The 121896-nt window shown below is 43.8% G+C and overlaps 1 protein-coding gene across 1 annotated transcript; it reads left to right on the top strand.

Annotated features, from left to right (window-relative positions):
* Nucleotides 1–5128: 5128 nt before the first annotated feature.
* On the top strand, nucleotides 5129–74730 carry LOC140456970 (EH domain-containing protein 3). The gene is made up of 6 exons (XM_072550838.1): nucleotides 5129–5533; nucleotides 12378–12554; nucleotides 27281–27378; nucleotides 51743–52155; nucleotides 71356–71520; nucleotides 73980–74730. The coding sequence occupies exons 1-6, from the start codon at nucleotides 5307–5309 to the stop codon at nucleotides 74505–74507; spliced, it is 1608 nt and encodes a 535-aa protein (XP_072406939.1). The 5' UTR covers nucleotides 5129–5306; the 3' UTR covers nucleotides 74508–74730.
* The last annotated feature ends 47166 nt before the right edge of the window (nucleotides 74731–121896 follow it).

Genomic DNA, 121896 nt, shown 5'->3' with positions numbered 1-121896 from the left:
CTCTGGCAGCTCGTTCCATTCGTGCACCACTCTGCGAGAAAAAGCTGCCCCTTAGGTCCCTTCTAAATCTTTCCCCTCACCTAAAATTCATGCCCTCTAGTTTTGGACATCCCCACCACAGGGATAAGATCTTCACTATTTACCCTATCCATGCCCCTCATGATTTTATAAACCTCTATAAAAGGTCACCACTCGGCCTCCGACACGGAAGGAAAATAGCCCAAGCCTATTCAGCCTCTCCCTAAACCCTCCAAACCTGGCAACATCCTTGTAATCTTTTCTAAATCCTTTCAAGTTTGGCAACATCTTTCCTAAAGCAGGCAGACCACAATTGCACACAATATTCCAACAGTGGCCTAACCAATGTTCTACACAGCTACAACATGACATCCCAACTCCTATACTCAATGCACTGAACAATAAAGGCATAGTTTGCACTTGTAATATCAGGCGGTCTGTCATGTTGAATGAGTCATTGAAGAACATAAGAACTAGAAGCAGGACTGACTAGGCTGTCCAGCCCTTCAAGCCTACTCTGCCATTAAATGCAATCATAGCTAATCTTTTCATGGACTCAGCTCCACTTAACCACACTCTCACCGTATCCCTTCATTCATTTATTTTTCAAAAAAGTATCTGCCTTAGCTTTAAAAAGTGTTTACTAAGGTAGCATCAACTACTTCCCTGGGCAAGTAATTCCATCGATTAACAACCCTCTGAGTTACAAAGTTCCTTCTCAATTCAATCCTAAATCTGCTCCCTGTAACCTTGAAGCTATGCTCTCTTCTAACTTCACCTGCTAGTAGAAACATCCCATCTACTATTTTAAATCGATTCCCTTCATAATTGTGTTTCTATAAGATCCCGTCCTCATTCTTCTGAATTCCAATGAATATAATCCCATTCTACTCAGTCTCTCCTCATATGCCAACCCTCTCAACTTCAAGTTGACCTAGTGAACCTACTCTACACCCCTCCAGTGCCAATATATCCTTTCTCATGTAAGGAGACCAAAACGCCTTGTACAGCTGTAACATTACCTTTCTGTTTTTAGCAATGCCCTTTTGCAATGAAGGGCAAAATTCCATTTGCATTAATTACTTGTTGGACATGCAGACCAACCTTCTGTGATTCATATTGTTGATGTGCTCAGCAGTTACAATAGCTTCTACAATCTAATATTCAAAATTAGCCTTTGGAGGTACATTTAGTTGGTAGAGCAGTCTCAGGGAGTAAGTGAAAGATCTTTTTCCTTACTAGGGCTGTCAGCACAACAGAAACATCCTTTTCATCTGAAGAACCCCAGTGACAGAATCAAGATCAGAATCAAGCATGCTATTCACAGTTTAGATGAGAGTTGTGACTTGCAGATTGTTGTAAGGTCTCTGTAGAAAATGGCTATCCTTAGCCAGTTTGAATGCAGTTCAAAACCCAGGAGAAAAAGTGAGGACTGCAGATGCTAGAGTTCAGCACGTAGTGCTGGAAAAGCACAACAGGTCAAGCAGCATCCGTGGAGCAGGAGAATCAATGTTTCGGGAGCATAAGCCCTTCAGCAGGCTGATGACACAGTAGGCAGCATGTTAGTCTCAATCTGAAGGTCCAGAGTTTAAAACCCAACATGGCTGCTATCACAGACTGTGAAATCATGCTTTTATATTAAGTATTAGATTAGCATAAATCTATCCTTTGTCATTTCGCAAGATAACTCCAAGTCTCAGCTCCTGAATTGAATGGTTACTATTTTCCATGTTCAGTAAAATAGGAAATACCTCCAAGGAAGCCACTGTCAATGAGTTTCTGTTTCCGGTTAGCAGTAGAATATTGGGACATGCATTTAAAACTGAAATGTGAAGGAATCACTTATCTAAATATAATGAATGTCTGGAATTCTTGACTATAGGAAACTATGGGGGCAAGATCATTGAATGTATTTAAAACAGCAAGGAGTCAAGTACTCTGAGCTCACACAAAACAGGAGTTAAGTTCTTGGACAGCTCAGCCATGAAGCTATTGAAATGCAGGGCAGGCTAGACTCAAATGGCTACTCTTACAGTTCTTATATTTTAATGTATATTTGTAGAAGTGCTTATTGAATTTATAACATTTGATCTTTCTTAAGTACAGTCTGGTTTCATCAACTGGCTAATGGTAGCTGAATCACAAGAGAAGTCAGAAGACATTTTGGAAGGTTTTTAAAAAAAAGACTGAGTCCATTTTAAAAAAGCAATTAGAATTTGTTACAAAATCAACATTATTGTACATATGTGACAAGTATATATAAACACACTGTAGAAACTCACCTTGGTTCCTTTGACAGTACCATATGTACCAAGTGTGTGATTTCTACTACCAATGAAGAGCAGGAGGCTGGAAGAATACAGCAAGCCACGCAGCATCAGAAAGTCAAGCAATCAGCATTTCAGGTATAATCCTTTTTCAGGGCTAGGCTTGAAGGAGAGGGGCAGTAGATACATGAGAATACCAAACTCATGATTATCTGGTTCAGAAGCTTAACTTTGTTAGTTGATTCAGTTGAGTCGATTGATTACTTAGGTCAGTTGAGTGGATTAAGCTTTTTTAACTAACTCAGTTGAAAAGGTTAAAGTGATTGAACACTTCATTAACCCAACTGTGTCAGCTGGACTAGTTTGTTAACCTAGTTGAGAGTTAATAGTTTCATTTAACTGGGTTCAGCTGTTTGAATTGAGCTAACTCAGTTTGTTAATGGAGTTCAGCTATTTAGATATTGTAATTAAATGAACTCAGTTGGAAAACTCACGTAAGTTGGTTAATTTACTTAGAGATATACAGGACAAAAACAGACCTCTCAGTCTAACTCATTAATACCGACCAGATATTCAAAATTAATCTAGTCCCATTTGCCAGCACTTAGCTTACATCCCTCTATGCCCACCTTGGATGCCTTTTAAAATGTTGCAATTGTGCCAGCCTCCACCACTTCTTCCAGCAGTTCATTCCACACTCAAACCATCCTCTGCCTGAAAACGTTGTGCCTTAGATCCCTTTTACATCTTTTCCCCCTCACCCTAAATGCAGACCCTCTAGTTCCAGACTCTCCCACTCCAGGGGAAAAAAAACTTTGTCTATTCACCCTATCCATACCCCTTGTGATTTAAAAAATCTCTATAAGGTCACCCCTCAGCCTCTGACACGCCAGGGAAAATGGCTCCAGCCTATTTAGCCTCTCCCTGTTGCTCAAACCCTCCAATCCTGGCAACATCCTTGTAAATCTTTTCTGAACACTTTCAAATTTCTCACTATTCTAAAAGTAGTCTTATCAATGTCCTAAACAACTACAACATGACCCCCCCCCCCCCAATCCCTATACTCCATCCCTATACTGAGACCATGTTGGTCTCAGTTCTTTCATATGTAAATCACAAAACTTTTTTTTAAAAAGTTACATTCTCAAGTGAATTTTAACAATTAGTGTCTGCCTACCCAGATAATGTATTGAAGGTGTGAGCTCCCCTGTGTGATACTGTCTGTTTCACAATGTTTAGACTGATTCTAATCTAAAAAAATGAATTTATAAAAACTTACATGGATTCATGCAGTTTTTGAGCAAAGTAAAATGTAACTCTGCAAGGACAAATTCACTCCACAAACTTTTATGTGTAAATCTGTGAAGAGCAGGTACATGTGAGTGAGTATAAATGGGTACAAGTCTGCGAGAGCGTGTATGTATGAGTGTGTGGTGTATAGTGCAATGGGGTCATCTGTAGTGTGATATGAACCCAAGCCAGCCTCTGCTCAGCCACTTTTCATTGCTGCCTGTCCTGAAGTCTGCCTTGGAGGATGGCCATCCGGAAGTGGATCTGAACTACAGGGAGATGCTGAAAAGGCTGTTTTCGCTGGAGCGTCGGAGGCTGAGGGGTGAACCTATAGAGGTTTACAAAATTATGAGGGGCATGGATAGGATAAATAGACAAAGTCTTTTCCCTAGGGTCAGGGATTCCAGAACTAGAGGGCATAGGTTTAGGGTGAGAGGGGAAAGATATAAAAGAGTCCTAAGGGGCAACTTTTTCCACACAGAGGGTGGTACGTGTATGAAATGATCTGCTAGAGGAAGTGGTGGATGCTGGTACAATTGCAACATTTAAGAGGCATTTAGATGGGTATATGAATAGGAAGGGTTTGGAGGGATATGTTCCGGGTGCTGGCAGTGGAACTAGATTGGGTTGGGATATCTGGTTGACATGAACAGGTTGACCGAAGGATCTGTTTTCATGCTGTACATCTCTATGACTCTAAGTCTGAGGTCAAATGTCCTGGACCGCTGAAGTGTTCTCTGACTGGGTGGGAACACTCCTGTCTGTTGATTGTTCTGCGGTTTCTATTCATTCATTGCCACAGCCTGTCAGTCTCACCAATGTACCATGCCTCTCGGCATCCTTGCCTGCAGTGTATGAGATAGACAATGTTGACTGAGTCACATGAGTACCTGCCACATACATGATGGGAGGCATCACCATGCGTAAAATCACCACTACTCGTTACACCAGCATCTCCAAATCGTGGAAACCAACATGGTCATTCAAACAGATGAGAGACTTAAACAATCCAGGTCTTTTTCAATATATAATTTCAGTTACATCACCCTGTAAACCCTTGCTATAAATTCTGAGTCTTACCATCTTACGCTCCACAACCACCTGATGAAGGAACAGTATTCTGAAAGCTGGTGCTTCCAATTAAACCTGTTGGACTATAACCTGGTGTTGTGCGATTTTTTACTTTGGACACCTCAGTCCAACACCAGCACCTTCAAATCATGGTGAAACTAGTTAGTTAATTGGGTTAATGAGCTAAGTCAGTCAGTTAACTTGAAGTTCGTTAAATAAATTTAGTCAAATGAGCTAACATAGTTGCCTAATTAGATGAAGCTGGTTAGTTTATTTAGTCAAGTAAGCTCGGTGAAACTGGCTCGTTCAGTGAGATAAGACGGAGATGGCGAAGTTCTTGACTGTCAACGGTGACGGGAAGAATGGGGTCGAGAAACTTATCAGCCACGCCTGAATAGCGGAGCAGACTGGATGGGCTGAACGGCCTAATTCCCGCTTCCCCCGACCCGCGCGTGCAGGATGAAGCCGTTGGTTGACGTCACTGGAAGAGGACGGCGCGCGGGGGCGGGAGCTGTCTCGAGCTGCGGCTCCTTAAAGCGGAGCGGCTTCGGGGGAGACTTTCAGGAGGAGGGACGGGCTTCGGGCTTTAAGGAGGTTATTGTTGTCGCTGTAAACTGCTGCTTTAGTCTGGGTTTACATTTTCCCAGGTTATCCGGCAGCATGTTCAGCTGGCTGGGGGCGCATGACCGCGGCAAGAAGGATCCCGAGGTATTTCAGACGGTGACGGACGGCCTGAAGAAGCTCTACAAAAGCAAGCTGCTTCCCCTGGAGGAACATTACCGCTTCCACGAGTTCCACTCGCCCGCCCTGGACAATGCGGATTTCGACAACAAGCCCATGCTGCTGCTGGTCGGTCAGTACTCCACCGGCAAGACCACCTTCATCAGGTGAGCACACACCAGCCGGACCCTCACTCACTGTCACCCCCCCCCCCCCCCCCCCCGTTTTTTGGTTACTGTAGTGGGGGCAGAAGCCCTCTCAGGGGAGTGTAACACTGATACCAAGGTCACTAATTGTCCTGTAATGACTGGGTATGTCAGGTTCCAAGTGATTGATTGTGCTCTGCTGGAGATTCCCCTAAGAAACACTGGTATTTCTGTGGCCTTTCTCATGTTGGGGAGGTTCTTCCCAGCGCAAGAATCTAGGATGGCTTGGAGAGGGTGCAGAATTCTCTGAAAGGGGAGAGTGACTACCAGGAAGTCTTGTGCATGTTAATACCAATGAGATAGTTAAAGGGACAAGGTCCTGAAGAGCGAATGCAGGATCCTAGGCAGAAGGTTTTTTAAAAAGTAGGACCATGAGAAGAATAATATCTGGCCTACTACTGGTAGTATGTGCTAATGAGAGCAGAACTAGGAGGATAGAGCAAATTAATGTCTGGCTGAGGAGCTGGTTCAGAGTGCAAGGAATCACTTTTTTTTTTGTTTTTGGATCTTTTGGAGCCTCTTCAAGGGCAGAAATGACGTATAAAAAGAATGGTTCCACCTGAATTGGAAGGGACTAATACACTGGTGGGGAGATTAGCTAATGTTCTGTGGAACTTTAAACCATAAAGGGGGTGAGGTGGTAACCAATAAGAAAAGGCCTTGGCTGGTACAGTTCAGAGCAAACCATAGTCAAAATAGGCAAAAGCAAGGCAGAACAAGATAAGACTGATTTAAACTGCATTTACTTAAATGCAAGAGGCCTGATGAACCTGGGGCATGGCTGGGAACACGAGACTGAGATATCATAGCTATTACGAAATGTGGCTTGGAAGCACAGGATTTGCAGCTTTATGTTCTGCGGTACAGATCCTAAAGGAAGGATGGGGGCGGGGGGGGGGGGGCGGTGACGACGATGAGAGGAAGAGAGAGTGGTGTTTTTCATTAGGGATAACATTTTGAGTGTAAAATAAATCTGGGAGATTATCCAGTGACATCATATGGAAATGAGAAATCAGGAGAAAGGATGATCATAATGTTGGGATTATACTTATAGGTGCCCCCCTCCATAGTCAAGAATTGAGAAGCAAGTATGTATGGAGGTTTTCGATAAGATTTTTGTAGCTCAGGTTGAGGTTCAAGATGTAAGGTTGTTTGTTGAGCTGGAAGGTTTTTGGATACTGTAATGGGGGAGACAATGGCTTCTCCAGAGAGTATAGCACCTTCCAGCTCTGAGCAAACTTAAGAGATCTTGGCTATCTGTAAGAAGAATAATAGGGTTTAATGGTTGAAGATTTAAACTTTTTTTTTCCCCAAAATTATAGACTGTTTAGTGTTAATGGTTTGGCTGAAGAGGAATTTGTCAAGTGTATATTTGAAACAGAAAATCAGACTAAGAAATAACTGTGTGGATGCATCTCCTAGAGAAGATGTAAAACTTTGTTCTCTTGGGAAATAAGGCAGGGCAAGTGACTGAGGTGTCAGTGGTGGTAAGTGATCATGCTTACTTTAAAGTTAATAGAATTTTGGCAAAAGACAGGCCTTGTATAAAGTTCTAAATTGGAGTAAAGCGATATTGACAGTATTAGTCTAGGAATTTCAAAGGTTTCTTGCAGACAGCTTCCTGAATAAAATGGTGTTTTAGAAGTGGGAGGCTTTTGTTTTTTAAAAACGAGAATATCTCTGGACTCTCAATATGTTCCTGTTTTAATTTGAAGGGGAATGCTGGATGACAAGAAGTTGAGGGTCTGGTCAAGGCAAAAAAGAGGCACTGCCCGGTTGAGAGCTGGGATCAAGTGAATTTTTAAAGTGTATTTAAGAAGGTAATTGGGAGGGCAAACAGGGAACTTTGGCAAATAAAGTAAAAGAGAATCTAGAGATGGTCAGTACGTTTAAAACAAAAGTGTAACCAGGAGCGAATAAGTTCCCTTACAGATGGCCATATTGATCTTTGTGTGGAATCACAGGAGATGGGTGAGATACGAAACAAACATCTTCAGTGGAGAAGGATGTGGAAGCTGGAGAACTTGAGGAAATAGTGATGTTTTGAAAAGAGATCATGTTACAGAAGTGTTGCAGGAGGTCTTAAAATATCTAAAACGTTGGGTGGCATGGTGGCACAGTGGTCAGCACTGCTGCCTCACTGCACCAAAGACCTGGGTTCAATTCCCACCTCAGGTGACTCTGTGTGGAATTTGCACATTCTCCCCGTATCTGCGTGGGTTTCTTCCCACAATCCAAAAATGTGCACGTTGGGTGAATTGGCCATGCTAAGTTCCTCGTAGTGTTAGGTGTAGGGGAATGGGTCTGGGTGGGTTGTGCTTCGGGTTAGTGTGGACTTGTTGGGCCGAAGGGCCTGTTTCCACACTGTAAGTAATCTAATCTAAAGATAGATAAATCTCCAATACCTGATCAGGTGTTTCCCTGAACTTTGTGGGAAGCTAGGGAAGAGATTCAGGACCCTTGCTGAGATATTTGTATCACTGATCGCTGCAGCTGAGCTGCTGGAGGGTAGCTAATGTGGTGCTGTTACTGAAAGGTAAAGCCAGAAACTACAGATTGATGTGCCTGGTAACGTGTTGGAGGGGATTCTGAGACAGGATTTACATGCATTTGGAAAGGCTAGGACTGATTCACAATAATCAACATGTGTGAGGAAATAATGTCTCCTAACTTGACATTTCTTTCTTTGAAGAGAAAGAGGATTGAAGGTGGATGGCAGTAGACATTTGTTTGTATGGACTTAAGATGTTTTCGACAAGGTTCCAAGTGGTAGATTGGTTAGTAAGATTGGATCTCGTGGCATCCAGGAGGAGCAAGCCAATTGGATGTTAAAGTGGCTTGAAGGTAGAGTAATGGAGGGTTGCTTTCTGGACTAGAGGCCTATGACCAGCAGTGTGACACAGGGATCAGTGCTGAGGCCACTACTTTCTCATCTTTATTTAAATGAGTTGGAAGTTTGCAGAGTACACCAAAATAGGTGCAGTGGACAATGAAGATGACCTGGATTAGTGGTGCTGGAAAAGCACAGCAGTTCAGGGAGCATCCAAATAGCTTCGAAATCGATGTTTCGGGCAAAAACCCTTCGTCAGGAATAAAGGCAGTGAGCCTGAAGCGTGGAGAGATAAGCTAGAGGAGGGTGGGGGTGGGGAGAAAGCAGCATAGAGTACAATGGGTGAGTGGGGGAGGAGATGAAGGTGATAGGTCAAGGAGGAGAGGGTGGAGTGGATAGGTGGAAAAGCAGATAGGCAGGTAGGACAAGTCCGGGCAAGTCAAGGGGACAGTTACTGAGCTGGAAGTTTAGAACGAGGGTGAGGTGGGGGAAGGGGAAATGAGGAAACTGTTGAAGTCTACACTGATGCCCTGGGGTTGAAGTGTTCTGAGGCAGAAGATGAGGCGTCTGATGGTGAGGGAGCGGTGGTGAAGGAGGCCCACGACCTCCATGTCCTTGGCAGAGTGGGAGGGGGAAGTTGAAATGTTGGGCCACGGGGCGGTTTAGTTGATTGGTGCGGGTGTCCCAGAGATGTTCCCTAAAGCGCTCTGCTAGGAGGCGCCCAGTCTCCCCAATATAGAGGAGACCGCATCGGGAGCAACGGATACAATAAATGATATTAGTGGATGTGCAAGTAAAACTTTGATGGATGTGGAAGGCTCCTTTAGGGCCTTGGATAGAGGTGAGGGAGGAGGTGTGGGCGCAGGTTTTACAGTTCCTGCGGTGGCAGGGGAAAGTGCCAGGATTGGAGGGTGGGTTGTTTGGGGGCGTGGACCTGACTAGGTAGTCACGGAGGGAACGGTCTTTGCGGAAGGCGGAAAGGCATGGGGAGGGAAATATATCCCGGGTGGTGGGGTCTGTTTGGAGGTGGCAGAAATGTCGGCGGATGAGTTGGTTTATGCGAAGGTTTGTAGGGTGGAAGGTGAGCACCAGGGGCGTTCTGTCCTTGTTACGGTTGGAGGGGTGGGGTCTGAGGGCGGAGGTGCGGGATGTGGACGAGATGCGTTGGAGGGCATCTTTAACCACGTGGGAAGGGAAATTGCGGTCTCTAAAGAAGGAGGCCATCTGGTGTGTTCTGTGGTGGAACTGGTCCTCCTGGGAACAGATCCGGCAGAGGCGGAGGAATTGGGAATACGGGATAGCATTTTTGCAAGAGGTAGGGTGGGAAGAGGTGTCATCCAGGTGCTGTGGGAGTCGGTGGGTTTGTAAAAAATGTCCGTGTCATGTCGGTTGTCATTAATGGAGATGTAGAGGTCCAGGAAGGGGAGGGAGGTGTCAGAGATGGTCAGGGTGGAATGTGTTGGTGAAGTTGATGAATTGCTCAACCACCTCGCGGGAGCATGAGGTGGTGCCAATGCAGTCATCAATGTAGCGGAGGAAGAGGTCGGGAGTGGTGCCGGTGTAATTACAGAAGATCAACTGCTCTATGGAGCCATCGAAGAGACAGGCATAGCTGGGGCCCATACGTGTGCCCATGGCTACTCCTTTGGTTTGGAGGAAGTGGGAGGATTCAAAGGAGAGCTTGTTAAGGGTGAGGACCAGTTCAGCCAAACGAATGAGAGTGTCAGTGGAAGGGTACTGTTGGGGACGTCTGGAGAGGAAAAAACGGAGGGCTTGGAGGCCCTGGTCGTGGCGGATAGAGGTGTAGAGGGATTGGATATCCATGGTGAAGATGAGGCGTTGGGGGCCAGGGAAACTGAAGTCTTGGAGGAGGTGGAGGGCGTGGGTGGTGTCTCGAATGTATGTGGGGAGTTCCTGGACTAGGGGGGATAGGACAGTGTTGAGGTAGGTAGAGATGAGTTCAGTGGGGCAGGAGCATGCTGAAACATTGGGTCGGCCAGGGTGGTCAGGCTTGTGGATCTTGAAGGAAGTAGAACCGGGCAGTGCGGGGTTCCCACACTGAGGTTGGAAGCTGTGGATGGGAGCTCTCCTGAGGTGATGAGGTTCTGTATGGTCTGGGAGATGATGGTTTGGGGATGGGGATGGGGATGGGGATGGGGGGGGTGGGGTCATGGTCGAGGGGGCAGTAGGAAGAGGTGTCCTCGAGTTGACGTTTGGCTTCAGCGGTGTAGAGGTCAGTGCGCCAGACTACCACTGCGCCTCCTTTATCCGCTGGCTTGATGGTGAGGTTGGGATTGGAGCAGAGGGATTGGAGGGCTGCGCGTTGAGGGTGAGAGGTTGGAGTGGGGGAGGGGGGTCGACAGGTTGAGGCGGTTAATGTCCCGGCGGCAGTTGGAAATGAAGAGGTCGAGGGTGGGTAATAGGCCAGCGCGGGGTGTCCAGGTGGATGCAGTGTGTTGGAGGTTGGCGAAGGGGTCCTCGGAAGGTGGGCGGGAGTCCTGATTGTGAAAGTAAGCTCGGAGGCGACGGAAGAATTGTTCAACATCATGGCGTGTATTAAATTCATTGATGTGTGGACGGAGGGGGATGAAGATGAGTCCTTTGCTGAGGACTGATCATTCATTCTCAGTGAGGGGGAGGTCTGGGGGGATGGTGAAAACTCGGCAGGGCTGGGTGCTGGGATCTGGAGTGGGTGTGATGATGGGGGTGGAATCACGAGCAGGGGTAGTGTTCCCTTTGGGGTTCTGGGGGGTGGGGATAGTGACAGTGGGGTCTATGGGGGGCATGTCAGCAGAATGCAGGTGAGTGGCGCTGGTGTGGGCGGAAGTGGTGGTGCCCACGGCAGTAGGGGTGACGGGAGGCACTGAGCATGTGGCATCAGCGATGATGTGAAGGGCAGAAGTGGTGTCGGGAGTGATGCATGAGGAATTGAGGGATGGAAGTGGTTGTGGGAGTGGCCGTGATGGGGGCGGAAGTGACATCATCAATCAGCGTAGGGGTGGTAGCTGCATCAGCCGCATGGCTAATGGCGGAATAGGTTCCGAGGCCAGGGGAATCTTCTGGAATGTTTGAGGAGCGCTGGTTAAGGAGGTGGGTGGATAAAAGTTTGTTGTACTTCCAGTTTTTGATGTTTGAGATGGAATTGAAATACTGTTTGTTGAGAGTATGAATTCTCCTGAGGATGTAGTACAGAGTGGGTCCTTTGCAATTCTGAGAGAGTGTGGCCCTCAGCTGAGGCAGGGCTGACTGCAGAGAGGTTAGGTGCCGGTGCATTGCTGCAAGCGTGGAGCGGAGGATCTTGAAGGAGAACTGTTGCTGGTGTTTTTGAATCTGCAATCTGTACTGTTTGTCCTGTTCGGGTCCGAACTCTGCTGGTTTAAGGATGGTCTGGACTCAGTGCGGGATGAGTTGGTTACGGAGGCAGGCACTGAGAAAGCGAATGTGGCTGTGGTAGCGAGTTTGTTTCATGACATGGTTGAAGAGCTTCAGTGTAGAGGAAATGACCTGGGAGTTGCAGTGGGAGAGGGATTCCCTGAGATTCTTGTAGAGAGAGGAGGACCTCCTGAGTGGATTCAATGGGGCCTTATGCAGTTGGGCAAATGGGCTAAGGAGTGACAGATGGAGTTTCAATTTAGGTAAATGTAAGGTGTTGCATTTTGGAAAGGCAAACCATGGCAGGTTTTGTACTGTTAATGGCAAGACCCTGGGGAGTTTTGCCATACGAAGAGATCTGGGGTGCAGATTCATAGTTCCTTCAAATTTGAGTGAAAGCTCCTTGAAAACTCTGTGCAGTGTTGTAATTTTTGTAATCGTGAGATTCCTTCCATCAAGGTGACTCCCATACGTTTGTTTTTATAACCATTCAGGTTTCTGGTTACAGTTTGCTTAATTTTAAGACTTTTTAAAATGTTTATTGCATCTTTTTTTCCTGGAATGGTGAGAAACATTGATAACTACTTCTGGTTTTTATCTCAGGTACCTTCTTGAACAAGATTTCCCAGGAATGAGGATTGGACCTGAGCCAACTACTGATTGCTTCATTGCTGTAATGAATGGGGATGTAGAAGGAGTGATCCCTGGAAATGCTCTGGTGGTGGATCCAAAAAAGCCATTCCGGAAACTTAATGCTTTTGGCAATGCCTTTTTGAACAGGCTAGTACATTTGTCTTTTTAAACTAGTAAATTTTAGAAAAGTTGGGGTATGGTAAGCAAGATTGGATTTTGATTTCCCAAATCTGTATTACTTTTCAGCATTTCTGCTGAGCTATGTAAGATGAATCTCTTGAACACTTTAATTTTGCATGTTTTGGAGATTGGGAGGTAGAGGAAGAGGGTGTTCCTTTTCTGAATCCCTCTGGCAGTCACTCTTTCCTGACCTCCGAATTTAGATCTTTTATCCATGTTTGGATCAAAGTTGTAATGAGATCAGGAGCTGAGTGGCTCTGGCAGAACTCTAACTGTACATCACTGAGCAGGTTATAGCAAAGCAAGTGCTACTTGATAGCATTGCAAAATTAACCAAAGAATTGTAGATACTAAAAATCTGAAACAAAAAACACTAATTGCTAGTGGATCTCTTCTTTACACCCAGTTCTGAAGAAAGGTCCCTGATCTAGTTGTGAACTCTGGTTACTCTCCACATGTAATCTTAAAAGAATAAATGGGCATATCTCTCTGGAAATTAATGTAATAGTGCAGATTAACCTTTTTTAATATCTTTGGGTGGGGGCAACAATCCAAGAATGTGGATGACAATCCATTGTAATTCACCCTTCAGGTGGACAGTCATTTGCTGCTACTCCCCCTTGCTATTGTCATGTTAAACTGTCATTCAATCTGATCCATCCAGAAATTCTTTCTGGCCATCCCTTGAAGCTATGTATGCAACACCTACATTGTCTTGGGGAATCATTGAGTCAGGAAATTGTCTACAGAACAATTCTACAGGATTAGGGCATTAGCATAATTTCTGAAGATGATCTCCTGCCATTGTACCTGGGGTAACTTGTGACTGTGTTAGTAACTGGCGGTTGTCTTGAGTGGCATGTGACTGTGGGGGAGTAGCCAGAGTATCTGTAAGCATGGCCAACTGACCTGTATAAGAGGATGTATTTTCTTTGTTCAGGGCCTCACTTTGACACCACTGCACATGCTTGCGAGCAGGGGTATGGGGTCAAAGGGGGTCAACTAGCTTGTACAAGCTTTAATAAACTTTAACTGTTTGCAGAAGCTGGTGCATGCAAATCGCATTTTGTGTGCGAAACCTCCAAGAAAAGAACCAAACACTGATGCTGCTAGACCTGAGTTTATCCTGAGTAATTTCTGTTCGATGGCATTGTTGAAGATAATCATCAGTCAAATGACTTGTGTAGTTTGGAGTGATAATTGACTGGGTTGGATTTGTCCTACCTCTTATTTTTCTTCACAGGATATAGTGTAGGCAGTTTATCATCTGGCTGATGCCTGGGCCCTTCATGACCTTGTATGCCTCCTGTAAGGTCACCCCTCAGCCTCACTCCAGAGAAAATAGCTCCAGCCTAATCAGCCTTTCCCTATATCTCAAACCCTCCATCCCCAGCAACATCCTTGTAAATCTTTTCTGCACCCTTTTGAAGTTTTAAAGCCTCTTTCCAATAGCAAGGGGAACAACATCAGTCCCTTCCTTCTGACCTGTGCTGCATGACTGAGGAATGAAATGTTGTATTGTGATTTGGCCAGCTTCTTCTTTTAATCTTTTTTTAATCTGAATTCCTCTAGAATAATGTGCAATTTAATCCATTTACTTTTTTTTTGGAGGGTGGCATTCTGAGTTTTGTAAAATTTAAGCAATTCTGAGGAGGATCTGTCTCAATTTTTAAATAGTTTTTTTATTTAAAACACTGCTTATACCAATGTTGCATTACTAAAAAGTTTTGCTCAGTTTCCGCCCCCCCCAAACAATTGCAGCACTTCCCAAGGACTCCAGTTGCTTTTTGGCTTTATAGATCATGTTGCTTCACAATAGACACCTGAGTTACTAATATCTACCTCCCAGCAATTTGAAAGGAGCTCATTCAATGAACAATACCCAGAGGTGAGACCCACCTAGTCTGGGCAACATTTAGTCATGTGTGCTATGTATTTATTCCCCACTTTGAGCTAAGGAATGGATTGGTGCAGAGACAATTGTACAGGAATATCAATTATGAATATTCATTTGGACAGAGGTGCAGATGGGCTAATTTTTTTTTAAGTGAGCTTATTAGATTTTTCTGATTTAACTAAGACATATTATAGTTTTTTGCTTGAAAACTTTCATTGGTTTCCAAACGAAGTTACATTTCTGAACTTCTGTTTACAATTTTTCTTACCTCCCTTTACAGGCAAAGTATTAGAAATAAATTTAACAACTAAAAGTAAGAATATCTGAATTGAACCTAATCTGCCTGACCTATGGAAATGGGTTTTTCGCCTCTAGTTAACTGAAACTAACTTTACCAGACTGTGATTTACAAATAGCATAAGTTTTTTTTGAGGAGAGAAGATACTAAGTACAGTACTTGGCAAGTGGGGAGAAAGTGTTACCTCAACAGCTTTTAAATCTAAAGGGTTGATTCATTGAACTGAATGATCTCCTCTTCTTTTAAAATCAACTGGCCTGGAGTACAAAAATGAAAAATGATTTTGAGCTTTAAATGGAATTCCAAAATGTTACTTTTACAGACAAATATTCACTTAAGTTGAAGTGCCTTTTTTTTCCCCCCTTTTTTTTGGATTGATTGCTGACTGGCAATTGTCTCTAGTTTTTATAATCTAATCACATAATTTCTGTCCAGAATGAATATTGGAGTTCTTTTTCATGCAGTTTGAGTTTTCTTGTCCCGAGTTCTGAAATTTTTTTTCTAGACTTTTTTGGCTTCTTGGGGAATTCAGTGAGCACTGGATACACTTTTTTCTCTTTAGAAATTCTGTACTGTAAAATGGTGCAGATGTCTGTCAGAATTCTAATGTGAACATCACTTCAGAGCTTTGCGATACCTTGTTGGTAAGGCATTGATTTCAAATGCTTCAATCTTCTTTTGCTGTAGTGCTGACTTTTCTGCATCTTATCTCTGGTCAGATAATTGACCAAGAATGAGAGAGAATTGAGACTAAATATAAACTTAGCTGCAATTGGCTCAATTTAATTTTGAGGGTGATGGCAAGAAGCCAGGAATAATGCAGACTTTGAAATTATCAAACAAGAATGTTGTTAAATGACTGAATCTGGTCCAGGATTTTAAAAGCTGGTGTAGAACAGCCAGTTGTCTCAAACCATGGCTTTATAATTATAATCTTACAGAAATCAAGTTGCAGATTTCACTTTCTCCTTAAAACTAAATCAAACATGTTTGGAAAAATAAATGCAATCTATTTAAACATCTTTAAGCATTTGTAATATATTTCAGTCGTGAGGCTTGAGCATTCTAATTTTATTTTTAAAACTTTGAATAAAATGCTGTTGAGATGGTAACCTGCATGGAAAACCTATACTTAATGTGGCAAACTTTTTAATTATCACCCTGTAGAATGAACTCTGTTAATTACTGGTCTAGATACGAATGTCTGTAGACTGAAAAGTAGCCAAACATTACACTGCTAAGCTTCAGAGACTTTATATGAATCAAATATTTATCACAGTAAAGTACTCATTTAAGAATGAGGCATAACCAAAGGATTGGGCAAAAATCTATTTGGTATTGCCAAAGACAGCCAAATGACATCGGTCTCCTTAACCCTGCATTCACAGCAGGTTAATGAAAATACTGGCTTTCAAACCCAGATAGTTCCTAACCAGTGTGTTTTGAATGGCCAGTACCAGACTTTCTGAATGATCACCAGACCAGATTTGCAGCTTAAACAAAATGAATTTATGAATATAGAATAGTTTTTAGTTGAACAAACCTAACAAAGTAGTCTATTGTATTTTGGTTTAAACCCAGTCTTCAATTCTAGATCCCACTCAAAGAAATAGACACTTAAGGGATAAATCAAAAGGGAATTAAGATGTAACAGGCAAGTTCACTTGTGCTGTTTCTGCAGTCCTTAAGATCAGAGGCACGCCTTGTTTATACCTTGCTTTCTGACAACCCAAATCAGTGCAAATAGCTTCCAGTAAGCTCTAAGGACTACTCATTTAATTTGTAACTGAGGTTCTGAAGTTGGTAATGGGAGGATTTAAGGATGCATGCACACACTGGTAGCTACAATCCTTCTGACAAAAAACAGTACAATACCAGTGCAGACTTTTGTTTTGAGTCCAATCTTCACCAAAGAAAAAGGCCCTTCAGTCCATTGTGTCTACACCAGTCAAAAACTACCACTTAACTTCTCGCTCTGTTTTCCAGCACTTGGCCCATAGCCTTAATCCAAAGGATTTAACCTCTGTTGCACCCACTTTCTGGTGAGTCTGTCCCCTGTTTATTTAAAGGAACAAAGCTGTCTACAATGATCAAGGCTGTACAGAACTCTACTGCAGGAAAACATCTTATTGCATTGTACTATTTGTCTTCGTAAATGCTTGTTTCATCTGCATGCTAACGTTTGACTCCAGGACAATCAGGTCCTTTTGGGCACCTTGCTTTCCAGTTTAAGCAGTTTTGTAAATATTCAGCTTTAACTACCAGAGTGAATAATCTCACTTATCCACATCCTGCCTACCAAGTTCTATCCCATTCACTTGGTCTCTTCCACTGCTTGTCACCTCATGTAAGAACTCCACTAAATTTGTCAGGCATGACACCTCCTTGATAAAGAGAAAGTGAGGACTGGAGATCAGAGCTGAAAAATGTGTTGCTGGAAAAGTGCAGCAGGTCAGGCAGCATCCAAGGAGCAGGAGAATCAATGTTTTGGGTATAAGCCCTTCCTCAGGAATGAGGAAGGTATGCCAAGCAGGCTAAGATAAAAGGTAGGGGCGTGGGGTGTTGTGAATGCAATTTGGTGGAAGAAGGTTAAAGTGAGGGTGATAGGCCGGAGAGGGGGTGGGGGCAGAGAGGTCGGGAAGAAGATTGCAGGTCAAGAAGGCGGTGCTGAATCAGAGGGTTGGGACTGAGATAAGGTGGGGTGAGGGGACATGAGGAAGCTGGAGAAATCTGCATTCATCTCTTGTGGTTGAAGATGAGGCACTCTTCCTCCAGGTGTCATGTTGCCATGGTTCTGGTGATGGAGGAGGCCAAGGACCTGCATGTCCTTGGCGGAGGGGGGAGTTAGTGTTCAGCCATGGGGTGGTTGGGTTGGTTGGTGCAGGTGTTCCAGAGGTGTTCTCTGAAATATTCTGCAAGTAGGTGGCCTGTCTCCCCAATGTAGAGGAGGTCCCATTGGGTGCAGCAGATGCAGTGTGGAGGTGCAGGTGAATTTGTGCCCTTGATAAAGCCATGTTGACTGTGTAGTATTTAACTTGGTTTTTCTGTGTATGTTTATCTTGTATTATGGCTTCTCAGTTTTTCAACTGCTGTTGAGTTAACCAGTCTGTAACTTCCTGAGTTATCCTTTGCACCTTTCACAAATATTTATAATCCTCCAGACTCCTAGGGCTCACTGTTTGGAGAGGCCTTTAATTTTCTGTCAATAGCTTGGCAGTTGCTCCCTTGCCCTGCAGTCTAGGATGCATGCCATCCAGACCTGGTGACTTCTCTACCTGGAGTGCTTAAAGGCTGACAACACCCCTGTACCTATTGCTATACTAATCAGTTGTTCAACACGATACTTTCAACTAGGGCATTGTTACCATCTTTCTAATTGGGTAAAGGCTGAAACAAGGGGGTCATTTCATACATCTGTCATGCCCTTTACTTCGGTAAGCAGCTTGCTCTGCTTGTTTCTTATGAGCCCCACTATATCCTTCATTCGTCTTTCTTAACCAAATCAAAATATTCTTAAACATATTTGGTGAAGGATGCTATCATTTCCTTCCTCCTTATTCTAGCCTTAACCTCCCTCCTGAATTCGACTCTTCTTGATTTCTGTTGCTGCATTCCATTGTGCATATGCCACCCCTTTTCCTTTATTTTCTCACCAATATTCTTAGTCATCCAGGATTCTGTAGCTTTGGATACCCTGTATTATTTCTCATGGGTATATAATTTCACCTTTTTTCATGTCTTTTGAAAATCTCTCCCATTTTTCACTCACTGTTTAGTGAGTAAAAATGCAATTCCAAGCATCGTGCTCCAGTTCAAATTCTAGAATGCTAAAATCTGCCCTTTTCCGATCAGGGGACTTCATCATTACCTTTTTTTTTGTTTTCTTTTCCAACCTGAATATTGAATCTTGTATTTCCCAAATGCTCCCCTAATGTTTGAGAGAAATGAAGCACTATCTCCTTGAGGCATTTCCAAGCATTTGGAAAGTACCATTAGCAGTGCTTTCACAGATGCCCCAGATCCACTGACATGAAAGGTGATTCAGTAGTCTCTTGCAATTGATTAGTATGTTTGGCTGTCAAGTGGAAGGTTGGTAGTTTAGCACCATCCAGGAGTAAAACCATGGATGTTTTATGGTTAGCACTGCTACTTTGCAGTGCCAGGTACCTGTGTCTATTTGGAGCCTGCATATTCTCCCAGTGTCTGAATGGGTCCTCCAGTTTCCTCCCATGGTCCATAGATGCACAAGTTAATTGGATTGTCCATGGTAAATTGCCTGTAGTTTCCAGGGATGTGCAACCTAGGTAAATTGGCCACAGGAAATGTTTCCTTACAGGGATAAGGTAGAAGGAGTGATTTTTTTTTTTTGGGTGGGAATGTTAGTGTGGGGATCACTGGGCCAAATGACCTACTCCCACACTAATGATTCTGTGATTCTTGCAGCAGTGCCAGAACCTGAGCTGGTTCCTTGCATCTCAGTTGGGTCCGCTGGTTAAGCCTCTCCTTTTGACTGTCTAACACCATTCTTCAGTAGTTGATGAATCACACACAAGGCATCCTGAAACTGAGTCAGCCATCCAGCTTGAATCAGAAAGCAGCTCTCCAGATTGCTGAAGGTTCTCATCCTGCAAAAGAAAACCTGTGACCAAAAGCACACATGGTGGATGATGGAAGAAAATGAGCTCAAACAGTTAGCTGATCTACAGGGTGCTTTCACACAGTGAAGACTGTGTATACAGATCATGGACATAACCTGATTCCATTTGTGACCAAGAATGGAGCAGTACTCCAGGGCAGGGCTTTTTAGTACCTGTTGGCAAGAGCAATTCAATAAAGGCAGTGTCTTGAATGCTAGTGTCCCTGATCCATCCTGCAAAAAAAGTAGCTGCTGTGAACTTGGCGCAACTCTAACCTGTCAGGATGTTTTAAAACAAAAGGTCACTTGATAACGAAGATATTAGGAGGGGATAATATCCCCACCAGGGCATTATAATGGCTGAGACATCAGTGAGACCTCCTTTCCCTTTCTCTGAAAGGTGGAGAACATGCCAGCATGTCTGTCTTGGCACACAAGACAGATGTGTGAGAAAGCTGATGATCTGATTGTGGCAACTTCAAGAATTTCCTGGGGTGGGGTGGCAGAAGTTCAACCTTGGGTGGAGTTTTCTGAATTTTGGTTTGGGAAAAGCCCCTCGGAAGAACTTGTACATCCAGTGTCTTTTTGCTGGCAATCTAAAGTTGTCGAAATAGAACCAAGGCATTGCATCTTCCATTTTCCCCAGCTACTATCTGTCCCCCACCTATGATATACTGTAGCGTAAGAGACTTTTCAAAAAGTGGAAGCAAGCCATTGTCTGCTACATGAGACTGCCTACAAAGAGGAGGAGAAAGTGAGGACTGCAGATGCTGGAGATCAGAGCTGAAAATGTGTTGCTGGAAGACCACAGCAGGTCAGGCAGCATCCAAGGAACAGGAGAATCGACGTTTCGGGCATAAGATTCCTGAAGAAGGGCTCATGCCAGAAACGTCGATTCTCCTGTTCCTTGGATGCTCCCTGACCTGCTGTGCTTTTCCAGCAACACATTTTCAGCTGCTTACAAAGAGGACCCTAGAATCACTGAACTAGTGGTCCTACCTAACCTGCTCCATCCCTTCAAGTTTTAACAGCAGCTCAATATTTCCATGTTTACTTGTCTTCTACCTCCTGCACTAAAAGACCCAAGTTCAAGCCCCAGCTGTTCCAGAAATGTGGAATAGCATTTTGGGTTGATTAGGAAAAGTGCATAGATTTTCTCAGAACATGAAATTATAGGATATAATCTCAAAGGTAGGTGTTTAAAACAGGCCAAGCATGGGCTTTGTCTACAAATCATTTGAAGGTGGCCTGAATTATTGAGATATAGGGTTCTTGTGTAGACTTACAAAACTGCAAGTCTAAGCCCCAAGTTATACAGCCTAACCCCGTTATGTGGGTTATCTTGAATCTTTGCAACAGGATGTGAATAATCGATCTGATAACCAGTCACTTGTTGAGGCCTCTTTATGCAGGAGGTATGATTACCTTGTATAGTATGATGTTTGTGCTGAGAGCAGCCTGCCTGTTTCAAGAGTGGCCAAGCCCGAGCAACTGGACTGTTGAATCAGTTTCCAAATATTTGTCAAAACTCCAGGTGGACAAATATTGGCAATCAGCATCTCTTCAAAATATTCAGTTTTTCAGAAAGATCTCCCTAAATTGGAGTCCTATCTGGCAAGTGCTGAAGATGTTCAAATTCCCAGTCTGGATGGATTCAAAACAGTCCAACTAATCTTTATCTGTGAGCACACGTCAAAAGATGGAAAGTTCGATGAGATTGAATCTCGTTTTGAGTTGACAAGTGTATCACTTTTGAGTGTCACTGGCTATTGTATGCTGATCTCTAATTCATCTTGTAGGTGATTAACTACAGTGGTTCAAGGCCACAGTTTGCCATGTGATCAAGTATATTCACTTGTTGCTGGGTTAAAATCCTGCAACTCCCTAACTGTAGGACAAGTGGTTTGTATTTCCAAGTCAATGTTGTGTGGCTTTGAGAATTTGCATATAGTGTTATCTTCCATCTGTCTATAGCTGTTATTTTTATGGGTTTGGAAGGTTCTGCTGAAGGAGCCTTGGTGAGTGACTGCATTCACTATACAGTGTTCCCACTGCACTGTAGTGGACAGAGTGCTTATTGAAGGTGAGCTGCCATCTTACTACTTTTCAGGTATCAACTTCTCTGGTAGTTGAGGGTGGTCAATAAATGTTGGCTTAGAAATGAACATGAAATTAAAGAATAAGTGCCAAATGTTCACTTCAGTTCATTGTCTTCCTCCACATTTTGAAAAGGACAACGTTCCAATTTTATTTTTGTTGTTTGGATATTAAGCCACTTCACATTGTGTTCTTGAGTTTGTGATGCTTGTTTGAATTTAACTCTTACCTCCCATTTGGTGATCTGAATGGGGATGTTTCTGGCAGATGTAGTTGCTCGCATTGACATCAACTCTGTTCCCACATCCTGCAAGTGCCGTGCATGTATTACACGATGTCTCTAAGCAGCATGTTTAATGTATGAAGAATTAGGGTAAAATTATCAAACTGCATAATTTCAAGATAACTGTTTTTGTTCCTCCTGCTTATCTGAATTTCACCTTCAGATAAATTCTTTATTTTGGATATATTCTTCAATTTTTGTTCCTACTTCACTTTGCCACATTTTAGTCTTGTCCTTTTTTTTAAGCTTAGTCGTGTCATCTTTCTCAACTTTTTGTGATGATCTGAGTTTTGGTACCTGCCTGTATGTTTAATAGAATGTTTAAATGTAATTTAAACTTATTTTAATGTTAAAGCAGAGTGCATCCTGCTGGTAGTTTTTATTTTTAAGATGTTGATGCTAATTATAAACCTGTCCCTAATTAACAATTTTGATCTTTTTTTTTGTCATTGGTTTGACTTTGATCAGTGAGAGTAGATGCAATTTTTCTTTTATCCCTTCCTCCTTTTGATTAAAAAGATTTTAATTGGAAGAATTTTGTGCTGATACTTGGAACTGCAACACCTCTGATTTTACTTTTTTATTCTGGAGGCATGCGCATCACTGGCAAGATTAATTTGTTGCCTATTCCCAATTACCCTTGATAAGGAGGTATGGACACTTTTCAGTGCTGCTTGGAAAGGAGTTCTGACAATAAGTAAGGGGTTGTGTATAACTTGGACCGAGGTTAGAATCTACTTGGAATTTCTTTTCTGAATCTGATGAAATTCAGTTAGAAGTTCTGGGTGACACCGCACATACAACCAATTGTGAAATTTCTGTTGAAGTTGCAATGGGAGTCCAGACAAGTGATTTATTGCTGTGGGATCTTTGTTCAGGCATATGTTGTTACCACTTGGATTCCAAAAGTCTTTGACAATCATTTTCCTTTGGATACCTAAGGTAGATGTGTTGAATTACTAGTTTCTATCCAAGGAAAACCAAAGTGTCTGACTGAAGGGTCTGTTTCTGTGCTGTACATCTGACCCTAATTTCAAGGATTTGGTGCCTTAAGAATTAGTCCAACTTTTTTAGAAAACAAAATACTGGTTTTTCAGGAATTGAGGCCCACTAGTTACAGGGAAACATTGATTATCTGAACGAGATGAGCAGGCACTTTTTTTCTGTTCAGTTAATCAATGGGCCTTTCCATTGGGGCGTGGAGTTTTTAAAGTCTGCTTCTCATTCAGGAGACTGCAGCAGCACAGTGTGATGTGTCCACCTCCAACACCGCCCCCAATCCTATCCGACACTTTTTTCTCTTTTTTTTTTCCCCTCTCTCCCTTCTCCCCCCACCTTGGGGCAGCCGGACTGGACACTGACAATAGGGCTGCTGCCTTTTGTGGGGTAAGTCTCCAAATAGCACGCATGCAAAACCTTTTACTGCAATTTTTTTGACTGGTTCCACTCTACTCTGTACAGAGCAATGTTGGTCAGATTATCTGGGGAAGGGGGAGGGTGGTTTAGAGTACACCCTTCTAGAACTCCAGGGAAAGAGGGGGCAGGAGGTCCGTCATTTGGAGACGGTGCCTGTGTAATCACTGTAAACAAAAGACACAATCATTGTTGGAAACACTACTTTGAAAGTTGACCTCTATCTCCTTCGGATAATTGGTATTCAGATAATCAGGTTCCTCTGGAAATTGCACAATTGACAATGCAAGTTAGGTGGGTAAATTCTAAAATTTATTTTTAAATGTAAAATGATTGAACCTGGCCATACTTAACTGCACTGAAAGAATTGAGTAACTTGTTTGATTTTACCGATTCTTAATCTTGTTTTGAGAATTCTGTTTAACTACAGATTTGTGTAGCAACAAATCACTGCTTCTGTCTACTCCAGGGTGGCTAATGTTGTACCACTTTTTAAGAAAGGTGGGAGAGAAAGCCGGAAATTATAGACCAGTTAGTCTGCCCTCCGTGGTGGGAAAGATGCTGGAGTCTATTATAAAGGATGAAATTACGACATATCCAGATAGTAGAAACAGGATAGGTCAGAGTCAGCATGGATTTATGAAGGGCAAATCGTGCTTGACTAATCTTCTGGAATTTTTTGAGGATGTAACTCTGAAGATGGACGAAGGAGATCCAGTAGATGTCGTGCACCTGGACTTTCAAAGCTTTTGATAAAGTCTCACATAGGAGGTTAGCGAGCAAAATTAGGGTGCGTGGTATTGGGGGCAAAGTACTATATTGGATTGGAAGTTGATTTGTTTCCTGTCAGCCAAAGAGTAGTGATAAATGGCTCCGTTTCGGAATGGCAGGCAGTGACCAGTGGGGTACCGCAGGGATCAGTGCTGGGACTGCAGCTTTTTACAATATATATTAATGATATAGAAGATGCTATTAGCAATAACATTGGCAAATTTGCTGATGATACTAAGCTGAGTGGCAGGGTGAAATGTGATGAGGATGTACCTGGACAAGTTAGGTGAGTGAGGTAAAAACAATGACTGCAGATGCTGGAAACCAGATTCTGGAGTAGTGGTGCTGGAAGAGCACAGCAGTTCAGGCAGCATCCAAGTAGCTTCGAAATCGACGTTTCGGGCAAGAGCCCTATTCCTGATGAAGGGCTTTTGCCCGAAACGTCAATTTTTGAAGCTACTTGGATGCTGCCTGAACTGCTGTGCTCTTCCAGCACCACTAATCCAGAAGTTAGGTGAGTGGTCAGATGCAGTTTAATGAGGATAAATGTATGGTTATCCACTTTGGTGGCAAGAACAGGAAGGCAGATTACTACCTGAATGGAATCTATTTAGGTAAAAGGAAGTACAAAGAGATCTTGGTGTTCTTGTACACCAGTCAATGAAGGTAAGCATGCAGGTACAGCAGGTAGTGAAGAAGGCTAATAGCATGCTGGCCTTCATAACAAGAGGGATCGAGTACAGAAGCAAAGAGGTTCTTCTGCAGGTGTACAGGGCCCTGGTGAGACCACACCTGGAGTACTGTGTGCAGTTCTGGTCTCCAAATTTGAGGAGAGGCATTCTGCCTATTGAGGGAGTACAGCGTAGGTTGACGAGGTCAATTCCTAGAATGGCAGGATTACCTTACACTGAGAGACTGGAGCGACTGGGCTTGTGTACCCTTGAGTTTAGAAGACTGAGAGGGGATCTGATTGAGACGTATAAGATTATCAAAGGAGTGGACACTCTGGAGGCAGGAAACATGTTTCCGCTGATGGGTGAGTGCCGACACAGCTTAAAAATACGGGGTAGACCATTTAGGACAGAGATTAGGAGAAACTTCACCCAGAGAGTGGTTGCTGTGTGGAATGCTCTGCCCCAGAGGGCAGTGGAGGCCCAGTCTCTGGATTCATTGAAGAAAGAGTTGGACAGAGCTCTCAAGGATAGTGGAATCAAGGCTTATGGAGATAAGGCAGGAACAGGATACTGATTAAGGATGATCAGCCATGATCATATTGAATGGTGGTGCAGCTCGAAGGGCAGAATGGCCTACTCCTGCACCTATTGTCCATGTGAATACTGTTAACTGACTCTTTTTTTTTGTTTTGTTATTACTAAAGGACCATCATCATCAAGACCAATTTTTTTTGTAGTTAGTATAAAGACCCATGCAGGGCAAACAAGACCCGGGGTTACTTCCATCTGTCTCCAATAAGTATCCCTTTATTGCCCATAACACTGTTATAAACGTTATTTAGATTAGATTACTTAGTGTGGAAACAGGCCCTTCGGCCCAACAAGTCCACACTGACCCTGCTGAAGTGCAACCCACCCAAACCCATTCCCCTACATTTACCCCCTTCACCTGCCACTACGGGCAATTTATCATAGCCAATTGATAACCTGCACGTTTTTGGATTGTGGGAGGAAACCAGAGCACTTGGAGGAAACCCACACAGACACTGGGAGAATGTGCAAACTCCACACAGTCACCTGACGTGGGAATTGAACCCAGGTCTCTGGCGCTGTGAGGCAGCAGTGCTAGCCACTGGGCCGCCCACGATAAACATTTACTACAAGTATAATTTTCCACTTAGAAAATTCTGTCACTGATTTTTATGGATCCTTGTGCAACTCCTCCTGATCCTAGAGCTGCATCTGACCACATGTTTTGGCAGATATTTCCAGGAGGGAGAAGTGGGCTTTGGCCTTGATTGTTTGCTTTCATTTCTCTGGTTTCTTTTCCATACTTGGAGAACACTATCTCCTGGCAAGAATTGTCCCTTCCAGAAACTGCATTAGAGTCCATTTCTGAAGAATGATATGCATTGATATGTTGTACTGTTTGAGGAAGGCCTGTGGGAGTTTTCAAAATACCACCTTTGTCCTCCCTTTTTGTGCCTGCCTTGAGCTGGATGAAGAGTTGCGTCAGTTGTTAAAACTCACATTCTAAGCTTTTTTTTGTCACTGTTTGAGATCAATTGAAATGACCTGAGAAGCTGATATTGCATCCCAAAGGTTCCATCCTTTCTCCACAGGCTTGAGGCCTATGGTATGGGTTTATATGTTGTCATGGTGGCAGTGCAGAAACAATAGCATTGTTCTTGGAATCCTGGGAATGGGTTTGGGTCTTTCAGTCCCTCAAGCTTATTCCATCTTTCAATGAGATCTTGGTTGATCTGTGGCCTAACTTCATCCACTTGCCTTTTGGCCGAAATCCATGAAGTTGGTTTGTTTTTTGTGGGTGTGGGGTGGGGAACTAGAAAGCATTCTGTGATTGAAGAAGTGACTCTTAATGCAATCAAGGAGTAAAGTTACCTGGGAACATGTGCACATAAAAATACTGAAGTCCTACAGGGCAGTTTGAGGTAGTCTTTAATAAGCCAAGTGAGCAAAACAAAAATGAAGTTATGATAGCCTGTATAAAATGCTGATTTGATCTCCACTTTAACATTAGAAATGTGCAGAATTGTATATTTCAGGGAGTATACAAAGGCAGTAGAAAGTGTTGAAAGATAATTGCCATGTATCTGCAGCATTTTATCCAAATTACAAGACCAGATCAGAGAAATTGTAGTTGCTGCCTTCAAAGGGGGAGTTTAAGATTGTATCAAAATGATATACAGGATGGATGAGAAACTTTCCATTTGGAAGGGTTGATGCAAGGTTTTTAAAGATAACTGCTTCATGTCCTATTTGGACATCTGGGAAGTACTTTTTCGAGAGCAACAGATTAGGATCTGGAATGCATTCGCTGTCCGTGTGATGGCAAATTTTAACCCAGATCTGCAACAGCAAATTGGATAATCGCTTGGAGGGAATACTTGCAGAATCATGGGGAAAGTCAATGGCATAGGATCAGTTGAGAAGCCAGCACCAATAGAATAGGCTGAATGGCCACTACTGCTTACTATTATGATTTAAAACTCAGTGTATGTCTGCATAAATTAAAAATGTGGCAAAAATTGTTTATTCAGAAATAGCAGTATTAAATCAGCAAGCTTAATGGAAACTGAAACACATTTTTTTTTGTCTTGCAGATTTATGTGTGCCCAGTTACCAAACCCAGTGCTTGAAAGCATTAGCATTATTGACACTCCTGGCATCCTCTCTGGAGAGAAGCAGCGCATCAGCCGAGGTGAGATTGAGATATGCTCTCTGGTTTAATTTTTAAAGCCTTATATTTGCTGTAACAGTTTTACTGTTTGAAGTGTACAATTTGGATGCATTGTATTGCCCTTTTTCTTCACTGGTGTGACTTTGTATTTTGAACTTAAAGTTTTATTTCCTAGTTCTTTTAACAGTAATATGTTAAACATGTAGCAAATGTGAGGTTGAGAGCTACATTATTTCAGTATGTAGTGACTCCTAATTGGTTTCCTCCTTTGAACAAATGACAGCATTACTGGCTATCTCAGCAAACCGTTTTTCTGAAATAAAAATTTGCATTGCCAAGTATGTTGCATGAGTCCTTTTCTTCCACCTGGTTTTTGTTCTTTAATCATGTGACAGTTTATTTTACCATATTTTCCTTTTATACAGCTTTGCACTTGCCTTTTTATGTTGTGTGTGTTACATCAGCCCAATTGTCTTTTATTTCCATTTGTCTTATTATTTTTACAGATGCTTATCTGTAATATCTTCTAGCCTGAAAGGAAACTAACTAAAGACTGTTATTTTTCTATAAATGTTGCTTGACCTAAATGAGGAATTGTTTCAGCCTTTTTAGTTTTTTTTTATTTAATGGTACGTTTGTTTTAAATATGTAGTGTTGTTGCCTGCTTAGAGTTGCAGGGTTGTTTGGTAAGTAGTGCTATATTCCGAAGGTTGTGAAGTAAATATCTTAACTGTTGCGGTCAGCTTTTATTCTGCTCCACCAGTGAACTTCGCTTTTTCTTTAGTTCTCTGTATCTTCGGCATATCACTGACATTCCATCCATCTGTAACACTTGTGTTTGAGGGCTAATTTCTATTCTCTCTCTAATTCATAGAGGTAGTGTTGGCACATTGCAGCAATATCGTCTGTATGTTTTAATATAGGGTGGATTTGAATTTTCATAAACTGAATTCATCAATATGCTAAAGTCTCCATTAAACTTGAAGCTACAACATGCACTAGATGTCACCATATTTAAATTGGTACAGGATCAGAGGTATAAGTGACAAATTGTTTATCTGCATATTGGTGTTTTAATGTGACAATGCTGCTCCTTTAACAAGGTTACATTGTCCTTGGTTTTTTTTTAAAACAAAGTTTGTAAATGTAGAGATTCTAGGAGGTTTTTTTAAAAAGAAGGTTTTTTGGCCCGTTTGATTATAGCTAACAGGTACTATCTCAAAAGGGCTTTCAAGTTTCATTTAAAAAAAACACTTTGAAAGAGGAGTGGCCTGTTCTCCCACTTCCTTTTACATAAGATGTTTAGTATGAGATTTTTTTTTCTGCTTGTTCTTGATGCTCTGCTTGACTATGAATTGCCTACGACATTTAAGACTATTACTTTCTCTCTCTGGCATAAGATTACTCTGGATCAAAGCAATCGGGGAACATGGAAAAGTCCTTGACCAGGCATTTGATAACATTAAATAGTCTGTAAAAATTGATTTTAGAAGGAAGCTGATAATTGGTCAGACTTTGCACACCAAGTGTTTTAATGCTACAATAGGCATTGCTTAATTTGAACTGTAAGTTTACAGTAATGTCTGGGAGATTGGATAAGCAGTTGTGCTCATTCTTTCCTCATCAAATCTGTTCAAATCTCTTGTCTAAAAGTGACATCAAAGAAAAATATTCCAGTATTACTATTACTTTTTTCTGTTTTAACTCCTGTTTCTAGTTTTAAGTAAACAGAACTCTATATGACTGTCTCGAGCTGTGTTAAGAAGAATTCCAGCTGAAGTTTTGAAAATTTTAGGAAGACTAGTAAATGTTACACTGGCTGCCAATAACTAATAGGGAAATAATTTTGCAGCACAGTGAGAACAGTGAAGGAACAATCAAACTATTAAAATTTCAAACCTGAAATGCTTTGCCATCAGTGTCTATCAAAGCAAAGACCACTTCAAGGCATTGGCATAAAATAAAGACCTAAAAATATTAAAGGTAAATAACTCCAGTGAAGATATTAGGCCAAGTGGCCACATTCTAAAATTGATTATGTAATAGTCAGTCATTGAGACAAGATTTGGCCTAAAACCATATAACCTCTATATAATGCTTTTACTCACATTTTAATGAATTCTCCATTTCTGCCAGCAAAATCTAGACCAATTACAGATTTAGATTTGCCCCAGCACTTTATTTTATAGATTGGCATCCAGTATTAATGTTGCCTCCCAAAAAGCATGTTTTATTTCTTCATGCCAAACATTTCCTTCAATAGCTTTGACCTCTGTCAAAACTCCAATTGATTCCAAGATTTCGATACTGAGCAAGAGTGATATGTACAACCCTGGAAAGATGTTTGAGTTAATTAGCCTTGTATTAACTTTAATCCCAGTTCTGTATGGGTTAAAGGCTAGCCTATTCCTTTGTTATTTATCAGTGCTCATTCTCTGCACTGTTGCACCATCTGCCCCTCTCAAACTAGCAGATCTAAATTTAATCTTATTTCCAAAGCTGCTGAAACTTGTTCAATTTTTCAGAAATATTCTAATCATGCCTCTAGCTTCAAGTAATACATGTTTTGAAGTTTTGTGCCAAAGAAAGGAGTTTGTCAAACTGCTCCTAACCTCTAGTTCATCAAATGGCTACAAAAATGCTTTGCTATTTCTGAAATGTAATCTCTTGTAACAAGTGGCAGTCAGCTTATTCACCACAAGTTCCTGCTGTATGATGAGAACTTTGTGTTGCTTGATTAAATATTGGACAGATCACTAGGAGAATGTTTTTAAGTTTATAAATTTCAGATGATATTTTTCTGGTTTATATTCCTTCGTGGAATGTGGGTATCACTGGCTACAAATGTAGCTTGCTGAATAATTTTCATGGGGCAATTTCAAGGGCCAACCATATTGCTGTGTATGGAGTCAGGTGTAGGCCAGTGGATAAGTTTGTTTTTTTTTTCTTTCCACTTTCCTAAAGGGAACCAAATTGGCTTTTACTATAACTGACATTTTACCATTACATTAACTTCTCACTCCAGATTTTAGTTGAATTCCAAATTTAGCCAGCAACCATGATGGGATCCAAGCTGATGTCCTCTTGTCTGGACTTCTAGATTATTGTGATGTGACATGACCTGATCACTAGAGCATCACCTCTAAATAATAAGACCAGAAATTTATTCACCTGCAATAATTACTGAGTTCTGGGATTCTTGGTGTGTTTCTTGTCATGGATAATTTTAATGAAGGTTGTTGATGGCTTTTCCCAGCTGATTTCTCACAGGCAAAATTAACTTGCAGTTTCTTGACCAGGGAGGCCATTGCTTTTAGACTTCTGTGCCTCATTCAAGAGGTGCTGGTGTGCACCTAGTGACTTCAGTAATGTAATCCGTTGTTTTACATAGAACCTAAAACATTACAGCGCAGTACAGACCCTTCGGCCCTCTGTTGCGCCACCCTGTCATACTAATCTGAAGCCCATCCCACCTACACTATTCCATGTACGTCCATTTGCCTGTCCAATGACTACTTAAATGCACTTAAACTCGGCAAATCTACCAATGCAGGCAAAGCACTCCATACCCTTACTACTGAATAAAGAAACTACCTCTGACATCTGTCTTATATCTATCTCCCCTCCCTTTAAAGTTGTCCCCTCTTGTTTGCTGTCCCCATACTTGGAAAAAGGCCCTCCCTGTCCACCCTATCTAACCCTCTGATTATCTTGTATGTCTCTATTAAGTCACCTCTCAAGTCTCCTCTCTAACAAGAACAGCCTCCAGGCCCTCAGCCTTTCCTCGTAAGACCTTCCCTCCATACAGGCAACATCCTAATAAATCTCCTCTGCACTCTTTTTTTTTTTTTTTTTCTAAAGCTTCCACATCCTTATAATGTGGTGACCAGAACTGTACACAATACTCCAAGTACGGCCGCACCAGAGTTTTGTACAGCTGCAGCATAACCTCATGGTTCCAGAACTCAATCCCTCTATTAATAAAGGCCAAAACACTCTATGCCTCCTTAACAACCCTGTCAATCTGGGTGGCAACTTTTCAGGGATCTTTGTACATGGACACCAAGATCTCTCTGCTCATCTGCATTAGCCCAGTACTTTGCATTCCGATTACTCCAGCCAAAGTGAATCGCCTCATACTTGTCCACATTTAAACTCCATTTGCCACTTTGGCCCAGCTCTGCAGCTTATCTATGTCTCTACAACCTACAACATCCTTCATCACTATCCATAACTCCTCCGACCTTGGTGTCGTCCATAAATTTACTAACCCACCCTTCTAAGCCCTCATCCAGGTCACTTATAAAAATGACAAACAGCAGTGGACCCAGCACTGACCCTTGCAGTATGCCGCTAGTAACTGGACACCAAGATGAACATGTTCAATCAACTACAATCCTCCATCTTCTTTCAGCAAGCCAATTACTGATCCAAACTGCTATGTCTCCCATAATCCCATTCCTCTGCATTTTGTATAATAGCCTACTGTGGGGAACCCTATCGAACGCCTTGCTGAAATCCATATACACCACATCAACTGGTTTACTCTCCTCTACCTGTTTGGTCACTTTGTCAAAAAACTAAGATTTGTTAGGCACGAGCTACCCTTCACAAAACCGTGCTGACTGTCCCTGATCAGGATTATTCTTTTCTAGATGATTATAAGTCCTATCTCTCATAACCTTTTCCAACACTTTACCAACAACTGAAGTGCGACTCTCTGGTCTGTAATTACCAGGGTTGTCTCTACTACCCTATTTGAACAAGGGAACCACATTTGCTATCCTCCAGTCCTCTGGCACTATTCCTGTAGACAATGATGATTTGAAGATCAATGCCAAATGCTCGGCAATCTCTTCCCTTGCTTTCCAGAGGATCCTAGGATAGATCCCATCCAGCCCAGGGAGTTGTCTATTTTCACACTCTGCAGTATTTCTAATAACACTTCCTTGTGAACCTCAATCTCTTCTAATCTAGATGCAAGTATCTCTTATCTTCCTCGCCAACATTTTCATTTTCTATAGTGAACACTGTCAAAGTATTTATTTAGTGCTTCCCCTATCTTCTGACTCCACACACAACTTCCCAGTATTATCCTTGATTGGCCCTAATTTAGCTCTTGTCATTCTTTTATTCCTGACATACCTGTAGAAAGCCTCTGGGTTAACCCTGAGGCTATCTGCCAACAACTTCTCATGTCCCCTCCTGGCTCTTCTGAGCTCACTTTTTAGGTCTTTTCTGACTTCCTTGTAACCCTCAAGTGCCCTAACTGAGTTTCCACACTTTGTCCTAACATAAGCCACCGCCGCCTTCTTGACCAGGGATTCCAATTCCTTTAGTAAGCCATGGCTCACGTGTTCTATATCTTCCTCCCCTGCCTGACAGGTACATACTTCTCTAGACACAACAGGAGCTTTTCCTTGAATAAACTCCATATTTTTAATGTGCTCATCCCCTGTAGTTTCCTTCCCCATTCTACGCTTCCTAAATCTTTTCTAATTGCATCGTAATTTCCCTTCCTCTTCTTCTCCTCCTCCCCCCCCCCCCCCCCCCCCCCAAGCTGTAACTCTTGCTTGGTGGAGTACACCTATCCCTTTCCATCACTAAAGTAAACCTGACTGAATTGTGATCAGTCTCCAAAGTGCTCACCTACTTCCAAATCTAACACCTGGCCAGGCTTGTTACCCAGTACTAAATCTAAAGTGGCTTCGCTCCTTGTTGGCCTGTCTACATACTATCAGGAAGCCCTCCTGCACACACTGGACAAAAACTGACCCATCTATAGTACTCGCACTGTAGTGATCCCAGTCAATATTTGGATAGTTGCAGTCCCCCATGACAACTACCCTGCCTCTTTCAGTCCTATCGAGAATCATCTTTGCTATCCTTTCCTCTACATCTCTGGGGCTATTTGGAGGCCTATAGAACACTCCCAGCATGGTTACTTCTGTTCCTGTTCCCAGCCCATACTACCTCAGTTAACAAGTCCCCAAACATCCTTTCTACAACTGTAATATTGTCCCTGATCGACAATGCCACACCTCTTCACTTCTTTTCCTCTCCTTTCTTTCCCCCCCCCCCTGTTCTTACTGAAACATTTGAATCCCAGAACCTGCAACAGCCATTCCTGTCTCTGCTCTATCCATGTCTCTGTAATGGCCACAACATCGAAGTCCCAGGTACCAACCCATGTGTCAGTTCACCCACTTTATTTTGGATGCTCCTCATGTTGAAGTACACACACTTCAAACCAGGTTCTCACTTGCCAGTGTCAGATACTTGATTTGGGGACTCCCTACTCTCATCCTCTTCTGTGCCTGTCCTACAATTTTGGTTCCCATCCCCCTGCTGTATTAGTTTAAATCCACCTTAATAGCTTTAGTGAATTTCCCACCCAGGATATTGCTACGCCTCTGGCTTAGATGAAGACCATCCTGCTTGTAGAAGTCTCTCCTACCCCAGAAAGAGCTCCAATTATCCAAAAACCTGAAACTCCCCCTCCTGCACCATCCCTGTAGCTACGTGTTCAACTCCTTTCTCTCCCTATTCCTCACCTCACTAGCACGTGGCACAGGCAGCAAACCAGAGAAAACCACTGTCCTAGCTCTAAGCTTCCATCTTGGCTCCCTGAATTTCTGCCTCAAGTCCTCAAGTGGTTATTTTAACTTTTATGCCTTTTTTAAATAGATACAATTAGTTGGCTTTTATCCAGTTTGTCTTTTTTAGGTGATTTTAAATATAAATGTTTTTAGGGTATGTTATACACACTGTTCTCAAACCGGTGCAGTTACACTTGCACCTTCCAATCTGCAGGTACTGTTGCAGATTTACCAGACGTTTGAAAGATGATCACCAATGTATCCACTCTCTCTATAGACACTTACTACTTCCACGCAGTCTCATGTCAAAGTCATAGGATCCCATGGATTTATCTACTTTTCATTCCTGTTAATTTCTCCAATGCTGCTTAGAAAAGGTGATACCAATATCTATTCTTTCCAGTCATTAGACCCTTTACTTATTTTGGGAAAACTTCCATCTTCCTCTCTGAAAATGACCCGATGGACTTGGCTTTTCTGCTACTGCTCTTTCCCTATTACAAGTTTGTCTATCTGTCTGTAATGGGCCCATACTTGTTGCTAATCATTTTTTCTTTTAGAAGCACTTAGTTTTTAGACTTTTAAAATTCTATATTCTCTGCCAGTATACATAGAAATTTGATGTTATTGCAAACATAGTCTGAATATAATCAGTCCAGTTTTATGTTGTTCTTATCAGAAGCATAAGTCTACCTGAAAGTAAGTGTTTGAGTTTCAAAAAGAAAATGACCAGTTGTTACCTCTTTTTTTGGCTTCCTTACTTTGATCCAGTAGTCTAATTTTGGCATGTAGGAAGACCACAGCACTCATTTAAGACAACCTAAATGTGGACTCAGCTGTTGAACTCAAATTTCAGCACTTCATGTGGAAACAGGCCATTCGACCTAACAAGTCCACACCAACCCTTTGGGGAATATCCCGCCCAGACCTGTTCCATTACCCTATTACTCTACATTTACCCCTAACTAACAACTTTTCTGAACACTGGGCAATTGAGCATAGCCAATTCACCTAGCCTACACACCTTTGGATTGTGGGAGGAAACCAGAGTATGCTATTTTGGAGAGGCAGTGATAGTCACTAGACCAGACCTGGGCATTTTATGGCCCGCGGGCCATATCTGGCCCTTTGGTCATTCCTGCCTGGCCCACATGAGGTCAATCTTAAATACTTTTCATTGATGTTCTAATTTACGCCATGCACACAATACAAGTGTTTGGTTTTTTTTGTTTTGAAAAGGACGCTTTTTTTATTCATGGACGCACATGTGCATGAACAGCTAAGTGATGCTTGCTGGCTAGCCCTCTGTCAGCTCATGCCAAAAAAAGAGTTGGTATGGAATGCTGCATTTTTAACAAGACATGGGCTGCTAGATATTTATTTGCAGAAATCAGAGGTAAAGCTGTGTGCTTGGTTTGTGGTGCACAGGTCGCTGCGTTCAAGGATTTGTAATTTGAATTGCTGCTACTTGACCAAATACACCGAGAAGTACAGCAACTTGTCTGATCAAGAGCGGGCAAGGGAGTCTGATGCTTTGCTAGCTAAACTGTATAACCAACAAAGACGTTTTGCGAAACTTCACATATCCAGAGATGCAGCTGTCAAGATAACTTATGTCATATCCCACAAAATCACCAGAAACAGTAAACAGTTTTCTGATAATTTATTAAGGACTGCTCATTGGACTCTGCATAAGTAATATGCCTGGAGAAAAAGGAGGCATTTGAGAATGTGCCCCTCTCCCAACGCACTGTAATGAGAAGGATTGGGGACATTGTGAGAAATGTGGAGCTTCAGCTGCAGCACAGTGGTCAATTTTGACTTTTGACCTTTTTTTTTCCCTTGGTTTTGGGTGAGAGCTGCGACGTACCTGACGCTGCTACTCTTTGTACGTGGGACAACTGCAGACTTTAAAATCACGGAGCTGGCAGCCATGCAATCAATGAAAGGAACAACTGGTAATGATTTGTTCATGGAGGTAAATGCATATTTAGGCATGTTGGGATTAAAATGCGTCAAGCTGGCAGATGTGACAATGGATGGTTGTCCAAATGTAATAGGCAAAAATGTTGGACTCTTTAAGAGAATGCAGGATAAAGTGACAGAAATTGAACCTGAACAGAAATTGGTATATTTGTAAGTCAGTGTTTAAAAATTAACCATGTGGTTGATGTTGTAACTAAAATAATTAACTTCATCAGGGCAACAGCTTTGAATCACAGACAGTTTCCATTTTGGAGGAAAATGAGACTGAACATCGGGACATAGGTTACCACACAGCTGTCGGGTGGATCAGCCTGGGCAAAATGCTGAAAAGTGTAAGGGACCTGAGAGAAGAGATTCCAGATTTCTGTATGAAGAAAGGGAATGGCATTCCACAGCTTTCAGATACAGACTGGATTGCAGACCTTGGTTTTGCTGTTGATGTGATTGCACCTATGAATGAACTAAATGTGAAACTGCAGTGCAAGGGTCTTTTTGTGAATGAAATGTATAACTTCGTGAAGACTTTTGAGAAAGTTGTAGCATCTCGAGCCAAACGGAGTTCACCATTCTCTCCCACCTTCCAGCACTAAAGGAAGCCCTACTTTAGCTGCTTACTTCTACAGGGACTCTTCTATGTTAGAAGCACTGCGTGGTGAATTTTCAAGGTGATTTCAAGATGTTAAAACAGTTGAGAATGAAATGCACTTTTTTTTTCTCCCTTTACATGCAATGTGGAGAATCTACCTAGTGATGTTCAGCTTGAACTGATTGACCTGCAGTCTGACACACTTCTGGCAGAGCAGAACATAGAACAATACAGCACAGAACAGGCCCTTCAGCCTATGATGTTGTGCCAAACATTTGTCCTAGCTTAAGCACCTATCCATGTACCTATCCAATTGCCACTTAAAGGTCACTAATGATTCTGACTCTGTCACTCCTACAGGCAGTGCATTCCATGCCCCCACCACTCTTGTGGGTAAAGAACCTACGCCACCTCTTCTTCCCTCCCTTCTCCTCCCCCCCCCCCCCCCCCCCTCCAAAATACCTTCCACCCTTCACCTTAAATTTATTTCCTGTTGTAACACACTGTACCCAGGGAAAAAGTCTCTGACTGTCTACTCTATTTATTCGTCTTATAAACCTCTATCCAGTCATCCCTCATCCTTCTCCGTTCCAATGAGAAAAGGCCTAGCACTCTCAACCTATCCTCATACGACCTATTCTCCATTCCAGGCAACATCCTGGTAAATCTCCTCTGCACTCCCTCCAAAGCTTCCACATCTTTCCTAAAGTGAGGCGACCAGAACTGCACACAGTACTCCAAATGTGGCCTTACCAAGGTCCTGTACAGCTGCAACATCACCTCACGACTCTTGAATTCAATCCCTCTGCTAATGAGCGCTAATACACCATAGGCCGCCTTACAAGCTCTATCCACCCGAGTGGCAACTTTCAAAGAGCTATGAACATAGACCCCAAGATCCCTCTGCTCTTCCACCTTACTAAGAACCTTACCATTAACCCTGTATTCCGCATTCTTATTTGTCCTTCCAAAATGGACAACCTCACACTTGACAGGGTTGAACTCCATCTGCCACTCCTCAGCCCAGCTCTGCATCATATCTAAGTCCCTTTGCAGCTGACAACAGCCCTCTTCACTATCCACAACTCCTCCAATCTTCGTATCGTCTGTAAATTTACTGACCCACCCTTCGACTCCCTCTCTTCCAAGTCATTAAATAAAAATTACAAACAGCAGAGGACCCAGAACTGATCCCTGCAGAACTCTACTTGTAACTGAGCTCCAGGCTGAATATTTACCATCTACCACCACTCTGACTTCGACTGGTTAGCCAGTTCTCTATCCAACTGGCCAAACTTCCTACTATCCCATGCCTCCTGACTTTCCGCATCAGCCTACCATGGGAAACCTTATCAAATGCCTTACTAAAATCCATGTACACTACATCCACTGCTCTACCCTCATCCACATGCTTGGTCACCTCCTCAAAGAATTCAATAAGACTTTGTAAGGCAAGACCTACCCCTCTCAAATCCGTGCTGGCTGTCCCTAATCAAGCAGTGTCTTTCCAGATACTCATAAATCCTATCCCTCAGTACCCTTTTCATTATTTTGCCTACCACTGAAGTAAGACTAACTGGCCTGTAATTCCCGGGGTTATCCATATTCCCTTTTTTGAACAGGGGCACAACATTCACCACTCTCCAGTCCCCTGGCACCACCCCCATTGACAGTGAAGACGAAAAGATCATTGCCAACGGTTCTGCAATTTCCTCTCTTGCTTCCCACATAATCCTAGGATCTATCCTGTCGGGCCCGGGGGATTTGTCTATCCTCAAGTTTTTCAAAATGCCCAACACCACCTCTTCTTTCCTAACCAGTATCTCCTCTAGCTTACCAGTCCGTTTCATACTCTCCTCTTCAACAATACGGTCCCTCTGTTTGTAAATGCTGAAGGAAAGTACTCATTCAAGACCTCTCCTATCTCTTCCGACTGAATACACAGTCTCCCACTACTGTCCTTGATCGGACCTACCCTCGTTCTCGTCATTCTCATGTTTCTCATATACACATAAAAGGCCTTGGGGTTATCCTTGATCCTACCCACCAAAGATTTTTCATGCCCTCTCTTCGCTCTCCTAATCCCTTTTCAGCTCCCTCCAATGTTCTGTCTGAACCTTGTTTCCTCAAGCTTATGCAAGCCTCCTTACAAGACATTCAACCTCCCTCGTCAACCAAGGTTCCCTCACATGACCGTCTCTTTCCTGCCTGACAGGTACATACGTATCAAGGACATGTCATATCTGTTCCTTGAAAAAGTTCCACATTTCAACGACCACCTTCCCTGACAGCCTATGCTCCCAATTTATGCTCCTCCGATCCTGTCTTGCAGCATCGTATTTACCCTTTCCCCCTAATTGTAAAACCTGCCCTGTTCTATGCACCTATCTCTCTCCATAACCAAGGTGAAAGTCACAGAATTGTGGTCACCATCACCAAAATGCTCCCCCACTAACAAGCCCATCACTTGTCCCGGTTCATTTCCAAGTACCAAATCCAACATGGCCTCCCCTCTGGTCGGACAATCTACATACTGAGTTAGAAAAGTTTCCTGGACACATTGCACAAACACCGCCCTGTCCAATCTACTTGATCTAAGAGCTTCCAATCAATATTTGGGAAGTTGAAATCACCCATGACTACTACCCTGTGGTTTCTGCACCTTTCAAATCTGTTTCTCCACATCCCTGCTGCTATTGGGGGGCTTATAGTAAACACCCAACAAGGTGACTGCTCCTTTCCTATTTCTGACTTCAGCCCATACTACCTCCAGAGGCATTACCCCCCCACCCTCGAACTGCCTTTCTCTGCCACCCCCCCAAATCTTACTGAAACGTCTGTAACCAGGAACCTCCAACAACCATTCCTGTCCCTCTTCTATCCACTTTTCCGTGATGGCCACAACATCATAGTCCCAAGTACTGATATTCCTTGCGTTGAAGTATACACATTTGAGCCCATCTGTGTCCGCAAGTATTCCTTCTCCACTTGTAAAAGTTGCTGACTGGCACAGTTATGTTAACCCATTGGGTTATTCTTGCAAAGTAGAACAAACTTACTTACTTATTGTAGAACTTTTCAAATACACATTTTACTGGAGATGAAAATTAATTAATTAATTACTTTGAATTGTTCTTGGTGTTAAGGATATTTGGATTTGGCACTTTAATGTGAGATCTTCATAATTTGGCAGCTGTTATTGCCGCAGGACTTCAAAGTGAAAACCTGATACAGAATTGTTGTCAAGGGCTGTGCTCACTGTGAATGTTACACTGGATTTGTATTTTTTGGCAATCTGGCTTTGGAGTATGGTTGTCCTGCGTGATCTATGCAAAATGTGAGAAATACTTTCCTGTTGTGCTACTATCTAGTTCGTTTCACAGTTGCTTTTGTTGGTCTTGATAGCCTAAAGAGAACGAGACTAAATTGTGAATTGCAAATATTTAACAGGTTTTGGGAAAAGAGCACAAGATTTGAGTTAAGCTATAACTGAAGGTCAGTTGGACTTATTTTACAGTATCCCTTTTAGTGCAGATACACTTTTTAAAATATTTTTGGAAACTAGGAAAATCTTCCACATTGCAATTCTAGCCTTACTATGTCTATGCGCTACTTCTCCCTTCTGTAGATGTACTTTTCCAATGTCATGTCATCTTGTGTATCCCTAATCCTTCCCACTCTTCCATTTTCCACCAAATCATTGAAGGAAAATAGAGAAATCTGCATCTATTGCAGGACAAGCACAAAAGTAAAAGGTGACTGAAACAAATTAGATTAAAACAAAGATGTGTGTTAGTGCTGGAGATCTAAAACAAAGGAGAATTTCTGGACTGAGAAGGCACACAAGACTTTTTTTAAATTCACTCGGGGATGAGGCATCAATGGCCAGAGAAGCATTTATTGCCCATCCGTAATTGCTCAGTAGTATTGAAGTGTCAAACATCTTGCAGTGGATCTGGAGATGCATGTAGGTCAGACCAGGTAAGGATGGCAGCTTCCTTCCCTAAAGGGCACAAGTGAACCAGATGAGTGCTTTGGAATTTTTTTTTAAAAATCAACAATGGATTCATGGTCATTACTAGATTCTTAATTCCGCATGTTTATTGAATTCCAATTCCACCATATGCAGAGGTGGGGTTCTAACCTGGGTCCCAGAGCATTACTTGTCTCTGGACTAAAAATCCAGGAATAATACTACCAGGCCATTTGCCTCCCCTTAGCTCTTCATTCTCTCTCCTACAAATGCTGCCTGACCTGTTGAGTTCCTCCAACAATCTCCTGTTTGAAACTAACTGGAAGATATATCTGTATGGCTGATTTTTGTCTGTGTAGCCTCAAAGTTTCTTTTTGTTTACTGTTTGTACATTTTAAGTCCAAGTATGTTTCTTCCTAACAAAATATACTACTTAGATTTGCCAATTACGTATTTGGTCTCCTCTATATTTTCTGTATTGGATCTGTGTTTTAGCAGATTTTGATGACATTGGCAGACACTTCAGAAGTCACCTGTCCAAAGTAGTCGTGACCAGTAACTAGTTTAGATAATTTCTGTTCTTTTATTTTAGAGCCCCTCCATTTGCTTCTGCTTTTATTTTATTCACTGCCACAGTGTAGTATAGAGGATAGCTTTCACAGGTTAAGTTGAACTTGAGGTTTGTGGAGTTGCCAGATTTGAACTGGACAGAGCAGAAAATACCAAAAGATGACTAAGTAGCACACTCCCATGCTCACTGTACTAGCTAATAGCTGTCTGTATCTTTTTAAAACACCCCAGTTGTATTGAAGGACCTCTGGAGTTGGAGCAGCTTTAAACAAAGGCTTCATGGTCAAGGCAAGATAATTGGATTGACAGAATAAGCCAGTATATGGTGCAAGGTGTAATTGAATTTGTCAAGAAAGCTTTTACCTAACTCATTTTCTAATCAAAGAAAATAGCCATTGGAATGATAAATTCTTGTATTTTCATCAGTTACATATTCTTAATCTTTGTTACGCTATGCTTTATATTTTTCAGCAACTGTTTTATGTATTTGCAAATATGTTGAGAGATTTGGTCTACATAAAGCCATTCGTGTCACAAAGCTTATTGAATAGATTCATTAAACATCTAAATTAGTATTTCATGAGACTTTAATTTCTATCACTTCAATTAGCATGATCTCAAATTTGACAGTTAAGGAGGTTTTTTGAGGATTGTAAACCATTGGGAAGAGGCAGACGACTGACCGACTGCTATCCAGACTGTTGGAAACAAAATATTTAGTCCACTTAACCTGTTCTGTTGTTGAAATGAGGTATGGTTAATCTGTACCAACTCCAATAACTTGCTGAGTAAGTAGCAATGCCAGCAACAACATTTTTGGCTTCTTCATTGTTTGTCTAAGCGCTGGAAAGTAATTGTACAGTATAATGGTTTTCAATGATCATCTTGCACACGTTAACTTTTTAGTCTGAGCTAGAAGTTTACTGCAATTTTCAAATTGTTCTTTCTTTTTTTTTTGTTTCCCTTTTTTAATTTTTTTTGTTACAAATCCAATCTTGTCACTTTTTTTTGACCTTCAGTTCCTCAACCATTCATTTTCTTTTTTTTTCTATGAGCAGAGCAAGAGGAAGGGTACAGATCGCTCAGTCGATGCCCATATGGAGGTATTTCAAATGAAAGCAAGCAGCTTTCTCTTCTAAATTGCTGTCACTTAGTAAATGCTTACACCACTAGCTTTACACAAGCAGCTAAGCTCTGGCTTGCAAATGCTTGCTTCACTTTTGGGGGGGAAAAAAAAATCCACTTCTATTGAAGTATAAGGGAAGGCTTTAGGACTCGGTGATCTCTCCTGTTGTTCCATGTTTGTTTTCCCATGCCACTGCACACCTTTTTGGTTCAGTGAATTTTTTTTCCTCAATTTTAAGGAAAAGTATATCTTCTGGGGGGGAAAAAAACAAATAGAACACACCGTTTGGCTTTTTATTTCTAAGCTGTTGTCTGTTTTGAGCAAACTTTGCGATATTGGCAGACAATTCATTGAGTCGTCATATTAATCTTACATAAATAGTCACTTCATGATGTAGACCCTCCTGATCAATATCACAGCCATGTCTTATTTAAATGTCTGATGCTTTCTACCACTAATTACCATTGTCCATATTTCAAATGGCTGCTTTTCTAACTTGGAGAAGCTTTCTTATTTTCAGGATTTAAAAAAAAATCTGCCATCACAAAGGCCTACAAGCCTCAGATCGATTATATTCCTATCTTTTTCAAGGCAGTCTTGGCATCTGCAACACTAGTTTGTACTGATGTTCTGTTACAGACCATGTAATTGTCCAATCTCCCCTCTGAAGGAGGAGATGGGTATAGACTGATTACAAAAGTTTAAAGGTTGTAGATCCTCTCCTCTGCAGAATGGGCTGAATAACTTTTGTTGTCTTTTTAACCTTTTGTGGCTTGTACGTTACAAAAACACAAATGAAAGCTAAAATGAAATTTCACTTCTGGAGTTTGACTCTCTGGACTAGGAATCCTGTTGTCCCAAATGTAAATCCCACCAGGAAAAAGCTATGAAATTGTTTTTTATAAATGAGTACTTGAAAAATTCGACAAGGAAGCTGCTCCCTGCCCATAGAGTTTGACTCTGCCTTTGAAGGCATAGTGCTTTGCATGCCAAGAATAAATTTCTTTAATTCTATACATCCAGGTATATTTATTTGCAGCTTTTATTTTGCAGATTATTTTTCAGCTTTTAATTTATGTTGGGAAACTTGATACTTTTTATAGTGAAGATAAATGAAAATGTCATCATTAAACAAAATCACTTGTACAAATGTTATGGCTTTGGATTTTTGTTTCTTTTGCCATGTTTGTGTTTATAGTACCATCTTTTTATGTGAAATGGCTAAGTTTTGAAGGAGGATCTTGCTGTAGGAATGGATGAGTAAGCCTTTTCATTTTTGCCATGTAATGATTGCTATGAACAGCTTTATTGTATAAAACCACCAATCAACCCCACTGCCCTGTGGCTCAACATTTCAACTCCCCTCTCCCTCTCTGCCATGGACATGCAGGTCCTGGACCACCTTCACCGCTGCTCCCTCACCACCTGACACCTGGAGGAAGAACACCTCCTCTTTCACCTCCCAGAAGATTTCAGCACCAGGGCATCAATATGGATTTCACCAGTTTCTTCACTTCCACCCCCCCACCAACCCCAGCTCCAACCTTTCAGCTCAGCAGAGACTCCATAACCTGTCCTACCTTTCCTATCTTCCTTTCCACCTATCCACTCCACCCTCCTCTCTAACCTATCACCTCCATTCCCACCCCCATTCACTCATTTGTACTTGTTACTTTCTCCCCATCCCACCCCCCTCTCATTTCTCTCCACTCTGCAGTCACTCTGCTTCTATTCCTGATGAAGGGCTTTTGCCCAAAACATTACTTTTTTTTTCTGCACTATAGTCTAGACTTATTGTGTAAAAGTTGAACTCTGCACTGGACAAAACACCAGAATAAAACTTGTTTCTCATACTACATGTGATGTAACACATAATTGTTGGGACAAATCTTGGATCCCTTTCAAAATAAAGTAGCTTACTTTGACATCCAATTCTAAGGTCACGTTCTGCAGCTATGATTTTGGAGATCCAAGAGGCTACAAAGAATGAGGAATGGTAATCTTTTTCTATAGAATCTGAAATGATTCTTGCAGATTGGAAGGTAGGAAATATCACTGCCCTGTTTAAGAAGGGAGTGAGCAAAAACCAGAAGCTTAACCCTGCATCAATAGTAGGGAGTGTGCTAGAAGCCATTGTAAACCATGGCAAAGTTGACATTTGGATGATCGCAGAAGATGTTGGAAAAACCTGGCAGCATCGGGAGAGAAGCAGTTGACATTTCTAGTTTTAATATGACTCCTCAGAACATGGATGACCTAATTGGATATATTCAGCATGGACTTTTAAAAATATATGGGATGTGGGTGTTGGACTAGGCTCGCATTCACCTGTCCCTCAGTTCAGAGTTGACCATGCTGTAGTGGGTCTGGAGTAGTAGGCCAGACCAGGTATGGGCAACAGTTTATCTCCCACAAGTGACATTAGTGAACCGGGTTTATCAGACAATTGATCATTGTTCCATGGTCGTAATTTGAAATCAAATTCCACTATCTGCCACAAAGGATTCAACCCCAGGTGGCCATAACATTATCTAGGTCTTTGAATTAATAGAAATTGTTGAGAGAACTCCAGAGTCTGGCAGCATCTGTTCTGAAGAAGGGTCACAAAACCTGAAATGTTAACTTTGCTTTCCCTCCACAAATGCTGCCATACCTGCTGAGGTTTTCCTGCAACTTGTTTTTTGTTCTGAATTTCCAGCATCCACAGTTCTTCGGGCTTTTTCCTCTGGATTAACGGTCTCATGATTATGTTTAAACACTTTTTTTTAAGCTGTTACACTCATCAGCTCTTTGAATTTTGATAGTAAGAGATATTTTCTAATGTTCTGAGATGTTGTGTCCCCTCTGCATCTCTGCAACAAGCCAGTCTTTAAAACTGAGCCACCTGACTCCAAGGTGGGGATGTATCCATTGTGTTGCAAGCACCTTTTTTCCAATGGCAGTATATTTAGATTTTCAGAAAGTGCTTGATAAAAGTTCTCCCCCCTCTTGTCTCCCCTTCTGCACCCCCAGTGAAGTAGGTTAGAAAAAATTAAAGCATTTGGGATAGAAGCTGATGGCTAGCCAATCATTGATCCATACTAGGACAACAGTAAACAACATAATAAATGGATCATTCTATTGATCCTAGTCTGTGACACCAGCTGTTCTGGGCATTATATTTGCCATCATTCTCTCTAAACCTTCTGCCTCTTGGATGGATCAATGACTAGGGGCAAAGTTTCTTCCTCTCTCTGGCTCCATGCACAACCTCTCACGACTGTCCTTGATAGGTCCTAATCTTGGTCATTCTTTTAATCAGGAAATAGCTGTTAAAAAGCGTTAGGTAGGATCAAGGAAACCCCTATCAAAAACTTCTCCTGTCCACTCCTGGCTCTTAGCCAGAAAGGGCCTAAAGAGAGCGCTAACTTGTAATACTCCAGTGCACTAAGTGAGCCTGAGCCTTCACATCTCATCCTAACATAAGCCTCTTTCTTCCTCTTGGCAAGAGATTCAATTTCTTTAGTAAACCACAGCTCCCTGGCTCGACCACTTCTTGCCTGTCAGGTACATAATTATCAACAGCAGGCAATGTGTGTTCCTTGAGCAAGCTCTACGTTTCAGTTGTGCCTGTCCCTTGCAGTTTCTTTCCCTGTACTATGCATCCTAAATCTTGCCCCGTCTCATCATAATTGCCTTTTCCCCCAGCTGTTAAGTCTTGTACTGTGGTATATACCTATCCCTTTCCATTGCTAAAGTAAACATAACCAAATTGTGGTCACTATCAAAGTGCTCACCTACCTCCAATCCAATGTGGCCTTGCTTCTTGATGGCCTTTCTACATGCTGTCAGGAAACCCTCCTGTACTCATTGGACAAAAACTGATCCATCTAATATACTCTAACTGTAGCATTTTCCAGTCAGTATTTGTAAAGTTGAAGTCTCCCATGACCACTATCCTGTTATTTTTCACTCCTATCCAGAATCATCTTTGCGATCCTTTCCTCCACATGTCTGGAACTTTTCTGATACTGGATTAGTGGTGCTGGAAGAGCACAGCAGTTCAGGCAGCATCCAACGAGCAGCGAAATCGACGTTTCGGGCAAAAGCCCTTCATCAGGAATAAAGGCAGTGAGCCTGAAGCATGGAGAGATAAGCTAGAGGAGGGTGGGGGTGGGGAGAAAGTAGCATAGAGTACAATGGGTGAGTGGGGGAGGAGATGAAGGTGATAGGTCAAGGAGGAGAGGGTGGAGTGGATAGGTGGAAAAGAAGATAGGCAGGTCGGACAAGTCAAGGAGACAGTAACTGAGCTGGAAGTTTGAAACTAGGATGAGGTGGGGGAAGGGGAAATGAGGAAGCTGTTGAAGTCCACATTGATGCCCTGGGGTTGAAGTGTTCCGAGGTGGAAGATGAGGCGTTCTTCCTCCAGGCGTCTGGTGGTGAGGGAGCGGCGGTGAAGGAGGCCCAGGACCTCCATGTCCTCGGCAGAGTGGGAGGGGGAGTTGAAATGTTGGGCCACGGGGCGGTTTGGTTGATTGGTGCGGGTGTCCCGGAGATGTTCCCTAAAGCGCTCTGCTAGGAGGCGCCCAGTCTCCCCAATGTAGAGGAGACCACATCGGGAGCAACTGATACAATAAATGATATTGGTGGATGTGCAGGTGTAACTTTGGATGTGGAAGGCTCCTTTTTGGGCCTTGGATAGAGGTGAGGGAGGAGGTGTGGGCACAGGTTTTACAGTTCCTGCGGTGGCAGGGGAAAGTGCCAGAATGGGAGGGTGGGTCGTAGGGGGGTGTGGACCTGACCAGGTAGTCACGGAGGGAACGGTCTTTGCGGAAGGCGGAAAGGGGTAGGGAGGGAAATATATCCCTGGTGGTGGGGTCTTTTTGGAGGTGGCGGAAATGTCAGTGGATGACCTGGTTGATGCGAAGGTTTGTAGGGTGGAAGGTGAGCACCAGGGGTGTTCTGTCCTTGTTACGGTTGGAGGGGTGGGGTCTGAGGGCGGAGGTGCGGGATGTGGACGAGATGCGTTGGAGGGCATCTTTAACCACGTGGGAAGGGAAATTGCGGTCTCTAAAGAAGGAGGCCATCTGGTGTGTTCTGTGGTGGAACTGATCCTCCTGGGAGCAGATACGGCGGAGGCGAAGAAATTGGGAATACGGGATAGCATTTTTACAAGAGATAGGGTGGGAAGAGGTGTAATCCAGGTAGCTGTGGGAGTCGGTGGGTTTGTAAAAAATGTCAGTGTCAAGTCGGTCATCACTAATGGAGATGGAGAGGTCCAGGAAGGGGAGCGAGGTGTCAGATAGTCCAGGTAAATTTAAGGTCATGGTGGAATGTGTTGAAGTTGATGAATTGCTCAACCTCCTCGCGGGAGCATGAGGTGGTGCCAATGCAGTCATCAATGTAGCGGAGGAAGAGGTCGGGAGTGGTGCCGGTGTTCCTGGACCTCTCCATCTCCATTAGTGACGACCGACTTGACTGACATTTTTTTTACAAACCCACTGACTCCCATAGCTACCTGGATTACACCTCTTCCCACCCTATCTCTTGCAAAAATGCCATCCCGTATTCCCAATTTCTTCGCCTCTGCCGTATCTGCTCCCAGGAGGATCCGTTCCACCATAGGACACACCAGATGGCCTCCTTCTTTAGAGACCGCAATTTCCCTTCCCACGTGGTTAAAGATGCCCTCCAACGCATCTCGTCCACATCTGGCACCTCCGCCCTCAGACCCCACCGCTCCAACCGTAACAAGGACAGAATGCCCCTGGTGCTCACCTTCCACCCTACAAACCTTCGCATCAACCAAGTCATCCACCGACATTTCCGCCACCTCCAAAAAGACCCCACCACCAGGGATATATTTCCCTCCTACCCCTTTCCGCCTTCCGCAAAGACCATTCCCTCCGTGACTACCTGGTCAGGTCCACACCCCCCTACGACCCACCCTCCCATTTTGGCACTTTCCCCTGCCACCGCAGGAACTGTAAAACCTGCGCCCACACCTCCTCCCTCACCTCTATCCAAGGCCCTAAAGGAGCCTTCCACATCCATCAAAGTTTCACCTGCACATCCACCAATATCATTTATTGTATCAGTTGCTCCCGATGTGGTCTCCTCTACATTGGGGAGACTGGGCGCCTCCTTCCAGAGCGCTTTAGGGAACATCTCCGAGACACCCGCACCAATCAACCAAACCGCCCTGTGGCCCAACATTTCAACTCCCCCTCCCACTCTGCCGAGGACATGGAGGTCCTGGGCCTCCTTCACCGCCGCTCCCTCACCACCAGACACCTGGAGGAAGAACGCCTCATCTTCCACCTCGGAACACTTCAACCCCAGGGCATCAATGTGAACTTCAACAGCTTCCTCATTTCCCCTTCCCCCACCTCATCCTAGTTTCAAACTTCCAGCTCAGTTACTGTCTCCTTGACTTGTCCGACCTGCCTATCTTCTTTTCCACCGATCCACTCCACCCTCTCCTCCTTGACCTATCACCTTCATCTCCTCCCCCACTCACCCATTGTACTCTATGCTACTCTCTCCCCACCCCCACCCTCCTCTAGCTTATCTCTCCATGCTTCAGGCTCACTGCCTTTATTCCTGATGAAGGGCTTTTGCCCGAAACGTCGATTTCGCTGCTCGTTGGATGCTGCCTGAACTGCTGTGCTCTTCCAGCACCACTAATCCAGTATTTGGTTTTCAGCATCTGCAGTCATTGTTTTTACCTCTGGAACATTTCTGAGACCTATAGAAAACTCCCAACAGGGTGACCTCTCCTTACCTATTTCTAACCTCTGCCCATACTACCCCAGTTGATGAGTTCTCATCAAACATCCTTTCTGCCACTATAATACTGTCATTCAGTCAAATGCCACACCTTGCTCTCTTTTACCACCTTCCCCATTCTTACTGAAACATCTAAACCCCAGAACCTGCAACAACCATTCCTGTCCTTGCTCTATCCATGTCTCCAAAATGGCTACAACATCGAGGTCCCAAGTACCAACCCATGCTGCCAGTTTACCCACCTTTAGAGTAGGATGGTGGGTTTGGGTGGGATGTTCTTGCAGTTTGGTGTAGATTCGATGAACTGAATAGCCTACTTCCACACTGTAGGGATTCTATCTTTCAAAGGTGATGGTCATTGTCTGGCAATTGTAGTGCATATTTTATTTTCCACTTTATCGGCCCATGCCTATATGTTGTCTAAGTTTTGGTTGAATTAGGACAACTTCAGCATCTGAGTAGTCTCAAACAGTATTGTACATTAGGAGACCATGGGGACTACAGATGCTGGAGAAATCAGTTGAAGCGTGGCACTGGAAGGCACAGCAGGTCAGGTAACATCCCAGGAGCAAGAGTTGATGTTTCAGGCAAGACCTCCTCTTCAGGTTTGTAGATGTACTTGCATTCCTTGATGTCCGATAAGTGGAGAAAAATTGTTTGCTGTTCTTCATCCTGAGAAGGATGCACACACTGAGGTCCTTTGCAGGTCTGAGAGAGAGAGTGAAGCCCTGAGCTGGGGCAGGGCTGACTGTAGAGAGAGTAAGTGCCAGGCTGAGGACACTACCCTGAGGAACCATCTATTAATACCAAATGAGGTGGATTTTTTTTTCTCTCTGGGCATAGTGAATCTGTGGGTGTGTTTATTGCTCAGTCGTAGCTGGATCATGAAGAAAATTCAGTATTTCGAGCTGGAACAATTTTAAAATTCGTATACGGATCCAAGCAGTTAGCAAAAAGGTAGGAAAGTCCCGATGAGGTTCATTTTAGGTCTGCATTGTTTCAATGTTTAATTGTTTGACATCTCCTTTGCCTAACGTTTTGTTTTTAAAAAGTTGCACAATTGAGCTGATGCAATCTTTTGCCTGTTACAAGTGAGAATGCATTTCAATAATGTGCTACACACAACACTTGTTTTCACTTTAAGGCTTAATATTTAAACCAAATGAAAATTAGATGACTTCCAAAGGTTGTGTTGTAGATCAAGTGGTTAATTCCAAGAAAAATGACGTTTCTGCAAATTACTGTTGTACATATCCAATGTAAAGATTGGTTTTGTAGCAACTATATAGGCTACCAGCAAGGTGAACTGGGTAAGATTTTCTTGCTGACAGCTTGAACTGATGAGGGATTCGGGATGAGCTTGTGAAGGCCAATCCTTATTGGATAGATCAGTTGTAGTTTGTGTACATGTGGAAGTTGCACTCAGCTTCAATGGCCTTTCCCACTGTCTTCCACTGTGAAAAGGTATCAATAGTTGTGTATATAATTTCAATTGAAAAATTGGGCAAAAATAATCTGGTAACAAACTATTATGGACCTGAATGTATGCTATTTTTTCCCCACTTCAGTTCATTCCTACATGATTTTTTAGAATGTAAAACAAAAGTTAAGCTTTTTTTCTTTTCTATATGGAATTCTAACTTGACCTTGGATAGGAAAGCAGAGACCAAAAAGAGATTACAACCCGCGAATGAGCAAAGTGTGCTTTGCATCTATATTTGGGCAAGCATACCTTAAATGTTTCCTTCCACTAATTGAAATTAACAGACTTTATTCTGAAGTCCCTTTTTTTCTTTTGAGCTGTCCTTCATTGTTGGACATACCAGGTAACTACCTAAAGAGGGAGAAAGTGAGGACTACAGATGCTGGAGATCAGAGCTTAAAAATGTGTTGTTGGAAAAGCACAGCAGGTCGGGCAGCATCGAAGGAACAGGATTCCTGAAGAAGGGCTTATGCCCGAAACATCGATTCTCCTGTTCCTTTGCTGCCTGACCTGCTGCGCTTTTCCAGCAACACATTTTTTTTTAAACTACCTAAAGAACCAACATTTATTCCTCAAGCAATGTAGAATTCCAACTGAGTTCTAGAGCATTCACTGATTTATTTTATACCTACTGACTTCTATGTTCCAGTGAAAATTAGAATTCTATTAACTTCATTCCCATGATTACAGCTACCGCTGGTATAAAAACATGTACCTTTCTCATTATAGTTTCAGCAATAGCAATTCTTGTGGCCTGTTTTTTATTTGTGTATTTGTTTGCATTTAAGATTGTTAGATCTGTGACACCATTGAAATTGAACAATGTACAGGGCTGACTGAGGAGCATTGTGTGACTGTTGTCTGAAGTAAAGGTGCAAATCTAGATAAATAAGATGACTTGGGGGCAAAACAAAATATTTTCAGATTCATTAGACGCAACATGCTGTAGGATAATGTATAGACTGAACTTCAACTGATTTTTAACAAATAACTTTGGAGAATTAAAATTCCCAAATGTGCATTTTGCTTACACTAAATTTTTGTTCAACCATTTCACCTGTAAAATGTAATAAAATACTATTTTAATTTGTTCTGTAAAATATCTGACTTGAATTTCAGGTACTTTTTTCCAGAGTTAAATTCAAATTAGCTCTTGTAACCCAGAGAAGAGAAATAATCAGCTGTGGCAGTTTTTGTATTCTTTCATTCCTGTATATTCTGCTGCCTCTGTTTTACAATGTGATTATTCGGTAGTCTTAAAATTAAACTGTTCATACTTAATGTTTCTTTTTAGGTTATGACTTTGCTGCAGTATTGGAATGGTTCGCTGAGCGTGTTGACCGAATCATCCTTCTCTTTGATGCTCATAAGCTGGATATATCTGATGAGTTTTCTGAAGTTATCAAAGCACTCAAGAATCATGAAGACAAGATCCGTGTAGTGCTGAACAAGGCAGACCAAATTGAGACCCAGCAGCTAATGAGAGTTTATGGTGCTCTTATGTGGTCTTTAGGCAAAATTGTCAATACTCCTGAAGTGATAAGGGTATACATTGGCTCGTTCTGGTCTCATCCTCTTCTGATTCCAGACAATCGTAAGCTTTTTGAGGCTGAGGAACAAGATTTATTTAAAGATATCCAGAGCCTCCCTCGAAATGCTGCTTTACGAAAACTTAATGACCTGATCAAGAGGGCACGACTTGCAAAGGTTTGTACACATGCAACACATCCAGAATGGCTTTATACTCTTCAAATAACTCTGGATCTCCTGTTTTAATTTTTTTTGCTTGCTTTTGTGTCTTTGGCTGCTTTGATTTGGACTTGCTTTTGCCATATTTTAAATGTTATCTTCTGTACTTCATTGAATTACCTATTTAAACCTTCTCTGTAAATTAAGGATTAAGCTGTCAAATCCTTCCTACTGGCTTTTTCACTTATCCTTTTTTTAAAAATAGCATCTATACTACATTTTCTGATTTGGAGATGCCAGTGTTGGACTGGGGTGTACAAAGTTTTTAAAAATCACAACACCAGGTTATAGTCCCAACAGGTTTAATTGGAAGCACACTAGCTTTCGGAGCGACGCTCCTTCATCAGGTGATAGTGGAGGGTTCGATCGTAACACAGAATTTATAGCAAAAATTTGCAGTGTAATGTAACTGAAATTATACATTGAAGAATTGATTGGCTATTAAGCCTTTCATCTGTTAGAATACAATGATAGTTTCACTTCTTTCATGTGTAAATCACAAAACCTTTGATATAAAAAGTTGCATTCTCAGGTTAGCTGTTAACAATGGTGATAGCTAGACAATATGTTGAAGGTGCTAGCCTCCTGTGTTCGGTCTGTGACCTGATGTTTAGATTGATTTAATCTTAAAAAGTGAGATAACAGAGTTTCTCACAAATTCATGCAGTTTTTGAGCTCAGCGTTCTACATGAATGTATGCAGTTTTTGAGCAAAGTGCAATGTAACTCCTGCAGGTACAAATTCTCACCCCACAAAGTGTGTGTGTGTGCAATGGTGATCATTACAGGTGACATGAACCCAAGATCCCAGTTGAGGCCCTCCCTATGGGTACCAACCTTTAGCTATCAGCCTTTGCTCAGCCACTTTCCTTCTGCTGCCCGTCCCGAAGTCCACCTTGGAGGATGGTCACCTGAAGGTCCAAGGCTGAATTGTTCTGGACCACTGAAGCCTTCCCCCAACTGGGAGGGAACCCTCCTGTCTGTTGATTGTTGTGCGGTGCCCATTCATCCGTTGTCGTAGCAAAGGAACACTTCATAGGGAGGGCCTCAACTGGGACCTTGGGTTCATGTCACATTACAGGTGATCACCATTGCATGGCACAGACACAGACACACACGTGCCCCCTCACAGACAGACAGACAAAGACCAAAATGCACACATTTTGTGGGGTGAATTTGTACTTGCAAAGTTACATTGCACTTTGCTCAAACTGCATGAATTTATGTAAAATTCTGATTCTGACCTTAAAAAGTGAGATAACAATCTAAACATCAGGTCATAGACAGAGAACACAGGGGGCTAACACCTTCAACATATTGTCTAGCTACCACCATTGTTAGCAGCTAACCTGAGAATACAACTTTTTTATATAAAAGGTTTTGTGATTTACACATAGAATACAGTGATAGTTTCACTTCTTTCAACAGATGAAAGGTTTAATAGACAATCAATTCTTCAATGTATAATTTCAGTTACATCACACTGCAAATTTTTGTTATAAATTCTGTTACGATCGAACCCTTCACTATATCACCTGATGGAGAGTCTCTCCGAAAGCTAGTGTGCTTCCAATTAAACCTGTTGGACCATAACCTGGTGTTGTGTGATTTCTAACTTTTGTACATTATTTTCTGTACTGTTTTGATAGTGAAGTTTTCAATGCAGTTTAACAATTGTTAAAATTGTCAGTATGGCTCTTGCTAATTTTTTTGAATAAGATAGTCTTGGGTTCATCTTGGTCATTGGATGTATTGCTCAAGTCTTTTGCAGTTGGACACTGCCTTGGTGAGACTTTGTTTGGAGTATTGTGTACAACTTTGTTATCCTTCTTTTCTGAAAAGGAAAAATTGTTAGCAATTTAGAAAAGATGTTATTCAATTCCTTCTTGGGATGAATGGTTTGCCTTATGTCAAAGGTTGTTGGATAGGCCGATACGATGAGGAATGAGAGGTCTCTTTATGGAACAGCAGGTAATGTTTTGGGGATTGGATCGAGTGGATGTAAAGGATTTTTTAAAAAAAACTTCATGGATGTTATTGACTCAAGCAGTATTTATCGCCTATCCTTTTGATATGGTGATGAGCTCCCTCCTTGAATCGCTGTAGCACTTGGTGTAGGGTGCTTGCAGTATTTTAATAAGGGTATTCCAGGATTTTGACTAAGAAACGGTGACCATCAAGGCAAAGATGTTTGATTCTCTCTTTTAAGATATTCACTGCTTGGCAATTGAGCTCCTCTGGCAAGAGAGATGAGCTGGGGGGCATGCTAAGCACAAGAGGCCTTTTTAAATTGAAGATGAGCATTCTTTTACATGTAAGCTTGCAGAATTCTTGTCACCAGGAAACGCTAGAGCCTGGCTCATTGAATTTATTCAAGGCGGTATTATGCTTTTGATGGAGAAGTGAGCCTAGAGTTATTTAGGCAGATGGAGGAGTGTAGATGAGACTGTACTGGGATCATCTGCCGTTTTATTCAATAGGAGTAGGTTTGAAGTGCTGAATGGTCTAATGAGTAGGCCAGTGTTCTGAACACCAGTTCAATAGATAACTCTCTAAGCTCTCTTGTAAGAGGGAACATGTTTTATTGATAATGAGTAGAGGTGCAAGACAATGATCCAAACAATAATATGGTTACAACACAACATGTAGCTCTTCACAAGGAGGGAAAATGTGGTGTTATGCATATCTAACACATTCTGTTTTCTAGCATAACTTCTACCTTTTTTTGTAGACTTTGCCTGCTATTAAAAGGAAATTCCAATTGTAATGCTTCCATTACTTAGTTACACAACTAGTAAATGCTTTACAAACTTCTTTCCTAACCTCACTGGCACCCAGAGCTATATTCATTGAGGTTTTTCTCATTCCTGTTATATCTACAGTTTCCATGATACTTTTATAGCTTCTGTTTCCTTTGCATCTGTTCTGACAACACCACTTCTGTTTTGAGTCCCAAGTATGTTGTTTCTTCTCCATCAAACGTTCCTCTCGGCCTCGTCAATTCCAATTTTCCCACCGTTTTAATTTCCATTAGGTTTTTCTCCATCCCTCCTCAAACCATATTAGGATACAGTTGTCTTTGCCTTCCACCAGCCTTCATATCCTTTTAGTTCATTTCCACCACTTTCATCATGATACTCCCACCAAACCCTCACATTTTACCCAGAAATTCAAAGTGGCTATTCCCTCACCCTGATAAGACTACTTGCTCACCACCACCAACCTCCTCATCTGTGCAAGCATAAGAAATTTTAGTCCCTCTTCCTCCACGCCCCCCCCCCCCCAATCCAGGATGTAAAAACATTCTATCCTGGCAAATCAGTTGTTTACTTCTTCTTCAATTTGATATTCTGTATTTGCTGCTTTTGATATGGTCTTCTGTATATGAGGGAGTCTGAAATCAGATCATTGCTTTGTGGAGCTACAAGTCCATCTGTGATTTTTTCCAGTCACCTCTTGTATACTCTTAGCTTACACTCCACCCCCTAGATTTCTGAAATGAAGCTCTTAAAAACACATCATCTGGTTAGGTGTCTTACAACATCCAGATTCAACACTTTTTTTGATTTCAGCAATTTGGATCATAACTATTTCTCCTGATGTGTTTATTTGCCTTGGTGTGTTACCTACGACTATTTCTGTTTGCACCATCTCCTTATTAGTCCCTATTTTTCCCCTAACTTGTAATCCTAAACCTTTTGAGACCTTTGATATTGTGACACCATTTCCAATAGACTCCCACTTCAAATGCAACTTTCCTGTGGGAGATCTTGGTCTCGCCCCTAGGATATTGAGTGAAACCTGACACGAGATTTCAGTTCATTGTTTGTGGGGAATTAGAGTAGCATCTCTGTACTACAAAGTATTCAAAATTAATTGCCAGGGGTAAAGCTAATCTTAATAGGCTGGTATTGCAAATATCTTTTCAATAATACTTATTACCAAAGAATGTTTTGACCCATTTGATGTAGTTCCAAGTTTGGGAATTATACATACTCGTTCAATATCTAGATAGCCACATAGTATACTGAAGGTAGAAGAAGGCTTTTGAAGTTTTATTTCTAATTGGGTGAATTGGCTCTTACATATAGAGACACTTTATTCCTAAAGTTGCATAATGCTTTTTATTATTATATAGTGTACATACTATTTGGTTTCCAAACTGCTACTTGGGCTACATTCCAGCCTTCTCCCATCTTTCATTGTCTAAATTTATGATAACTCCATTCCCATTTGCACAGTGAGAAAGGTGGCTCAGTGGCCATCTCTGATGCCTCACCATGCCCGAGACGTAGATCTAATTGCACGCTCTGGTGACTATCTTTCTGTGTGGAGTTTGCACGTCCTCCCTGTGTTTGCATGGGTTTCTTCCAGTTTCCTCCCACAGTTCAAAGATGTGCAAGCTAGTTGGATTGGTCATGGGAGATGCAGGATTACAGGGGAGAGTACGCTGGAGTGAGTCTGGGATGCCCTGCGAAGGGGTCAGCATGCACTCAATGGGCTGAGTGGCCCACTTTCACACTGTAGCAATTCAGTGTTTCTATCTTCCCCTTTTTTTTAAAAAAAAAATGCTGTCCAAAATAAAGGGCTGCAGGAATGATCTCATCTGCTCCCCTCTTGGAGCTCAATTATTTGCTTCCCTTTCCAAAAGATCTTCACAATGTCACTCTTCTCCCTCCATTACCCCACCCCCCCCCCCCACAAGAAATATTCACCAGAGGTTGCAGGGAGCAGGAACTAATACTGCAGCTCAGGACAGAGAAGGCTGTGGAAGCACAGCAGGGTCATTTGGTAGCACTTCCAGCAGTGATCGTTGAGCCTAGCTTCCCACGGAATTGTTACATTGTTGCGTTTACTGGCTATCCAATGCTCTAATTATAGACAATAGGTGCAGGAGTAGGCCATTCTGCCCTTCAAGCCAGCACCGCCATTCATTATGATCATGGCTGATCACCCTCAATCAGTATCCTGTTCCTGCCTTATCCCCAGAACCCTTGATTCCACTATCCTTGAGAGCTCTATCCAACTCTTTCTTGAAAGTATCCAGAGACTTGGCCTCCACAGACTTCTGGGGCAGAGCCTTCCATACACCCACCACTCTCTGGGTGAAGAAGTTTCTCCTCCATTCTGTTCTAAGTGGCTTACCCCTTATTTTTAAACTGTCCTCTGGTTTGGGACTCTCCCATCAGCGGAAACGTGCTTCCTGCTTAGAGTGTCCAATCCTTTAATAATCTTGTATGTCTCAATCAATCCCCTCTCAGCCTTCTAAACTCAAGGGTATACAAGCCCAGTTGCTCCAATCTTTCAGTGTAAGATAGTCCTGCCATTCCAGGAATTGACCTCGTGAACTTGCGCTGCACTCCCTCAATAGCCAGAATGTTTTTCCTCAAATTTGGAGACCAAAACAGTGCACAATATTCCAGGTTTGGTCTCACCAGGGCCTTGTACAGCTGCAGAAGGACCTCTTTGCTTCTATACTCAATTCCTCTTGTTATGAAGGCCAGCATGCTATTAGCTTTCTTCACTGCCTGCTGTACCTGCATTCTTGCTTTCATTTGACTGTGTACAAGAACACCAAGATCTTGAACTGCCCCGTTACAACCTAAATGGAGTCAAGTTAAGTAATCTGCCTTCCTGTTCTTGCTACCAAAGTGGATAACCACACATTTACCCATATTAAACTGCATCTGCCATGCATTCGTCTACTCACCTAACCTGTCCTGGTCACCCTGTATTCTCCGAACATCCTCCTCATATTTCATCCTGCCACCCAGCTTTGTGTCATCAGCAAATTTGCTAATATTGTAATTAATGATATAGATGAAGGTATTAAGTCACACTTGCACATGAGACGGAATTAATTATGGTGTAGGGCGCTCTGACCCCTGTAGAACTTCACTGGTCACTAGCTGCCATCCTGAAAAGGGCTGCTTTATCCCCACTCTCTGCCTTCTGCCAGTGAGCACTGTGGCATTGTCACTCACTGGACTAATGTGCTTCAAAATTCAGGAATAAACATTGGTTATCTTTATTTGATCTAGCATGCTTTTTGGAATATCATCAATTTTAATAATCCTTACAGGCGAGATTGAAAGGTTAAAGTGCCCTGCCTTTAAGTGGAACAGTTTCATTGTAATAATTCATTATAATGAACTATCGAGTTTCCGGAGCTTGAGTTTCTCTTCCTGTTTACTTGTTCCTTAGAAATACTTGTATCTCCTGTTCTTGCCTGTCTTTCAGCATCCTTTTAACTTTTTTATTTTGAAGGACATCTGCTAGGAGCCTGTCTTGCAAATAAAATAACACAACCCGCTGGTTGTGCAGATGGTTTTAGCAAGCCAGTAGCTGTGTAGTTGTGTACAATTTAGGCCTAATACCCACTTAGCAGTAAGGTTACATTTGATTCATTAGAAAATGGTGGGTATCCGTAAATAAACCAATGTTGAGCTTTTTCTTTACATTGACCAATAGTTACTTTTTAATTCCATAATGGGAATCCTGAGTCATCTTTAGATTGACTTAATTATACATGGTAACTGTTTAAGGATGTGCATTCTAATATTTTCAAAAAAGGCAATTCAACTTCTAACTATTCTCTTCTATAGAGTCCTTGAAAAATTACATATATACCGCTGAAGCTGATTTTCTTGTAGTTGCTAAACTGTTTGTAGACTTAATCATTAGTTATGATGGCCCGATTTTTGTTTGCTCTTAACTGTGGGCTGAGAGCATGGACAAACCTATTTGGTATTGTGCTGCAGCCCCTGACTCTGTTCTCCTGCCGCCATCCCAATGATTTTTCTCAACTGGGAAGTCTTGCAAGAACCCCAAAGTCTCCACACTCTATGCCTTTAAAATATGTTGGCAAAAAGAAAGAGTGTATGTGGTTCCCTACTATTTTTGATCTGCTTTTTGTACTTCCTACTGTGAAGACTCTGGCATTTCCCCATTATAATTCTCCAGTCTCTGCTACCAAAGGATCAGCAGGTTACTTTTGCACATTAAATAACAACATGCACTAGCCTTGTATGTGTGTTGTGTTTGCCTGTACTTTTGCTTTGAGGCATCTCCGCCATCTCTGGGCCTCTCTTCTGAGAAAGATTTACATAATGCTTTTCATCTTTGCTGAACTTTGTCATGAGACCTAAAGTGACTTCATCTGCACCTTGATAAATCAAATATGTGCTGGAGATTTTACAATATGACACTCCACCTACAATTCACTGTGTTGTCTGACTTTTACAAGGGGGTACATTTTTTTACCAGCAATCATTCAAGTCTGAATTTTGGCAAGTTTCACAAGTGTTTATTTCCATAAGCCCAACAGAATTTTTGGACACTTTTTTTTCCCACAACTTTCATTTAGTTATGCATTACAGTATCTTCTCTCGTCAGAAACATTTTTTTTTATGGGTTTTTCTTATTCAAGGTATTTTTTTAAAAAAAAACCTCCACTTCGTGTTAACTCAGAAACTGGTTCGTTGACCAATCTTTCCAAACTAGTCATTAAATAGAATTGTACTGGTCAGAAGGAGGACACTTTGACCCATATCTGTACTGGATCTGAAAAGTGATCCAGCTAGTCCCATTCTACAGCCCTATCTCGATTTAGCACTCAAAATTCATCAGTTTCCAATGTTTTGAATCATCCTCAAGGAATCGTCCTCCACCACTCTCCCAAGCAACGCATTTCAAATCCTAGCAACTGAATGAAGAGGTTTCTCCTCCTCCTCACCCCTAGTCCTTTCACTGACAATCTTGCAATTGTGATTCCTAGTTACTAAATGTTGGGGATGAAATAAATTATGCAGTGGGTGACTTGCAATTTAGTTAAGTAATTGCGCCCCACAAAGTTATTGACTGTTTATTCATGAGCTCACTGGGAGAGACAAGTTGACCGAATGGTCACAAGTCACTGAGCTGCATAGAGTTGAATAATTGATTTATATTGGTTAGTCATTTAACAATTGGCAAACTGTTAATTGCAGGATAATGAGCAAGGTCGGCACTTTGCCCAGTCACTGTCAGGCACTACATGATGGAGGCTAATTTTGGTTAGTAGTTGATAAGCAAGCATTGGTATACCATAGGGGCTTGCAAAAGAGAAGAATATTCCCACGCAAGGAAAGAATTCATTAATCCGGTAGTAGTACAACTGAAAGTCCACCCGTCTTGCTGAGCCTGGGAAAATAAGAGCTTAGCAAGCAGATACAGATTTAAAATAGTTTCCAGCCTTTTAATATGTGACAAAATGGCTGCTTCAAATCTAACATCACCCACACTAACGTACCAACTAGTAGAAACATAATATCCTTCTTTGCCTTGTCAAAATTGATCGTTAAATTTGGAAATCTTTGGGCAGTCACTTCCTAATCTACTCTCCTCCAAGGAGAATAAGCCAAATTTCTCAAATCTATCATTATATTTAAACTCCCTCTTTTTTTTGTTGTTTTCTCACTCACATGGACTTTCACAATATCCATCTAATTTTCAGATGGACAGACGCTGACTCGCTGACGGAAACGTTGGCCACGTGATCAGGCATTTGTATTCAAGGCTAATAAGTATTTGGGGATGAGGAGAGTTCAAAGTTCATCTAACCGCATGAAGAATTCCACCTACTGTTGGTTCCACTGTAACATGTTTCTTCAACATGAATTGGCTATAATGCAGTTGAAGAATTTAGACCATTATGTGTAGAATGCACACTTTCCTTACTTGTATTGGTTATAACATTATTTCAGTACCATTTGCTTTAAATGATGATGCTGTTTTGCAATTTTCTTAACATGGGATTGCACTGGAATGGAACTATCAAGTTATATTAGAACACACCATTCCTCCCCACTACTTTAATTATAGGACTTGATGTATTACTTCTAATGCAATCTATACTAGCTGGTGGCTGCCTTTATAACACAAGTCATTGATATTCTGGAACTGAATTAGTGGAATATGTGGTATAACAATTAAGTTCTGAAATAAGCTTTAATACAAAATGGTATCCTGCCCTTGATTTGGTGGTATGCTTTTTAAAAAGTCTCTATATAATGCTCAAATTGAGCAAGCTAAATCAAAGTTTAAAAATCTAAGTCCAGTTTGCTTACAATATTACAGCTGATTTACAGGAAGACAACCATGCCATTAGGGAAAATGAAAATGAGCCACTGCATTAGTCTGTGATTGGGGGGAAAAAAAAAACACCCATTTGTAAAACGATTCATTCTTGCATCAGAATGTCTATTTTAAATGAATTTGTTTGAAGCATTATGTTGTTAAAATTGCCTCTACTATTAGAGCACTTATTTTTGTTGATCTGTCCAATAGGTTCAACTAGATATTAATCAAGCAGTATGAATAAGTGTTTCCTGGCATTAAGCCTAAATATGTGCAAAAATAGAAATTGCTGGAGAAAATAAGTACTTGTGGGAAGAAAACAGAGTTAATGTTTTGAGTCCAGTGACATTTGCTCAAACAAACAGTTCTCTATTCATCTAGCTAGTATGTCCTGGACCCCATGTAACTTTACTTTTCTCCATCAGTGTTTACTCCTTTTCCACAGATGCTGAGTGTCACCAGCAATTTGTTTTTGTTTCATGTCTCTCCAATGTCCATAGTTTAGTTTTATTTAAGCCTAAATGTGTTGGTGAAACTCTGTGTGTCTCTGTGTGTCTCTGTGTGTCTCTGTGTGTCTCTGTGTGTCTCTGTGTGTCTCTGTGTGTCTCTGTGTGTCTCTGTGTGTCTCTGTGTGTCTCTGTGTGTCTCTGTGTGTCTCTGTGTGTCTCTGTGTGTCTCTGTGTGTCTCTGTGTGTCTCTGTGTGTCTCTGTGTGTCTCTGTGTGTCTCTGTCTTCTCCTCTTGCACTGTTGATTTCAACATTCAATACACATTTTTTTTCCAGTTGCTTTTTGCACCTGTCAGAGAATACAGCAGAATATAGATTGGAGATTTGGGTAGAGAAATGACAGATGGGATTCAATCAAGGCAAATGCATAGTGATGCATGAAATAACAAAGATTTGAGGGCAGAGCAGTAGATGTGATCTATATGGACTTCAGTAAGGTGTTTGATAAGGTTCCTCATGGGAGACTGATTTGATTGATTTTAGCAAGGTTAGATCTCATGGAATACAGGGAGAACTAGCCATTGGATACAGAACTGGCTCAAAGGTAGAAGACAGAGGGTGGTGGTGGGTTGTTTTTTCAGACTGGAGGCCTGTGACCAGTGCAGTGCCACAGGATTGGTGCTGGGTCCTCTATTTTTTTTTATCATTTACATAAATGATTTGGATGCGAGCATAAGAGGTATAGTTAGTAAGTTTTTTTCAGATGATACCAAAATTGGAGGTGTAGTGGACAGCAAAGAGGGTTACCTCAGATTGAAACAGATGGGCCAATGAGTCGAGAAGTGGCAGATGGTGTTTAATTCAGATAAATGCAAGGTGCTGCATTTTGGGAATGCAAATCTTAGCAGGGCTTTTACACTTAATGGTAAGGTCCTAGAGAGTGTTGCCGAACAAAGAGACCTTGGAGTGCAGGTTCATAGCTCCTTGAAAGTGGAGTCATGTGTAGATAGGATAATGAAGGTGTTTGGTGTGCTTTCCTTTTTATTGGTCAGAGTATTGAGTACAGGTATTGGGAGGTCATGTTGCAGCTGTACAGAACGTTGGTTAGTCCACTGTTGGAATATTGCGTGCAATTCTGGTCTCCTTCCTATCGTAAAGATGTTGTGAAACTTGAAAGGGTTGAGTAAAGATTTACAAAGATGTTGCCAGGGTTGAAGGATTCGAGCTATGAGAAGAGGCTGAACAGGCTGGGGCTGTTTTCCCTGGAGTGTTATTATAGAGGTTTACGAAATTTAAGGGGCATGGATAGGGTAAATAGGAAAAGTCTTTTCCCTGGGGTCAGGGATTCCAGAATTAGAGGGCATAGGTTTAGGGTGAGAGGGGAAAGATATAAAAGCGACCTAAGGGGCAACTTTTTCACGCAGAGGGTGGTACGTGTATGAAATGAGCTGCCAGAGGAAGTGGTGAAGGCTGATACAATTGCAATATTTAAGAGGCATTTGGATGAGAATATGAATAGGAAGGGTTTGAAGCGATATGGGCCGGGTGCTGGCAGGTGAGACTAGATTTTGGTTGGGATATTTGGTTGGCATGGGCAGGTTGGACCAAAGGGTCTGTTTCCATGCTGTACACCTCTATGACTGACTAAGAGCAAACTATACAGTAAATGGTAAAGTCCTGGGGAAAATTTGATGTACAGGGAGATCTGGGTGTTCTGGTCCATTGTACCCTGAAGGTGGTAATGCAGGTTGACCGAATAGTCAAGAAGGCATATGGCATGCTTTCCTTCATTGGACAGGGTATTAAGTGCAAGAGTTGGCAGGTCATCTTACATTTATATAAGACTTTGGTTCAGCCGCATTTGAAATGCTGCGTACAGTTCTGGTCACCACATTACCAAAAGGATATGGATGCTTTGGGTAGGGTGCAGAGCAGGTTCACCAGGATGTTGCCTGGTATGGAGGGTGTTGGGTTGAGTAGGTTAAGATTCCTTCCATTAGAAAGTAGGCGGTTGAGGGGGGACCTGACTGAGGTCTACAAAATAATGAGGTATAGGCAGGGTGGATAGCAAGAAGCTTTTTTTTTCCCCCAAGAGTGGGGGATGCAATAACTGGGATTCATGAGTTCAAGGTGAGAGGAAGTGTTTAAGGGAAATAGCATGGAAATTTCTTTACCACCTCCACTGGCAATGCATTCCAGCAGCCACCACTCTCTGCGTAAAGATGGGCACAATAGCCTCATTTAAGATGTATCTGGACAGATATGTGAATGGGTAGGGATATGCATCCTTAGAAAATAGGTGACAGGTTTAGATAGAGAATCTGATTGGCGCAGTCTGGGAGGGTCAAATGGCCTTTCCTGTGCTGTAATCTTTTTTTTTTGTTATTTTGTTCTTGAAATGAATGCTTTACTGTTGCCTCTGACCAAAATTTTTATTTTTAATCATTTTAATATTATGTAGCTTTGGATTAGTATGCTGTATTGTGTTGGTAATAGAGCTAATACATGCTTATGAGTTAAGAACAGAAGTCAGCCATTTAGCATTCTAGTCAGTACTATTTGCCTAGATCTCAGCTAACAGTTGTAGCCTCAAGTCTACGTTCCTGCAAATCCCAAAACAAATGGTCCCTTGAAACTTAATTTAAGATCCAGAAAGTTTATGCTTGATGTGTACTTCCAAGACAGCTAATCTGACTTTCTAATAGTCGTCTGCCATACCTGTGGTCCCCAGTTGCCCTTTTCCATTTTTATGCATCTTTTTTAAAAACCATTTAATTAAATATTGAATATACATGGTGTTTTAATTCTGTCTAAAAGCATGTTCATTTACTTTTGCTAGTTTTTTCCAAAAAAAAATTAGTGCATAATGGCACAGAACAGTACAGGCCCTTTGGCCCTCAATATTGTGCCAACCTCTTAACTGAAATCAAACTAACCTACATACCCTTTGTTGTACTATCTTCCATGTACCTATCCAAGAGTTGCTTAAATGTCCCTAATGTATCTGACTTTATTACCACCACCTCTGCAGTGCATTCCACACACCAGCCAGTCTGTGTAAAGAACCTAACTTTGACATCTCCTATAAACCTTCTTCCAATCATTGTGATAGCCATTTCTGCCCTGGGAATAAGACTATTCACTCTATCTATGCCTCCCATCTTTTACTCCTCTATCAAATCGCCCCTCCTTCTTTTCTCCAGTGAGAAAAGCCCTAGCTCTCTCAGCTTTATTTCATAAGACATGCCGTCCAGTCCAGGCAGCATTCTGGTAAACTTCCTCTGCACCCTTGCTGAAGCTTCCACATTCTACCTATAATGAGGCGACCGTAACTGAACACAGTATTCCAAGTGTGGTCTAAACAGGAGTTTATAGAGCTGCAGCGTAATCCCCCTGCTAATGAAAGCCAATGCACCATATGCCTTAATGACTCTATTAACTTGGACATGGACTACCAAGATCCCTATGTTAGTCCACACTGCCAAGAATCATGCCTTTAACCCTGTATTCAAATTCGACCTTCCAAAATGATTCTCTTCTCACTCTCTTCCAGTGTCCAAATGTCCCACTGTCTGATAGAATCCTATAGAACATGAGAATCTTTGGAATAAAAGCATATACTGAAGAAACTCAACCAATCCGGCAGCATCAGTGAAGAAAAGCAGGAGTTGACTTTTAGAATTCAATATGACTTCTTCAGAACTGAAAAGGATTGGAAAATGATGGATGTTTTCAAATGCTGATGGCAAAGTGGGAGGAAGTGCAGATGTCCTAAACAAAACTGAAGTTTGAAAGGGAGATCTAATGGTGGTACATGAGGAGAAAATGGGTCTGCTATACTGAGGAAAGCCAACAGGATGAAGTAGCTAATCAAAATGGAGAAGAGAGGTCATTACAATTAAGTTGTGGAACTCTCTGAAGTCCTTGAGGATGTGAAGGCTTCAAGTGGGAAATGAGGTGGTGTTTCTCCAGTTTGCATTGAGCTTCGCAGGAACACAGGCCCCAGATAGAATTGTTAGCATGGGAGCAAGTTTATTTTGTTATTGCAAGCAACTGGAAGGTTGGGACTATTCTTACAAGCAAAGTATTCAGCCAGTCTGCATTTGACCTTGCCAAGTTATAGGAGACTACATTGTGAACAGTGAATACAGTAAACCAATCTAAACATACACAAAACACTGTCTCAGCTGGGAGGTATGTGTGGGGTCTTGGGTAGTGAGGAGGTGGGAGGGGAAAGAGTGTCAGACCACGTGTTATTACCTGGGAATGTGCTGTGGTGCAGAGGAAATGCTGAGAGTGACCGGTATGAATCAGGATGTCATAAATGGAATGATCCCTGCAGAATGGTAACCTTGGAGGTGATGTATCTTTTCCATCTGTCAACAGCATTTTTAAATAAAATGCATTTAGCAAGCTCTTTTGAGTTCTGATTCACTTTCAGACTGTCTACTCAACTCCCTGTCTTGCATATCCCCTAGCACCACATGTCCACACCCCTTCCCCAACCCTGCTAGAACAAAGTTTCTTCAGATGTTGCTTTTATTGTCAGTTTCCAGTATCCACAGTATTTCACTTATCTATATAAGGATCTCAAGTTTGATACCAAGTGCTAACTTAATTTGAGGAGAAAGTGAGGACTGCAGATGCTGGAGATTAGAGCTGAAAATGTGTTGCTGGAAAAGCGCAGCAGGTCAGACAGCATCCAAGGAACAGGAGAATCGACGTTTCGGGCATGAGCCCTTCTTCAGGAATGAGGAAAGTGTGTCCAGCAGGCTAAGATAAAAGGTAGGGAGGAGGGACTTGGGGGAGGGGGTGTTGGAAATGCGATGGGTGGAAGGAGGTTAAGGTGAGGGTAATAGGCCAGAGTGTGGTGGGGACGGAGAGGTCAGGAAGAAGATTGCAGATTAGGAAGGCGGTGCTGAGTTCGAGGGATTTGACTGAGACCAGGTGGGGGGAGGGGAAATGAGGAAACTGGTGAAATGAGTTCATCCCTTGTGGTTGGAGGGTTCCCAGGTGGAAGATGAGGCGCTCTTCCTCCAACCGTCGCGTTACTATGGTCTGGCAATGGAGGAGTCCAAGGACTTGCATGCCCTTGGTGGAGTGGGAGGGGGAGTTGAAGTGTTGAGCCACGGGGTGGTTGGGTTGGTTGGTCCGGGTGTCCCAGAAGTGTTCTCTGAAATGTTCCGCAAGTAGGCGGCCTGTCTCCCCAATATCGAGGAGGCCACATCGGGTGCAGCGGATGCAGTAAATGTGTGTGGAGGTGCAGGTGAATTTGTGGCAGATATGGAAGTGTCCCCTGGGGCCTTGGAAGGAAGTAAGGGGGGAGGTGTGGGCGCAAGTTTTTTGCATTCCTTGCGGTTGCAGGGGAAGGTGCTGGGAGTGGAGGTTGGGTTGGTGGGGGGTGTGGACCTGACCAGGGAGTCACGGAGGGAGTGGTCTTTTCGGAACGCTGATAGGGGAGGGGAGGGAAATATATCCCTGGTGGTGGGGTCTGTTTGGAGGTGGCGGGAATGACAGTGGATGATACGCTGTACATGGAGGTTGATGGGGTGGTAGGTGAGGACCAGTGGGGTTCTGGCCTGATGGCGGTCGGAGGAGCGGGATGCCCTCCACTGCATCTCTTCCACTTCCTGCTGAGGTCCAGTGGGGAAATCACAGGCATGATCTGTGGTGCTTTTTTTTTCAAACGTTTGGACCGAAGGGTGTGTTTCCCTATTGTGCAGCTCTGACTTACGGAAGCATACAGATGCAGGAAGGCTACCAATAGGCACCAAGCCAACTTCGAGTTGGTGCTTCTGGGTGTTGAAGAGATCAAGCTTGCCACAAACCTTGATTTTTATTTTAAAGCTCTTGTATGCATTGTAAATAATGGGACATGGCCATTTTGTGTGTTTTATCAAATTGCCTACCTGTTGGTTTTAAAAATAGTTTTGCTGACCCTTTGAAAAATATTGCTGATTACACTTAGAAATAATGACCAGGTCGCAATTGATTTTTTTGTCTGAAATTTGGCTATGAAACCTGCCCATATCCGGTCAGGTGTTAAAGAGTATGCAACACCTAGCTTGTTGTTCTTGGGCAAGCTTTCATTGAAGTACAGCTAGTTGCTAATTTGATCTGCAAGCTTAATGTCAAACCTCCCAGCAGACGCAGTTTCCTTTGGGATGCATATTACTTCCTGGAACATTGTAAATATGAAAAGAGTCGGAGTTTATCATTCATCACTTGTAGTAAGGGAAGTAATATCAGTCAGAATTCTGTTATGCTTTTGTATTAATTTGTAATGCTTTATTCTTAAGTGTGCAATTCACACAACACTTTGCTGTAAGTCTGTGGTCTGTGGACCCCAAGCTTCCAATAACGCTTGTTTTTGTTAATCGCCCTCGAAGTCAATTGCTCCCATGGATCCCAGTTATGCTATAGTTGATGGGTTATGTGGAACAGTCCACAGACACTTGATGCCCACTCTCCAGTATTCTGACCATGCCCCCCTCCACTAATATAATGATGCTTTTGTCCCGAAATGAAAAAACATAGCTTTTGTTTTTGCTCTTGTTCTCTCCTGGTTCCATCTGATTTCTTTTCTCTTTTGACTTCACTCTTTCCTTTTCTGGGGGTGCTATCCACCAATATCCACTACAAAGCCACCAACTCTGTTTGCTTGACTGTACTCTAGCACATCCTGCTTATTGTAAGAGTTCCATTTTTTTTAATATATTCATTCACTGGATGAGGGAATCACTGACTGGGCAACTATTTGTAGCCCATCCCTAATTGCTCAGAGGGCAGTTAAGAGTTACACTCATTTGTGGGTCTGGAGTCCTATGTAGGCCAGACCAGGAAAGGATGGCAGTTCCGTTCCCTAAAGGGCATTGGTGAACCGGGTAGGTGTTTTTTTTTTTTCTGACAATGGATGATGGTTTCATGGTCGTCATTTGACTCTTAATTCCAGATTTGTGGATTTTGAATTCAAATTCCACCATCTAAAGACTGATCAGGGATAGTCAACTTGGCTTTGTGTGTGGGAAATCATGTCTCTCAAACTTGATTGAATATTTTTTTGGTCAAAGAAGATTGATGAAGGCTGCGCGGTAGATGTGATCTATATGGACTTCAGTAAGGCATTCAATAAGGTTCCCCATGGGAGTCTGGTGAGCAAGGTTAGATCTCATGGAATACAGGGACAACTAGCCATTTGAATATAGAACTGGCTCAAAGGTAGAAGACCAGATGGTTGTAGTGGAAGGTTGTTTTTCAGACTGGAGGCCTGTGACCAGTGGAGTGCCACAAGGATCGGTGCTGGGTCCTCTACTTTTTGTCATTTTACATAAATGATTTGGATGCGAGCATAAGAGGTACAATTCATCAGTTTGCAGATGACACCAAAATTGGAGGTGTAGTGGACAGCAAAGAGGCGGTGGGGGGGGGGGGGGGGGGGAAAGAGTCCAGAACAAGTGGGCATAGATTTAGGGTGATAGGGGAAAGATATAAAAGAGACCTCAGGGGCAATGTTTTCACTGAGGGTGGTAAGTGTAAGGAATGAGCTGCCCAGAGGAAGTGGTGGAGGCTGGTACAATTACAACATTTAAAAGGTGTTTGAATGGGTATATGAATAGGAAGGGTTTGGAGGGATATGGGCTTGGTGCTGGCAGGTGGGACTAGATTGGGTTGTGATATCTGGTCAACATGGACAGGTCTGTTTCCATCCTGTATATCTCTGACTCTGTCTACCGTGGTGGATTTGAAACCCGGTCCCAGAACATTAAATTTGGTCTCGGAATTAACAATTCAACAATTATACCGCTCAGCCATTTGCTATACACACAGACCCACCTCCAAATAAAGGATGGTGACTTTTAATGGTGCAAAAAGCACTTGAAATGCTTGGAAGGTATTGCCTTAATTGGTGTTTGGCCATCTGACCCCTCAGCACAGCCGTTCCTAGCTGCATTGCATCTTGCTCCTTCACACGAAGTAATTGTTACTCTTTCCCCAATGCCCATTGTAAACCCTCATCTTCCTAATTCTTCACTGGAAGACCATCACATACAGGCAAGCCTTTGAACAAAATGTGAGGACTAACTTTTTTGCTAGTAATCTCCAAAAGTATACAGAGAGCAAACAAATAAGTTGTATGTCTTTTCTATTTTTCTAGAATTAAAAGCTGATTTTGCATGCTGAGCATCAAGTATTGTATAGCATTATCCAGCTATAATCTGCTGGAACTGGGTCTCCGTTACATCCTGACTGGCTCACTGTGCCAAACAACAGGCTTAGTTGGGTACAAGTGAGGTTCCTCCTGCTTATCGTCCTCCACCTCTTCCTGAGAACTGCTCCATGTTCTTGGTTTCTCTATATCCATTATGTTCCCTTTTATGTGCTCCAGTTGTACAGAGAACCAATTAGGAAAGTGTGACATAGCCTGTCCAGAGTGTGTGTGTTTTTTTTTGGCTCCATCACACTACTCCAAGCAGCAGAACTGCATCCTGTTGTCAGCTATACCTGGTCAAACATCGTGTAGTATTTCATCTACTGGTAGCCTCTGTCAGGGGCTTCAGCAACTGTTATCAACAGTGGTCACAGTAGGTGGCCGTTCTCCTCCACTTGCAAGGCATTTGGGCTCTTGAATGTGGCTGGATCACTAGACTTCTCCAGCATGTAGAAGTCATGGCAACCCCTAAGCTATAGAGAATCCTCTTTTTTTTTAAAACTTTGGCTGAGGTGCCAATGAATAAAAAGGCATGACGCTGGAAAGCATTGCAATGTAAAGCTGAGATACTGAGACCATTTAGCGAGTGTCCTTAAATTGAGGGAGCTTTGGAAAATTGTGTCCATGATCCCCCAATCAATTTTTAATACTTGCATAGAAAACTGCTGTAAATAAGAGGGAGGAGTTAGGGCTTGATTAGGAGTGTGCCAGGCTATCACTGGTGTTGTCTTTTGGAATCCTGATACAGCAACATAAAAAGAACATAATCATGCTGGTGACTGTGGGAATGGAGTAGGAAGAGACGATGCTTTGTGGAAGCTGGTGGGGTGGATACCCATCATGGTTTTAAGGAGTGAGAGCAGAAATAAATGAAATTGAACAGACCCGTTACCATGTGGAAAATCCTCCATTTAAAGGAAACAGATACTTGTTGGTGATAGGCATGATTTTGCTGGATCATTACCATTAGATCTTTCTGATTAATTCTCTTTTTAATCTTTTTAAAAATTTTATTATGGTTAAAATGAGACTCTTTTCAGAAGGTCTTTGAGGCACGTGCTTAGTGAGAGCTGGAGTAATGTGCAGACCAGAGTGGGTAGGATTTGGTTTCCCATCCTGAGTATATTAGCCAACAGATTAAGTTTTCAATACTAACTTCTGTGTTTGTTGTAGTCCTCAAATGATAGGTGAGAAGATTCTTGCAGAGTGCAAACCTGTATTTTTGTTTTTGTGATTGGTATTGACTCATGACCTCTGGATGCTACTATGATATTTGTATCGCACCAAAAATTAGAAATATTCTGTCTTCTGTTGTCAAATGTGGTTTTGAGTACTTGTATAATTCAAATATAATTCATTTGCCTGTGTTTTTTTTCCTGTTCCCAGGTTCATGCCTACATTATCAGTGCCTTACGAAAAGAGATGCCAGCTGTGTTTGGCAAAGACAGTAAGAAAAAAGAACTAATCAACAGCCTTGGAGATATTTATGCCCGGATTGAACGAGAGCATCAGATATCCCCTGGGGATTTTCCTAACACTAAGAAAATGCAGGTAGCAGAGTTTTTATTTTAACATTCTTTTAATATTGTTATTTGGCACAATACCATGTGATACAAATTTATTGCATCTTTTGTACTGAAATGTCAGATTACATACACTTTTGACAGTTTATATACTTTGTACTCTTGGAAAGCATTATCCATGTAACAGTCAAATAGTCAAGTGTACTATCTGTTATTGAAGAAAAAGCATTTATCAAAGATTAAAAAGTCTTGAGAGATGTTTGTTCATTTTTATGTTCATTGTTTTCTTTTTAAAATCCAAAATTGCCACCAATGCAAGATTAGCACTGCTGTATTAAACTTGTTTTAGTATATTATTTTTAACAGGAATGCACAAATGAAAATGTGGCAACTGTGTAATTATTGGATATTTAATCAATATCCAACTAGTTAATTTAATCGCCTTTTTTTTTTCTTGCATGTTAGAAGTGCAGGTAGTTCTTCCATAACGTGATTCAGAAAAAAAATCACGCTTTAGAATCAGCGTTTGGTGTTGGCGATGTAATTGCGTTACAGCCAATACGTTTTAAACGTTTACGCTTTAGAAAGTGTTCCTAATTTGTTAATTGCACTACCATGAATTTGCATTAACGAAACATCCATTATAACAGAACAATCTGTACATCAACAATCTGTAAATCAGACTTGTTGGGCCGAAGGGCCTGTTTCCACACTGTAAGTAATCTAATCTAATCTTAAAAAAAAGTAATCTAATCAAACATATGAATTAGGAGCCAAAGCTGGCCACTCTGCCTGCTTGACTTTTTCTGCCATTCAGTTAGATCATGGCTGATCTGATTTACTCTCATGTTTCCCCTCCTACCACTAGATTTCATCTTATTTCTTCCCCCCCCCCCCCCAGAGTTGCTTCCTGTATGTCAGTGCCATGGCCAATTAGCTCATCCATAAAGAAAATGTCAAATGTGTTGGGCAATAGCAAAGAATGATGCTCCTGTCCGGCATCCCCTTGCCTGCTTCACTTGAAGTCACAGCCTCCTGTCCCTCATGACTGAATCAGAAGATCTTATCCTAAGGAATGTCACTGTCTTTTGGAGTAAAGTGTCGAGCTAACCTATCTATCCCTGGACTGCTGCAGTATCTGCAGGTTAACCCAACTCCATAACTGAGCTGAAGTTCCTGCTGGTTGATTTTGAAATTGCAAGCTTATGGAGCATTGCTCCCTCATTACCTAATGTCACCTTTCCAATAAACTTGTTGGACCATGACTTGGTGTTCTGTGACTTCTGACTTCATCCAACACTAGCACCTCCACATCCTGGATCTCACAGGCATCCAAACGTTCCCAATTTCGACAGTCGCAGCATGGGCGGCACAGTGGTACAGTGGTTAGCACTGCTGCCTCACAGGTACCAGAAACCCGGGTTCAATTCCCGCCTCAGGCGACTGACTGTGTGGAGTTTGCACGTTCTCCCCGTGTCTGCGTGGGTTTCCTCCGGGTGCTCCGGTTTCCTCCCACAGTCCAAAGATGTGCAGGTCAGGTGAATTGGCCATGCTAAATTGCCTGTAGTGTTAGGTAAGGGGTAAGTGTAGGGGTATGGGTGGGTTGCGCGTCGGTGTGGACTTGTTGGGCCGAAGGGCCTGTTTCCACACTGTAAGTAATCTAATCTAATATCACCTGCCCTGCCTTATCTAGTATGTGCTAATTATAGTTAATACAACCTACGCCTCCCAAATTGTTTTAGCATTGCCAGTAATCTTTATAATGATGAAGTGATATAATTGTTTTCTGAACATAACCAGTATCTGATTTTAATCTGCACAAAATTGGGAATTAAATGCTGAAAATGTAAAATGTACTCCACTTTCCTTGAACTCCTTACTCGGTGCACTTTTTTTTTCTTGCAGTAAAGCTTACTGGAAACACCTCCTTTCCCCATATGTGCTAAATTCTTAGATATTACCCACTCTACTGCCTTCCTCAGGCAAAGGCACCCTCCCACTGCCTGTACTTTATTGCCAATCAATAAAATTGGCTTCTGGCAGTTTGGTTTGTAGAATCCTAGAATAGAATAGGCTGCAGAAAATGTACATGTTGGAAAAACCTTGTGTATTACTACAAAGCTGAACATTCCTCTATTGAATCAAGAGTAAGTTTACAGAATACAGGGACTTGAATGAGCCAAAGTTTGTTAGGAGTGAGATGGGAATCAGGTCAGCAAAGTCCATAGAAGTGATAAAGGCATAGGAGTATTTCTGCAATAATTGAATTGAGCTATCAAAATTTCATAGTATTTGTGAGAAACACTGCAATCAGGAGTCTAATGCTGTTACAGATTATAGTACATGGTTTAAGATTTTAATTTCACAACTGATTTGTAGTTCCCTTGATGTGTGTCCTTTTGGTGCAAATCCAAGTTGCTGTACTCCTTGCATGAGCAGGGAGTCCTCACCATGCTCTAGTTAATTATGTCCTGTTTTTGATTTCAGGATCTACTGCAGGTGCAAGATTTTGCAAAGTTTCAGCCACTAAAGCTTAAACTTTTGGAGACAGTCGATGACATGTTGGGGAATGACATTGCTCAGCTTATGACCCTAGTACGTCAGGAGGAAACCCAGCGGCCTGTCCAGATTGTGAAAGGTGGGGCCTTTGAAGGCACAATAAATGGCCCATTTGGGCATGGATATGGTGAAGGGGCTGGCGAGGGCATTGATGACCTGGAATGGGTTGTGATCCGAGATAAGCCAAGCTATGATGAGATTTTCTACACCCTCTCTCCCATCAATGGGAAAGTCACTGGAGCGAATGCAAAGAAGGAGATGGTAAAATCCAAGCTTCCAAACACTGTGCTGGGAAAAATTTGGAAGCTGGCAGACATAGATAAGGATGGCATGTTGGATGATGAGGAGTTTGCATTGGCTAATCACTTAATTAAGGTTAAACTGGAAGGTCATGAGCTACCCAGTGAAATTCCACAGCACTTGATTCCACCATCAAAGAGAAAGCTAGCTGAGTGATACTGAATAGTGATTATCTAGTCTCCGAGGAAGACAAAGACTGGAATGTAGACAGTTTTGAAGTCTTGATACCTAAGTTAGGCAGGTAGACAAAATGATGTAACAAAAAGCTTTTGCATAGTAAAATACTTCTTTCCACTATGTAGATGGGAGAAAATCAAATTTTAATTAGGAAACATGTATTCCATAAAAATGTAATCACTAAAATGATCTGAGAATGAAAGCATTTCTGTCTTTCCTTTTTTTTTAAAAAGCATGTTGTTGTAACCTGAGGTCATTGTATACTGTTGCATTCCTAGGCATCTTTCTATCATTAACGTTTTGTTTCAGAAGCCGTAAATCTGAGCTCTAAAGGTAATATATTGCCTGATTTATCATTGTTATCTTTCAAGGTATGAGGTCCCATCACTTTCTTCTCTTCTGCACCTATCGTGTTGAAATATTCTAAGGTGTCACCTCGAATGCAAGGAGTTGTATAGAAATTCAAGTTGTCCATTTTTTTATCAGGAAGCTGGGATTTTATTTTATCCACATTTAGCACTGTAGTGAATAACTGGGGTTAGCCCTGTTTTTCACTTGAAAAGAACAGATGTTTTTATAAATATAGTTTGCTTTATTGCCTCATATTTTGCAGCTTCTGAATCATGGTTTAGTATTTACCTGATCAGTGATCTTTGGGTAGGTCAATGTTGCAAATATTACAAAAAGCACTCCAGTGTCGAACCAAATGTTGCCGCGTATGAAAGTATTTTCAGGACTTTCTGGACACAGTTTAGAGACTTTACTGTGTCCTGTTGGGAGGGGTTCCTATTTTGTTCAGTCATTTGTAACTTTGCTGTGACTTGTCAGTAGCAGTTGATCCATTTTATGTGGCTTGTATGGTGACTGTATAAAGTAAGAGGTTATAACATTGGCAAAGAAAAACTGAACCAAACTCCATCGTGTGAAGAACTGTGAATTGTATATTTAAATATTTTCTATATAATTGCATTTGCGTGCACACCTACGTATTTAAGCAAAACATGAAAATAACTGCATCCACCAGTTAAATGCATTCATGTTAAAATGCTGTATTTTGGTATACTGATGCCTTTAACTGTGTATGTGTAGCTGTTTTGCTCACATGTCACCTTTCCTTTTATGCTTTGCTTTGTACATTTTTTTTTGTTTTAATTCAAGATTTCTAGTCCTTGTACTTTTACTTTTTCAAAAAAAAAAGTGCTCTATACAATCTCTTTCATTGTGGTTGTATCGAAGACTATGGCACTGTTTCTAAGTATTGTTTGTCTAGTATTCACGTTTTTTTTGTGACTAAATTTTTGTTTTTTTTTCTCAAGTCTTGTCTTGTCAAAACTTGCTCTAGTGAATCAATGCTGAGAGATATTGAAAGTATGTAGTAAATCCCAGAAATACAGTAAGTTTTTTTTGTGAGCTTTACTGAGTGGATTTTAAGCTGCCTCATCTTCAAATGTTAGTCTTATGACCTCTTGCTGATATGCTATCCAAATGCTGACTGTGACACTTGTGTGAAAAATTGTAACTACTCTGTTCACGTCGCAGTGCAGCTACTGAAAGTTTAACAAATCTACAACCTGTAAGAATATGCTATCCATGTATTTTCAGAAAAACTGAAAAGTCGATCATCTAACAGAAATGTCCCCAAATAATGCACCAAACATTGAACTGAAATCTCTTGTTTAAATTGCTCAACTCCATCCATAATCTAATTAAAGTGCAATTAAGAAACAATGCACATCTCCCATCAAAAGGGGAAAAGCAAATAAGTTTATACTTGAGTCATCAATGGGAGTCATTGGCTCCCAGCTTACATGAGTACATTAATGTGGATAGTACAATTTGACTCTTCAATATTTAATATTAAAATTGAGATTCATGGGAACTTCAACCTCTTGCACCATTTTAAGCCATTTGTTTTTAAATTCCAAAGAGGATCATTTTTCAATTTAACTACAGATTATCCATAAATTAATGTTCCCATTGGGAACCTAGAGGTGGCGAGTTTCTCTGGATGCTCAGACAGCAGAGGGAAGAACCAGAAATTTGAACAAGCAGTATTCTGCACTTAAAGCTTTTCAAGTAAATCCTAAGGGAATTTATTTTGTAGTTGGATGGAGGGGGTCGAATGAAATTAGTTCTTGTTTTTGTAGAACTACTAATTTAAATATCTGAATATTTGGAAGGTATTAGTTGTAAAGAACCTGTGGAAGATACAGACTAATTAAACCAAGTATCTTTTTTTCTATGATTCATGCTATTAATGTTTTGAGTGATATCGTTGGGTTAGCCCAACACTGTAGTGGGGATGTGTGCAATCTATGTACTGGGAAACGTTCACCAAAAGTCTTTTTTAATACATTGCATTGCTTTTTTTCTTTTTGTTTTGACATTGCAACATTCTGCTCATTTTGATCTTGTGAACAGGGTGTCTGAACTAACTGCTGACACAATTCTTTAGAACTGTAAGAAAGTAGTCCAGGCACTGTTACTTGGGTGATGCTGTTTAGTTTTTCAGGGAGCTGGTGGTGCAGATTGAAACACACACAATTTGAGGTCAATTCACTGAATCGGAATGACGAGGTATGCTTGCGTCCTTTGTTTCCCCAGCAATATATGATTTAAGCACTTTCCAGTTAAATGGTTATTCTTATATTCGTGTGATCCAAATAATTTGGTCTTTTGACTAGAATGTAAGACAATTTCAAAATCCTACATGTCAGTTGTATTCTTACATTTAGGCATTATTGTAAATCATGCAGATTGAGAGTTAAGATTTCCTTTTGGTTACTATGTCAAATGAAATTTTTTAATGTATTCTTTTAAACAAATGTATGGGCAACATGGGGTGTTTTGACAAAGCCACATTCTCCGGTTTTCTTTTGCTTTTTTTCTTCTGGAGTAAAGTTCAAGGATCGATGAATAATGGTTTAATCTTCTGACCATCAGTAAATGCCTGACTCTATATTTCCCACGAGCTTTAGTGTAAACACATTGAGCAGTTCCTTGGTGCTCTTCTCAGAACAACAAATAAGCATATATGGATCCCTAGCTTTCATTTATAGTAAGGATGTAAGAGAATTTTTGTCTTTTAGTCAAGTATTCCGCTAATGTGAAATACTCTAGTCCAACAATTAACCATATTGTACTGGGTGCTGTCTTTGCTTAAGTTGCTGCTTGTGAAAAGATTGCTACTGAATTTTGGTATCAAACTTTTATGAAGCAAAAATCTACTGATTTATCTGCCAGATTTTAAGGAAAGTCCATGTACTGTTGTTGAATGGAGGATACGTCTTCCTCTATATGCTGTGGCTGGCTTTATTGGCTTGTTTTTAAAAATACATGTACATTTGTAAAATTGTTTCAAATTCATAGCTTTTGCTCACTTTGTCTATTGGTTACGCTTCCTAAAAATTGTTGTCTCCCCAGCATTCAGTTTGTTGTAGGTTTAAAAAAGAAACCAGTTATGAATTTAATAGTAAATCAGACACCGCTTTATTGACAAAAGCTTTTGGGAGAAGCTGGACACCAAAGGGATTTCCAAGCTGCTTGCTAATTGCAGGCAAGTGCTGAGATTTTGTGTATTTTTGTGTTCCACCCCCTTTCCTGATCGTCTATAGAAAAACCTCACTGTTCCAGGTGCCTCGCAAAGCAGGTGATAGTTAGTGCCACTTCCGATCTCTCTCTCTCTCATCAGAATTGCTTGTGCAGCATTCTATTTGCAGCAGTGAGTTTTCATACAGCGCTTGACTTTTCACCCTTTTTTTTATTTTCTGTCTTCAAGTTCAAATAGCTCCTTCTCTGGTATACTCCTTTTTGGATCCAAATTTCAAAATGGGTTGGATGCGAAGCTGTTTTAGTGATTTTTATTTTGTGCTCTTTATCCACTTTATCCTGTAAATGGTATTGGCAGTAGTTGATTAGATATGTACGTGTATACACATGCAGGATAGTATGGTCCTAAGTGCATTGTATTCAGAAATCATGTGCTGAATAGAACTAGTGGATCAAATATACTGGGTATCTACTTTTCTCATCAGGAAAGTTCTGATTTACTAACATTGTTCAATCTGGCCTTTTTTTTTCAAAAGGCAATTGATTGTGGTTTAGCATAAGTACTGATTTCCCCAATTTACACTTCTTTAAGAAGCCTCAGTTACGATATTCTGTTGGATGTCCAACTTGCATGTTTTTCAAACTTTTAAAAAAAATCATTACTTCCATGCACGTTGGTGCAGAAATTAAATGTCAAAATGTTTAGGAAGTCCTTGCTTATTGTGCTTCTGATATCAAAACGAGCAAAAGAAAATGATACTGCATTGAGTATGTGGTTTTGTTACATATTGCAATTATCCACATGCCTTTTGCATGTAGTTACTGTATTTTGGAAATTCTGTTGTGGCATTCCTGGGTTTATTTCAACTGTGCTTCCAAGAGTCTAAGTTTTTGTAATATTTATCCTTTTGCCAATAATATGCTATTGTACATTTATAAAATATTGTATTTACAGTGTACAAATCTGTGTGGTTTCTCTATCTCTAATAAAACACTAGTTCTATTGCATGTATTTTTAAAAGTTAATTCAGGAAATGATTGTTTAGCAATAGGAATAAGTTTTGACAGCATACTCCAAATGTTATAAATATTGAATTTTAGGTTCACACATTTACAGTTGCTATTGAAAATTTACTTTTGGCTGGAGAAAGATGAACTGTTGAATTTCACTGAAATTTGCTGTGAATACAAATCAGCCTGGGTAAAATTACAGTATCTGCTTTTTTACGCCTGCTTTTCTGGTTTGCAAGCTGTAACTAGTGAGGTGTCACCAAGTTTGGTTTTCCGGCCCAGACAACTTGCAATCTATATAGTTCATGATTTGGATGCAGGAGGAGAAGGTGTGACAGCTAAATTTGCAGATGACCCTAAACTATATGGAAAAGTAAGTTGCAATAAAGAAATGAGAAACTTACAAATAGATATGGATAGGTTAGGTGAATGGGCCAAAACCTGACAGCTGGAGTCTAACGTGGATAAATGTGATGTGTTCCATTTTGGTTAGAAGCATAGAAAGGCAACTTGTATCTAAATGGAGAGAAACTTTCCGAGTGCTTTGGTGCGGAGGGATCTGGGTCTCTGTGTGGTCAACACAAAAAAAAAATTAATGAGGAGACAGCAGGTAATAAGGAAGGCTGAGATTGAGAAGATGGTGAAAGCAATTGGTAAGTAGATGTTGAAAGGATACTTTGTGGGGCAAACTAGAACAAGAGGCCATGAATTTAAGATGAGGGGTAGCCAAACTAAAGCACAGCTGAGGAGAAATTACTACTTTTCAAAGAGTTGTAAATCTGGAATTCACTACCCCAGAGTGTAGTGGATGCTGAGACATGGTAAATTTCAGGAGATGCTAATTTAACAATTTGTCTAACAGGTTGAAGGGTTATAAGAGTGGGCAGGAAAGTGGGGTTGAGGCAGAGATGAGATTGGACATGATTGTATTGAATGATCGACAAGGCCTGAAGGGGCTAGATTCCCTGCTTCTGCTCTGTGCCTTAATTGGAAAATCATACATGTTACTGTACAATTTGGGGAAACAAATCAATAAACCAATAAATTCACAATTGAACTAAATTACTAAAATTTGAAGCGTGTTGATCAAAAAGCACAAATTAAAAAAGAGTAAGCATATTTGTCTAATGGTGACTCTCAAATCTATGATAGATTTGAATTTGAAAATTAGACATTTAACATGGTTCTTCAAAACTGATTTGTCAAGAGGGAAAAAACAATTGTGGATAATCTTGTGTAGAAATAACCTAGGAAAGATGTTCGGAGCAGTGATCCAAGTGTTTTATGATGGGGTGTCCCTCCCATATCCCTTTCTCTAAATAACTTTAATAGAATATGCATTGGGTATCTTACTTTACTTGAGGCACATGTTATTCAGATTGTTAATGTATTATGTCTCATTGACACAGTGGACTAGAATAAGTAGAAATAAGTTCCTGAAACTTGCCATCCAAAAGGTATTCTTTTTAATATTGACAGATGTATCAGAAAATGGACCAATAACAGGCCAAGAGTTGAAATCCTAATGTGACAGATTGGAAACTGAATTGAATAAATCCATAGGTTTGTGACCAAATATAATCATGATGATAGGTGCTGGGATTTAAATTACATATTAAATTTTGTGATTTGCTCACACTTTGCGGGGTGGGGGGGGGGAGACCGGGGAGAAGAAGTTTCATCTTGTGCAAGTGTAAGGAAATATAGCTCCACTATATATTAACTCTGTAGGGTAACACTGACCATATTTGTAAAGGTAATAGCACAGCAAATACAGAGCTATAGATTTCCAAGTTGGCACAGTGAAACAGGCAGATTAAAATCTGTGGAGATGAAAACTAATGTTGATAAATTTGGGTATCCTGCTTTGGTCTCATCTGACGAGACGATGAGTAGAAGTAGGCAATTGAGTCCATCAGGTCTGCTTTCCATCCGTGAAGTCTTGCTGAGATGATGATGATCGACACTCTCCTCAGAATTCCACTTTTCTGCCTTTTTATCCTCAATGTTTTGACTCCCTTACTGATTTTAGAATATGTCTATCTCAGATTTGATAAGACTTATTGGTTCAGCCGCTGTACAGTAGCATGCTACCCTCTGAAGAAGTTTCTCCTCTTCTGTCTTAAATGGGTTGTAACCCCTTTTTATTTTGCCTTCTGAACCAGCCTTTATCAGATCTAGGAGAAAGTGAGGACTGCAGATGCTGAAGATCAGAGTTGAAAATGTGTTGCTGGAAAAGCACAGCAGGTCAGGCAGCATCCGAGAAGCAGGAAAATCTATGCTTCAGGCCTGAGCCCTTCATTAGGAAGGGGTGATGAAGGGCTCTGGCCCAAAATGTCGATTTTCCTGCTCCTCTGATGCTGCCTGACCTGTGCTTTTCCAGCAACACAACTTTTTCAGATCTACTCTTCAAGTTCCCTATTGCAATAAAGTCATCTAATTAAGTTCCATTGAGTACAGGTCCAACCTCCACAGCCTCCCCTCAAGACAGACCCTTCACAGCTGGAATCTGTCGAGTGAGCCATGTCTGCCAAGATCTTACACACACCTATAACTTGCATATACCCTGGACCATATGCAATAACAGGAGTAGGCTGTTTGGCTACTTGAATCGATTTTGAGTTGGAATCTCAACATATTGTGCTAGGGAAGTGGAATATCTAGACTCTTTTCTGGCCTTCTGGCATGTTTGAAGGTGGTTAAGGAGGTGTCACACAAGACACTGACTGACTTAGAATCCCTACCGTGTGGAAACACAGACTGTTCAGCCCAACAAATCCACACTGATCCTCCAAAGAGTTACCCACCCAGACCCATTCCCCTGCCCTATTATTCTTTTACCCCCTGACAAATGCACCTAACTTGCATATCTGTCAACACTGGGCAATTTGGCATGGCCAATTCACCTAACTTGCGCATCTTTGGTTTTGGGAGGAAACCAGAGCACCTGAATGAAACCTGTGCACACACTGCATGGAATTTACACATTCTCCCAGAAGCCCTGCCTGAGGCTGGAATCAAACCTGGATCCCTGGTGTCATGAGACAGCAGTGCTAATCACTGAGCCACTGTGACTTGTCTGCCATTTCCTTGCCAATGCCCCTGACTGTTGTCCCACTTTACAGTGAATTAGGAGACACGGAAGTGTGCTGTTTTACTCAGATTGTGACCACTGTAGGAGGAAGCCTCTGACAAGTGCATGGCCAGTAGCTTTTGCAAAATAAGTTGGGTGAGGAATTCCCTGCATCCATTGGAATAACCTCTCCACCTACTTCACATTCACAACTGAGATCTATGAGCTAGGTCCCTTTGTACCTTCAGACTGGTCTGGTCTTGTAATAGCTCCTCAGCTGGGGGACCTGCCTGTAGTCCCATCAGTGGCTACTACTCAAACCTGAGGTTGTTGAAACTACAAAGCATCTGGCTAATTGGATTGTCCAGTGCTCAACAAGAGGGGACTACCTTCCCAGCTGAGACAGAAATCCAGTGATGTATTCAAGCCTAGAGAGACGATATAAAATCGGGGGCGCAGTACTGATGGGTGTAGGAGCAGAGGGACCTGTGTGTATGTGGACTGATTGTTGAAGTTGGCAGCACAGGTAGAGAGTGTCACTAATAAAGCACAGCATCTTGGGCTTTATAAACTGTAGCATAGAGTACCACTAACTTCTACAACGGACTTGTTACACCTCGGCTAGAGTAGTGTTTAAAGTTGTGGGCACCACATTACAGGAAAATTGAAATGGATGAGCAGTTTCAGTAATGAGAATCAAGTGGAGAGTTTAGGCCATTATTCCCACTTTCCCTAATCCATCAGATTTATTTGGGATATGAATAACGCAAGCAATCCTAACAATGGAATATAGTCTCCCCTGGTCTTCATTGAAGTGAAATATAAGGCAAAAAAAGAGTAGGAGTAGGCCTGCTGTGTCATTGAAAAAAATCTTTTCATGGCTCTGCTTCACTTAACTGCTGGCTCACCATAACCCTTAATTCTTTTACTGTTCAAAATGTGTACTGGAAAGGAATACTGTGAATTCTTCATGCAATGCTTACAATCAAAAGTGAACCTTTCTACATGGATCAGACTAGAACAAGTGATCAGCCTGCTCCATTCCTAACCTCTTGGTACTGATCAGATGACCCTTTCTCCCCTGAGTGAGCTGATTCTGCTGTAAGGCAAGGGGTTTCCAGTCTCCAGCAAATGCTCAGTTTGACAACTGACTAACATCACAAGCATGTCACATTTTCACATCTGTTTGATCAATTAATTTGTTGAGTCTTGCTCGTGTGACCTTGGAAAAAGCATTTGTCTATTGTTTGTAATGAACTTTGACAGAAAGCTTTAGCTTGTGCTCACAGATGACCACTTTCATGTTGCCCATTGTAATCTATTTACATGGCACAATTCATGACAAACTCAAATTCTGCTGATTAGTGCACATTATTAAGTCTAATTCACTGTCCGATTTACACAAAGCTTCAGTTTCTCTGGAGTTACTGTGGCAATTCTGGCCATTACTGCTGAGTCACAAGACTTTTTGTAAGCAAGCACATACTTTCCTTCGGCAAAACATATTCGCATAAGCTCAGGTGCTTACAGCCTTTCAATGGCGATAGGGTTTGCTTTTCTAGCTCCCAATGTGAAAGTGCCTTTGCCCATTGCTAATTGAATTCCAATGGCTGCAAGAGGAAAACTTTTTTAAAAGGGCTTTAATTGTCCAATTAAGGGTTTCTCTTAGCAGTAGGATTGGAAAGTTGTCCACTAGCCTTTCTGCCAAAGTTTTAACTAGCATGCATTTTGAGTGTTCAACACAACTGCTTTTATTGAAGTTAACCTACTGGATATTTGCCTCCTGCTTGAAGTTCAATGACGACAACAGACATTTGCACGTGATCACATTTCAATCCAAGCGTCTTTTTATGCAACAAAAAATCAGCGTGTTATCATGCTCATTTTTAAGCAAATTACCAACTATATACACTGTCCTCTGTCTCAGTTTATTTCCATTGAAGTCTGTATTTGTTTTGTGCACACAACCCTGAAATTATCCTCCTCTCTCAATGGTAAAGTCGCTGGCCTTGATGGTAATGTATATTCTGTGTAGGTAGTGCTTTTCTCCCTCGTCTTGATCAGTTGCCTCAGGGACCCAGGTGTATGTGTACACAGATCATTGAAGGTGGCAGGACACATGGAGAGAGCAATAAATTAAACAGTGTGTTCTACTTTATTAGTAGGGGCATGGAATACAAGAGCACGGAGGTGATGCTGAATTTGTACAAGGCACTTATTCGACTTCAGCTGGAGTGTTATGTATACTTGAGTTCTGCATTGTAGGAAAGATGTGCAGAAGTGATTTACAAGAATGGCTCCAGGATGAGAAACTTCAGTAATGAGGATTGAAGAAATTGGGACAGTTCTCCCGGGGGGAAAGATGGCTGAGAGGAGTTTGGTAGATGAGCGGCCGGATAGAGTAGACAGGGAAAGACTGTTCCCACTGATAAAAGGAGCAAGAATAAGCGAACACAGATTTAAAGTGATGTGGAAATGAAATGAAAAAGGGGTGAGGAGAAAACCTCTTCACTCGGTGAGTAAGTGAGGATATGGAGGGCTCTGTTAAGAATTGTGATGGTGCCAGATTTGTTTGAAGCATTCAGGAGAGCATTGGATGATTTTGTATCGAAATGGCCTGCAAGGGTTTGGAGAAAATTGGTACTCTGATAGAACTGGTGCAGGCAAAATGGGCTCAATGGCCTTCTGCTGCATATCAATTCTGTGTGAACTAATAAAAGTATTAGAGGCATATAGGCCAAACTCCGAAGTAGGACTCGTTTAGTTTTCTGTGCTGTATGACTCGATAACTCTCTCTCTATGACAGGGAATTGGGGCAAGGGTATGGGGTCCATTTGCAGGATGGCAACCTGTGGCAAGTGGAGTTCCATACAGATCAGTGCTGGGACCATAATTATTTACAATGTATGTTAATAACTTGGAAGAGGAAATTGAATGTACTCTAACCAATTTTGTGGAGAAAGTGAGGACTGCAGATGCTGGAGATCAGAGCTGAAGAAGGGCTTATGCCCGAAACGTCTATTCTCCTGTTCCTTCGATGCTGCCTGACCTGGGCTTTTCCAGCAACACATTTTCAGCTCTAACCAATTTTGTGGATGGTACAAAAATACGTGTGAAAGCAAGTGATGAGGTTGACATGAAAAGATTGCAAAGAGGTAAGAGGGTGGGGAAAAAACTGTCAGTGAGGCGAAATGGGAGATTATGCACTTTATCAGGAAAAATAAAGGAACTGAATATTATTTAGACTGCTGAAAAAGACAGAAGGAATTTGGTGGTCCTTGTACATAAAAATACTAGCATCAAAGTTTAGTGGGTAACAGATAGCAAATGGGATGTTGCCCTTTATTTCAAAGAGTGGAGTACAAGGCTAGGGACAGAGTTCTATGGAACACTCAACAGTTTGGACCCCTTACCTAAGGAAAAATAAAGTGGCACTGGAGTTGGCCTGGAAAATGTTCACTAGGCTAAGACTTAACACTAACTATCCTATGAGGAGAGGTTGTGTAGGTTGATCCTGTACTCATTGGGATTTGATTTGATTTGATTTATCATTGTCACATGTACCTAGGTGCAGTGAAAAATTTTGTTTGGTGTGACGTACAGGCAGATCATACCAGACAAAGATCACAGGGTGACTGTGTATTTTTCGCTCTGTTCAATGTTACGCATGCAGAGAACTTGCACAAAGAGTGAGATCAACATTAAATTTAAAAATTGGGAGTTCCATTCAGAAGTCCAATAGCAGTGGGGAAGAAGCTGTTCTTGAATCTTTGTATGTGTATACAAATGTTTATATCTTCTGCCAGACCGAAGAGGGTGAAGAGAGTATAACTGGAGTGGGAGGGGTCTCTGATTATGTTGGTTGCTTTCTCGAGGCAGCAGCAAATACAGATGGAGAATTTAAAATGAGAGGTGACCTCATTGAAATACACAAGATTTGTAGGGGCTTGACAGGGTAAATGCAAAAAATATTCCCCCCCCCCCCCCCCCCCCCCCCCTTCTGGGGAGTCTAGGTTCAGAAACATTATATCAGAATAAAGGGTTGCACATTTAAGACATTAAATTCGGAGGAATTTTTCTCTGAAGGTAGTATACCTGTGGAATTCTTTACCATAGAGGAGAGTAGAGGCTGGGTTATTAAGTATATTCAAGACTGCTGAGATAGAATTTTAGTCAGTGGGCAAATCAAGGGTTATGGGGAAAAGGCAGGAAAGTGGAGCTGAGGATTACCAGCTCAGCTCTGGGTAGCAAAACAGAATTCTTAAGACAGTCCCTCTATACTTAGTCAACCACAGAAAACTGGAGAAATTCATTAGGCCTGACAGCATCTGTACAGAGAGAAGGACTTAATGTTTCTGATCTGGTATGATACTGGACTTGAAATATAAGCTCTTTCTCTTTCCACAGATGCTGGCAGACCTCCTGAGTTTCTCCAGCAATTTCATTCTTTGTTTCAGTTTTCCAATATTCCAGTATTTTGCTTCTTTTAACTTCATGAGTGGTATAAGCCTTGTGAACCTTCTCTGGATTACCTCCAATGCCGGCTTTTCTTTCCTCATTTAAGGGGTCCAAAACTGTTCATTGTATACTAGCTATTCTTTAACAGATCAAACCATACAAAACAGGAGTCACAGTGTGGACTAAGTGAACAGTATTATTCCATTTTCTTGTTTAACCTTCACAATGGACACTGCCCCTACAGTTCCTGTAAATTTCACAGAATATCAGGGAAAGCATTGATTCCAGTTCCTGACATGCAGGAGATTATCCTTTACTGAACTTGCTTCCAATTTCCGGCTTCCTGACTAACCAAAATAGGTAAGAACAACAGCCCAGTTCAGATCTCAAATCAGTTGTCATCATAAACGTTTATTTAAATTTCTTTTTTGGTGCTGATTTACTGTAAAACCAGTCTCAAAATATGAGATTGACACACCGGTTTTTGATGTGTCATTCAAACAAACAAAAGGAACACTTGTTATTGTAGAAAAGAATTCCGATTTAATGAGTGACTATTTCTTACTCGTCACTGCTATAACAATGGCAGAGTATACACAATTAAATCGGGACCCCATCTACCAAAAACAAGGAAATGGGCTGTTTATAGAAGAGTTCTTGTCTTGGAATCTATGCGGTTTCATTATCATTCATCTAAAATTGCTGCTACCAGTTTGTGTGGGAACATGTTAGACAGGTCCACAGCTTTCAGACATGAATTACCAAAGGGCCATGAGACCACAACACGTAGGAGCAGAAGTAGCCATTCAACCTATTGAGTCTAATTCACCATTCAATGCGATTTATGGCTGACCTGAATCTTCAATTCCTGCTGCTTCCATATAACTCTTGTTTCCTTTCCTGATTATAAATCTGTCTAGCTTAGCCTTGAATATACTTACTGTCCCAACCTCCACAGTCCTCTGTGGTAAAGAATTCCACAGGTTCACTACTGTCTAAGTGAAGAAATTCTCTCTGTCTTAAATGTGTGAACCCCTATTTTGTGGTGATACCCTCTGGTCCTAGACTCTCCCATGAGGGGAAATCGCCTTTGCACTTCTTGCCCAACAACTCTTCTGAGAATTTTATGTTACAGTAAAGTCTCCTCTCATTATTTTATATTCCAATGACTATCAGCCCAATCAACTCAACCATAGTCCCTCCATACCTGGTTTCAACCTTGTGAATTTTCTCTGGACTGCCTCCAATGCCTGTATATCTTTCTTTAGATATAGTATGAGTTGCCTGTGTTGGACTGGAGTGGGCATCGTTAAAAATCACAACACCAGGTTATAGTCCAACAGGTTTATTTGGAAGTACTAGCTTTCAGAGCACTGCTCCTTCATCAGGTAACTAGTGGGGTAGGATCATAAGACACAGAATTTATAGCAAAATATCAGTGTCATGCAATTAAAATAATATATTGAACAAACCTAGATTGCTGTTATGTCTTTCATCTCTTAGAATAGATTGCAGGTTTCATTTCATTAAAAGTAGTTCTGGGATTTACTATTAAGTCATATTCTCGAGAACTTTTTTTTATAAAACCTTGACAGCTCGGATGATGTGAGGTTAGACTGAGATCTGTGTCCCAATCTTGAGACAGATGGTCCTATTTCCAAAGTAGGAATTTATATAACTTTACGTGGATTGACTGTGTGCCTTTTAAGCAAAAATAGAATGTATCCACAAATACAATTCTGAAAATGCAAATTCACCCTGTGTGTGTGAGAGTACACGTGTGTAGTTACACTCTACCAAGCATGTAGATATGCATGTGTGTGGTGTGAAATGAACCCAAGGTCTTGGTTGAGGTCATCCTCATTGGTACCGAACTTTGGCTATCAGCTTCTGCTCAGCCACTTTTTGTTGCATATCCCGAAGTCTGCCTTTTTTGAGTGGGAGCAGCGGCCGAGGAAAAACGAACCCGGGAGACTACAGCTAAGGTAAGACAGTTTGTTTCAAAATTACTTACCTTCCCGCCCAGCTATGCGCTCCAACCTCACTTCCGCTGCCCGCTACAGGTAAGTGATTAGTATTTGAGTGGGTGTGTTCTAGACCCCAGGTCCTACTTTCGTAGGGCCTCCCTCCCACCCTCCTCTAACCTAACTTTAAAGTCCACAGGTTATTGACTCAGTGTTCTTGTTTTTGGAGACAGTGTACAGTCATGGCAGCACAGGCGGTGGAATGTTCCTCCTGCAGGATGTTTGAGGTAGGGGTGACCACCGATACTCCTGCCGACTTCGTGTGCAGGAAATGCAGTCAGATCCTGATCCTCACCGAACGAGTTAGGGAACTGGAACTGGAACTGGATGAGCTGAGGATTATTAGAGAGGCTGAGAGGGTGATCGATAGAAGCTACAGGGACATAGTTACGCCAGAGAACAGAGGTAGCTGGGTAACAGTTAGAGGTGGGAAGGGGAAGAAACAGGCAGTGCAGGGTTCCCCTGTAGTCGTTCCCCTAAAAAATAAGTATGCAGCTTTGGAAACTGTTGGGGGGGACAGCCTTGCAGGTGTAAGCTGCAGTGAAGGGGTCTGTGGCTCTGAGATTCAGAAGGGAAAGGGGGAGAAGAAGAGAGCGCTAGTTATAGGGGACTCTCTAGTTAGAGGGACGGACAGGCGGTTCTGTGGACATGGGCGAGACTCTCGGATGGTTTGTTGCCTCCCGGGTGCTAGGGTCCGAGACGTCTCGGACCGTGTCTTCAGAATCCTTAAGGGGGAGGGTGTGCAGCCAGAAGTCGTGGTACACATTGGCACCAACGACATAGGTAGGAAGAGGGGCGGGGAGGTCATTCAAGAGCTCAAGGAGTTAGGCTGGAAGCTAAAAGCTAGGACAGACAGAGTCGTCATCTCTGGGTTGTTGCCGGTGCCACGTGACAGAGAGGCAAAGAATAGGGAGAGAGTGCAGTTGAACACGTGGCTGCAAGGATGGTGTAGGAGGGAGGGCTTCAGATATTTGGACAATTGGACTGCATTCTGGGGAAGGTGGGACCTGTATAAACAGGACGGGTTGCACCTGAACCAGAAGGGCACCAATATCCTGGGGGGTAGGTTTGCTAGCACTCTTCAGGGGGGTTTAAACTAATTTGGCAGGGGGATGGGATCCGGACTTGTAGTCCAGCAAGTAAGCTAGCTGTGTGTCAGGATGTCCAAGACTGTAGGGAGGCTGTGGAGAAGGTAGCACTGACAGGGACTACTTACGGACACAGAGATGGGCTCAAGTGCGTATACTTCAATGCAAGGAGTATCAGAAATAAGGTGGGTGAACTTAAGGCATGGATTGGTACCTGGGACTACGATGTTGTAGCCATCACGGAAACATGGATAGATGAGGGACAGGAATGGCTGTTGGAGGTTCCTGGTTACAGATGTTTCAGTAAGATTAGGGAGGGTGGTAAAAAAGGAGGGGGGGTGGCATTGCTAATTAGAAATGGTATAACGGCTGCAGAAAGGAAGTTTGAGGGAGATCTGCCTCTGGAGGTAGTATGGGCTGAAGTCAGAAATAGGAAAGGTGCAGTCACCTTGTTGGGTGTTTATTATAGGCCCCCCAATAGCAGCAAAGATGTGGAGAAACAGATTGGGAAACAGATTTTGGAAAGGTGCAGAAGCCACAGGGTCGTAGTCATGGGCGACTTCAACTTCCCAAATATTGATTGGAAGCTCTTTAGATCAAGTAGATTGGATGGGGCGGTGTTTGTGCAGTGTGTCCAGGAAGCTTTTCTAACGCAGTATGTAGATTGTCCAACCAGAGGGGAGGCCATATTGGATTTGGTACTCGGTAACGAACCGGGACAAGTGGTGGGCTTGTTAGTGGGTGAACATTTTGGTGATGGCGACCACAATTCTGTCACTTTCACCTTGGTTATGGAGAGGGATAGGTGCACACAACAAGGAAGTTTTTACAATTGGGGGAAGGGAAATTACGATGCTGTAAGACAGGATTTGAGGAGCATACGTTGGGAGCATAGGCTGTCAGGGAAGGATGTGGTGGAAATGTGGGACTTTTTCAAGGAGCAGATACGACGTGTCCTTGATATGTATGTACCGATCAGGCAGGAAAGAAATGGTCGTGTGAGGGAGCCTTGGTTGACGAGGGAGGTTGAATGTCTAGTAAAGAGGAAGAAGGAGGCTTACATAAGGTTGAGGAAACAAGGTTCAGACAGAGCAGTGGAGGGATACAGGATAGCCAGAAGGGACCTGAAGAAAGGGATTAGGAGAGCTAAGAGAGGGCATGAAAAATCCCTGGCGGATAGGATCAAGGATAACCCCAAGGCATTCTATGCGTATGTGAGAAACCTGAGAATGACGAGAACGAGGGTAGGTCCGATCAAGGACAGTGGTGGGAGACTGTGTATTGAGTCGGAAGAGATAGGAGAGGTCTTGAACAAGTACTTCTCTTCAGTATTTACGAACGAGAGGGACTGTATTGTTGAAGAGGAGAGTGTGAAACGGACTGATAAGCTAGAAGAGATATCTGTTAGGAAGGAAGATGTGTTGGACATTTTGAACAACTTGAGGATAGACAAGTCCCCCGGGCCTGACGGGATATATCCTAGGATTATGTGGGAAGCAAGAGAGGAAATTGCAGTACCGTTGGCAATGATCTTCTCGTCTTCACTGGCAACGGGGGTGGTACCAGGGGACTGGAGAGTAGCGAATGTTGTGCCCCTGTTCAAAAAAGGGAATAGGGATAACCCCGGGAATTACAGGCCAGTTAGTCTTACTTCTGTGGTAGGCAAAGTAATGGAAAGGGTACTGAGGGATAGGATTTACGAGTATCTGGAACGGCACTGCTTGATTAGGGACAGCCAGCACGGATTTGTGAAGGGTAGGTCTTGCCTTACAAGTCTTATTGAATTCTTCGAGGAGGTGACCAAGCATGTGGATGAGGGTAGAGCAGTGGATGTAGTGTACATGGATTTTAGTAAGGCATTTGATAAGGTTCCCCATGGTAGGCTTATGCGGAAAGTCAGGAGGCATGGGATAGAGGGAAATTTGGCCAATTGGATAGAAAACTGGCTAACCGGTCGAAGTCAGAGAGTGGTGGTAGATGGTAAATATTCAGCATGGAGTCCAGTTACAAGTGGAGTTCCGCAGGGATCAGTTCTGGGTCCTCTGCTGTTTGTAATTTTTATTAATGACTTAGATGAGGGAGTCGAAGGGTGGGTCAGTAAATTTGCAGATGATACAAAGATAGGTGGAGTTGTGGACAGTGAGGAGGGCTGTTGTCGGCTGCAGAGGGACTTAGATATGATGCAGAGCTGGGCTGAGGAGTGGCAGATGGAGTTCAACCCTGCCAAGTGTGAAGTTGTCCATTTTGGAAGAACAAATAAGAATGCGGAATACAGGGTTAATGGTAGGGTTCTTGGTCAGGTGGAGGAACAGAGGGATCTTGGGGTCTATGTACATAGATCTTTGAAGGTTGCCACTCAGGTGGATAGAGTTTGTAAGAAGGCCTATGGAGTATTATCGTTCATTAGCAGAGGGATTGAATTCAAGAGTCGTGAGGTGATGTTGCAGCTGTACAGGACTTTGGTTAGGCCACATTTGGAGTACTGTGTGCAGTTCTGGTCGCCTCACTTTAGGAAAGATGTGGAAGCTTTGGAGAGGGTGCAGAGAAGATTTACCAGGATGTTGCCTGGAATGGAGAGTAGGTCATACGAGGATAGGTTGAGAGTTCTCGGCCTTTTCTCGTTGGAACGGCGAAGGATGAGGGGTGACTTGATCGAGGTTTATAAGATGATCAGAGGAATAGATAGAGTAGACAGTCAGAAACTTTTTCCCCGGGTACAACAGAGTGTTACAAGGGGACATAAATTTAAGGTGAAGGGTGGAAGGTATAGGGGAGATGTCAGGGGTGGGTTCTTCACCCAGAGAGTGGTGGGGGCATGGAATGCGCTGCCCGTGGGAGTGGTAGAGTCAGATTCATTGGCGACCTTTAAGCGGCATTTGGATAGGTACATGGATGGGTGCTTAATCTAGGATAGAAGTTCGGCACAACATCGTGGGCCGAAGGGCCTGTTCTGTGCTGTATTGTTCTATGTTCTATGTTCTATGCCTTGGAGGATGGTCACCTGGAAGGTCTGAGGTTGAATGTCTGAGGCTGAATGTCCCTGGCCATTGAAGTGTTCCCCAACTGGGAGGGAATATCTCTGTGTCTGGTGATTGTTGCATGGTGTCCATTCATCCATTGGCAAGACCAAGCAGATGCAATAACAATGTACCATGTCTCAGGGCATCCTTGCCTGCAGCCTGCAACATTGACCAAGTTACATGAGTATCTGCCATGTACATGGTGGGTGTTGTCCCCACGTGTAATAGTGGTGTTCCTGTCGTCACTGACATTTCTTGTAGTGGTTGGATGACCGGGTTGTACGGTTTTGTGGCTGATGTTGCCCTGAAGGCTGGGCAGTTTGCTGCGAACAATGATCTGTTTAAGATTTGGCAGTTGTTTTAAATGTGAGAGGTGGAGGCATGGGAAGGGCTTGGTGAGGTGTACATCCTCATTGATAATGTGTTGTGAAGAACATTGGCGTAGTTTCTCCACTCTCTGGAAGTACTGGACAACAAAGGGTACCCTATTGGTTGCATCCTGGGTCTGTCTCCTGAGGAGGTCATTGCGGTTTCTCACTGTGGCACGTCAGAACTGGCGATCAATAAGTTGAGCATCGTATTCTGTTTTTGAGTGCATCCTTCAGCACCTTCAGGTGTCTGCAACATTCCTCCTCATCTGAACAGATCCTGTGGGTGCATAGGGCTTGTTTGTAGAGGATGGCTATTTCAATATGTTTTGGGTAGAAGCTAGAGAAGTGTAGCATCGTGAGGTTATCTGTGGGTTGGGCTGAGGTGCCCATCTTTTGATGGAGATCAGTGTCTCCAAGAATGAGCTAGATACTAAACAGTAGCCCATGGTAAGTCTGATGGTAGGATGAAACCTGTTGATATCACTGCAGTTGTTTCAGTGATTCCTCGCCACGGGTCCAGGGGAAGAAAATGTTGTCAATGTATCTGATATACAGTGTTGGTTGGAGGTCCCGTGCAGCAAAGGAGCCTTATTCCAACTTGTGCATAAAAATGTTGGCATATTTTGGGTGTAAATCTGATCCCCATGGCTATTTCGTGTGTCTGAAGAACTGGTTGTCAAAGTTGAAAACATTGTAGTCAAGGATGAAGCAGATGAGTTGTAAGATGGTGCTAGGAAATTGGTGGTAGTTATTGGAATTGAGTACTGAGACTGTTGCAGCAATGCCATCATCGTGGAGAATGCTGGTGGAGAGTGTCCTAGCTGAGATGTCACCTTTAAGTTATATCGAGAATGTGACTTAAAAGAAGTTCTGGGATTTACATATTAATGAACCGAAACCTGCAATCCATTCTAAACGGTGAAAGACTTAACAGCAATCTGGGTTTGTTCAATATATCATTATAGTTGCATGACACTATAATCTTTTTTGCTATAAATTCTGTGTCTTATGATCTTGCCACATAGTTACCTGATGAAGGAGCAGCACTCTGAAAGCAAGTACTTCCAAATAAACCATTGAGTCATAAGAGATGTACAGCATGGAAACAGACCCTTTTTGGTCCAACTCGTCCATGCTGACCAGATATCCCAACCTAATCCAGTCCCATTTGCCAGCACTTGGCCCATACCCCTCTTAAATCCTTCATATTCATATACCTATCCAGATGTCTTTTTAAATGTTGCAGTCGTACCAGCCTCTACCATATCCTCTGGCAGCTTATTCCATAAATGCACCACCCTCTGTGTGAAAACGTTACCCCGGAGGTCTTTTAATTTTTCCCCTCTCATCCTAAACCTCTAGTTCTGGACTCCCCCCCCCCCCCCCCCCCCCCCCAAGGAAAACACCTTGGTTATTTACCCTATCTATGCCCCTCATGATTTTATAAACCTCTATAAGGTCACCCCTCAGCCTCCAACATGGCAGGGAAAACAGTCCCAGCCTATTCAGCCTCTCCCTATAGCTCAAACCCTCCAACACTGGAAACATCCTTGTAAATGTTTTCCGAACCCTTCAAGTTCGATAGGAGGGAGACCAGAATTGCACATAATATTCCAAAAGTGGCCTAACCAACATCTTGTATAGCCACAACATGACCCCTCAAACCCCTATACTCAATGCTCTGACCCATAAAGGAAAGTATACCAAACATGTTTTTCATTGTCCTATCTACACATGACTCTACTTTCAAGGAGCTGTGAACCTGCACTCCCAAGGTCTTTTTGTTCAGCAGCACTCCCAGGACCTTACCATTAAGTGTCTAAGTCCTGGCTGCACTTGTGGTACTCCTTTAGCAACAAGTGCCTTTTTGCATCATTTTCAATTGTACACATCACTTCCTTCTTACCCAACTATTAAAAAAAATTTGAATTCCAATTGAAACATTTCTATTTTCTAGCTTTGTTACAGCCAGTCCATTTTCTTATATCCCCAAGATCACTGAATTCTGGATTCTATTTTATAGAAACTGAGCCAGAATCATTCTCTTGCCTTAGCTTGTCAATCTACTGCTATCAAGGCAGAATGTTTAACTTTCTTTAGATAAGGGACTCAAAACTGCTGACAGTATTCATACTGTGGCCTGTCGAGTAATTTTGTATAGTTTTAGCAAAACCTTCCAACTTTGATACACCGTTACCTTTGAAAATAAGGTCAACACTCCACTTGTCTTCGCTATTCACCAGAAAGGCAATGGCTTTACAGTATTCTTGCTAATGTTCTGAGGAGCTGGGTTTTAATCCTCTTTTGGAATTTGATTTTCAATCGCAAAATACAAATTCTGGAATTAAGAATCTATGCAACCATTTCCTATTGTCAGAAAAATCCCATCTGGCTCACTAATGTCCTTCAGAGAAGGAAATCTGCCATCCTTCCCTGGTCTGGTCTACATGTGACTCCAGACTTTGGAATGGGCAATAAATGCCAGACAGCAATCCCACATCCCATGAGTGAATAAAAGAAAAAGATCACCTGCTGAAATTGGATGCTGGCTTTTTATGGTCCATAGTCAACAACACTCAAATCTCTCCCTTCCATCGTTTTCTGCAATCTCCCTTCATTTGTAATATTCAGTCTCTCTATTCTTCCTGCCAAAGTGCATTATCTCAAATTTTCATACATTATATTTCATCTGCCATTTTTTTTTGGCCCACTCACTGAACCTGTCTACATCCCTCTCTGACGAAGAGTCATCTAGACTTGAACCATTAGCGTTCTCTCGCTCCAGCCCCCAGAATGTGGCCTGAACCCCTGTGATCTCCACTTTTTGTTTTCAGTGCAGAATCCAGCATCTGTGGTAATTTGCTCCTACATCCCTCTGCAGTCTGTGTCATCCTCATCACGGTGAGTGTATGAAATGGAAAAAGTCCACATTTCTCAGAAATGCAAAGCCCCAGGAATCTGAGATAAGGTGATGAAGAGTTATTTAGTCTAATTGTTAGCTTGCTCCCTCTCCATGGATGTTGTCTGACCTGTTGTGATCTCCAGCATTTCTTGTTTTCAGTCTATCAGTAATGCTGATAGGATTAGCCTCAGCCTCCGGTTATAGGAAAAGTATCAAGTGTTCCCTTCCTGGGCCCCTGTTGCTGGGCCATTTCTTGTTTTAAACATGGGTTCAAAAGCATGGCCCAGAAGTTTTTACCTACAAGGGTGCACTGCAGCAAAACAGGATTCTCTTATCAGGTTGAAGAGGAAATTCTATTATTTGTTGGAAGTCTTACATCAATAGCTGTTTCTGGTTTGGGAAGAGGTTTGGCAAAAAAAATTACACACATTGTCTCAAGGTTGGAACAAGACCCAAGGGAAATGGGTGAGATCAGCAGGAAGTAAACACATGGAAACGAATATCTTGTCTCTGAAATACAGCAAAATGGATCATTTATTGGTAGTAGAACTTGAGGATCGGTGCTTCCTCACTTTTGTGTGGATTTCCTCCTTCCAGTTTTGATCCAGAGGGATGTGGGGTCTGATTGGGTTTCTCCGTTGACTACAAGGGCACCTTTTTTTTTCATGTACTCATCAGGAAATGTAAAGCACTATTAATGTGATTTTTACACCCATCGACCCACTCCCATCCCATGGGATTAGCTCAAAAAGGTAAAGCCACTCTCTTCCATGTGTCACTGAGTAGCACTTCCCTGTCAGTCAGAAATGTTATGGATTTGAATTCCACTTAGCCTAACTTGAGTTAGTCAAAAATCCTAGTCAACAGCGAATGCTGTACTGCCAATAGACAATAGGTCCAGGAGTAGGCCATTCTACCCTTTGAGCCTGCACCACCATTCAATATGATCATGGCTCATTATCCTGTTCCTGCCTTATCTCCATAAGCCTTGATTCCACTATCCTTGAGAGCTCTATCCAACTCTTTCTTAAATGAATCCAGAGACTGGGCCTCCACTGCCCTCTGGGGCAGAGCATTCCACACAGCCACCACTCTCTCTGGGTGAAGAAGTTTCTCCTCATCTCAGAGGAATTATGTTTCAGATGTGAAACAGATCCTGTCTGTTCTCCCAGCTGATTACAAAAAGGTCACAAGGCACTAGGAAAGAACACAAAAAAAACAAAAGTAGCTGGAGAAACTCAGCAAATCTGGCAGCATCTGTGCAGAGAGAAAGCAGATTAAATATTTAAACATGGTGACCCTAGAAGAGGCTCTGCATAGGTGCTGCCAGATTCTGAGTCTCTCTGGCTATCTCTGTTTTTGTTTCAGATTTCCAGCATCCGCGGTTGTTTATGTTTGTTTGAGGAACAACTTTGTTCCACAAATCACCCAATCATGACTCTCTCTCTTTTTCTTCCCCCTGTCCTGCAAACTCCTACAAACACAGATTGTTGATTTCTGCAGTCATGACTAAACCTCAAATATTTTATTGGCCCTGAAGCACTTTGCGACATCTATGTCGATGCTGAGAAATTTGCTACAGGCTGGTTCTGGGGAGAAGAATAGGATGCTGGGGGACTTTTCCAGCTTCTCTTTCGAATGGCACCAAAGCACCTTTTTAATTCAAAAGATCAGGATAGAAACTCAGCACAGCCAAGCAGTGTACCCTACACACACAAAATCACCAGCAGCACAGATAAGGTGAATAGCAAAGCTCTTCCCTGGAGTTGGGCACGCGAGGGCACATTTTTAAGGTGAGAGGAGAAAGATTTTAAAGGGACGTGAGGGGCATTTTTGTTGTGTGGGGTGAACTTCCAGAGGAAGTGGTGGATATGTGTCCAGTTACACTATTTAAAAGACAGTTGGGATAGGGTCAGGAATAGGAAAGATTTGGAGGGTTATGGGCCAACTGCAAGCAAAGAGGGCTAGTTTAGATTGGGAAATTTGGCATAGACAAGTTAGACCAAAGGCTCTGTTTACATTTTGTATGAATCTATGACTCCTATAAAACAAATTTTCTGATTTACTACTACAGATTTGGGATCCTGCTGTGCACAAAAACCTTTTTTTTGGCAAAGTGTGAGTCACATCACATTCAGTGAATGGTTCCCCTCGCAAAGCGAAGTACGTTTTCCCACTGTATCTTACCAAACCCACTGTATTAATTGGCACCTGAGTTGTCACCATGATATTCCAGTAGCAGCTGTGCTACCATCTGATAGCTGCCCCTGCCTGGTAAGGAAGAGGAAATCTGGCACCAACCTCTTGGGCTGGCGATCATAGCGGTTCAGACTGAATTCGGAGAGAGAGCGATTGATGTGAGTCTCGATGACTCTTTGTCAGAAAGGGATGTAGACAGGTTCAGTGAGTGGGCCAAAAAAACATGGCAGATGAAATATAATGTGGGAAAATTTGAGATAATTCACTTTGGTGGGGAAGAATAGAGGGACTGAATACTATAAATGAAGGGACACTGCAGAAAGCAATGGAATGGAGGGATTTGGGCGTCCTTAACTATGGAGCTGGAGCTCTTTGGGAAATGGGTGGGCAAGAGGAGAGGAGCCCTTTCCCTGCAGGCCTGGCACAGGAGACCTTGCCAACCAGAACAGATAATTACAGCCATCTGGAACAAGGAACAAAAAAGCTACTACTATTAGAAGGCACGATGCAGGCTTGCAAAAGTTTGGATGAAAGGATCATCAATCATGATCTGAAGGACAAAAATATGTGTAAGAATCAAAACACTAGAACATCCTCCTTCGAAAAACAACATAGGATCAAACCTTGGACCCTTCCACAGCCAGACACATTTGGTGGAGAGGTTGCCAAGGTCCACTATTACCAGGGTAAAAGCGGAATTGGACTGTGAGGCTTAACATGTTTATTGCGTGTAGCAACCAAAATAAAACTCAATAAAGTTTAAATCATTGTTTCAGTACTTGATTGAGATTTCTTAATAACTATCCATATTAAAGGTAACTAGTGGCAATTTTCCCACTAGTTACTCCCTGCCCCCTCTATTTCATGCAACACCTTCCTTCAATCTCCCTCAATGGCCCCCACTATTAACCCTGCACGTCCTCTGCAATGGCACATCACTCCTTTGGAACACCCAATCGTGGGCATTAGCTCTCACAGCCACGCTACCAACTTGCGTCTTACTCAGTTGCCCCCTTTCCTACAAGGGAAGATTTCCCATAGCAAGACACATCCCAAATCAGGGCCCATCTCATAGCAGGGCAGCATCCCATAGGGCAGATCCCAAAACTGGGTGGGATCCCATAGCAGGGCAAGTGACATTGGACAGGTGGAGGGGGGTCCTCAGCCCCTCTGCGGAAAGAATTCTTTCCCTGGCAGGACAAAACAGGAGAGTCCCTTTCTCCAGGATGTGGAGAAACCCATGTCCCACCACCTGAGTAAGTAATATATATCATCCCGTTGGCACGGTGATATAATCAGGTGTCCAAAACTGCTGCAACCAGTGGCTGCAATACATTCTGATTCCCAAGGACCATTTCATCTTCCACTGCAGAGATATCTATGACTTCCCCAGAGGATAGCTTGGGGGGGCGAGTGGTTCCTTTGGAAAACCTTCCTTTGGAGAACCCCCAAGAGCACATCAATGAGGTCTTTTAGTGCTCGGAGTGTCGGATCAAATGGGTGAGGGAGTAAAGCTACTGTGCATTTTGGTGGTTGGTGGAGAGACTAGGCCAGGAAGTGAACCTGTGGTATCTGAGATGACGGATCTTGCCCCAATGCTCAGAGAGGAGCAGATGTTGCAGGTAGGCACATAGCAGGCACCAGTGCTCAGAGTGAAGAAACTGGATCTGGATGCAGTCTGTCTCTTGGTACACGGTTTGTCTTTGCCCAGAGATTAGAACATAGAACATTCCAGCGCAGTACAGGCCCCTCGGCCCTCAATGTTGCACCAATCTGAAACCCATCTAACCTACACTATTCCATTCTCATCTATATGCCTATCCAATGACCATTTAAATGCCCTTAAAGTTGGTAAGTCTACTGCTGTTGTAGGCAGGGCGTTCCACATCCCTACTGCTCTCCGATTAAAGAACTTACGTCTGGCATCTGTCCTACATCTATCACCCCTCAATTTAAACCATGTCCCCTTGTGATTGCAATAATGCAGCTAAGCTTGCACCGCATGGTCAGGCTGCAGGGTTACCATGGAGACTCAGGCCCAGCACATTCAGGGTTGGCTGGAGACTCAACAACATCTGCACTTACCATAGTCACCATTGGTTACATGGTCACCTGAGAAACATAGAAAGTAGGAACAGGAGTAGGCCATTCAGCCTTTCAAGCCTGCTCTGCCATTTAACATAGTTCCAGTTAATTGTCCAACTTAATCATTTTTGCCCCATATCTTTTGAATCCTTTGGTCCCAAGTGCGATATCCAAACTCCTCCTTGAAGTCATCCTATCTAATGGCATCAGCCAGATTTTGTGAATTCCACAGACTCGCCACCCTTCCAGTGAGGAAAAGGTTTACCCCTTTTCATTACTCTAGACTGTGATCCCTTGTTCGTGACTCCCATGATGTTGGGAGCAACCGTCCTGCACCTCACCTGTCGAGTCTTGTTGGAATTTGATAGGCTTTTGTGAGATCCCTCCCCCACTTTGTTCTTCTCAACTCCAGACAATACAATCTGAACCAACTCACTGTCTCCTCAAATCTCAGTCCTGTCAACCCAGGGATCAGTCTGGTAAACCTTTGCTGCACTCCCTCTGTGACAAAACATCTTCCCCAGATAAGGAAACCAAAACTGCACGCAATACTCCAGGTGTGACCTCACCAAGATTCTGTACAATTGCAGTAAGACATGCCAACTCCTGGACTCGACTCCTCTCACTATGAAGGCAACAAACCATTTGCCTCCTTCACCCGCATGTTTACTCTGTGAATGTAAGGTGTGCAAGGTCACATTGCACCTCCCCTTTCCCAATCTATTGCCATTCGAATGATAATCTTCTTTCTTGTTTTTTGTACCGAAGTTAATATCTTCATATTTATCCATGTTATCCTTCATGAATTTTCCCACTCATGCAATGTATCCAAATCACACTGAAGCACTTCTGCATTCTCCTCATTGCTCACCCTCCCACCCAGTTTTGTGTCTTCTGTAAACCTGGAGATATAATACATTTAGTTCCCTCATCTAACTCACCTGTACATCTTTGGACTCTGGGGGGAAACCGGACCACCCAACAGAAATCCACACAGACAGTCGCCCAAGGATGGAATTGAACCAGAGACCTGTGAGGCAGCAGTGCTAACCACTGAGCTACTGTGCCACTCCTGTCTGTTTATCCCTTTGTTTCCCTTCTGCCAACCATCTCAATACACTAGCCCCAATCCCATGTGCTTTAATTTTGCATGTTAATCTCTTATTGGGGAACTTTGTTGGGAAAGTTCAAATAAACTATATCCACTGGCTCCCCTTCATCAACTCAACAAGTTATATTGTCAAAAACTCCCAATAGATTCATCAAGCATGATTTCCTTTGTGTGAGTCCATGCTGAACTCTGATCCTGTCGTTGTTTTCCAAGTGCTCAGGTATTAATTATTTTATAATGGACTTCAGCATCTTCTCCACCATCGACAGGTCGATAATTCTCGGTTTTCTCTCTGTTACTCTTTTTAAATAGAGGGGTTGCATTAGCTACTCTCCAATCCATAGCAACTGTTTCAGAGTCTAAATAATCTTGGAAAATGACCATCAATGCATCAACTAATTCCAGGGACACTTCCTTAAGTAACCTGGGATGTCAATTATTAGGCCAGTGGGATTTATCAGCCTTCAGTCGAATCAATTTCCCCAACATCATTTCCTTGCTAATACTGATTTCTTTCAGTTCCTTCCTGTTACTGAACTCTGCGTTCCCTAACATTTCTGGCATGCAATTTGTGTCTTCCTCTGTGAATCAAAATATGTACACTATTCTGTAGGTCAGCCATTTCTTTGTTCCCATTATAAATTCTCCTGCATTAAGGGACCTGCATTTGTCTTCAGCAATCTTTTTCTCTTCATATCTTTTAGAACTTTTACAGTCAGTGTGTTTATGTTCCCCGCAATCTTAGTGGTATATTTTAATTTCCATTTCTTAATAAATCCCTTTGACTTCCTTTCCTGAATTCTAAACTGCCCCCAGTCCTCAGTTCTGTTGCTATGTTCTGGCCAATTTTTATGCTTTTTCCTTGGATATAATACTGTCTCTAACTTCTCTTGAAAACCATAGTTTGCCCATTTTACTTTGGTTCCAGACAGGAATGGCCAGTTGTTTGAGTTCATCCAAGTGCTCTTTGAATGTTTGCCACTGCCTTTCTACACTCATCCCTCAAAGCAATGTTTCCCAACCTCTCATAACCCACAATCTCTCATCCTCATACCTCTACTTCAATGCAGGATCCTAATCTCAGAACCAACTACATCACTCTCCTCCTGATGAGAAATGCTATTATATTATGATCACTCATCCCTAAGGGGCCTTGCACAGTTTGTTTGCCAATTATTCATTTCTAATTATATAATACCCAGTCTAATATGACCTAGTCTCCAGTTGGGTCCACAATGTGATAGCGAAAGTGAGGACTGCAGATTAGAGTCGCGAGCATGATGCTGGGAAAGCACAGCAGGTCAGGCAGCTTCTGAGGAGGAGGTGAATCGATGATTCCCGAAACATCGATTCTCCTGCTCCTCAGAAGCTGCCTGACCTGCTGTGCTTTTCCAGCACCACACTCTCGACTCCACAATATTTGGAATAGCATCCCGCACACGCACTCTTCTACAAGACAATGACTAATTTGATTTTCAGATTAAAGTCACCCACAGTTACAGGTGTTCCTTTATTACCTGATCAGTACTTTCCCGTTTAATACCATCCTCAACACCACCCTTACAGTTTGACGATCTATATATAACCCCCACTAATGCTTTTTGACCCTCGGTGTTTCTTGGTTCTACCATCCAGATTTCACGTCATCAGAGCTAATATCCTTCCTCACGACCACACTAACTTCCTCTTAGGCCAGCAATGCACCTCCACCGTCTGGTCCTTTCTGTTTGCCTTTCCTTAGGGTGAATACTCCTGGATATTCGGTTCCTATCGCAGGACATCCAAAATCCTAACTATATTAAACCTCTTGAGTTTTGACAAAGGGTCAGTTAGACTCGAAGCATCAGCTCTTTTCTCTCCTTACAAATGCTGCCAGACTTGCTGAGATTTTCCAGCATTTTCTCTTTTTTTAATATTAAACCTCTTATTTGCGTGATTAATTCATCCACTTTATCGCAAATGCTCTGCTCACTAAGGTTGTCGCTTTAGCATTATTTTCGGGGTAGGGAATGGCCTAGTGGTATTATCACTGGACTGCTAATCCAGAGACCTACGCAATGTCTTGGGGACTCAGGTTTGAAACCTGCCATGGCAGATGGTGGAATTTGAATTCAATAAAAATCTAGAATTAAGAGTTTAATGATGACCACAAATCCACTGTCAATTGTTGGGGGGGGGAAAGCCCATCTGACTCACTAGTGTCCTTTAGGGTAGGAAACTGCCTTCCTTACCTGTAGGCCAGACCCACAGCAATGTGATTAACTGTTAACTCCCCTCTGGGATGGCCAGTAAATACTGGCAATGCCATCATCCTGTGAATGAATTTTAAAAAACCTACTTGTCCCATTCCTTTTCGATTGTGTCCTTGTTTGATCCCTCTGCCGATCACTTCTGTTATTCTCCTCTTTACCATTAGGTCTCACTTCTCCATCCTCTGATCCCTGGAGCAGGGTCATAGCTGCCACACATTTCAGTTTATACACTCTCAAACCACACCATAGACTCATAGAGTCATAGAGACGTACAACACGGAAACAGACCCTTCTATCCAACCCGTCCATTCAAACCAGATATCCCACCTGGTAAAAACAATGACTGCAGATGCTGAAAATCAAACACTGGATTAGTGGTGCTGGAAGAGCACAGCAGTTCAGGCAGCATCCAACGAGCAGCGAAATCAACGTTTCGGGCAAAAGCCCTTCATCAGGAATAAAGGCAGTGAGCCTGAAGCATGGAGAGATAAGCCTGCCAGCACCTGGCACATATCTCTCCAAACCCTTTTATTTATGTACCCATCCAGATGCCTTTTAAATGTTGCAATTGTACCAGCCTCCACCACTTCCTCTGGCAGCTCATTCCATACACGTACCACCCTCTATGTGAAAAGGTTGCCCCTTTTGTCTCTTTTATATCTTACCCCTCTCACCATAAACCTATGCCCTCTAGTTCTGGACTCCCCCACCCCAGGGAAAAGATTTTGTCTATTTATCCCATCTGTGCCCCTCATCATTTTATAAACCTCTATGAAGTCACCCCTCAGCCTCCGGCACTCCAGGGAAAACAGCCTTCATCTATTCAGCCTCTCCCTATAGGTCAAAACCTCTAATCCTGACAACATTCTTGTAAATCTTTTCTGAACCATTTCAAGTTTCACAACATCTTTCCGATAGGAAGGAGACCAGAATTGCACGCAATATTCCAACAGTGGCCTAACCAATGTCCTGTACAGCAGCAACATGACCTCCCAACTCTTGTACACAATACTCTGACCAATGAAGGAAAGCATAACAAACACCTTCTTTACTGTCCTATCTACTTGCAACTCTACTTTCAAGGAGCTATGAACCTGTACTCCAAGGTCTCTTTGTTCAGCAACACTCCCTAGGACATTATCATTAAGTGTATAAGTCCTGCTAAGATTTGCTTTCCCAAAATGCAGCACCTCGCATTTATCTGAATTAAACTCCATCTGCCACTCTTCAGCCCATTGGCCCATCCGATCAAGATCCCGTTGTAATCTGAGGTAACCTTCTTCGCTATCCACTACACCTCCAATTTTGGTGTCATCTGCAAACTTACTAACTATACCTCTTATGCTCACATTCAAATCCTTTATATAAATGACAAAACGTAGAGGACCCAGCACCAATCCTTGTGGCACTCCACTGGTCACAGGCCTCCAGTCTGAAAAACAGCCCTCCATCATCACCCTCTGTCTTCTACCTTCGAGCCAGTTCTGTATCCAAATGGCTAGTTCTCCCTGTATTCCATGAGATCTAACCTTGCTCACCAGTCTCCCATGGGGAACCTTGTCGAACACCTTACTGTAGTCCATATAGATCACATCTACTGCTCTGCCTCATCAATTCTCTTTGCTACTTTTTCAAAAACCTCAATCAAGTTTGTAAGACATGATTTCCCACGCACAAAGCCATGTTGACTACCACTAATCAGTCCTCACCTTTCCAAATATTTGTAAACCCTATCCCTCAGGATTCTCTCTAACAACTTGCCCACCACCAACATCAGGCTCACCAGTCTATAGTTCCCTGGCTTATCTTTACCACCCTTCTTAAACAGTGGCACCACGTTTGCCAACCTCCAGTCTTCCGGCACCTCACCTGTGACTATCGATGATACAAATATCTCAGCAAGAGGCCCAGCAATCATTTCTCTAGCTTCCCACAGAGTTCTCGGGTACACCTGATCAGGTCCTGGGGATTTATCCTCTTTTATGCACTTTCTCCTCTGTAATATGGACATTTCTCAAGATTTCACCATCTATTTCCTTACATTCTATCATCCATGTCCTTTTCCACATTAAATACTGATGCAAAATACTTGTTTGATATCTCCCCATCTCCTGCAGCTCCACACAAAGGCCGCCTTGCTGAATTTTCTCTCCCTAGTTACTCTTTTGTCCTTTGTGTATTTGTAAACACCCTTTGGATTGTCCCTAACTCTATTTGCCAAAGCTATCTCATGCCCCCTTTTTGCCTACTGATTTCTCTCTTAAGTATACTCCTACTGCCTTTATACTTTTCTAAGGATTCACTTGATCTATCCTGTCGATGCCTGACATATGTTTCCTTCTGTTTCTTCACCAAAACCTTAATTCTTTTAGTCATCCAACATTCCCTATACCTATCAGCCTTCCCTTTCACCCTAACAGTAATATACTTTCTCTGGATTCTCGTTATCTCATTTCTGAAGGCTTCCCATTTTCCAGCCGTCCCTTCACCTGCGAATATCTGTCCCCAATCAACTTTTGAAAGTTCTTGCCTAATACCATCAAAATTAGACTTCCTCTAATTTAGAACTTCAACTGTTAGATCTGGTCTATCCTTTTCCATCACGATTTTAAAATAAATGGAATTATGGTCGCTAGCCCCAAAGTGCTCCCCCACTGACACCTCAGTCACCTACCCTGCCTTATTTCCCAAGAGTAGGTCAAGTGTTGCACCTTCTCTAGTAGGTACATCCACATACTGATTCAGAAAATGTTCTTGTACACACTTAACAAATTCTTCTCCATCTAAACCCTTAACACTATGGCAGTCCCAGTCGATGTTTGGAAAGTTAAAATCCCCTACCATAACTACCCTATTATTCTTACAGATCGCTGAGATCTCCTTACAAGTTTGTTTCTCAATTTCCCTCTGACTATTAGGAGGTCTATAATATAATCCCAATAAGGTGATTATCCCTTTCCGATTTCTCAGTTCCACAGAAATAACTTCCCTCTTCGTATTTCCGGGAATATCCTCCCTCAGCACAGCTGTGATGCTATCCCTTATCAAAAATGCCACTCCCCCTCCTCTCTTGCCTCCCTTTCTACCCTTCCTGTAGCATTGTATCCTGGAACATTAAGCTGCCAGTCCTGTCCATCCCTGAGCCACGTTTCTGTAATTGCTATGATATCCCAGTCCCATGTTCCTAACCATGCTTCTGAGTTGATCTGCCTTCCCTGTTAGGCCTCTTGTATTGAAATAAATGCAGTTTAACTTATCAGTTCTACTTTGTTCTCTGCTTTGTCCCTGCCTGCCCTGACTCGCTTCTGTTCTCAACTGTACCAGTCTCAGATTGATCTCTTTCCTCACAATCTCCCTGCGTCCCACCCTCCTACCTTACCAGCTTAAATCCTCCCGAGCAGCTCTAGCAAATCTCCCTGCCAGTATATTAGTCCCCTTCCAATTCAGGAGCAAACCATCCTTCTTGTACAGGTCAATTCTCCCCCAAAACAGCTTCCAATGATCCAAAAATGTGAATCCTTCCCCCATACACCAGCTCCCCAGCCAAGCATTCATCTGCTCTATCCTTCTATTCCTGCCCTCACTAGCTCATAGCACTGGGAGTAATCCAGATATTACTACTCTTGAGGACCTCCTTTTTAAATTCTCTTTAATTTCCCTTCAGGATCTCATCCTTTTCCCTTCCTATGTGTACAATGACCTCTTGCTGGCCCCTCTCCCCCTAGAGAACATTCTGCACCCTCTCTGAGACATCCTCGATACTGGCACCAGGGAAGCAACACACCATTCTGATTTTTCGCTGCTGGCCGCAGAAACGTCTGTCTGTATCTCGGACTAAGACAATCAATCACTTGGAACCCAACGTATCTCTCCTTACATTAGACCAGCAAATACCCCACAGAGGGCATCAGTATTCGATGTGCCCAGCTTTAAGCCATCGGTTTGTACTGGTTCCACCTCAGTAATAACTCAGCTTGTTAATTCCAAATACTTATTGAACTCAAGTTTTCCCATTGATCCATGGTGGGATTCAATCCCCTGTCATCAGAATTTTCACCTGGGGTTCTGTATTACTGATCCAGTGACATTCCCATGATGCCACCACCTCTTCATTATAACAAACTCACAAATGGTGAAAAGTACCATAAAACAACAGCTCTACTTTTTGAAAATTGTGTTGAGCTTTGTACCAAGACACGAGGCAGATATTCATCTGGCAACCTCGAGACAGTTCAGAGGGAGTCAAGGAGGATCTTATGCTGTCTGCCTCCCAGATTTCAATCTCATTACCGTTTATGCAAAGTGTACATTCAGAAAATCACAAGAAAACCACAAGTCAAGTGTGGCAGGATGAGGATAAGTTGAGGTCAAAACTAATTCTAGAGCAAATTATACAATGAACAGAAGAGCCTTGGGAAAAGTTGATGGGCAGAGAAAACTGGAAGTTCAGGTCCACTGTACCCTGAAGGTTGCTGCACAGGTGGATAGAGTGGTCCAGAAGGCATATAGTATGCTTCCCTTCATTGGACGGGGTATTGAGTATAAGAGCTGGCAAGTCAAGTTAAAATTGTACAAGACATTGGTTCGGCCGCATTTAGAGTACTGTGTACAGTTCTGGTCGCCACATTATTAAAAAGATGTGGATGCTTTGGAGAGGGTGCAGAGAAGGTTTACAAGGATGTTGCCTGGTATGGAAGGTGCTAGCTATGAAGAGAGGTTGAGTAAGTTAGATTTGTTTTCATTAGAAAAAAGGAGATTGAGGGGGGACCTGATTTTGGTTTACAAAATCATGAAGGGTATAGACAGGGTGGATAGAGACAAGCTTTTTCCCAGGGTGAAGGATTCAATAATGAGGGGTCATGCTTTCAAGGTGAGAGGTGGAAAGTTTAAGGGGGATACATGCGGCAAGTACTTCACACAGAGGGTGGTGGGCATCTGGAACGCGTTACCAGCAGAGGTGGCAGAGGCAGGCACGGGAAATTCATTGAAGATGCGTCTGGACAGATGCATGAGGAGGTGGGGAACAGAGGGATATAGATTCTTAGGAATTGGGCGACAGGTTTACACAGTAGATTTGGATCAGGCCAGGCTTAGAGGGCCGAAGGGCCTGTTCCTGGGCTGTAAATTTCCTTTGTTCTTTGTTCAGAAAATTGTCACTGTGGAGGGTGACCACTTTACTGTTCAGATATGTTGTGTGAATGTTTCTGTGTTGCCAGGTGTGCCTTTAACTGTCTGGGTTTTGTGTTCTGAAACTCTTAGCTTCTCTACCTCACTGCCTGCTCCTTTAAGACATTCCTTAACAGGTACCTCTTTGACCAAGCTCTTGCTCACCTGTCCCAACACGTGGCCCAGCGTCAAATTTTACTTTGGAATGATGCTCCTGCAAAGCACTACATTAAAAGTGCTACATAATTGCAAGTGGCTGCAGTTGCCTGGTTCACTGGAGGAGTTAAGAACCGCACCAGGTTTGGTGGGACCAGCTGACCCTGTTCCATACACCGAGACATTGGTGTATTTGTGAGCATGCTTTGTGTATTTGCAATATCTGTGCTCTGCTCACACCTGGGGCCTGGTAAATGAAGTTCGGCTGTTCTGTGCACACAGCCGGGAAGCATTGAGATTATTCACTGGCTAACATAACAAAAGCAGATCCTGTGCTCTTGCTGATTGGAAATGATGACTGCAATTTTTCCCAGGAACACTTCACTGCTGTGGAAAATTCTAGGGAAGGTCAAAGTCGAAATAACATCTGGACATCGGAGCTCAGCTCTTTTTTTCCCTGTCGGTGCGCATATTTCTGGAGGACACCTTCCTGTCCAACCTTCCTCTCACCCCACCCTGTCCCAGCATTCTGCAGCTGTAAGATGCAAGGCCAAACATGTGCAGCCTGGAGCAGTGGTCAAGCTCGCTGTGTTGATGGCCAAAATACACCACAGGGGAGTTCAGTGTCCACAATAAGACACAGAGGAGACTTTCGAATCTGGAATGCAATTGGAAGCCAAGTGTTGCCAGGTCCTGTTGATAGAAGCTGGAAGGACACTGGGATGGGATTATTGGGTAGTTTTGGGAGATGGATACAAAATTTGTATCAGCCCCGAAGCAGGCACTCAGACATATGGAATAGGAGTGGAAACACACTATTTTGATCTCTTATGCCTGCTCCACCACTCATGTTTTTGCTTCAGATCCCAGATCCCTATCTATCCCCCTCCACTGCCCCCTCCCCACAATAACCCCTGATTCTCTATCTGCCTCGTCTTAAACATATTCAAAGACCACACCCTCCCCTGAGACAGAGAGCCCCAAAAGCAACACATTACATCTGACTGAGAAGGAAATCTCCTCCTCTCCGTCCTTAAAATGACCGCATCTAATTTTTAAACAATGACCCGAGATAATCCACTTTATTCCGGGTTTCAATCTCGAAAACCTCCGTTGATGCGCCTCCATTCCTTTTGCACCCTGCCTTAAATAAGGAGACTAAAACTGCACACAGTATTCAAGGTGTGGTCTCACCAATTCCCTGTGTAAATGAAGCCTAACATCTTTCATTTTGTGGTCAAGGTTAGAGTCGTCAGGAATTGGCCCGTTCCGTGTATTTTCCTGCTCCTCGGATGCCGCCTGCCCTGCTGTGCGTTTCCAGCACCACTCTAATCTGCAGTACCCGCTTTCACCTATCTTTCATTTTATGTTCAGTTCCACTTGCAACAAAGGACAACATCCCATTAGCCTTATTGATTATGGACTGTTCCTGTAAACTAACGTCTTGAGACTCATGCAGCGGAACACCTAAATCCCTCAGCAACTCGTCATCCTGCAACCTTCTTCATTTAAATAATCCTCATTGTTCCATGCAAAGTGAACAACTTCATATTTTCCCCACTATATACCAACTGCCAGGTTTTTGCTCATTTTATTCAACCTGTCTAATCTGTCAGCAACCTCGTTCTGTCTTCTCCACAACATCTTTCCCTATTTTGTGTCATCTGTGCATTTAGCTACCAGGCCTTCAGCTAACTCAGCTAATATGGAAGAGGTTAAGGGCCCAGCAGAGACCCCTGCAGTCCCCACTTGTCACAGCAGAAAAAGATGCATTTATGCACAATTTTCTGTCAGCCAGATTCGAGTTAAGATGAGAGTGGTTCATTCATTCCTGATGAAGGGCTTTTGCCTGAAACAACGATTCTCCTGCTCCTCGGATGCTGCCTGACCTGCTGTGCTTTTCCAGCAACAGTCTAATCTTTTCTGTCAGCCGGCCAATCTTCTATCCTTGCTAATGATCTCACCTCCCACACCCAAGAACTTTTATTTTCCACAATAATCTTTAATCGGAGGCATAATCAAATGACTTCTGTAAAACCAAGTATGGTAGGCTCCCCTTTATTCTGTGGTACAGTCAAAGAGATGGACAGCACGGAAACAGACCTTTCCGTCCAATTTGTTCATGCCGACCAGATATCCCAACCTAATCTAGTGCCATATGCCAGCATTTGGCCCGTATCCCTCTAAACCCTTCTTATTCATATATCCATCCAGATGCCTTCTAAATGCTGTAATAGTACCAGCCATCACCACTTCCTCTGGCAACTCGTTCCATACACGTACCACCCTCTGCAGGAAAATGTTGTCGCATAGGTCCTTTTCACATCATTCCCCTCTCAGCTTAAACCTATGCCCTCTACCTTTGGATGCCTTGGCTGTTCACCCTATTCATGCCCTTCATGATTTTATAAACCTGTATAAGGTCACCCCTCAGCCTCCGAAGCTTCAGGGAAAACAGTCCCAGCCTGTTCAACCTCTTCCTGTAGCTCAAAACTTTTAATCCTGACAACATCCTTGTAAATATTTTCTGAACAATTTCAAGTTTAACAACATCTTTCCAATGGTAAGGAAACCAGAATTGCATACAGTGTTCCAAAAGTTGCCTAACCAATGTCCTGTACTGTTGCAACATGACCTCCCAATTCCTATAGTTAATGCACTGACTAAGACGGTCAAGCATACCTAACGCCTTCTTCACTTCCATCCTTCAAAGAGGAGGCAATTGAACCCATCACAGAGGAGATGGAACCAAGAGCGGAGGGGATGGAACCGAATCAGGAGGAGATGGAGCCCAACACGAAGGGGATGGAAATCAGCACGGAGGGGATGGAATTCAGTGCAGAGGGGATGGATCCCAGCACGGAGGGGATGGAGCCCAGCACGGAGGGGATGGATCCCAGCACGGAGGGGATGGAGCCCAGCGCGGAGGAGATGGATCCCAATGAGGAGGTGAAACTCAGCACGGAGGAGATAGAACCCAGGTGGAGGAGATAGAACCCATCATGAAGGGGTGGAACCGAGTGTGGAGGAGATGGAACCCAACACGGAGGAGATGGAACCCAGCACGGAGGAGATGGAACCCAGTGTGGAGGAGATAGAACCCATCATGGAGGGGTGGAACCGAGTGTGGAGGAGATAGAACCCATCATGGAGGAGATGGAACCCAGCACGGAGGAGATGGAACCCAGTGTGGAGGAGGTGAAACCCACTGGAGGAAATGGAACCCAGCGTGGAGGAGGTGGAAGCCAGCACGGAGGAGATGGAACTTAGTGTGGAGGAGATGGAACTCAGTGTGGAGGAGATGGAACCCAGCGCATAGGAGATGGAACGCAGCGTGGAGGGGATGGAACCCAGCGTGGAGGGGATGGAACCCAATGTAGAGCAGATGGAACCCAGCGCGGAGGAGATAGAACCCAGCACGGAGGAGATGGAACCCAGCGCGGAGGAGATAGAACCCAGCACGGACGAGATGGAACCCAGCGTGGAGGAGATGGAACCCAATGTAGAGGAGAGGGAACCCAGTGTGGAAGAGTTGGAACCCAATGTAGAGGTGATGGAGCCGAGCGCAGAGGAGACAGAACCCAGCACGGAGCAGATGGAACCCAGCACACAGGAGATAGAACCCAGCACGGAGGAGATGGAACTCAGTGTAGAGGAGACGGAACCCAGTGTGGAGGAGACGGAACCCAGTGTGGAAGAGTTGGAACCCAATGTAGAGGTGATGGAGCCGAGCGCAGAGGAGATGGAACACAGCATGGAGGGGATGGAACCCAGCATGGAGGAGATGGAACCCAGCACGGAGGAGATGGAACCCAGCATCGAGGAGATGGAACCCAGCACGGAGGAGATGGAACCCAGCACGGAGGAGATGGAACCCAATGTGGAGGGGATGGAAACCAGTGTGGAGGGAATGGAACGCAGCGTAGTGGATGTGGAACCCAGCATGAAGGAGGTGAAATCCAGCGTGGAGGGGATGGAACTCAGTGTGGAGGGGATGGAACACAGAGTGGAGGAGATGGAACCCAGAGTGGAGGAGATGGAACCCAGCACGGAGGAGATGGAACCCAGCGTGGAGGGATGGAACCCAGCGTGGGGGAGATGGAACCCAGCGTGGAGGGGATGGAACCCCGCGTGGAGGAGATGGAACCCAGCGGGGAGGGGATGGAACCCAGCATTGAGGAGGTGGAACGCAGTGTGGAGGAGATGGAACGCAGCGTGGAGGGGATGGAACGCAGTGTGGAGGAGATGGAACGCAGTGTGGAGGAGATGGAACCCAATGTAGAGGAGATGGAACCCAGCGTGGAGGAGGTGGAACGCAGTGTGGAGGAGATGGAACCCAATGTAGAGGTGATGGAGCCGAGCGCAGAGGAGATGGAACACAGCATGGAGGAGATGGAACCCAGCACAGAGGAGATGGAACCCAGCATCGAGGAGATGGAACCCAGCACGGAGGAGATGGAACCCAACGTGGAGGGGATGGAACCCAGCGTGGAGGGATGGAACCCAGTGTGGAGGAGATGGAACCCAGCGTGGAGGAGATGGAACCCAGTGTGGAGGAGATGGAACCCAGCGCGGAGGGAATGGAACGCAGCGGAGCGGATGTGGAACCCAGCATGAAGGAGGTGAAATCCAGCGTGGAGGGGATGGAACTCAGTGTGGAGGAGGTGGATCCCAGAGTGGAGGAGATGGAACCGAGCGTGGAGGAGGTGGAACCCAGTGTGGAAGAGTTGGAACCCAATGTAGAGGAGATGGAGCCCAGCGCAGAGGAGATGGAACCCAGCATGGAGGGGATGGAACACAGCGTGGAGGGGATGGAACACAGCGTGGAGGGGATGGAACCCAGCGTGGAGAAGATGGAACCCAGCACGGAGGAGATGGAACCCAGCGTGGAGGGATGGAACCCAGCGTGGGGGAGATGGAACCCAGCGTGGAGGGGATGGAACCCCACGTGGAGGAGATGGAACCCAGCGGGGAGGGGATGGAACCCAGCATGGAGGAGATGGACCCAGCGTGGAGGAGATGGAACCCAGCATTGAGGAGGTGGAACCCAGCGTGGAGGGGATGGAACCCAGCGTGGAGGGATGGAACCCAGCGTGGAGGAGATGGAACCCAGCATTGAGGAGGTGGAACCCAGTGTGGAGGAGATGGAACCCTGCGTGGAGGGATGGAACCCAGCGTGGAGGAGATGGAACCCAGCATTGAGGAGGTGGAACGCAGCGTGGAGGAGATGGAACGCAGCGTGGAGGGGATGGAACCCAGTGTGGAGGAGATGGAACCCAGCATTGAGGAGGTGGAACGCAGCGTGGAGGAGACGGAACCCAGCGTGGAGGGGATGGAACCCAGCCAGGAGGAGATGGAACCCAGCGTGGAGGAGATGGAACCCAGCGCGGAGGAGATGGAACCCAGCATGGAGGAGATGGAACCCAGCATGGAGGAGATGGAACCCAGCGTGGAGGAGATGGAACCCAGCATGGAGGAGATGGAACTCAGCGAGGAGGGGATGGAACCCAATGTAGAGGTGATGGAGCCTAGCGCAGAGGAGATGGAACACAGCATGGAGGGGATGGAACCTAGCGTGGAGGGGATGGAAACCAATGTAGAGGAGATGGAACCCAGCGTGGAGGAGATGGAACCCAGCACGGAGGGGATGGAACCCAGCATGGAGGGGATGGAACCCAGCATGGAGGGGATGGAACCCTGCGCGGAGGGGATGGAACCCAGCACGGAGGGGATGGAACCCAGCATGGAGGGGATGGAACCCAGCGCGGAGGGGATGGAACCTAGCGTGGAGGAGGTGGAACACAGCATGGAGGGGATGGAACCCAGCACGGAGGAGATGGAACCCAGCACGGACGAGATGGAACCCAGCGTGGAGGAGGTGGAACCCAGTGTGGAGGGGATGGAACCCACATGGAGGAATTGGAACCCAGCGTGGAGGGGATGGAACCCAGAACGGAGGGGATGGAACTCAGTGTGGGGGAGATGGAACCCAACGTGGAGGAGATAGAACCCAGCGCATCGGAGATGGATCCCAGCACGGAGGATATGAAACCCAGTGTGGAGGGGATGGAACCCAACGTGGAGGAGATGGAACCCAGCGCATAGGAGATGGAACGCAGTGTGGAGGAGATGGAACGCAGCGTGGAGGGGATGGAACCCAGCGTGGAGGAGATGGAACCCAGCGTGGAGGAGATGGAACCCAATGTAGAGGAGATGGAACCCAGCGTGGAGGGGATGGAACCCAGCGTGGAGGAGATGGAACCCAGCGTGGAGGAGATGGAACCCAATGTAGAGGTGATGGAGCCCAGCGCAGAGGAGATGGAACACAGCATGGAGGGGATGGGACCCAGCGCGGAGGAGATGGAACCCAGTGTGGCGGAGATGGAACCCAGCATGGAGGAGATGGAACCCAGCGTGGAGGGATGGAACCCAGCGTGGAGGGGATGGAACCCAGTTTGGAGGAGATGGAACCCAGCGTGGAGGAGATGGAACCCAGTGTGGAGGAGATGGAACCCAGCGTGGAGGAGATGGTACCCAGCACGGAGGAGATGGAACCCAGCACGGTGGAGATGGAACCCAGCGTGGAGGAGATGGAACCCAGCACGGAGGAGATGGAACCCAGCATGGAGGAGATGGACCCAGCGCAGAGGAGATGGAACCCAGCACGGAGGAGATGGAACCCAGCACGGAGGAGATGGGACCCAGCACGGAGGAGATGGAACCCAGCGTGGAGGAGATGGAACCCAGCACGGAGGAGATGGAACCCAGCACGGAGGAGATGGAACCCAACGTGGAGGGGATGGAACCCAGCGTGGAGGAGATGGAACCCAGCGTGGAGGGGATGGAACCCAGCGTGGAGGAGATGGAACCCAGTGTGGAGGAGATGGAACCCAGCGTGGAGGAGATGGAACCCAGCGTGGAGGGATGGAACCCAGTGTGGAGGAGATGGAACACAGCGTGGAGGGATGGAACCCAGCGTGGAGGAGATAGAACCCAGCTTGGAGGGGATGGAACCCACATGGAGGAATTGGAACCCAGCGTGGAGGGGATGGAACCCAGGGTGGAGGAGATGGAACCCAGCATGGAGGGATGGAACCCAGCGTGGAGGAGATAGAACCCAGCGTGGAGGGGATGGAACCCACATGGAGGAATTGGAACCCAGCGTGGAGGGGATGGAACCCAGGGTGGAGGGGATGGAACCCAGAACGGAGGACATGGAACTTAGTGTGGAGGGGAAGAAACCCAGGGTGGAGGAAATGGAACCCAGCGTGGAGGAGATGGAACCCAGCACGGAGGAGGTGGATCCCAGCGCGGAGGAGATAGATCCCAGCGCGGAGGAGATGGAACCCAGCGTGGAGGAGATGGAACCCAGCACGGAGGAGATGGAACCCAGCGTGGAGGAGTTGGAACCCAATGTAGAGGTGATGGAGCCTAGCGCAGAGGAGATGGAACACAGCACGGAGGAGATAGAAACCAGCGTGGAGGAGATGGAACCCAGCGTGGAGGAGATGGAACCTAGCGTGGAGGAGGTGGAACCCAGCACGGAGGGGATGGAACTCAGTGTGGGGGAGATGGAACCCAATGTGGAGGAGATAGAACCCAGCGCATCGGAGATGGATCCCAGCACGGAGGATATGAAACCCAGTGTGGAGGGAATGGAACCCAACGTGGAGGAGATGGAACCCAGCGCATAGGAGATGGAACGCAGTGTGGAGGGGATGGAACCCCGCGTGGAGGGGATGGAACCCAATGTAGAGGAGATGGAACCCAGCGCGGAGGAGATAGAACCCAGCACGGACGAGATGGAACCCAGCGTGGAGGAGATGGAACCCACGTGGAGGAGATGGAACCCAGCATGGAGGAGATGGAACACAGCGTGGATGGAATGGAACCCAGCGAGGAGGGGATGGAACCCAGCGTGGAAGGAATGGAACCCACATGGAGGAGATGGATCCCAGCGCGGAGGAGATAGATCCCAGCGCGGAGGAGATGGAACCCAGCGTGGAGGAGATGGAACCTAGCACGGAGGAGATGGAACCCAGCGTGGAGGAGTTGGAACCCAATGTAGAGGTGATGGAGCCTAGCGCAGAGGAGATGGAACACAGCACGGAGGAGATAGAAACCAGCGTGGAGGAGATGGAACCCAGCGTGGAGGAGATGGAACCTAGCGTGGAGGAGGTGGAACCCAGCACGGAGGGGATGGAACTCAGTGTGGGGGAGATGGAACCCAACGTGGAGGAGATAGAACCCAGCGCATCGGAGATGGATCCCAGCACGGAGGATATGAAACCCAGTGTGGAGGGAATGGAACCCAACGTGGAGGAGATGGAACCCAGCGCATAGGAGATGGAACGCAGTGTGGAGGGGATGGAACCCCGCGTGGAGGGGATGGAACCCAGCGCGGAGGAGATAGAACCCAGCACGGAGGAGATGGAACCCAGCGTGGAGGAGATGGAACCCAGCCTGGAGGAGATAGAACCCAGCGTGGAGGAGATGGAACCCAACGTGGAGGAGATAGAACCCAGCGCATCGGAGATGGATCCCAGCACGGAGGATATGAAACCCAGTGTGGAGGGAATGGAACCCAACATGGAGGAGATGGAACCCAGCGCATAGGAGATGGAACGCAGTGTGGAGGAGATGGAACCCAGCGTGGAGGAGATGGAACCCAATGTAGAGGAGATGGAACCCAGCGCGGAGGAGATAGAACCCAGCACGGACGAGATGGAACCCAGCGTGGAGGAGATGGAACCCACGTGGAGGAGATGGAACCCAGCATGGAGGAGATGGAACACAGCGTGGATGGAATGGAACCCAGCGAGGAGGGGATGGAACCCAGCGTGGAAGGAATGGAACCCACATGGAGGAGATGGAACCCAGCGTGGAGGAGATGGAACCCAGCATGGAGGAGATGGAACTCAGCACGGAGGAGATAGAACCCAGCATGGAGGGGATGGAACCCAGCGTGGAGGGGATGGAACCCAGTGTGGAGGGGATGGAACCCAGCGTGGAGGAGATGGAACCCAGCAGGGAGGAGATGGAACCCAGTGTGGAGGAGATGGAACCCAGCGTGGAGGAGATGGAACCCAGCGTGGAGGGGATGGAACCCAGCGTGGAGGGGATGGAACCCAGTGTGGAGGAGATGGAACCCAGCATGGAGGGGATGGAACCCAGCATGGAGGGGATGGAACCCAGCGTGGAGGGGATGGAACCCAGCGTGGAGGGGATGGAACCCAGTGTGGAGGAGATGGAACCCAGCACGGAGGAGATGGAACCCAGCATGGAGGGGATGGAACCCAGCATGGAGGGGATGGAACCCAGCGTGGAGGGGATGGAACCCAGTGTGGAGGGGATGGAACCCAGCGTGGAGGAGATGGAACCCAGCGTGGAGGAGATGGAACCCAGCGTGAAGGAGATGGAACCCAGAGTGGAGGGGATGGAACCCAGCATTGAGGAGGTGGAACGCAGCGTGAAGGTGATGGAACCCAGCGTGGAGGGGATGGAACCCAGCGTGGAGGAGACGGAACCCAGCGTGGAGGAGATGGAACCCAGCGTGGAGGAGATGGAACCCAGCACGGAGGAGATGGAACCCAGCACGGAGGAGATGGAACCCAGCATGGAGGAGATGGAACCCAGCGTGGAGGAGATGGAACCCAGCATGGAGGAGATGGAACCCAGCGTGGAAGAGATGGAACCCAGCACGGAGGAGATGGAACTCAGCGTGGAGGAGGTGGAACCCAATGTAGAGGTGATGGAGCCTAGCGCAGAGGAGATGGAACACAGCATGGAGGAGATGGAACCCAGCATGGAGGAGGTGGAACCCAGCGTGGAGGGGATGGAACCCAGCGTGGAGGAGATGGAACCCAGCGTGGAGGGGATGGAACCCAGTGTGGAGGAGATGGAACCCAGCATGGAGGGGATGGAACCCAGCATGGAGGGGATGGAACCCAGCACGGAGGAGATGGAACCCAGCATGGAGGGGATGGAACCCAGCATGGAGGGGATGGAACCCAGCGTGGAGGGGATGGAACCCAGCACGGAGGAGATGGAACCCAGCATGGAGGGGATGGAACCCAGTGTGGAGGAGATGGAACCCAGCGTGGAGGAGATGGAACCCAGCAGGGAGGAGATGGAACCCAGTGTGGAGGAGATGGAACCCAGCGTGGAGGAGATGGAACCCAGCGTGAAGGAGATGGAACCCAGAGTGGAGGGGATGGAACCCAGCATTGAGGAGGTGGAACGCAGCGTGAAGGTGATGGAACCCAGCGTGGAGGGGATGGAACCCAGCGTGGAGGAGACGGAACCCAGCGTGGAAGAGTTGGAACCCAATGTAGAGGTGATGGAACCCAGCGCGGAGGAGATGGAACCCAGCGTGGAGGAGATGGAACCCAGCACGGAGGAGATGGAACCCAGCATGGAGGAGATGGAACCCAGCGTGGAGGAGATGGAACCCAGCGTGGAAGAGATGGAACCCAGCGTGGAGGAGTTGGAAACCAATGTAGAGGTGGTGGAACCCAGCGCGGAGGAGATGGAACCCAGCATGGAGGAGATGGAACCCAGCATGGAGGAGATGGAACCCAGCGTGGAGGAGATGGAACCCAGCACGGAGGAGATGGAACTCAGCGTGGAGGAGGTGGAACCCAATGTAGAGGTGATGGAGCCTAGCGCAGAGGAGATGGAACACAGCATGGAGGAGATGGAACCCAGCATGGAGGAGGTGGAACCCAGCGTGGAGGAGATGGAACCCAGTGTGGAGGAGATGGAACCCAGCGTGGAGGAGATGGAACCCAATGTAGAGGTGGTGGAACCCAGCGCGGAGGAGATGGAACCCAGCATGGAGGAGATGGAACCCAGCATTGAGGAGATGGAACCCAGCGTGGAGGAGATGGAACCGAGCACGGAGGAGATGGAACCCAGCGTGGAGGAGTTGGAACCCAATGTAGAGGTGATGGAGCCTAGCGCAGAGGAGATGGAACACAGCATGGAGGAGATGGAACCCAGCATGGAGGAGATGGAACCCAGCATGGAGGAGATGGAACCCAGCGTGGAGGAGATGGAACCCAGCACGGAGGAGATGGAACTCAGCGTGGAGGAGGTGGAACCCAATGTAGAGGTGATGGAGCCTAGCGCAGAGGAGATGGAACACAGCATGGAGGAGATGGAACCCAGCATGGAGGAGGTGGAACTAAGCGTGGAGGAGGTGGAACCCAGCGTGGAGGGGATGGAACCCAGTGTGGAGGAGATGGAACCCAGCGTGGAGGGGATGGAACCCAGCATGGAGGAGGTGGAACCCAGCGTGGAGTGGATGGAACCCAGCATGGAGGAGGTGGAACCCAGCGTGGAGGGGATGGAACCCAGCCCGGAGGAGATGGAACCCAGCGCGGAGGAGATGGAACCCAGCGTGGAGGAGTTGGAACCCAATGTAGAGGTGATGGAGCCTAGCGCAGAGGAGATGGAACACAGCATGGAGGGGATGGAACCTAGCGTGGAGGAGGTGGAACCGAGCATCGAGGAGATGGAACCCAGCGTGGAGGAGATGGAACACAGCGTGGAGGGGATGGAACCCAGCGTGGAGGGGATGGAACCCAGCGTGGAGGAGATGGAACCCAGCGTGGAGGGATGGAACCCAGTGTGGAGGAGATGGAACCCAGCGTGGAGGGATGGAACCCAGCGTGGAGGAGATAGAACCCAGCGTGGAGGGGATGGAACCCACATGGAGGAATTGGAACCCAGCGTGGAGGGGATGGAACCCAGAACGGAGGACATGGAACTTAGTGTGGAGGGGATGGAACCCAGCGTGGAGGAGATAGAACCCAGCGTGGAGGGGATGGAACCCACATGGAGGAATTGGAACCCAGCGTGGAGGGGATGGAACCCAGGGTGGAGGAGATAGAACCCAGCGTGGAGGAGATGGAACCCAGTGTGGAGGGATGGAACCCAGTGTGGAGGAGATGGAACCCAGCATGGAGGGATGGAACCCAGCGTGGAGGAGATCGAACCCAGCGTGGAGGGGATGGAACCCACATGGAGGAATTGGAACCCAGCGTGGAGGGGATGGAACCCAGCGTGGAGGGGATGGAACCCACATGGAGGAATTGGAACCCAGCGTGGAGGGGATGGAACCCAGAACGGAGGACATGGAACTTAGTGTGGAGGGGAAGAAACCCAGGGTGGAGGAAATGGAACCCAGCGTGGAGGAGATGGAACCCAGCACGGAGGAGGTGGATCCCAGCGCGGAGGAGATGGATCCCAGCGCGGAGGAGATGGAACCCAGCGTGGAGGAGATGGAACCCAGCACGGAGGAGATGGAACCCAGCGTGGAGGAGTTGGAACCCAATGTAGAGGTGATGGAGCCTAGCGCAGAGGAGATGGAACACAGCACGGAGGAGATAGAAACCAGCGTGGAGGAGATGGAACCCAGCGTGGAGGAGATGGAACCCAGCACGGAGGAGATGGAACCCAGCGTGGAGGAGATAGAACCCAGCGTGGAGGAGATGGAACCCAATGTAGAGGAGATGGAACCCAACGTGGAGGTAGAATCCAGCGCATCGGAGATGGATCCCAGCACGGAGGATATGAAACCCAGTGTGGAGGGAATGGAACCCAACGTGGAGGAGATGGAACCCAGCGCATAGGAGATGGAACGCAGTGTGGAGGAGATGGAACCCAGCGTGGAGGGGATGGAACCCCGCGTGGAGGGGATGGAACCCAGCGTGGAGGAGATGGAACCCAGCGCGCAGGAGATAGAACCCAGCGTGGAGGAGATAGAACCCAGCACGGAGGAGATGGAACCCAGCGTGGAGGAGATAGAACCCAGCGTGGAGGAGATGGAACCCAATGTAGAGGAGATGGAACCCAACGTGGAGGTAGAATCCAGCGCATCGGAGATGGATCCCAGCACGG

The sequence above is a fragment of the Chiloscyllium punctatum genome, chromosome 3 (genome assembly GCF_047496795.1).
Source record: "Chiloscyllium punctatum isolate Juve2018m chromosome 3, sChiPun1.3, whole genome shotgun sequence".
Classification (NCBI taxonomy): domain Eukaryota; kingdom Metazoa; phylum Chordata; class Chondrichthyes; order Orectolobiformes; family Hemiscylliidae; genus Chiloscyllium; species Chiloscyllium punctatum.
This window is presented reverse-complemented; position numbering and strand designations above follow the sequence as displayed.

Excerpts from the sequence above, each read along its gene's own strand:
- LOC140456970 (XM_072550838.1), top strand. The coding sequence starts at position 5,307 with ATGTTCAGCTGGCTGGGGGCGCATGACCGCGGCAAGAAGGATCCCGAG. Across the intron at positions 5,534-12,377 it reads GGCAAGACCACCTTCATCAG|GTACCTTCTTGAACAAGATT; the intron begins GTGAGCACACAC and ends TTTTTATCTCAG. Across the intron at positions 27,379-51,742 it reads GAAGCAGCGCATCAGCCGAG|GTTATGACTTTGCTGCAGTA; the intron begins GTGAGATTGAGA and ends GTTTCTTTTTAG.